At 65.4% G+C, this 132635-nt stretch overlaps 6 protein-coding genes across 17 annotated transcripts; 4 read left to right on the top strand and 2 right to left on the bottom strand.

Moving 5' to 3' along the window:
* Nucleotides 1-10874: 10874 nt before the first annotated feature.
* On the bottom strand, nucleotides 10875-62025 carry AHDC1 (AT-hook DNA binding motif containing 1). Of its 5 annotated transcripts, XM_084497385.1 has the most exons (7): nucleotides 61868-62025; nucleotides 61198-61318; nucleotides 20431-20599; nucleotides 18841-18884; nucleotides 13626-18677; nucleotides 12742-13491; nucleotides 10875-11562 (listed from the first exon to the last, which is right to left on the bottom strand). In XM_084497385.1, the coding sequence occupies exon 5, from the start codon at nucleotides 18598-18600 to the stop codon at nucleotides 13669-13671; it is 4932 nt and encodes a 1643-aa protein (XP_084353511.1). In that variant the 5' UTR covers nucleotides 18601-18677; nucleotides 18841-18884; nucleotides 20431-20599; nucleotides 61198-61318; nucleotides 61868-62025; the 3' UTR covers nucleotides 10875-11562; nucleotides 12742-13491; nucleotides 13626-13668. The 5 variants fall into 5 exon arrangements, with proteins under 5 accessions (XP_084353511.1, XP_084353508.1, XP_084353507.1 ...); XM_084497382.1 differs by lacking the exon at nucleotides 61868-62025 and having other exon boundaries at nucleotides 61198-61373; XM_084497381.1 differs by lacking the exons at nucleotides 61198-61318; nucleotides 61868-62025 and adding an exon at nucleotides 56010-56052.
* A 6271-nt stretch (nucleotides 62026-68296) lies between these two features.
* FGR (FGR proto-oncogene, Src family tyrosine kinase) lies at nucleotides 68297-78208 on the bottom strand. 3 transcript variants are annotated; one of them, XM_084496854.1, is made up of 13 exons: nucleotides 77992-78208; nucleotides 74333-74394; nucleotides 73970-74206; nucleotides 73765-73867; nucleotides 73396-73494; nucleotides 73094-73197; nucleotides 72631-72780; nucleotides 71568-71723; nucleotides 70935-71114; nucleotides 70628-70704; nucleotides 70394-70547; nucleotides 69743-69874; nucleotides 68297-69597 (listed from the first exon to the last, which is right to left on the bottom strand). In XM_084496854.1, exons 3-13 carry the CDS (start codon nucleotides 74193-74195, stop codon nucleotides 69389-69391), a joined length of 1590 nt encoding a protein of 529 aa, XP_084352980.1. In that variant the 5' UTR covers nucleotides 74196-74206; nucleotides 74333-74394; nucleotides 77992-78208; the 3' UTR covers nucleotides 68297-69388. The 3 variants fall into 3 exon arrangements, with proteins under 3 accessions (XP_084352980.1, XP_084352978.1, XP_084352979.1); XM_084496852.1 differs by lacking the exon at nucleotides 71568-71723 and adding an exon at nucleotides 72076-72240 and having other exon boundaries at nucleotides 77992-78207; XM_084496853.1 differs by lacking the exons at nucleotides 71568-71723; nucleotides 77992-78208 and adding exons at nucleotides 72076-72240; nucleotides 74614-74704.
* A 1408-nt stretch (nucleotides 78209-79616) lies between these two features.
* Nucleotides 79617-84343, top strand: LOC311423421 (digestive cysteine proteinase 1-like). Its single transcript, XM_084497357.1, has 11 exons — nucleotides 79617-79791; nucleotides 80461-80520; nucleotides 80782-80874; nucleotides 80987-81159; nucleotides 81596-81839; nucleotides 81918-82113; nucleotides 82208-82401; nucleotides 82774-82865; nucleotides 82942-83103; nucleotides 83616-83805; nucleotides 83942-84343. Exons 1-11 carry the CDS (start codon nucleotides 79626-79628, stop codon nucleotides 84127-84129), a joined length of 1758 nt encoding a protein of 585 aa, XP_084353483.1. The 5' UTR covers nucleotides 79617-79625; the 3' UTR covers nucleotides 84130-84343.
* Nucleotides 84344-85568: 1225 nt separating this feature from the next.
* On the top strand, nucleotides 85569-88877 carry LOC311423447 (digestive cysteine proteinase 1-like). 2 transcript variants are annotated; one of them, XM_084497427.1, is made up of 11 exons: nucleotides 85569-85621; nucleotides 85869-85928; nucleotides 86085-86177; nucleotides 86280-86452; nucleotides 86726-86966; nucleotides 87246-87441; nucleotides 87528-87721; nucleotides 87852-87943; nucleotides 88020-88181; nucleotides 88269-88458; nucleotides 88622-88877. In XM_084497427.1, exons 1-11 carry the CDS (start codon nucleotides 85573-85575, stop codon nucleotides 88807-88809), a joined length of 1638 nt encoding a protein of 545 aa, XP_084353553.1. In that variant the 5' UTR covers nucleotides 85569-85572; the 3' UTR covers nucleotides 88810-88877. The 2 variants fall into 2 exon arrangements, with proteins under 2 accessions (XP_084353553.1, XP_084353554.1); XM_084497428.1 differs by lacking the exon at nucleotides 86085-86177.
* Nucleotides 88878-95176: 6299 nt separating this feature from the next.
* FAM76A (family with sequence similarity 76 member A) lies at nucleotides 95177-109781 on the top strand. 2 transcript variants are annotated; one of them, XM_084497314.1, is made up of 10 exons: nucleotides 95177-95280; nucleotides 96788-96852; nucleotides 97628-97682; nucleotides 98258-98410; nucleotides 98994-99151; nucleotides 99695-99781; nucleotides 100435-100566; nucleotides 104691-104826; nucleotides 105294-105395; nucleotides 107822-109781. In XM_084497314.1, the coding sequence occupies exons 1-10, from the start codon at nucleotides 95200-95202 to the stop codon at nucleotides 107906-107908; spliced, it is 1056 nt and encodes a 351-aa protein (XP_084353440.1). In that variant the 5' UTR covers nucleotides 95177-95199; the 3' UTR covers nucleotides 107909-109781. The 2 variants fall into 2 exon arrangements, with proteins under 2 accessions (XP_084353440.1, XP_084353441.1); XM_084497315.1 differs by lacking the exon at nucleotides 100435-100566.
* A 6952-nt stretch (nucleotides 109782-116733) lies between these two features.
* On the top strand, nucleotides 116734-127236 carry SESN2 (sestrin 2). Of its 4 annotated transcripts, none has more exons than XM_084496893.1 (10): nucleotides 116734-116948; nucleotides 121802-121867; nucleotides 122677-122874; nucleotides 123248-123430; nucleotides 123723-123932; nucleotides 124156-124306; nucleotides 124449-124564; nucleotides 124779-124969; nucleotides 125121-125265; nucleotides 125368-127236. In XM_084496893.1, exons 1-10 carry the CDS (start codon nucleotides 116871-116873, stop codon nucleotides 125452-125454), a joined length of 1425 nt encoding a protein of 474 aa, XP_084353019.1. In that variant the 5' UTR covers nucleotides 116734-116870; the 3' UTR covers nucleotides 125455-127236. The 4 variants fall into 4 exon arrangements, with proteins under 4 accessions (XP_084353019.1, XP_084353021.1, XP_084353020.1 ...); XM_084496894.1 differs by lacking the exon at nucleotides 116734-116948 and adding an exon at nucleotides 119094-119231; XM_084496895.1 differs by lacking the exon at nucleotides 121802-121867 and having other exon boundaries at nucleotides 116735-116948.
* The last annotated feature ends 5399 nt before the right edge of the window (nucleotides 127237-132635 follow it).

Here is a 132635-nt window from a genome sequence, read left to right on the forward strand (position 1 = left end):
CATGCTTGGCTCCGGCTGAGGCAGTGGAGGCTCCAAAAAGCCTCCCCCAGCCTCCAGCTCGGCCGTGTCCTCCCCGGTCCCCCCCGGGGTGTGTGGGGACAGCTCGGTGTGGGGCAGGTTGCTGTAGGGCCGAAATCCTCTGCCTGGAGGAGACACCCTCAGGGGAAAGGAAAGGAGGAGGGAGAACAAAGATCCCCAGTGTCCCAAACACACCCGATCAGCAGCACCTGGGGCATTAAATCTTCCCTCCCCTGCCCAAATCTTCCCTCCCCTGCCCAAATCTTCCCTCCCCTGCCCGATCACCGCCACCAGCACCCGGTTCTGTTCAGCCGAAAGAAGCTGGAGGCATCTCCGGGTGCTTTGGGGCAAACCCCAGTGATTAAATCCCCGACAGTCCTGCGGCTCCCTGCACAGACAACCCCCAGCCCTGGGTACCCGGGTACCCACCACCCCCCCTCGGCACGCCCTGGCCAAGACGGGTGCGTGGTGGTGATGGAAATGACATTTTTCCACCCGTTTTGTGCCACCCCTCCACGCACAGCATCCCGTGGGTGCCACCCGGCCGTGCCCCCCACCCTCCAGCACCCACCCCTGGGTGCGAGGCGCCGCGGGAGGCCGCGGGCTCCAGGTTTTCCAGGCCGCCAGGCAGCCGTCGCCTTGAAGAAGATCTGCTTCCATCTCAAGGTGTCACAGCCTCAAGGGAACCACCTCATCTGTAGCTGCGCCGCAACCTTTATCTCTTCCCCTGCCTGTGCGAGAGGCTCTGTTTATAGCTGCCGAATAATACCTGCTAAATTGCGGGATCCGGCCCCCCCCTGACACTTGTTTCTCGGCGAGAGGGATGCTCTCGCCTGCCAGGTGCCTTTTGCTGGAGGGAAATGCCGTGCAGGCTGCTCCTGCCTCTCCCCTGGGTGGGCTCCGGCCGCATCCGAGCCCCCCTAACCCTAGCGGGGTCCTGCCCCGCGCTGCTGCCCCCTCCAGCTCCCTCCCACCCCTCAGCCTGGGCTCTGCTCCCCGCTAAAATCCAGCGGGTCCAGCCTCAGCCCTCCTCTCCACACCCCGAGGATGGGGATGAGCAGAAATCCTCAACGGGAGGGACAAAAATCACTGCGTGCCACCCCAGCCTCGCACGAGGCCGTGACCGCGTCCTTGCCCGGAGGTGCTGGGGGACGGTGGCCAAGCGGCTCTCGAGTCCCCCCCAGGCTGTGCCGGGGAGCTTCGGGTGCCCGTCCCTGGCCGGCTGCCCCCTTCCCTGTCCTTGCCTCCGGCAGCTCTGCCCCCCCGCTGCCCCCCGTGCCTCACAAAATGGCCGAGGAGCGCGGCACGGCGGCGGGCGCGCAGGCAGAGCGGCTCCAGCTGCAGCCCCGCTCCCCGAGGGAAGGCAGCCAGGGCTGGCAGCGCCAGAGCTGCGAGGATGCTCCGGGAACGGGCACCCAGCAGCGTCCCGAATCCCTGGTTCCCACAAGTCACCTCCCTGCTGGTATCGGTGGCAAGCCGGGGTGCGTGGGGCACACGGGGTGCACGGGGTGCCCAGGGCTCCTGGGATGCTCAGGGTGCACGGGGCACACGAGGAAGTGCGCAGGGTTCCTGGGGCCTGGGGGATGCGTGGGGGGCACAGGGGGCACTTGGGGTAGAGGGGGCATGAAGGGCTCAGGGGGCACAGGGTGCATGGAGCACGCAGGATGCAGCAAGTGCCCGTGGTGCGCAGGGTACACGGGGTATATGAGGTGCTCCTGGGGTGCAGGACGCATGGGATGCACGGGGTGCCCGTGGTTCCCAGGACGTGTGGGGTGTCCCTGGTCCCCAGGACACGTGGGGTGCCCCTAGAGTCCAGGGCACACAGGGTGCCCATGGTCCCCAGGGTGCTCAGGACACATGGGATACCCCCAGTGCCTCGGACACGGGGGGTGCCCACGCTGCTCAGGGCACAAAGGACACCCCTGGACGTTTTGGATACCCCTGGTGTGCAGGATGCGCGGAGTGCCCATGGTGCCCAGGACACACAGGACACAATGGGGAGCCCCTGGCGCCCAGGACACACGGGGTGCCCACTGCCCACCGGGGCCCCGGGCCAGCTCGGCGGCGGGCAGTTGCCGCGCCGCTGACATTTACTAATCAGCTCTAACCTCGGCTGCACACCCGCTCGTCTCGCTTGCTGTCTTGTCTCCATGGAGACTCCGCAACCTTTGCTCACTCGTTAATGGTATCTCAGCAAACGAAACTCCAACGCCACCCAGCCTTCCCCTCCCGGCCCCGGCGAGGGGGAGGCTCGCCCACGGGAGACATCCTCCCCGCTCCCCTCCATCCCCGTCCCCTCCCGCAGCCGGGGATAAAAGGGACGAGTCCTTGTTAACGAAGGACCGAGCCAGGCTGGGCCGATCCGGGGGCAAGTTCTGACGGCGGCGCGGGAGGAGGGCGAGCCAGCATCCTCCTCGCCGCGAAAACAAGACCTGGCGATTTTATTGCTGCGGCAGCACCGACGGGCTCCGGCTGCGGGATGCCGGCCAGCAACCGGCTGCGGTGCCCAAATCCCTTCCCGAGGAGGATTTATATTTTGTGCAAAGCCCGGGCGGTGGCCGTGCCCAGCGTGTTTGTGCCCCCCGCGCCCTCTCCCCAAACCTCGGGGTGAGCGGGGTGGCCGCACACCCCCCGGGGAGCCTGCTCCGTCCCCGGCGTCCTGCTCTCGCCGGTTCTGTTTTCAAATTAACATGGGAAAGATGCCCATTACCTGCTTCCAGATAATGACTATGATTAGGCAGAGCTCTGCTGCCAGCCGAGATCTGAAGGATTTCTGTGCACTCCAGCAGCGCTTGCCGGTGCAAAAACAAGAGCAATAAAGTGTAAATAAAAGACTAAAGAAAATAGCGTGGTCCATCAGCGGAAGGGTGCGTGGAGGCAGCTCTAATGACAGCCTTTCTGCCGCGGTGTCGCCGGTTGCAGCCCCGCCACAGCCAAGGTGAAATTGGAGAGGGGCTGCCCCACGCCTGCACCCCACGTTTGAACCCGGATCGGCCTCCGGTTGCTCAAAACCGGTGGTGGTTGGGGGGGGGGGTTGGAAAGAGGGGAAAATAAATAAATAACTCGAGATGTGCGCTTGTTTGTGCTGGGCAGGAATAGGTGAGCTGCAATATAATGAGCAAGGCTGGCCTTGGGGGACTCCCGGCCCTGCAGGAAGAGCTGTGGAGAGGAAGGAAAAGGCAGCCCCATCTCCTGAGACCTCTGCGCCAGCGCACAGAGCGCTCCCGGTCGCAGTGCTGCCCTGGTGTGCCCCGTGCCCCGAGGGCTGGGGGGGTTTCTGCCTCCCCAAAAGGATGCCCGCAGCCCTACGGGGATGGGGCTGGGCAGGGGTTGGCGCATGGAGAGGAGGATGGGCTGGGGCACGCCACCACACAAAGCTGGGCGCACAGCTCGGCTGCGGCATCGTCCCCCTCCTGGCCCCCATCCAGAGCCCTCGCTGCCCTGCAGGCTCCCTCGTGTCCCCAAAACACCGTGGTACAACCCGGCCTTCGTCCCCAGGAGGATGAGGATGGGTTGGGACGCATCAAGGGGACCGTGAGAGGGGGACGGCCGTGGCACATGGCAGCACCCTGCCCGCCCTGCAGCCCCGCCGGGGCGGCTCCCTGTGAGTCAGAGGCGGGCAGGGCTGAGCTGGCAGCGGGGCACCGCTCACCGCAGGGCTCAGGGCGAGGAAGAGGGCGGCCGACACGGGGCGAGGAAGGGCGGGAGGCACGTCCCAGCCTGCGGCACCCAGCCATGCGCCCGACCAGGAGCCTCGCCTCCCCCTGGGGCTGCGTTCCTCCCCCTGCACCCTCTGCAAAACGAAGGGGACCGGGGTTGGGTGCGCATCCTGGGCACCCCAAGCTGGCCGTTTTCCATGGGTTTGGCATTTGGGAAGGCAGAGACCCCCTGCCCACGCTGCTGGGAACGTTTCTCCCTGGCTCGCCCTGCGCTGCTGGTGCCTAGGGACACGGTGGCACCGTGCCCAGGGACACGGCGCTGCTCCCCACGGTGACCACTGCCTCCCAAATCCTCTCCCCCACGTGGCTGCGGGCAAAGCGGCTCCCCAGGGACCTGGTGGCCCTGTGTCACCCTGCCGGGAGGGATGACAGAGCCACAGGGCTGCTGCAGGGTGGTCCCCCCCGGACCCCTATCCTGGGCAGGGTCACCGTAGTCCCGGTGCCCGTGGGCGCTGTCTGTGGCCGCAGCCCAGCCGGGTGGAGGCCTGGGGAAGGAGCTAATCTCTGCCCCGATTAGGCAGAGTTCCCAGCAATGGAGGTTTCTTCTTCTTTTTTTTTTTTTTTTTTTTTTTTTTTTTCCTCCCCCCTCAGTGATAACAAATAATAATATAATCCCCTTAATCCCTCCCCGAGGAGCCGGCGTGCACACCGAGACAGGAAGCGCGGCGCTTCTGCCACCGCTGATAACCCGCACCATTTGGGCCCTCGGAAAAACAAACAGCGGGGCTGGCACCGTACCCCCCCAAAAAAACCCCCCACGGTGCCCCCAGGTTCCCACCCCAGCACCCCCAAACCAGACCCTGACCCATTGCCAGCCCCAGGGGATGCGACCCTGACCTGGTTGCTCCTGCAGGGCACAGCCAAGGCCCCCACCACAACCAAGGAGCTCTAGCCCCCAGCGGGGCTCCCTCAGCCTTTATAGGGCGCAGCTGCCCCCTCCCCACCCCATAGCCCCACTGAGCCTAAAAGGCCTCCTCTGGCCTCCTGTGTCCCTTGCAGAACCCCTCCTGGAGCCTGAACACCTTGGGGGTGCCATCCCCATGCACCCCCTGTTCCCCAGGGGTCAGGGATGTGCCTTGAGTGCCCCCACCCCATGGAGCCCAAGACCCCCGTGGCTGTGCCCCAACAGAGCACTGGCACTGGGCGATCCCCTCTTGCCCCCACTGGGGCCCCTTTGTGCAAGATTTAGGAGCAGTGGCGTGGAGCCCTCCCTTTTTGTCCCCCCCAGTCACTGGGTGCCAGGGAAGGACCCCGACTGCCAAACCCCATCCCCATAACAGGGAGCCTCCCCTGGGGTGGGCGCACAGCCCCCTGCCCCGTGCCAGCCCCCCCCGGCTCTGAAAGCCCCACCAGGCAGCAGATATTGCTAACAGCCCGCAACAGCCCTCACTTTTATTCCCTCACTTTCCTGGCCCCTGCTCTGCTGATCTCAGCTCCTCCGGCTCCAAAACGGCTTTTAAAATTACCGGAGAGTGGAGACCTCTGCGAGCGCTCTGCCCCCGCCTGCTGCGGCCACCCGCGGCCCCCCCCTGGGCTGGGGGCAGCTCCAGCACCAGCACGCGCTGGGGACATGGGCACATGCTGGGGAGGGGGCTGTGGGCACAAACTGGGGACATGGGCACATGCTGGGGGTGGGGTGTGGGCACGCACTGGGGACATGGGAACACACTGGAGACACTGGCACATACTGGGAGAGGCTCTGGGCACATACTGGGGACATGGGCACACACTGGGGACACTGGCACGTGCTGGGGCGGGGGCCCAGGGCACATACTGGAGACATGGGCACACACTGGGTAGGGGCTATGGGCACAAACTGGGGACATGGACACATGCTGGGGGCTATGGGGACAAACTGGGGACGTGGGCACACACAGGGTAGGGGCTATGGGCACATGTTGGGGGACACAGGCACATGCTGGGTGGGGGCTACAGGCACACGTGGATTATGGGCACATGTGGGGGACATGGGCACGCACTGGGGGACATGGGCACGTGCTGGGGGCTGGGGGCACAAATGAGGGCCATGGGCACGCAGTGGGGACACTGACACACACTGGGGGACACGAGCATACGTGGGGGACATGGGCACGCACTGGGAGACAGTGGCACATACTGGGGGCCATCGGCATGCACTGGGGCCATGGGCACACACTGGTGGCACTGGTACACACTGGGAGACAAGAGCATGCACCACGGGACATGGGCATATTCCGGGGACATGGGCACACAGTGGGGGACACTGGCACATGCCGAGGGACATTGGCACACGTGGGAGCCATGAGAGTGCACTGGGGACATGGGCACACGCTGGGGACATGGGAACGCACTGGGGTACATGGGCATGCACCAGGGTAAATGGGCACGCACTGGGGGACCCTGGCACACACTGGGGGACACGGGCATGCACCAGGGGACACGGGCACGCACTGGGACCCGTGGCAGCGGTGGCCCCGCAGCCAGCAGCACCCGTGGGTTGGCGCAGAGCAGGGTGCCGTCCGCCCCGGTTATTTAAAAGGCGCCAGGCTGGGCTTGATTAAAACAAAGTAAAAGCCAGAGCCAGGGCAGAGAGGGGATTAGATGGCTCGGGGGAATGTTAATGGACTCCAGAGCTTTCTGCCCGGCCGGCGGCTGGGCCGAATCCAGCCGGGGTGGCTGGGGACGGGCTGGGCTTGGGCTGGGTGGGCGCAGCGAGCGCGCCGGGGCTCAGCGGGACCCTGAAACGGGGCTGCGGGCGCTGGGCTCGGGCAGAAGCGGGTTCGCCATCCCGCTGGGTGCTGGGGGGCCCGAGCCGCTGCCGGAGGAGCGGAAGGAGAAAAAAGGGGGGGGGGACGGGGAACCCGGCGGGGGGGTGGTGGAAATAGCTTGCGAGGGCCTGGCCCTTCCTCTGGGAAAAGCAGGGGTGGTCTGGTGCTGCAGCTGGGCTCCGCGCCGCCCCCGCTGCTGCGCAGGGGGCCCTCCCCGCTCTGGGGACGTCCCGGGGACACCGCCACCGCCACCGTCCCCTGCCCACAGCCCCCTTCCCAAAGCTGTCCCGGGGCTGTCCCGGAGCAGGGGACGAGGACGGCTCGGCCAGCGGGGGCTGGCAGCAGCTGGGGGGGGGCTTCGGAGGGGCGCTGGCAGCAGGCAGGGGCTGCCAGATGCACTGGATTGCAGGTCTGACGTGGGAAATCGCCTCCCTTCCTCGTTAGCTTGTGATTAGCATGTCAAGTGGTTGAAGTTCGTGGGTATAAAGGATGCGAGCTAAGAATAATGGCTTCAATTTTCTTCGCGGCACAGCCATTAATTTGAAGGAGAAGGGTTGGGGGGTGTGTGGGGGGTGTCCAAATCTCCTGGGCAGCTCCAGACAGCGCCGCCGGCCCCCGGCCCCGCGCGGTGCCAAGGCTGGGCCCTGCCGCGGCCCCAAAATCGCTGCTGGGGCGAAGCAGAGCGAGGGTGACCTGCGGTGGCACGCCTGGCACCGGGGCCGATGTCCTGGTGGCGATGGAAAGCCCGGTGTCGGGGTTCATCTGGCACCAGGGGGGTGCACAGAGGGTGCCCCCCCATTACGGTGGGTACGGGGGTCCCGCGTGCCGCCCCGTGCCAGGTGCGCAGCCCCATCCCCATCCCTGCTCCTGGATCCCCTTGGAACGGGGGCATTTCCACGGCCTCGTTGTGTCCCCCCCCCACCCCGGGCTCCGTCCCCACGCTGGGAGGTGGGAGGAGAGGGCAGGGAGGGGAGGCAAATTCCTGCTTTGTTTCCGAGGGAATGGGAGAAGCCGAAATGGCAGCGAGCCGCCTCCGAGCAGGGCTGCGACGTTTGGGCTGCTTAATTAAAAAATGGCCCCGTTGGCCCCGACCAGGCACAGCCGGGGCTTTCCTCCGCCTGCTCCTCCCGCAGCGCCTCGGTGCCTCGCTCAGCACCGCGCACAGCACCCGAGGCTGCTGATTTTGGGGGCAAAAGCTCCTAAATCCTGGCGCTGCACCCCCTGCAAGCGGCTCCCCCCAAACTTCAATGCGCAAATCAAGAAAGGGCGAAGCGAGCGTTTCCCCTCCAAATTTTGAAGGCTTTTTGTCCTTTTTTTCGCCCCCCCCCCCCCAAGCAGCCTCTGCTGGCGAGACCCAGCCAAGAGCCTGGCACGGTGGCAGAGCCGCTGGGCCGTGCTGATAAACCCTCAGTGATCAGCCCCAGCGCCAGGCTCCTCAGCCGCAGAGCCCGCCCGATGGATTTCATTGCATTTATTAAAAAATAAATAAAATATAAAAGTCACGCTGCACCCCGGGAGTGAGGCCGGGGCATGGCCCAGACGGGTGATGCCACCAGGGGGGATTCATTTCCAGGTTCAGCCCCCACTACCTCAGGTCTGGCCCTCGTTAGCGCAGGAAGGTGGGCGCCATGACCCCCCCCAGCCCCTTCCGTGCCCCCTCGCTGCTTTCTGCTAGCCAAAAAGAGGCAAAATGGTGGGAAAATGGCTCACAGGGAGGGCGAGGTGTTGGCTTGGGGTCGATGCAGAAGTGTTCAGTGCCCTCCAAAGCCCCCGGAGCTGGCCCTGGTCCCATGGGTGCAGCGCCCGCGGGGTGGGTGCAGGGTGCAGGGCACCCATGGCACGGCCCCCCCTCACCTGCCTCAGTTTCCCCACGGAGCCCTGTTGCAGGCAGGGAGGTTTGGGGGGGGGCGAGCACAGTTTTGGGGTGTCCTGGAGGGGGTGTCCCTCTCCCATGGGTGCTGCGTGCGTGAGGGCTGTGGGTTGGGGGGGCTGCAGCCCCCGTCCCTGCCCCACCAGCAGCCTCCCAGTGCTGTGGGGTGGGGGGTGCCAAGGCTGGGTGCCCCCCACCGACATCCCCAAGGGAATGAGCCTTTGGGGGGGGGACCCCGATGGGGACACCAGGGGTGCACCCCGCAGGCAGTGAGCGTGGCGGGTCCCTGGGGACAGGGATGGGGACATTGCAGCATTGCAGGCGCCAGCAGAGCCCCCCCCTGCCCCCTCCCCTCCACCCTCACCTCGCCCCCAGCTTTACCCCAAGGACCCCGGGGGTCACCCAGGGAGCTGGGGGGGACCGCAGGGGAGCTGTGTCCCCCCCACTTTGTCCCCTGCCCCGTGGAAACGCAGCCTCCTCCACACCCCAAACCACCTGCACCTTGGGGGGGGGCCAGGGCTGGCACCCCCCTCTTCTCTCCCTCCCAGCACCCCGGCCCTATAAAGGGGTGCGGAGACCCAGCTGCACCCCCCGGGGCACCTCCCAACCCCATAACAATTTTATTCCATTATTTTTTTTGGGGGGGGGGTCTGCACGGCACCACGCTCACTTGGTACCACCCAGCCACGCACCGCAGCCCTGGAGTGCAGGGGGGGGGGCGTGGATGCCGAACCCCCAGCGTGGCAAGGAGGGGGTCAGGGCTCCCCAAAACACCTTGCCCCCCCCTTTTACCCCCTCCCTCGCCCACACAGCCATGCTGGAGCCCGGCGGCGTGGTGCTGGCAGCCCCGCTCCCCCCGCACCCCCAGCCATCAGTATGCGCCGTGTGTTGCTCTCCATAGCAACCTCTTCCTTTTTTTTCCCCCCCCCCCCCCAGGCCCCCCCCAGCGCACTGCTCTGCAGCAGCCGTGACCCCGCCGGGATTGCTCACCTCTCCCACCCACAGGTAGCTGCTGCCCCCCCCCTCAAATCCTTCCAATCCCCCCCCCCAAAAAAAAAAAAAAAAAGAAAAAGGATGCTGCAGGGCTGAGCTGCCCATTCCTGGAAGTTGTTTTTTTTTTTTTTTTTTTTTTTTTCTTAATTATTTTTTAATTTTTTAAATCATTTTTTTTTAGCCCTTTTGGCCCTCAACCTGTCCGCAGCCCCAAGCCGCTGCCTCCTCCGTCACCCACCGAGGGTGGCACCCGTGGGTGCTGATGGCTGGGGGCGTGGGGAGGGGGGTGGGGGGGGGGGGTTTGGCACCCATCATTCCCAGTAGCGGGTGCCCACTGGTGCCACTGGGGGACCCCAAGGGAGGGATCCCACCGCGGGGCCTCATCCTGCTCGCTGCCTTCCCCCCCCTTGTAGCCGTGCTGGGGCTGAGCCCCCCAACCTTGGGGGGGGGTCAAACTCCCCTTTTACCCCCCCTCCTTGGCGCAGCGAGGCCGTGCCGCCCCCCCCGAGAGAAGCAAGGACGCAGCGGCACGGCTCAATATATAGGTTTCTTTTAATATAAAAAAAGTGCCTATGAAAAATTCCTTCCTAAATACACAAAAAGACCAGTTCAGGGCAAGAGCGGGGGCCGGGGGGGCTCTCCGGGGGGGGGGGGGCCACGGCATCTCCGGCCGGGTCAGCACAAGCACTGCGCGGGTCAGCTTGAGGGGGGGGCGACACGAGGAGGGAGGGGGGGCTGCTATTTTGACCAGGTTATTTTATTTTATTTTATTTTAAATCCCCCCCCCTTTTTCTTTTTCTTTTTTTGGGGGGGCATTTTGCCTTTTTTTTTGCACCGGTTTTCATTTTTGGGGAGGGGTCGGTCAATTTTTTTTTTATGTTTTTTTTTTTTTTCCTTTTTTTGCACAATCCACAAAGCTGTACAGAAGTTGCCAAACCCTGGGTTTGGGGAGGGGGGGGGGGGGAGGAAGCAAAATGAAGGAGGGGGGGGGGAGCCAAAATAAAGGGGAAAGGGCAAAATGAAGGGGGGGGGACAGAGGGAAAGGGTTGGGGAGAAAATAGGAGCCGACCCCCCCCGGCACCCACGCGCACACGCACACCCTGAGCTCGTCACCGCGGGAAGGAGAGCGGCCCCCCCGTGCCCCCCCCCAGCTCCCCCTCCCCACAAAGAGGGTGTGTTATTGATTTCTTTTCTTTTTTTTAAATCTTTTTTTTTTTTTTTTAACTCGTTTTTTAACTTTTTTTTTTTTAAACTCCTTTTTTTTTTTTTTTAAACTCCTTTTTTTTTTTTTAACTCCTTTTTTTAACTCTTTTTTTTTCGTTTTTTTTATACAAATTCGGATCTTTGGGTGTGTACTGCCAAAAAAAAAAAAAAAAAAAAAGAGAGGAAAAAAAAAAAACAAAAAAAACCGCGTCGTCCTTATTAATAATAATAAAAATAAAACTCAAAATCATCGTCATTAAAAAAAGGCAACGGAAACCCAAGGAACCCATGCGGAAGTTGCACACCACAAAACCACAGCAGATGTACAGAATGCAATATACAAGACACGATTTATAATAAAACATTATATACAATAAATAGGTTATTGTTACTTTTTTTTTTTTTTTTTTTTTTTTTTTTTTGTCGATCGATCTGTAAATAAATTTTCTCAGTGCATACTGGTGGGGTTTTTGCTCTTCTCTCCTGCATATCCGCCTCTCTTGCGCTTCAGTTTTTATTTATTTATTTTTTTATTCTCCGTCACTTTTTGATTCTCTCCCAGGTGTGTGGCTCTCCTTTATTTATTTATTTTTATTTATTTTTTTTTTTTGTGAATTTTCGTCTTTTTTAAATTTTTTTTTTTCCTTAAACATTTTTTTTTTTTTTGTTTTTCTCCTTTTCTTCAAAAGTATTTACAATTGCTGGTTTTTGTGCAGAAAACGAAACTTAATAAAATAATAATAATAAAAAAAATTAAAAAAAAAAAAACAAACAAAAATAATAATAATAAATCCAAAGAGTCCCTCTGCTTCTGGCGGGAGGAGAGCGCGGCGCCGGCGCCACGGCCGGGGCGGGGGCCGGGGGGGGGGACGACGAAGCGGGGCGGCGGGGCCGGGGGGCACCGGCGGCGGCCCCCTCCTCTCCTCTCCTCCTCTCCTCTCTGCTCCGGTGGCCGGGGCCGTCGGGTGGGCTCGGGGGGCCGAGGGCGCGGGGGCTCCGCTGGCTGGGCTGCCTGGGGGGAGAGGGGACAGGGGTGAGCGTCCGGACGCCCCCCCGGCCCCCCCTGCCCGGTTTCGTGGAGGAGGGATGGATCCGTGGCCGAATGGGTGCTGCCCGTGTGGCCCAGGGGGCCGGGGTCCCACAAACCCCCCATCTGGGACCCCCACACCAAGGGGTCTGGGGTCTTGCGTGCCCCAAATCTGGCACCCACCTGCCCAGGGGCCTGGGGTCCCATAAACCCATATCCAGCACCCCCAGGCCAAAGGGTTTGGGGATCCGCATGCCCCAAATCTGGCACCCACCTGCCCAGGGGTCTGGGGTCCCATACATCCCCATCCACCCCCATACATTCCCCATACACCCCCATACCAAGGGGACTGGGGTCCTGCATGCCCCAAATCTGGCACCCACGTGCCCAGGGGTTTGGGGTCCCACATGCCCCTGTTTGGCACCCACATACCCAGGAGTCTGGGGTCCCACAAATCTCCCATCTGGCACCCAAAAGCCCAAGGGTTTGGGGTCTCAAAATCCCCCCATTGATCATCCCCATGCCAAGGGGTCTGGCTCCCACCTGCCCAGGGATCTGGGGTCCCAAAAATCTCCCATCTGGCACCCATCTGCCCAGGGGTTTGGGGTCCCACATGCCCACTTGTCACCCACATACCCAGGAGTTTGGGGTCCCTCTAAGCCCCCATCAGGCACCCCCATGCCAAGGGGTATGTCACCCACCTGCCCAGGGGTCTGGGGTCCCAAAAATCCCCCATCCAGCACCCACACACCCAGGATCTGGGGTCCTGCGCTCCCCCATTTGCCACCCACCCGCCCAGGGGTCCGGGGTCCCACAGATCCCCCATTTGGCACCGATAAACCCAGGATCTGGGGTCCCAGTCACCCAGCACCCACCTGCCCAAGGATCTGGGGTCCCGCTCACCCAGAACCCACATACCCAGGGGTCTGGGGTCCCCCTCACCGGGTCCAGCCCCCACCTGCCCCCACCTCCAGCACCCCGCACCCTGGGGACCGGCACCGAGCACCCCGCGCTCCAGCCACCCACAGACCCTGGGGCAGCCGAGGTCTCCGGGTTGGTGCTCGGCCACGGGACACCACCGGCAGCACCCATGGGTGCTCGCAGCCCCGAAAGGTGCCGCGGCCGTCTGGGGAGAGGCACCAGCGGGGCGCACGTGGCACTTACTGGGTGCCGGCTGCGTCTCCGAGACCCACGGCGAAGCTGCCAAAAGTCTCCGTGCGGCCAGCTCTCCCGAACACCCATCGGCGTCATCCGGCGAGAAAAACACCCCCAGCAAGCGAGCAAATGGGGAGGAAAACAGAAAAAAAAAAAAAAAAAAAACCACAAAAACAAAACAAAACAAAACAAAAAAAACAAAAACAAAAGCAAAAAAAAAAAAAAAAAAAAAAAAAACACAAACCAGACCCTCCGAGGGCGGCCGAGGGTCCCCGCGGCACCGGGGAGGGGGCTCGGGGCCGCTGACCCCCCAGGTCTCGTGGCCGCCTCCTGCCCTGCCCGCCGGCTCTGGCCTGGGCTCGGCGGGGGCCGGTGCTGTCCGTCCGTCCGTCCGGCTGGCCGTCCGTCCGTCCGTCCGTCCGATTGTCCTGCTGCGGGGCGGGAGGTGGGGGCGGCAGTCCGGAAAGCAGAGCCGGGGCGTTCTCAGACGGAGCGGGTTTTAGTATGAAGGGGGGAAAAAAACTGGGGTGGGGGGGGTCTCTCTCTTCCTTTTCTCTTCTTCCGTTATTTTTTTCTCTTTCGCTTCACTTATTTTTTATTTTTTTTTTCATTTTTTTTCTTTTTTTCCCTTTTTTTTTCTTTTCTTTTTTTTTTTTTTCTTATTTTTTTTTTTTTTAGAAAACAAACAAACGGTTCCAATCCCAGTTAAATACAGAACTTGAAAAGTGTTCCAGAAAAAAAGTGCTGGCTAAATTACCTCTGCAAGAGAAACACAACAGCGGGGCGGGGGGGTGAGAAGGGCCCGGGCGCCCCGTGCCCCCCCACCCCCTACCCCAGTATCTCAGCACCCCACGGACCCCCTGCCCCGAGGTGAGGGGGGGTCCCGCACCTACCCTGTAACAAAACCTCGTTGTCCGGTTGGCACGTCAGCAGACACTACAATGAGGTGACCGTAAAAGTGTCCTCGGGGTGCTGTTGCTCTACCATCGGCCCCAAAAACCCGCTCTTCTGGGCGGGGGCCATGACGGGGTGCCCTTGGGGTGCAAAACTGGGGTACCTGTAGTTGTCCTGCAGCTGCAGCATAGAGTCCCTCGGTACGGGGGAGATATTCAAGTCATTGATCAGGGGGCAAGCGTAGGGGCCTCGGTGGTGAGCCCGGGCCATCTCCAAGGGCTCCTTCTCGCCCTTGGGGGGGTGGGCGCCGCTCGGGCTGCTCAGGTGGGGGTTGAGACACGAGGGGTCCGTCCTGCCCATGAAGTCCACCAGCATGCCGGCCCCCGCCTTGCCGTCGTACGAGGAGGGGCTGCGGGTGCTGGCGTTGGGCGAGTACCAGTAGGGGGGATTTTTGCAGCTGGGGGAGTCGTAGTGTGGCTGAGGCATGGGGAGGTCGCGGCAGGCCATGTGCGGGGCGTGCGGCAGGGCCCCCCCCTGCATGCTGTGTTTGAGCGAGTCGCAGGCGGGCAGCTTGCGCAGGTCGCCCCCCCGCAGGTCCTCCTTGAAGGCCAGCGTGGGCGAGCAGTTGGGCGAGAAGGCTTTCTGCAGCCCGGCCTCGAAGACAGTCTGCTGGCCGGGGGCCGCCAGCTGGTGAGGGAGGGCGGGGAAGTGCTTGCTCTCCAAATCCGGCTGCCCCAGGCCGGGGGAGTCGCTCTGAAAGCCCTGCACGAACGTCCCGTCCGAGGGGGTGGAGGGGTTCATGGAGTAGGGCCCGGCGTAGTCGCAGGGGTCCCGCTCGCCCACCCCGAAGCCCCGGGACTGGGAGGGCAGGGGGGACATGCTGCTGTCCCCGCTGTAGTAGTCCAAGCCCAGGTCCGTGCTCTCTTGGAAGAGGGGGTTCACCGGCTGCGACTTGGTGGGGAACTTGGCCTTGCCCGTTCCCCGCTCCTTCTTGGAGGCGCAGGCCCCTCGGGAGCCCCGGGGCTGCCGCGGCCCCGTGCTCCTCTTGGAGGGGTACACGGAGGAGGAGGAGGACGAGGAGGAGAAGTTGAGGTGGGACGTGTCAAACATGTCCACCTTCTTCCGCCGGCCCCGGCCGGGCTTGGAGTTGCTCTGGAAGAGGACGCTCTGGTTCCAGTTGTAGCCGGGGGCCGAGGACGCCTCGTTCCAGTCCATCATGAGCTTCTCCAGGCTGGAGAGGCTGGACTGGCCCTCGCTGGACGAGGCCTCGCTGTTGGCGCGCCGGTAGCCGGCCGGCTGGTTGAACTGGGTGCTGTCGGAGGAGGACTCGGAGAAGGTCTCGGAGACCGTCTGCTGCTTGGCCTTCTGCGGGGTGTAGTTGGAGATGTCCAGGATGACGTTGGGCTCGTTGAGGTGGCACTCGAAGCCCGGGTTGTAGAGCTGGCTGAAGGCCTCCGAGCTCCAGTCCAAGCCGCCGTAGCCCTGCCGGAAAGCCCACTGGGACGCGCTGGGGAACTGCCGGCAGTTCTCGGGCGAGGGCTGGAAGGAGGCCGAGCCTTTGGGCACCATGTAGCCTCCGGGCGAGACGGTGCTGGCCCGGCTGTCGCAGCGCAGCGGGGTGTGGGCGGCGCTGGAGAACTGGCCGCCCTCGGCGCTGTTGAAGAAGGAAGCTTTGCCCAGCGGCAGGCTGGGGCCGGCCGTCTGCTGCGCGTAGCCGGCGCTGTGGGCGCTGCTGGGGGAGGACGGGAGGCTGCTGCCGCTGCCGTAGGCGAAGCTGCAGTCCTTGCTGGTGGGGCAGTCCTGCGCCGACGGGTACTGCTTCCCCGGGGGGAAGACGCTGGCGGGCGCCACGCTCTGCCCCGCGCTGTAGCCGCCGTACTGGGGGTAGCCGGGGGTGCCGCTGGCCGCCGGGTGCGCCGTGGGTGACCGCGATACAGCCGAGGGCGGCACCAGCTTGGGGAAGGCCTCGGCGCCGCGGCACTCCGAGGCTCCTTGTGCCACCCCGTAACCGGCGGCGGGGCGGCCGGGAGGGAAGGCCTGGCGGCCCTGCATGGCCGCGTGGAAAGCGGCCTCTGCGCCAGGGGCAGCCGCCGCCGCCGCCACTTTGCCCCCCCGGGCCGGGTAGGCGGCCAGGCCCCCCCGTTGACCCGCCAGGGCGTTGGGGGGAGCCGTGTAGGCGGCCGCCGATTTGCGGGACTCGGAGCGCGAGGCCGAGAGGGCGAAGTCCAGCAGGTCGGAGGAGTCGTCCGAGTCCAGCAAGGAGCGGAAATACCCCGTGAAGAGGCTGTGCCGCTCCTGGCTGACCTCGGCCTGCGATGACGCCGCGCTGCCGGCGTAGAAGCCGGCCCGGCCGGAGGAGCCCGACTCCAGCGCCGCGGCGTGGAAGGGCCTGGCCTCGGCCCCCTGGTAGCTGCAGTTGCGGCTGGGCTGGCCGGCGGCGTGGCCGTGGTGGGGGGCCCAGGGGCTGCCCTTCTCCCCGGCCCACTCGGAGGCACTGTCGCTGAAGCTCTGCCCGGGGTTTTGCTCGGGGAAGAGCACCCCGTTCTTGCGGGTCCGCCGCTTGCGCTTGGGCTTGCCCACGGGGTCGGGCTCCGGCCGGCCCCTCTTGCGCGGGTGCACGGGGTCGGCGTGCACGGCGGCGGGGGCCTTCTTCTTCTTGCCGATGCCCTCGAAGAAGTCGCTGAAGGAGCAGCGGGAGGCGCGGGCGGCGTGCCCGCCGCCGCGCCCGCCGAAGCCGCCCGCCTTGCCGCCACGCCGGCGGAAGCCCTGCACGCGGTGCAAGAAGTGGGAGATGCTCTGCGTGTCGGGGGCCTGGTGGATGGACTCGGGCTCGCTGGGCGTCCAGCAGCGGGGCGGCGAGCAGCGCCCCGAGCACTGGCTCTGCCTGTTGAGGAACGCCAGCTTGGCCAGCACGTCCGAGTAGTCGGCCTTGCTGTCGTTGGTGTCGGCGATGTAGGAGGGCTGGGGCGAGGCCAGCTTCTGCTTCCTCCTCCTCCTCTTCTTCACCTCCGGGGCGGGCTCCTTGGGTTTGGCCTGGCCCAGCAGCAGGTTCTTGGGGGGCCTGCCCCGCTTGCGCTTCAGGATGATGGGCATCTCGCCGGGGGGGAAGACCACCACCACGTTGCGCCCGTTGTTCTTCATCTTGAGCAGCGGCGTGGGCTCCATGGAGCTGCTGGCCGCCAGCTCCTTGCCCTCCAGGTTCAGGTTGCTGCTGAGCGAGGACACCTTGTAGGTGGTTTTGTTCCTCCTCCCCAGCGACACGGGGATCTTGGCCATCTTCACCACCATCTTCCGCACCCCGCGGCACTTGCTCTTCTTCCCCGCCGCGGGGGCCTTGGGCACCTCGTCGGAGTCCAGGGCTTCGGGGGGCGGCGGGGGGGTCAGCAGCGGGGTGCTGGGCTCCTCGGGCCCCGGGGGCACCTCGGCGGGCAGGGCGAGGGGCAGGACGCGGCTCTCAGGGGCGACGTCCGCCCGGCGCCCTCGCCCTGCCCTCCTCCTGCGGCACAGCATCTTTGGCTTGTCAGTCCGGCGCAGTGCGTACTTGCGGTGGTCCTCGCCGCACCTCCCGGCCCCCCGGCCCCCGCAGGGGCCGCGTTTCACCACGCTGCTCAGGGGACACCCCCCCAGGCGGGGCTGCAGGCCGTGGGGCCGCAGCGGGTCCCCGGTGCCCGCCTGCGCCTCCAGCAGCTCCGGCACGGGCCCCAGCGGCTGCGCCTCCAGCAGCGAGGGCTCGGTGGCCAGCAGCGGGGCCCGCGCCTCCAGGAGCTGCGGCTCCAGGGCTCCGGGCAGCGGCTCCAGCGTCTGCAGCCCCAGCGGCTCTGCCAACGGCTCCAGCGACTGCAGCTCCAGCGATTCGGAGAGCGGCTCCAGCGACTGCAGCTCCAGCGACTCGGAGAGCGGCTCCAGCGACTGCAGCCCCAGCGGCTCCAGGTTCTGCAGCTCCAGCGACTCCGGCAGCGGCTCCAAGCTCTGCGAATCGAGCAGCTGGGGCTGCGACTCCAGCGACTGGGAATCCAGCAGCCGGGACTGGGAGTCCAGCTCTTGGGCCGGGAGCAACTGGGGCTGCGCCTCCATCGACTGCGACTCCAGCAGCTGCGTCCCCGGGCACGCCAGGGAGGCCAGTTCGTTCAGGATGTCCGCCTCGGCCAGGTCCGAGTAGTCGCCGGCGTCGGGCTGCGAGCAACCGGCTTCCTCCGCGGGCGCTTTGGAGGCTGGAGGAGGCTGCGGGGCGCTCCCCCCCCCGCCCTCGGCCTCCCCGTCGCGGGCCGGGGGCCGGGGGTGCCGCGGCGGCTCCGCTTTGCAGAGCACCCCGCGCTCCTCGGGGCTGCGGATGCTGTTGGCCAGGGAGGGCGAGGAGAAGAAGCTGTACTGGAGGTCGCGGTCGGCGGGCAGGAGGCGGCCGTCCTCGTGGCCACCGCCGCCGCCGCCGCGGAGGCTGCCGCAGTCCAGGTGCACCCCGCTGCTCTTGAGGTCCTCGGAGAGGCGGTTGAGGTCCTTCATGATGTCGATGAGCTGCACCACGGGGTGGAGGTTGATGTGCCCGTTGCCGCACTTGCTCCGGAGCAGGGCGACGATGCTGTCGACGTTGCAGCGGCCCGAGGCCAGCGTCGCGTTGGGGAAGGTCTTGGGCGCCCGGTCGCGGGCGGCTGCCTCCTCCGCGCTGCCCCCCAGGATCCGGGGCTCGCCGGCGCAACCCAGCAAGTCCTCGGCCGCCTTGGTGCCGCCGTGCACGCTCTGGCACCGGTCGGCCGGGTCGCCGTGCAGCAGCGAGCCTGCCTGGTGCTCCCGGCCGAGCGCGGGGCACGAGCCCTCAGGGAAGCTCAGCACGCTGCAGGATAAGGCCTTCTCCGCCGGGCAGGCCGGGGGCCGCTGCGCCGGGTGCCCCGGCGGGTAGAACTTGGGCTCTCGGACGTAGTCGGGCGAGCCGCGCACAACGCTGGTCGTTACCACTGGGCCCGGGGGCTTCACGCGCATCCTGAACTCCTCCTCCCCCGCGTGCCGCTTGGCCGAGCAGTTGCTGACATGGGGGTCGGGGATGGTGAGACAGGGACCTGGACGGGGCAGAGAGGGGACAGTGAGGACCCCCCCAGGGCGCCGCCGGACAAAGCGGCCGGCTGCGCCCGCTCCCTCCCCGCTGGGGGTGCCCGCGTTTGGCCCCCCGCTCACCCACTGGCCCCTTCGCCCCCTCCCTCGCCCGGCTCAGCGCTGACTTACCCTCGGCTCTGCTGCTGCTCCTGCTGTTGCACTTTGTGAGCTCTCTGCAAAGGAAGCGGGGCGCAGGGTTAGCCCCGAGCCGGGGGTCCCCGGGTTTCCCCCCCCCGTGCCCCAGGGTTCGCAGCGCCAGTCCCTGCAAGGGACATACCAGGGGCTGGTCCTCCCTGGGGTGCTCCCGAGCCGGCGCAGCCGAGAGGGCAGCCTGTGCCCATCACCCTGGCGTCGGGGCTGCGAGCGGGGCAGGGGGAGGCTGCCTCCGATCTGGGGACAGAGGGGACAGGTTGACCAGCCCCTCCACGGAGCCGGAGGGGACGCGGGTCCAGGGATGCTCGGGTTAACACCCCCCACACCCCCCCTCCCTTCCCACCCCAACCCCGTACCCCCCACCCCATCCCCACCACCCCCTCCCCACCCGGGCCGTCTCCCCTCCAACCCCCTCCCGGGGCTCCATCCTCGTCCCCTCGCGGTGTGCCCCGGGGGTGCCGGGCCGGGGGGAGCGGGCGCGGTGGGGGCCCTGCGGCCGCGTTGCCGCTAGGTGTCCCCGGCGAGCCGCGCTGCCCGCCCGCCGAGCCGCCCGCCCAGCTCCCGGACACCCCGGTCCCCGCCCCGGCCCCGCCGTGCGCCCCCCCCGGCCCGGCCCGGCACGGCCCGGCTCGGCTGGGGGACGGCAACGGGATGGACAGGGGCCGGGGGGGGCGAGGAGCAAAGTTCTTTGTTCGGGGGTGGGTGGGAGGGGAGGGCTGCTGTGCGCCCCCCTGCCCGTGCCAAGCACGAGGGGTGGGGGTCCGGCTCGTGGGGGTGCCCTCAAGCCCACGGGCGCGCGTGGGGGGGCTTCCCCGGGCAGCAGCAGGCACGCAGCTGGGGGAGCGTGGTGGTGCCCCCCCTGGCATCCCGGTGTTGGGGACGTGGCACGGGATGGGGATGCACCGAGCCACAGCTCCGGGGTGGCACGAGGGGGCTGAGGCACCGGGGACACCCCAAAATCCGGGGGGTGTCACCCCGCCTCCCAGCCCACCCGTGGCCACTGCTCGTGGGAAGTTGGTGGCCTCAGGAAGGTGACCTCAGTCCCTTGGCCAGCCCAGCCGGGCACCGTCTGTGTGCCACCCCCCCTGGCCCCCCACCCCTGCCCTGTGCCCAGCCCTGCTTCCTTCCCTGCCCCCCCCAGGGACACTCCCTGTTCATCTGCCACCCCCAGCGAACTGCAGCGGGGCAGCACCCGCGGTGACACCACCCCGTGGCAGCAGCCCCAGGGCCCCCGCATCGCCCCCTGCCTCAGTTTCCCCTCGCTGCAAACGGGTGGCGCTGCGGGGTGCGCACGGGGATGCGTGGCATTGGCACCCAAGGCTGGAAAGGGGCACCCAGCACCCATCACGGGGCTGACACCCACGGCACAGCCCCCTCCCAGCACCCCGCACCCCTCTTTGCCCCCACCCCGCTAAGCCAAGCCGTCTGCCGAGCCGTGGAGCCCCCAGGGATGCTCCGCAGCCTCCCCCCAGCGCCAAGGCAGAGAAGCAGCCGGCTTTGCCGCCCGCCCCCACCCCCGGTGCACCCTCTGCTCCCCGTCCCGGGGCGAGGGCCCCCCCGGGGTACCTGGGCCGCGGGTGCTTGCAGTGCAGGTTCACTTTGAAGCTGCGGTCGGGGCCGTCGCCGTCGCTGCTGGGCTGGCGGAGGCCGGAGCCCTGGGCGCGCGGGAACCACTCGGCTGGCGGGCTGGCACCGTTCTCCAGTGCGCCGGGCTGGCAGGCGACCGAGCTCCCATCTGCTCGAGCAAGCACAGAGACCCCCGCTGCATCAGCCCGGTGTCCCCCCCCCAAAAAAAAACAGCCCCAGCCCCCCGCCTTGCACCGCTATGGGGCCGGGCGCGCCGCGCCCCCCGCGTTTGACGCCTCGCCGGCTGCGCCATGATGCTTGCAACCCCCTGGGGACGTTTGGGAACGCGGATGGGGCACGTTGCTGGGTGCCCAGGGACACACGGGGGTGTGATTTGGGGCTGGGAGCCCCTTTGCTCCCCCCAAGCCTCGGGTTTGTCCTCCTGGGGTGCGACGTTTCCCACTTATGTGCACGTGTGTGCACACGCGTGTGCGCGTGGATCTGTGCCGCCTGCTCCGGTGGTGCCCACACGATGCCAGCACGCCCGGGGGCCGTGTGCCCGTGCACATTGGCACGGGGGGAGCACGGCAGAGCCCCCCCCAGCCCGGCGAGGTCCGGCTGTGCCTGCGTCTGGCTGCATTTTCCCCCCCCAGCCGCGTGTGAATCTCTGCCTGTTCTCTCCCTCCCCCAGCACACACACACACACACACCCAGCCACACACACCCGCTCGGCGTGATCCAGGCTGTTCCCGGTGTCTGGATTAGCGTGACAACTTATCAACAAGGCAGGGAAGGAGAATTCAAACCTGTCAGGCCGTCCTCAGCCCCCTCCCCGTCTCCCCGCGATCCTTTGGGCGCAGCGCTGGCACGGAGGCGCAGGCACCTCTCCCGCAGCCCAGCGGAGAAACGCGGCTGTGTTGCCTGCACGGTGTAGAGTTACACCAAGGGCAATGTGGAGCAGGAAAATATGTGCTAGAAAGACCGGTCGAGTCTCTGATGAATCTGCTAATGTGCCCGGAGCTGAGAGCTGTTGGAGGGGAGTCAGGCAGGAAGGAAGCAAACAGGAGGCTTTCCAGAACAGCCGCTGGGACCCGCTCCCTGCCGCACACGCTGCGCACGGCTCGCCAGGGAGGACGGGGCACGGCCGCGTCCCCTCCTCTGCGCCCCGGCTGCCCCCGAGGGGCCGTGGGGTGCCCCTCGCACGCACCCTGAGCGCACGGAGCCGCCTCCGAGCTCGCAAATCCTTGCACAGCAGGATGCCCGGGGCTCCCTGCTGGTGTGCGTGGCACCCTGCTGTGTGCACCCATGGGTGCGCGCCCCCCCAGCCGTGCGCGGTGCCGCCGGCTCTTACCAAACCCTGCCCGGTGCCGGGCTCCTGCCCTCGGCTCGGCGGGGCCACGCGGCCGGTGCCAAGGTGGGCGACGCTCCCCGCGTGCTGCCAGCGCTCCTCCCGCCCTCCGTCCGGGACCACCTGCGCCCCCCACTCAGCCGAGGGGCCAGGCAGCACCCACGGGCCCCCCGCCACCATTTGGGGGCGAGGGAGCCGGGCGCGCCGGGATGCTCACCGCGCCGCCGCGCTCACTTTCACCTCCTCTGCTCAGCCCCAGGCAGCTGCCACATGTTTCGCATTAGGCGCTCTGGACTTCGCCATTCCTGGGTTGCTAGCCAGGGGTAGGGCCGTTTTCCTTCTTTTTTTTTTTTTTTTTTTTTTTCCCTTCTTTTTTTTTTTTTTTTTTTTTTTTTTTTTCCTTGCTGGTTACAAAACACCAGCCGAGACCACACAAGAGAGGAGGGATGGAGGGAGCGAGCGAGAGGGAGAGATGGATGGGAGAGGCGGGCGGGGGAGAGGCGGCGAGGCCGGGCGCTGCGGCGGGCGAGGCGGGCGGCGGGAGGGGGGGGGGGGAGGAATTGCAGCCACCTCTGCATCCCACCTCCTGACCCCTGGAGCCTCGCAAAGATAACAGCCCCCGAAGACTGCTGACTCGCCTCGCAGAAATCCAATATCCTCGCCTGGTGAACTAATCGACTACCTGGGCTCGCCACCTCCCCTGCCCGGGCTTAATCCTGCTGCTGCAAATCTTTAATTAGTTTAACGGTTTCAGGCTCGGCGCAGGCTGGAGGCAGGCGGCACGGCCTCCCCCCCCCCAAGCCCCCCGGCCCCAGCTGGCTTCCCGGGGGGGCTCCCGCTTGGGTGGCACGGCCACCCAGTGCCGCGGGGCGGGAGAGGTGACACGGCGAGGGCACGGGGGGCTGCGTCCTTCCCCCCACCTCCTTCCCCCCCTTTCCCCGGGGCCGCTGGCACCCGGCCCCCTCCCCGGAAGGGTTCGCTTGGCACCGGCGTCGCGGCAGCTTGCGGCGGAGGGGCCGGCCCCGCAAGACACGGCCGTGGTTTGGTGCCCGGCTCCGAGGCCACCCAGACGTCAGGGTGGGGCCGGAGATGCCACCGGGAGACAGCCAGGCGGCGGGGACGCAGCCGCCACACAGATGGGGACACGCCGGCCCCGCGCCCCCCACCCCGTGCCGAGATGCCCGCGGGGCTGGCGTGGGGTGCGGGGGCGCAGGGGGGTCCCCCCCAATCACCCCGCTGCCTGCCCGGCCCCCTGGGCACCGGGGGTGGGTTGGGAGCGCCCCAAATCCCCCGTTTTGGGCGCCCCCGTCACGCGGGTGCTGCGGGCACGGGCTTGCCACGTCCGTCCCCGGTGCGTGTGCTCGCACCTCCCTTGCACACGCGCCATGGATGTGCCCCCCCCCAAATTGTGGCATCAGGGGGGTGCCCCACTTGTGCACGCACACCCCTTGCACGCTCCTGGGGACACCACCCCTCCCTTGCACACTCACACACACACGTGCACCCCCAGGGCACGGTGGTGGCTCTCCCCCCCTTGCACGCGCGCATTTGGGGGCACCGTGGGGGCTCCCCCCTGCCTGCCGCCGCCCCCCCCTTGCACGCTTTCGCCCCCCTCTCGCTCGCTCACACGCACCCGGCCCCCCCCACGCCCTGCAAATCCCCACCGAGCCCGTCCTGCGCCTGCTGACACCAATGGAAAATCCCCTCCAGTGACAGCTTCCTGGCAGGCGCTTTCCGAGGGTTTCCGTGTTCTCCGTCCAGCCCCCCCCGGCCACCTCCTCCCTGCGCCGTGCGGGGGGTCGGGCGGGCGGGCAGACCCCCCCGTTTCACCCCCACCACCACCCCCCCGGCCTCAGCATCGCGACCCTCGCCCCAAAGCACGCGGCTCCTGCTCCCTCCTCTTCCTCCCTGTGCCCCCCTCACCCCCGTGGGGTGTCCCCAGCCACCGCCGCGGTGCCACCGGTGCGTGGTGGTGGTGCCTTGGGACTGGGGGGGGCCGGGGGTGGCCGCAGGCGGGTGCTGGGGGGCGTGGGGGCTCACGAACAGCCCTGACCCCCCTGCCTTTGGCCATCGCCTGCTCCTGGGGCTGTTCGATCCCCTCTGTCGCCGCTTCCCCCCGCTGCCTCGCCCTCTGCGCCGCGGTGGTAATTAGGAGAGGGAGCAGATGGTGCCTGCGTTTCATCCCAGGGAACGGGGTCCAGCCGAGCTGCTCGGCCTCCCCTGCCCATCGCGGGGCCGCAGGTCACCGGAGCAGAGGGGTTTTGGGGTCCCCTCCCCACGCAGGGAGCTGCCGGACCCCCGCGGTGCTTTGGGAGGGAGACGGCACCGCCGGGAAGGGTTTGGGTGCTGCGGGGGACAAACGCCCTAAGGAAATGTGGTCCGCGGGGAGAGCTGGTGACACCTCCCCGAGGCACCCCAGGATGCTCAGGCACCGGGGAGGGGGGGGGGAGCTGTGGGACCGAGGGGCTGGCAGCGCCGGGTACCTGCAGGTTTTGGCACCCCCCCAACCACACCCCGCTGCAGCAAGGCACTGTGGGAAGCTCCCTGCCGAAACCACCCCAAAACCCAGCTGGGGACGCAGCCCCCCTGCGGGCACCGCTGCCGCATCCCACGCTGCCGGGGGGGGGCCACACGGAGCTGGGGAGGCAGCACAGCCCCCAGCCACGACCCCCTCCCCTGCCACCTCCACCCCCCTGCAATCACCATTTTCCCCTGTACAGGCCTGGGGGCCCACAGCCCCCCCTGGGCATGCTCCCCTTGCTTTTTTTTGGGGGTCAGGACCCCCCCACACGTTCCCCTCGATGCCCAGCTCCCCCCAGCCCCATGCCATTGGCCACGACGGACGCAGCCCCCTCACACCAACCCTCTGCCCCCCAGCCCCTGTCCCCGGAGGGGTCTCGGTCCCCTCGCCAGGCGCACGGGGGGGGGGCTGTAGGGCTGTGCCGGGGAGGGGGGCCGGGGAGGTGGGGCCGCCAAAGCGCTCGACAGATGGACTGCAGAGACGGTGGCACCTCGGCCGGCTGGAGCCGAGAGCCGCAGTTCAGAGCTAGCAGGGAAACGGGCTAAATTTAGCTGCTTCCCTCGGTGCCAGCTTTGTTCCCCCGCCCCGCTGAGCCGGCGCAGGAGGCGAGCAGCCGGCCTGGCCCCCTCCTCGGCCCCCTCCCCGCTGGGGACCGCGGGGACGCCCCGACAGCCGGCCCTTTGGGGAGCGGAGCCGGGTGCCAAGGGGGAAATTTGGGGGTGCCGGGCTTTGGCACGCGGGTCCCCCCCTGCGGGTGCCGTCCCCGGTGCTGTCGTGGGGTGCTTTGCCCTGCGTGCCCCGGGCCCCCCCCCGCGTGCCGGCAGGCCTGAGGCTGCGCAGACGGCCACGGCCCCCCCCCTTTTCTCCCCACGCTCCCTCTTATAGCCACAGCATGAGTCACAGCTCCGGTGCGTCCCTGCCCAGCGCCCGGCCACGCCGGGTCATGTAACACCCGCGGCCGCCCCGGCACGGAGCAGGCTCCGTCCCCCAGCCCCGTGCCACCCCCTCACATTCACCCCAAGGTGGCTTCTCAGCCCCTGAAGCCCCACTGGGGACCACCGGGGGGGTCGGTGCTCGGCTCCCCCTCAGCCCCGAGCCAGCTGCGAGGCCGCGGTGCGCCGCGGGTTAACGCCAAGCGGGGCCGGGATGCTGCGAGGCCAGTAACATTTGGAAGGCGCCAGATGGATGCGTGCCCGTGCCGAGGTCTCGCTCGGCACAGCCGATGCTCCCCCGGCGCTGGGGCTGGGGGGCTGCCCGGGGAGGGCGCGAAGGGGCCAGGGGGGGCACCGGCAACGTGCCCCACAGGCTCCCGAGCCACCCTCGCCCACCCGTGTCCCGTCGCCCCCACGGCACCGTGGGTCCCTGCCGTGGGGAAGGGCAGCGGGGGGAGGCCGGGGGCGGCGGGGGCCCTGTGCCGGGCCAGGTGCGCCGGCTGAGCCCGCGGCATCGCCGCTGCACCCCTTCGGTGCCGGCCCCAGGGCCAGGTGGGGAGCAGCCCCCGCGGGGCCGAGGGGGTCCGGGCAGGGGGGAGCCGCCAGTTGCCTCCCCCGGCCAATTTTAGAAACTGGCTAGACAAGAAAGGCAGAAAGGGCCGGGCAGGATTTACGGCCGGGCTGGTGTCAGGGTGTTTTTTTTGTTGTTTTTCTTTTTTTTTTTTTCTATTTTTTTTTTTTTTTTATCGGAGTTGAGCGGAAACTCCTGGCTGCAGCTCCTGTTTCCTGGGAGATGCGGCGCGGTGCGGGGCCGGCGGGGGCCGAGCTGGGGTGGGAGCCGCCGGGGCCGCTGCCAGCGTGGCGCGGGGAGCACCGGGCACGGGCGCGCGCGGAGCTGCTGCCCTTGGGCACGGGGACGGGCACCGGCAGGGGGGTGCAGGCACAGGGGTGTGCACACGCAGGTGCACACGCGGGACGGGCACGGGGGCAGGTGCACAAGTGTGCGTGGGCACAGGTGCACACGCTGGTCTGCGAGGGTGCACGTGCACGGAGCTGGGTGCACGGAGGTGCACGGACACGGAGCTACTGGGACGTGCAGGGACACGGACACGGAGGTACACACAGACGGAGGCACACGGACACGTAGGTACACGGGAACACAGGTACACGGACACGCAGGTACACGGATATGCAGGTATACGGACACCCAGGTGCACACACACTCAGCTGTGCCCCCAAACCCCTCCCCGTGCCCACCCGCACGCCCACCCCCAGCCGGGGGCGCAGCACCCAGCACCTCCTGCGCCCTCCAAGCTACGTGCTGCAAGCACCCAGGTGGCACCCACGGGTGCTCAGCGCACGGGGACCCCCAGCCCCTCAATACAGCCGGGTCAGCAGTGTGGCCCCCCATCCTGGAGGCTGTCAGAGGCTCCCCAGGCTCACCCCCCACTAAATCCCTGTGCGTGGGGGGCGCATTGTGCTGGTCCTGGGCACAGCAGGTGGCCCTGAAATGCAACCAACGCTTTCGTGCTGCTGTTCGCGAGGCCCCCTAATTCCCGTGGTTTGTCCCCAAAAAATCAAGAGTGCCAGCAAGGCGGGGCGGTGCGAGCAGAGCAGGGGGCACGTGTGTGCATGGGGAAACTGAGGCAGGCAGCAGGGTAATGCCTCTCCCAGGCACGGGTGGAAACTGCAAGGTGCAGCGGGTGCTCCCCGGGGAGCCGGGTGCCCTGTGCTGGCCCCAAACCCTGCTCCCACCCCACCCCGTTATAGTGACAGGGACCCTGCACATCCCATGGGGCCGAGGTCCCCCGGGATGGCAATGGGGGCACCCAGCTCGCCCCGTACCCCCCTGGTACCCCGCTGGGTGCCTCATCCTGCACCCACCTCCACGGCGCCGTGCGCTTCCCCCACCCTCGCCGGGGAGCTTGCCATTAAAATTGGAAGAACACAACTTGCCGGCAGAGCCCCAGCGCGCATCGTACACAGCCTGTCACTCACACATCACTTTGTAGATGCCCATAAATTGCTTCATTACCTCTTCTAATTGAGGAGAACGCAGCTGCTGTGGGGCGGTGACAGAGCTCCTTCCCTTTGAAGGATGCCTCGCTCTCCAAAGACGGGTCCGGCGGAGCCGCAGAGCCCCCCCAGCATCCCAATAATAACAATAATAACAGAGAGAACGGCAATAAGAACGGGATCCGAGCGGACCCCCCGGTACAGGGCAGCGCTGCTCACGTGTGCTGGAGCCCACGGGCAGGATGGGGACACGCAGGGGGAAACTGAGGCACGAGGGGGCTGCGCCACGCACGGGGTGGGAACGCGGCCCCCTGCACGGCACCGGGGCGCACCACGGCGGTGGCAGTGACGGAGGACGGCTCGTGGTGTGAACCCCAGCTGCAGGGATTTGGGGAGGGTGGAACTGGGGGCTCGGCAGCGCCAAAAGTCCCTTGAAAAGTCCCTGGGGAACTTCGCAGCCCGCTCGGGGCCGCGTCCTCCCACCTCGGCCAGCACGAAGCCGCCGCGGGCGCCCACGGCCCTCGCGTGTCCCCGTCCCTGTCCCCATCCGGGGCAGCAGTGCTGCGCCCCGGCCCCCCGCGGGCCCCAGGCTTTGTCTGGGAGGAGGCAGCGGCTGCGGCTGGGCTCGGTCCCCTTGCAGGATACTGCAGAAGGATTTACTGTATTGCAGCTCGCGCTGGCTGCAGCCCAGCGCACAATAGATTAGCTGTAGCCCAGGGCAGCACGTTGCGGGGGAAGGAAGGTGGGACTCATTCGGATGCAGATTGCAGGGCATTTGCTGCAGTATACTGCAGGATCCGGCCGCCCGGACCCCCGCCACCCCGCTCCGAGCTCTGCCAAGAGCGGGGCCGCCGGGGGCCCACGCGTCCCCCCCCTGCGCCCCCCGCATCGCCGCCCCCTCCGAATCCGATGCATCCCCGATGCATCCCCACGGGGTGCCCACGCTGTCCCTGCCCGTCCCCTGTCCCCAGAGAGGGGGTGTGCGCGGGGGTCCGGAGGGGCTGCGGTCCCCCAGGTCCCCCCCATGTGCTGCTGGGGACGCCGGGCCCCCCCATGCTGGGCGCGACGGCACAAAGCTGGTGCAGGGCGGGAGCCGGTGGCTGCAAGCAGCACTAATTGATCGCGATTAATTCAGCTCCTACCTCCCCGGGTGGCAGGGAGAGATGCTGAGACACAAACCCAGCCCACAGAGCTCTCCCAAAACGGGCTCCGCTCTCCCCCGTGCACCCCTTCCCCCGGCGGGGGCACCCGGACCCAGGGGACGCATGCGGTGCCCATGGGGTGAGGGCGCTGGGACCCTGGATCCTATGGGTGCCCGGCTCCTGCTGCCACCCAGAGGTGTCGGGGGCCCACGAGGACACGGTTTGGGGTTGGGGCTTTGGGGGTGAACCCCCCCCTCCCTGCTTGGGGTCCTTTTGGAAAAGCTGCTGGGTAACAGGGGGGGGTTCTGTGGCTCGCCCCTCTGGCACCCCACAGCCACGGGATGCGGGGATGGGGGCACCCAGGGGGGTGATGCTCAGGGGTGCGGAGGTGCTGGGTGGGGGGGGAGCAAGGGGGGGCACCGACGACCTCGTTGGCTTCACGGTGGCACCTTCGGCATCACCGGGTGCGAGGCAGGGGAGCACCCCGGGTGCCAAGGCAGGCGCCCATCCCCAGCGCGGGCACCCCGAGGAGGATTTTTTGGGGTGGGGTTTGTGCACGTGTGCGCACGGGGGAGGGTGGTGGTGGTGGTGGTGTGGGGGGGGGAAGAGTTTGGAGCCTGCAAATTCAGGCTCCGTAATCCGACGTCGGATGCAGTTTCCACAGCAACAGCGGGTCAGAGGGCAGCGAGGGGAGCTGGCTGCTCCGCGCCCGGCTGCGATTGTGCCGCAGCCGAAAAAGCCGCCGGGGCGAGGGGCGAGGGGCGGCCGGGAGCCGGGGGCCGTGGGGGGCACGGGGGCGGCCGGGTGGGTGCTGCCGGGGGGGGAGGCGGCGAGGGCGAGCAGCTCGGTGTGTGCCGCTGTCAGCAAAGATGTCACTAATTGTCTGCAGGAGCAGCAAACTCTCCTTAACCCTTGGGCAGCCGGCGGCGGGCGCGCGCGCTGCTGGGGAGGGTGGGGGGGGAACCGGGGGGAGATGTCACCTGGGTGGGGTTGGGGACACGAGGGGACCGCCAGCGGGTGCTGCGGGGGTCGGTGGCACGACCCTAAGTGGGTTGGCTTGGTGTGCCCGCGGGCACGGGCCTGCAGGGAGGGTGCTGGGACCCCCAGTGGGTGCCCACGGCACCGGGGGGCAGCCCCCCCCTCGCTCCCTGCCCCACGGGCTCTGGCTTTGCCCCCACGGTGACAGCAGCACGGGGCCGAGGAGAGCGCTGGGGACACCGCGGCCACCAGGCTGGGGACAGGGCTGGGGTCCCGTCCTCCAGCCCAGGGCACGAGGCCCCCGTGGGGAGAAACCAACCCATGGAGAGCCCCCAGCCCCGCTGGCGAGCTGGGAACACTGCGGCCACCCCCCAAAAGTGCCACCACCTCTCGTTGTCCCCAGACCCCATGAGGCAGGGGCACGGCACAGGGCCGTGCGCCCCTCGGGGACGCAGCACCCGCAGCCCTTGCACCCCACCACGGTGACACCGGGGGGACATGGGACAGCCCCCCCAGTGCCCAGGGAGGTTTTTCCTTTGGTGGCACTGGGGGCACAGAGGCAGGGGCGGCTCCTCCAGCACTCGGCTGGCTCCGGTACCTGGGAGCTGCTGGGAAGCGCTGACGCCGGCAGGAGCGGGTGGGGGCAGCGGGGGGGGGGGTCGGGGCGAGCAGCAGCAGGGTCAGCAGAAAGCCTCGGGCTCCTGCCAGCCGCCGAGCGGGGCTTTGTTCCCCTCCTGCACCTCTCCCACTGCCCCCAGCACCGAGGGGGGGGCCCTCTCTGGGTTTTGGGGAGCAGGAGGAGGCTCGCACATCGCCGGGGATGCGTAAAGGGGGGGACACAGGGGTTTGTCGTGCCCCCAAGGTGGGGTGAGCAGGGGGAGGTGATGCCTGCGGGGGTCCGAATCCAACCCAAGCCCTTGTGATAGGATGGGGACATGGTGCAGGGGGGTGGAGGCAGCTCAGACCCCCTCCACCGTGTCCCCTGGTGGTCCCTGGGCATCCCCATCCCCAGTGCCCAGGGGAGGGGCCGGATCCTGCTCCCTGCTCTCTCAGCACCCTCCTTGCTCAGCCAGGGGCTGGGGGCACTGGGGGCAGCTCCCGAGGCCACCAGCCCTGGCCCCACGGGTAGTGGTGGTGGGACAGACCCCGGCCCCCATAAGCACAACGCCTTCACGGGGCTGGAGAGGGAGGAAGAGGAGGGAAGGGAGGGATGAAGGCGATGGGATGCTGCCCAGGACCCAGTAAGGACCCCGGGCACCCTCCTGGGGACAGCCAGCAGCAGAAATGGGGACAAAACCAGTGTTCCCAGTACATGCAGCCAACAAGGACTGGGAGGACACAGAGTGCAGCCCGCCAGTGTGTCAGCGGGTGGGGACACCATGCTGTGACCCCCCGGGCACCCCCCCACGGGGACAAACTCCAGCCCCCAGGCAGGCACTGGGCAGGTCCCTGCAGCACTGGGGACTCTCCCGGTGCTTTCGGCCGGGATTTCCTGCGGGGCCATGGGTTTGGTGGTGTCGCAACGCTCCCCGAGCCCTGCTCCGTCCCTGCACGCCGCCAGCTGCACGGGGCTTTGCTGAGCTCCCAGGGCAGCGCTCCCAGATGGGGCCGTGACCGCAGCGCCTGCCCAGTACGGCTTACTGGGCATACTGGGCATCCTGCAGCTGGCAGCTGGCACCGGCTCGATGCAGCTCGCCTGGTTCCAGCGCTGCCTGGGGTTCTCCCGTCCCCCTGCATCCCACCAGGAGCCCTCCAGCCGGGGTGCAAACGCACCCCTGGGTGCAAACGCAGAGCTGGGGGCGAATCCGTTGCCAGGCCGGGTACAAATCCAGCCCCAGATGCAAACCCAGCCTTGGATGCAAACCCAGCCCCAGGTGCAAACCCAGCCCCGGGCGCAAACCCAGCCCCGGGAGCGAATCCATCGCCGGGTGCAAACCCAGCCCCAGTTGCAAACCCAGCCCCGGGTGCAAACCCATGGTGGGGTGCAAATCCAGCCCTGGGTGCAAATCGCTCCTTGGATGCGAGCCCGGCCCTGGATGCAAACTCATCCCTGGGTGCAAAAATCCCTGGGTGCAAAATCCCTCAATGCAAACCCACCCCTGGGTGCAAACCCAGCCCCGGGTGCAAACCTACTCCTGGGTGCAAACCCACCCCTGGGTGCTGCACCCAGCCCTGGCTGCGCATCAGACCCACGGGTGCTGCACCCCACGGCATCGCCCTCACCCCTCACCCCTGCTCCCAGCACCCTCCTCCTTCCCCTCCCGTCTGCGCCACCGCAGCCCGGTGCCACCCGGTCCCCCCGCGCGGCGCTGCCGGTCCCCTTGCTGCCAGCCTCGCCCTCTGGATCCAGCAGACAGGTCTCCCCCCGCCCCCCCGGCTCCCTGCTCGGCGTCTGGCTGAGCTAAGCGTATTTAGCGCTTTTAATTGTTCTTAATAAATCAATCCCGCCAGCCCCTTAAATCATTTTTGTGGCTTCCCTCTCAGCCGTCCCCGCGGCTGCGCTCGTGTGGAGCCTGCTGTCTGCAGCGCTGCCGGCAACGGGGTGGGGGGGGAGCTGGGTGCACCCGCCCTGCCCCATCCCAGGACCCCTTTTCTGGGTGCTCAGCCCCCCGCTGGGGTGCTGTGCGGGGTGCCCGTGCCTCAGTTTCCCTCCCCGTCGGGGCAGGCTGGCCGCTTGCCCTCTCCATGCTCTGTGCCTTCGGTGGCCCCGATGCGTTTTGGGGGGGCGCAGAGGGGGTGCAAGCCCCTTGCCTTGCTGTGGGCTGGCTCCGCGCCCACCCACCCTGGGGGCACCCAGGGCTGGGCACAGCACCCTCACCCCCTGCCCCATCCCCTGCAGCCCCCGTGCCTCAGTTTCCCCCTTCCCAAAGCCCACCCCAGCGCCACGGGGACCGGGGACGAGCGGGGGCCGCACGGGCTGCGCCACGCACCCCATCCCGCAGCACCCCCCGACCCACCCAGCCCCTCGCCCACCCTCCCCACCCCATCCCAGCACCCAGCACCCATCCTGCACCCCTCTGGCACACCACTGGGCCGCCAGCCCCAAGAAGGGGACCACCTTGGGATGCTTTTGGGGCCGGGGGGACACCGGGTACCCTCGGCGGGCGCCCCGGGGCTGTGCCACCAAACAGCCTGCGCTGGCTTTGGGCGGAAAACAAACCCTGCAGGGCTTGGAGGGAGAGAGCTAACCTTGACACAGTTGCAGCAGTCACTAATAGCAGGCAATATGCCTGTTCTTGGGGGACTGTTGCAGTTGCTAAGATACTGGCAGCCGTGTGAATGGAAATGGGTCAGTAAACCTGTGGAGAGATAGTGTGACACTGTAACCAGCACAGCTGTTGCAGCCTACATCGAAATCCCACCCTTTCAATATTTATCACTCCCGCCTTCGGCTCCTTCCTCGCAGCAATTTTCCACGTTGCCTCCCCGCTCCCCGGGCTGCCCAAGGCGCCCGAAGCCTCGCACGGGGACAGCGGTAAGGGAAGGAGGAGGAAGAGGAGGACGAAGCGGGACGAAGGAGCCGCCACGGGTCCGGGGAGGGAAACCCAAAACCCCCCCCATCTTGGCCGGGGCTCCCCCAGATCCCCCCCCCTTTCGCCAGCAGGATGGAGCCGGTTCTCGGCGAGGTTTAACAGGAAACAGGCTGCAATCCCCCCGGTAGGAAAACGGGTGAAAAGGTCGATTTGCTCCTGCCCCTCGCTGAGGCTCTGCTGAAATTACACCCGGCCGCGCGCGGCGGGGGGAGCGGCGCTCGCACCCGGCCCCTCCGGCCCCTCCGGCCCCTGCTCCTGCTGCGGCCTCGAGCGGCGGCCACGTGGCTGAATCCGGCTCGGGATGGGCCTTGCACACGCGTGTGCACCCCCGAGGGGCTTGCACGTGTGTGTGCAGCCCTCCCCGGCCCCTTTCGTGCCGGCCATGGAGGGGCGAGGAGCACGGCGCGACCCCCAGGCGCGGCGGCATCGCCCCAGTGCTCCCCAACAGTCCCAGCGTCCTCCCCAGCAGCACGGCGTGCCCCCAAATGTTGCAGCATCCCGATGCTCCAGCACTCCCCTCAATGTCCCAGCGTCCCCAAAGTCCTCCAGCAGCCCCTAAATGCGCCAGCAGCCCCTGAAATGCTCCAGCATCCCAAATAGTCCAGCCTACCCCAAATAATTCAGCAGCCCCCAAAATGCTTCAGCATCCCAAATAGTCCAGTATCCCCTAAATACTCAAACAGCCCCTGAAATGCTCCAGCATCCTCCAAACACTCCAGGCTACCCCCAAATGCTCCAGCATCCCAGATATTCCAGCACCCCCCAAATGCTCCAGCACCCTCCAAATCCTCCAGCATCCCCCAAATGCTTTAACACCCCCCCAAAATGCTCCAGCACCCCCAAAATACTCCAGCATCCCGAACACTCCAGCATCCTAAATACTCCAGAATCCCAAATCTTCCAGCATCCCCCCCCCCATGCACGAGGCCCTGGTGCTGCAAAGCGCTCAGCCCTGGCCCCCAGCCAGGTGTGGGGCAGGATGGGGGGGACCCGGCCAGCGGTGTCCCCAGGCGGCCACGTCGGGCTGGCTCCCGCCCGGACCCTGCCTAGGGGGAAAGGAGGAGGAGGAGGAGGAGGAGGGTGAGAACATCTGGTCGCAGGGAAGAGGGACAGTCCAGGAAAATGTGCAGAGCTGTTGGAAGAGGCCCTCGCCGCGGAGGCTGGGGTGGAGCGAGGCCTCCCTCCTGCGCCGCAGCTGCGCCGGGGCTCGGCGGGGAGCGGGGGCACCGGCACGGGCAGGGGCAGGGGCTCGCTGCGCCCCCACCTCTCCATCCCCCGAGGGGAAACCGAGCCCCAGAGCGAGCAGTAAGGGGATTTGGGGGCTGCACGAGCAGGGTCAGCACCGCCACGTCTCCTGGGCGCATCCCCCGTGCCTGGCGATGGCTCGAGGAGCGCGGGGCGGATTTATATGGCACGGCACTCGGCACCCTGGGGGGGTCGAGCAGGGGAGGGGAGAGGTGCGGAAAGGTTGCGGTGAGCCCGCGGCCAGCTCGCCTCCTCCCCGAAGGCGCTGGCTGCCACCCCCCCGCAGGTGGCTGGAGCAGAACGGTTGGTATGGAGACAGGGAAGCGCGGGCTGGGTAAGGTGACATTCGCCAGATGCCAGGTTCACACTCGCTCCAGCCACTGCCCCCCCCCTCCACCACGGCCACCCCCAGCAGACGCCGGGCTGGCGGTGCCCCCGGCATGCCACGTGTCCCCGAGGGGACAGCAGGGCCGTGGGGACAGCAGGGGACGGCGGAGAAGGGGCCCCCCCACCCCCAAACCATGGCACGGCGTCGCAGAGGGGACAATTAGCAGCTGGTGGCTAACGAGGGAGAAGCCATCCTCGGGCTGAGCAGGTTTTGCGCCTCCTGCCCGGGCAGGGGGACACCGTGCAAGGCTGTCCCTTGTCACCGGGGTATGGGGGGGGATCCAGGCTGTGCCCCCCCCCTCGGTCAGTGCAGCCAAAGCCCTGCTGGAGATCAAAGGGCCGTCAGCCGGCGCGGCGAGCGGGGCCAGGACAGATTCCCGTCACGCAAGGGGCCGGGGGGACCTCATCCGTGCCGGGCAGGGAGGCTGGGGGCCGGGGGGGGGGGGGCCCCGCTGCCAGCCCACACAAAGCGCCTCCGGCCGCGCTCCCCACGCCCCCTGCCCCCGGCTGCTGCTCTCTGACCCCCGTGCAGGGGAGGCTGGAGCCTGGTAATGAGCTCAGCGCCTGCTCAGCATCCCCGGGCCCCCGCAGCCCCCGGCAGGTGTGGGGCACGGCTCGCCCCGGAATGAGGGGGGGGGGCCTGGAGTGGATGGGAATGGGAGGCAGGCGGCGACGGGGCCACGTGGTTGGGTTTTGGCCACCACTGAACCTCCTCTGCACCCCCTCAGCCCCCCCAGGAGCCCCCCACCCGCTTTGCACGGGATGCTCTGCGTGGGCACCGCGTCCCCCTGGGGCACGGGGACACCCGTGGGGACCCCCGGCGGTCACAACAGGGGACACACACACGGCCTCGCTGCACCCCGGCTCCATCCTCTGCATCCTCCTCCTTCCTCCTCCTCCTCCTCCTCTCCGCCCTGAAGCAGCAGCCAGCTCTCGCCGCTCTGCTGAGCACCAGCGCACTCCACTTCCAGATTTTCAGAGCGACCTCCTGGCTACCTGGAGCCGGCGCTGGCTGCTCGATGCCCCCTCTGATCTCTCCTCCCCTCCGGCCCCCCAGCAGCCCCGAGGGAGCCGCCGGCGTGGAGCGGGATGCAGGGGGAGCTGCGAGAGGAGAGGTCAGCCTGCACCTGGACGCAGCCTCGCCGAGCCGCGGGGGCTCTGCCGCCCGCCCCCCCCGGTGCTTTTGGGGTTGTTTAACCCAACCGGGCCCAGGCGGGCGAGGAAGAGGAGGGAGCGCGATGAAGGGCGCCTCGCGAAGCGCTCGCACGTGTGCCAGGCGCTGCTTGGGCACCCCCAAGGTGGTGCCCGTGGGGATGCGCCCGTCCTTCCAGGCTGATTCCCGACTGGGATTTGGCCCCAGGAGAGAGGTGTGGGGTGCAGGATGTGGCCCTGGCTCCCCACGTCCCCCGGTGTCACCAACCCCACGTCCCCCAGCGTCACCAACCCCACGTCCCCCAGCGCCGCGCCAGATAACCGGGGGAAGGCTGGGGAGGAGGGGGGAGAGAGAAGGTCAGGAAAAGACGTAAAAGCCCCAAAATATCCCAAAGCCGTGCTGGGGAGGGGGAGGAGGGCAGGGCGGCGAGGGGCCCGCGGCGGCGAGGCAGCACCGCAGGGCACCACCAGCCTCCGGCCGAGCCCTGCCTTCAAAAAGCCAGCGGAAAACCCCCCCCGACAGGCACACAGATGGAAAAAGCACCGAAGCGCCAGGTCCCCCCCCCCCATCCCCGCCTCCCCACCAAGCCCCCAACCCCTCTGCCCCCTGCCCGCGGGTTGTTCCAAGCCCTCCGCTCCCCCCGGCACCCTGCTCCCCTCCGCTCTCCCTTGCACTCTGGTATTTGGTGTGTTCCTCAGCTGCAGGAAATTCCTGATGCTCTCCATCATGCAGGCTGCGCTCGCATCCCCCGCCCTGCCAAGGCTCCCCTCCAAAGGACAGACATGTGCTGGACATCCAGCGCACACGACGGCAGGAATCTCTCCCCTCCCCGCCGCGGCCGGGGATTTGCTCTCCCGCTCGCCTGCGCCTTTTCTCCCCTCTCTCTCTCTCTCTCTCTCTCTCGCTCTCTCTTTCTCTCTCTCGCCTTTTTATTTTAAACTCCAGCCCTGCAAACGAGCCCCCTCCTTCCCCGCGAGAGCTGGCGGGAGGCTGCGGGCGGGTGGCAGTGTCTGAAGCAACCCAGCCCTGGCCGTTCCCCTGCCTGCCTTTTTCCCTCCGTCTCTCTCTCTCTCTCCGCGAGACCGCTCCTGATCTTATTTTAATTCGTCTCAGACGGTGTTGGAGTGTTATTTTAAGAGAGAGGATATGCACAGACATTGTGTTTTCTGCTTTTTCCTGGCCCCAAGCCAGGCTCTCTGGGCTGTCAGCTACCCACTGTGTTGCAGTCACGTGTGGGAAGAGGCAGCCAGAGCCAGCCTCACAACTCCTGGTAGCAACATGGAAATCAAGTGTGCACTTTCTTCCCTCTGTATGTGTCTGTATTATTAATAGCGTCTCTCTCCGTGAGTTATCCATAATGTATCTTAATACCTGTCCGTCTCTAAATGATGTATTACGGTGTGCACGCGCGATGGCGGCGGTGCCACTCGGGGGGAAGGCGCCGTGCCGGTGCCGGCAGCGCCCCGGGGTGAGGCACGGCTGCGATCCTGCCCCACCGACACCGACGCCGGGTGCTGGGAGCCCACGCGGGGACACAAACCCACCCCAGGGGACCGGCGGTCACCGTTTGGCCAGGCTGGGGACGTCGCGGGGACACAGCGAGCCGCTCGCGGTGCCACCACCCCCGGGTGCTGGGGGATTCGAGGCTCCCTGACAACACCTCACAGAGGGCAAAGACAAGGCTGGAGCGGGGAGCAGGCAGATGTGGTCTCTCAGAAAGGCCTGGGGGCATTTTGGGGGCTCACAGCCCCGGGGGGGGGCTGAGCAGAGCCTCCCCCCACGAGCAGATGCTTGCAGCACCCAGCAGCCAAGTCCCTGCGTGGCAGCTGGCTCGTGCTGCCCTTCCCCAGGTGGCTCTGGTGCCCTGTTCCCATCACGTCCTGGGGACATTAGGGCAGGGACAGGGCTGGGCGCCTCCCCACGCACCAGTAACACCGACACCCACACGTATTATCGATAAATCCCGAGCCCCCACACCCCCCCTGTACCTGTACAGTGCGCAGGTGGGTGCACGAGCGTGCCCACACGCACACTGCACACACACTGGTGGCACCACCTCGACACACAGACCTCATCCCAGCCTTCACATCACTGCCCGGGCACCGGGCACATCCCCAGGCGCCCTGCACCACCCACGGGTGCTGCAGCAGGCTTGGGGTGCCCCTCGCTCCCCACAGCGCAGCACCACCCCAACCCCGAGGGTGTCCCGGGGCCGACGGGAGCAGGAATCCAGCAAAGCGAACGGGGAGCTCGAGGCTTCGCGTTTCTGGATTCTGGTTCCCGTTTCTGCTCCCGGCTGTTTCCATGGAAACTGGCGTCGGACCTGGGAAAATAAGGTTAGGGTTTGCAGAGGAGGCCCTCTGCCAGCGCCCGCCCGCCGGAGGGGCACGCGCCCAGGCGCCCGCCTGCTCCTGCACCGAGCCATGGTGCTCGGGTCCGGGGGCTGAGCAGCACCGGTGCGCTCCAGCCTCCTTCCTCCTGGGGTGCCAGGATTAAACCGGGTAATCTGGGGACCCGCAGTGCCACCCCTGGTGGCCTCGGTTTGTCCCAGCGCAGCCGGTGGCACAGGGAGGTGGCACTGACCAAGGCTGCTCGGGAGGGACGCAGCCAACCCGTGTCCCTGCCATCCCTGCGGGACCCCGCTGCCTTCCCATTGCTCCAAACCCATCTCGGCTCAGCCCTAACGAGAACTTTGCAGCGATGCCCAGGTGCTTGTGATGCCCCAGCCAGCCCCAAAAGGACAGGTACCACCAGGACAGTCCCCAAAAGCACCCGCTGTCCTCGGCACACTGCTGTTGGCCCCGTTGTCACACCACCAGGGCTGCACCATGGGTTTTCCAAGCACCCGGTGCCCTCCGGGAGCCCGGCCCTCCCCTTCCCCGGTTCAGGATCCCCATTTTGGCTCTGGGGAAGGTGGGGAGTCGGCGCGGGGAGAGAATGAGGACACGGCACCTCGGGGGAGCCGTGAAGACTAATGAATGGAGGCTTTTAAAAAGCACTTTGAGTGAGAAGTGCTGGAGTAGGAACTAATTATTCCTCCTGCGTGCGCACACACTTGTACGCACACGCGGGCGCGTGCACGCGCGCGCAGGCGTCCTGCTGGCTCCCGGAGTCGCAGCTGCAAAATCGCAGCAAACCCCAGCACCCAGCACCATGGCAGCAGCATCCTCGCCAATCAGCGCCGCCTCAGCCAGCACATCCCCTCCGAGGCGCTGCTTTGCCTCCTGCCCCTGCTCTCCCGTGCCCCCCGGCGCAGCCACGTGTGTCCCCACCCCCCCCCCAAATTTTGCTGCCGTCGCCTGCCCAGCCTTGGCGCAGCGCTCGGCTGCGAGCTGGTGGCGCGGGGCGCCGCTCGCCCTCCTCTCCTCCTTCTTTTCGCGGCGCCTGCTGGTTTTTGGAAAGGTTTCCTCCGCCCCCCTTCCCCGTTTTATTAAAAAGCCGCCATTTTACGGCGCTCGAAGGCCGGCCGCTCCCCGGGGATGGACGGCACCTGGCGCCCGGCTCCTCGCCGCCCCGTGCAGGTGCGACCCCGCGCGAGGCCGGCGGCACCGGGTCCCTCCGCGGGCGCAATTTTGGGCTGGTTTGGAGCAGAGCCCAGCCCCGCCGGAGCACGCAGCCGCCGGTGCCCCCGCGCGCCCCCGCTGCCTCCCCAGCCCCGCTGCATCCGGACGTGCCCGGCGCTGCCGCCAGCTTTGGGGCACCGGGGCCACGGGTGCCGTCCCCCTGCGGTCCCCGAGGCCGGCGCGGCGCTGAGCGCTGCACCATTTTGCATTCTGGTGCTGACCGGGCCCTGCTAACCTCCCACTCCCACCCCCACAACGGGCTGTGTTTCAGCTGCTCTTGAAATCTGTCCAGGCTGGATTCATCACAAGAGCCCTCAAGCGGCTGCAAACAAACAGAAAAAAAAAAAAAAAAGGGAAAAAAAAAAAAAAAAGAAGAGGGAGCGAGAAAAGCGATCGATCGGCGCTGGGGGGCCCAAGCCCCTTCGGCGGCTCTCAACCTGCAGTGCTGCATGCCCCAAACTCATCTCCCCGAAGAGAAGAGGGGATGAGGGTGAGGGGCGTGGGGAAGGGGCCGGAGGAAGGCACGGCTGGGTGTGGGGATGGGGGCTCGGGGCCGGGCCGTGCCACCGAAGCCCCCGGGTTGCGGTGTGGCGGTGGCGGTGGCATGCGGCTGCTCCTCCGCCGCTCTCCCTTCCCGGCGGAGCCGGGCTCGCGCCGCTCTGAAACTTCCCTCTTGTGGTTACTGCAGTTAAAAAAGCAAACAGGAGGCTCGGGCGCATTAAGAAAGAAATAGGAAATCGCGCGGATTGGAGCGCGGGGGCCGGGGCTGGGGTGCGCCCTGTGCCGGCTGCGCTGCAGCCGGGAGCTGGGGACAGGGCTGGGGGACAGGGCACGGGGTGAGCACACGGCATGGGGAGGATGAAGAGGGTTTGGATCCTATGGGGTTGGGAAAGGTGGCAGGGCCGTGCCGGGCACCCAGGCGCTGTTTCGCCACCCGGGCAGGGCCTGGCTGGGGGTTAACGGCCAGGAAAGCGATCGCCGCCACCGCCACCCCGCTGGGAATTGCTACCACGGGAGACGTGAGCTCGGGTTGCTGCGCCGGGGTTTTTAAGAGGGGCTGGGGCATTTCTACCACCGCCAACGATCCCATCCCTCACCGCCACGCTCCAGCTCCGTGCCCGGCATCCCGAGCTCTGCGCAGGGCTCGGCCCGAGCGCTGCTGCTTCAAGGCACGGCTGCCGCAGCACCGATGGTCAACACAGCGCCGTGCTGGGCACCAAACATGAGGAGCGTGGCGGCTGCAGACCCCCGGGCTCGGCGTTTGCGGGAGCTGCACCGGGGTTTTGCAAAGGTGCCCTCGAGCCCGAGCCTCCCCGGCGGCCTCGCGGCAGGCGGCCGTGCTGCAGGACCGCCGCCACCGAGCCCAGCTCCTGCCGGCTGATTAGCAGAGCTGCACGCGGAGATTTACTGCTAATTACCCGTGCCGCAGTTGTGCTCGCAGGCCTGGGCATGATTAGGGACACGGAGGGGCTCGGGGGGTGAAAGGGGCGGCTGAGCCCCCGGCCAGGAGCGCTGCGGTGCTGGGGGCTCAGCCCCATGCTGTGCTGTGCCACCAGGGTGGCCGTGGCTTGAGATAATTTTGTGGTGGGTTGGAGGAAAGCACCAGAAGGTGGAGGGGGTGCCATTTCGGATAGCACCACGCACCTGCCCCCGTGGCCGGGGAGCCCCGTGGGTCCCACGGCGCTGCTGGGGACGGCAGCATCCATCACCCATCAGCCAGGTGGGGATGTGGAGGGACCCCAAATCATACAGCTGATGGGGTTTTGGGGACTGCTCCCCTGCTAACTGCGTCCCACGGGAAGCAAGGGGCTGCCCAGCACCTTGTGGGGACCGATCCTGCCCCCCCTTCTTGCCAGCCCTGTGGCTTCTGGCTCTCCCCCTGCCTGCAGGCACACACTGAGCATGGCACCAGCTGTCCTCCTGCCAGCAGCAGGCACAAATCGGGCTGAGCCTGACCCTCCGAGCTGGGGGGGGCACTGCCAAGGAGATCTCCAGCCAGGGGGGCTGCTCCAAACCTGAGCCTCCCCACCACCCATGCCCACCCCGATCCCACACGGGGTCAGCTCACAGCCCCGCTGCACCCCTCATTATCAGCCCAGGGGTGTGGGTGGCCACATCCTGCTCGCACCCAGCACTGCACAGACAGCCCTAACAAAGACCTAACAGGGTGAGGTGTTGGGTGGCTGCATCCCCCAGCCCCGCAGACCCACCGGTGTCCCCCCCATGCCCCCAGCACCCCACCGCCCGGCACGAGGAGAGGGGCGCGGGGCCGGTGCCGGCACTGCAGGGCTCCTCTTCCTCCTGCAATGTCAACCTGCTGCTCTGCACCCGCCAAGGCTGCCCTTGGAAAAGCTGTCGGCTGCGCTGGCTGGGCTGCCAAGCCCAGGACAAGCTCTTTAGCTCGGCTCTGCCAGAACAGATGCCTGGCCTACTGTAATTCTTCCTAGCGTGGCCGGGGAGGGGGGGAGCAACCTCATTTGAGCACTGCAGAGGCTGCTCCTCCAAAACCCACCCGCTGCAGTGCAGCTTCCCCAAGGGGAGGGGACCCCAAAGGCTCGGGAGCAGGGCAGGGTGGCCCGAGGGGCTCCTCGGGGACGCTGGAAGGGCCGGGCGGGGAGGGAGGGGAGGCGGCGCACGGCGGGAGGACGGCGACGCGCGGCGCGCGCTGGAGCAAAACGCGGCTCTGCCGCCAGCTGGGGAGGAGAGAGCGACCCGCTGCAAGGACAAGTGGGAGCCGCCAGCTCCGTGCCACCGGTGTCCTTGCAGCCTGCTCGCCTGCTTCGTGTCGACGCTCCCCGCGAAACAAAGATCCCGTTCTCATGGCAATGTCCTCTGCGGAACAGGCAAAGAGCAGCGCGCGGCGCAGCCAGCGGAGCCGCGGGGAGGAGAGAGCCGAGTTCAAAAGGGGCCGGGGGAACGGTTGCCTGCGCCGCTCGGGAGGGTTCGCGCTCCTTCTCACGCTCTCTCCAAGTTTCTCCCCGTGCAACCCCCCCGAAACCCCCCGAGACGCCCCCGAGCCGCTCGGCCACGAGGGCAGGAGCTTGGCGAGCCCGACGGGAAGGGGCCGTGCCGCAGCCATAGCGCGGCACGAAGCAGGCCAGCAGCGTTTCCACAAAGACAGTTTCTTCCACTGGCTGCAGTTTGGGGCTGCCAGAAGCCAAAACAAGAATGGAAACATCCCATTTCACTGGCCAAAATTCAACGCAGGTTTTTTTTTTTTTTTTTTTTTTGTGTTGTCTTTTTCTTTTTTTTTTTTTTCTTTCCCTCGTCTTTGGTTAGGAACGGAAATTCCCTGCCATGAAAACATGACGAAACCCCAAACCAAAACACAGCTTGGAATGAAACCTTCGCCCGGGTCCCTGGGGATGCCGTGCGGGGCAGGTCCCCGGGGCTGGGGCTCGGTGTGCGGGGGGACCGAGTCCGGATGTCGGCGCCAGCGCCGGCCCCACGCGCGGCAGGGGAAGTCGTGCTGGGGGAATCTCTCCAGCGGCCGATGTGCTTCCCCCTCCGTGCGCCTTTGGGGTGAGGCCACCACTTCCCATCCCTGCTCTGCGCTGCTGCACCTCGGAAACTGCACGAGGGAGCTGGGGCCGGGCCCGCAGGAGGGCTGCTCTGCACATGGGGAAGCCAGAGGGAGGTGGGTCCTGCCCGGCCCTGCTGCAGCACAGCCCCCCCTGGGTGCCCAAGCTGAGGGGGTGCCGGTTTCTGGCTGTGCTCGGCTCCTCTGCAAAAGCAGCCGCTGGGAACGGGCCCATCCATCACGTCTCAGGGTGCTTGGGGCCAGCAGAGCCCCAGGCATCGCCCCTGCAGCTGCGCCCCAGCACCGCACCCCAGCGCCGTCCCTTTCCCTGCCCGCGCCCAGCTCTGCTTTCAGCCAGATGTTCGGCCGCAGGATGAAACAGCTCTTCCCGCCCCAGCCCCTGCCGTGGCTCTCTCCGGCTCCCGTTCCGGAGGCTGGATCCGGCCACGCAGGCTGAATAAGGCTCTGCCTTTGTCCGGCTCCCCCCGCCGCGCTTCCCCTTATCTAGCCCAGCCGCCTTGCCAAGACCACGAGGCAGCGGGGAGGACGCGGCGAGCAGGGAGAGGCCGTGCCGGCGCCTCCCGGGGCCGTTAACTCTTCTCCTGCCCCGTGCACGCTCACCCAGCCCCGTGCACGAAGCCCCCCGGGGGACCACCAGCCCCATGCCGAGCGCATCCTGCCCCTCTCCACCCCTGCGTGCTCCCCAAACGCAGCGCATCCCCCCAGCTCCACGCCGAGCCACCTGGCCATGCACACCCCTCCTGGTGTCCAGGGACACCGAGCATCCCCGGGAGCTGGTGTGGGGCTCGGGGTGGGCACGGGGCCCCTCGCCCCGCAGCCCTTTGGGCGTCCTCGGGGGCAGAGCGGAGCCCGGCTATCTGTCTGCAGAGCTCCGCGCGCAGCAATTAACCTCGGGAGAGCAGCCGTGGCTCCTGCCAAGAACCACATTAGGTGTGTGTGGCAGTGTCTAGACATGCAAGAGACCAGAGGCCTTGATCTGTAGGAAGGCGGCTCAGTCCCTTCCCCCCCAACCCCCAGCCAGGCCCCCCCTGGCCCCCCTCCCGGCCTTGGCATGGGGTTGAGCCAACCCCGGCCAGCCCCGGGGCTGCTTTTCCCAGCTGGGACCACCGAGTGCCGGGCACTGGGAGGTGTGGGGTGAGGCTGAGCCCAGCCCCGCATCCCTCAGCACGGGCACGGGGACGCAGCAAAGAGCCCCGTGCTGGCTTTGAGAGCATCCCCCTGCCCCTTGGCACGGCACCGCGCTGGGGCCCCGTGGTGCCGGACCCCCTGCCCGGGCTGCGGGTCCCCAGAGCTGTCAGGAGGAGGAGGAGGAGGAGGAGGAGGAAGGTGGCTGCAAGCTGCACCCAGCCCATCTCCCCGCCGGGAGACGCAACAACCATCCCAACCATCCCAACCATCCCGGGGGAGCCGGCAGCAACCCCCCCCCGGTGCCAGGAGAGCCGCGGAGCCGAGGATGGAGCTGGGCAGGGACCCAGCTCGCCGCCTCCCTGCGCCTGTACCCGATGCACTCGGCCACGCTGCCCGTCCCGGTGGGCAGGTGGGTGCCAGAAGCCCTTTTCCCCGGGCAGGGTGCTGCAGGGATGGGTGGGCACGGAGGAGATGGGTGTTCCCCCCCTCCCGGAGCCCCTCGCCCTCACGCCCCCAACACCCCCTGCTCTCACCTCCCGGGTGCAGCCACCCCAGACGGCTGCAGGATGCTAGGGAGAAGAGATTTTCCCGACGTTAATTAATTAAAATAAACAGCAAATTAAATACAGCAAAATTAAAATAGCTCCGGAAATTAATTTTCAACAAAACCCACCTGGAAAGGCTGGATATTTAAAGAATTAATGGAGCCCTCTGAGACCATAAAGAACCGCTGAGCTCCCGGCATCCACCAGCCCCCTCCGAACAACCCCGGCCTCCCCGGGGACCCCGGGCCAGGGGGAAATTGGGACGGCACCCCGGATCGGAGCCCACCCTGAGCCCATATCCCTCGTCCCCACGCCAGACACCTCCTCTGGGCGCTGCCTGCGTGGCCCCGCTCGGAGCCGCCTCGCCACGCGGCTGCACGTGCCTGCGTGCTGCTGTGCAAGTGCGAGGCAGGGAGGGAGAGGAGGGATGCGGATGAAGGCTAGGGACGTGCCGGCCCTGCTCCTGGCACGACGCAGCACATGGATGCTCCTGCCTGCTCCGCTCCCTGGACACGTGAGCAGGGAGCGAGCGGCGCTGGGTGGCAGGACCCGCTCTGGCACGGCACGGCACCCACATGGGGACATCCCCTCCCGGCCAAAACCTCCAAAAACCAGGCTCCCCAAAGCTCTCCCCACGCTTAATCCCATAACTGAGGCAGGATTAATAGCAAACAGGCGGCGGGGCTGGGCAAAGCTCCTTACCAGGCGGCACCCAGAGGCCGGGGGGCTCCCGAGGGGCTCGGCGGGGTGCGGGTGGAGGGTGCAGGGGGCGCGGTGCGGGGGAGCACCCCCAGCCCTGCCGGCTGCGGTGCCGGTGGGGTGCATGGGGCTGGAAGCCCCCTCGGCCTCCCTGGCCCCGTTTCCTCTCCCCGCAGCCGGGCGTGTGCAGAGGAGCAGCGGCAGGGAAACGCCGGCGAGCGAAAAAGCTCCGGAAGGAAACGGAGAAAGCGAGAAGAAGCCGGCAGGTGGGGAGCAGGAGGGGCCGAGGCCGCCTCCACACCCGCCTCCGAACCCCGCCGTGCCCCCTGCACCCCGAGAGACCCACTCGGGGAAACCGAGGCACGGGGCGGGCGCACCCCTCGCGCCCCGCAGCCGGCGCTGAGCCCCCCTCCCTCTCCGCCACCCCGCGAGGGAAGCGCACCCCCCGCCGCGGCCGGGATGACACCAGCTCCCCGGCCTCCTCCCGCTCCACCCTGTTCCTGCAGGAACCCAGGAGCCCCGGTGCCGGGCCCGTGGCCAGCGCCGCTGCTCCCGCCCGCGCCTCCCTCCCCGCCTGCACCCGGGCGCCCGGGGCCGGCCCCAGCCTCGCGCCCGCACCCAGCCCGTGCAGCGCCCGCGGCGTGTCAGGGCGACCTTGGCCCGGCGCCCTGGCCGCTTTCCCCTTCATTTGCCGGCGATGCCAGTGGGCAGAGGTGGAGGGCGATGGATTTTTTGTTTTTGGAGGGGGTCGTTTTGTGTTTTTTTTTTGATTCCCCAATTGGGTTTTTCGCCGCGGTGCCGGGCCGCGGGTAGGGCGGCGGTGCCGGGCGCTCCGGGGGCGCTGGGTGGCCGCTTTCCTCCGCACACAGATGGCTGTTTCGACTCAGTCGAGCGCTTGACCTAAATCTCCTCCTGATCCACGGGAGCTGCAGTCCCTCGGCAGCACAGCTCAAGGCGAGGAAGAGGAGGAGGAGGAGAAAGAAGAGGAGGAGGATGAGGAGGAGGAGGAGGAGGAAGGGAAGCCGGGGCCAGCTGCGGACCGGCGGCAGGGTCACGCCGCGGGGGCCCCCACCCCGGGGCTTGGCGGAGGTGGCCGGGGGGGGTGGAAATCTCCCACGCTTTGAGCCCCAGCGCCCGCTCCCCGTGCGCCTGCGCGCCCGGCACAGGCCGGGGCCGGGGTAACCGCCCCGGCAGCCTCGACGCCCCGGCAGCCCACTTCCTCGGCGAGGGGCCTCGCGGAGGAAGCTCCAACGGCTCGAAAGTTTCGGCTGTGACTCAGCGGCTGGCTGGGGTGGCCGGGGCCCGGCCCCAGACTCGTGGGGCCACGGGACCCCAGCGGTTTTTGGGGGGACCGAGGGGGTTTGGAGGGGGTGGGCGGGGGATTTTTGGGCTCCCCAGACGAGGGCTGTCTGCAGCGCGCCGCGCTCCACCCCCAGTGTCAGAGCAGCCCAAACCGGCTCCCAGCGACAGCAGAAAGCTTTTAAAATCCCCTACGCGCGGCATGACTCACTCCAAAGCCAGTGCCCAAAACAAGCTCCGACACGGAGAGGAATGGAGACGGCAGAGATGCTGGGGGCGGGCAGGAGGGGCTGGGGAGGGCCGGGGAGGGGGGAAAGGGGGAAGAGAGAGGGAGACAGAAGGAGGCAGAGAAAGAGAAGAGGCAGAAATAACAGCATCTGAAACTCTGCCTGCTGGAGGCTAATTGGTTCCGGCACAGCCTGGTTTGTTTGGCAATGTTTCCTCTAATCCTTCAGGCTCTGCGCTCCCAGCCCCAGAGACACTCGGGGACATCTCTCCGCCCGGCACCGACACCCGGCCAGCGCCTCTGCGCCACTCGGGCCCAACGCTGCCACCCCCCCGGGACCGGCACTGCCCGGCCTGGGGTCTCCCCGGTGCCCCCGTGCCGGCTGGCGAGCGGGGAGCACCCCAAGGTGGGGGCACCCGTGGCCCCCTTTGGCCGTGGTGGGTGCGAGGATGCTCGGAGGCGGGTGCAGGAGGCGGCCGGGGCGAGCGGGGCGGCGGAGGGAAGGGAAAGGAAGGGAAGGGAGAGGAAGGGAAGGGAGGGGAAGGAAAGGGGGGGCCCCACGGCCCAGCATGGCCGAGCCAGAGCACTCGCCAAGAGTCGGCAGCTTTGTTCCAGGTGCCGGCTCCCTTTTTTTCATTAGGCTAATGGGATGCGGATGCATTATTCCATTCCACATGCTGCTAATGAACCACTCAGGCCAGTGCATTTGCATTAATGTGCAAAGCACTGGAGGAGGGTGGAGTGGCTGCATCTGGCCAAGCCTGACCTTCCCGCGCCGCCCAGCCTCCCCGACGCGCGGCCCCGGCAGCCCCCGAGTGCCACCGCGCTCCCGCGGCTCCGCGCGGACCCTTGATCTCCCCGGGACGGCTCCGGCACACATTCCAGGACACATTAACCAGCCTCGAGCCCCACTGGCCCCAAGCACGCTGCTGCTGCAGCGAGGTGGCCGCCCGCTGGGCTCCATCACCCTTCCACGCACAAATCCTGGCCAGGTGCTGGTGCCCCGGGTGTTGGGGACGGGGGCATCCCCCCCGCACACCCAGCTGCTCCCCGGGACGTGGCCACATCCCGCAAGGAGACGGCTCGGAGGTGCCTCCCCCTTCCCAACCACTTCCCCAGTCCCGTGTGTGTTTGCAGCAGGACCCCCCCGGCCGCCCTCCCGCCTGGTGCTGTGCGAGGGGAGCAGGGGGGCTGCGTCCCCCCTCCCCTCCCCGGACCCCCCCCGGTGCTGGCACTCAGCGCCAGGCGCGGGCGTCATCGGAGCCCTTCGGTTGTTTGTTACAGCTCCCAACTGCCTCCGTCCCCGGAGAGGTTTTGAAGGCGAGTGACCCAAGAACTGGAATGCGCAAAGCCTCCAGCAAACAGAGCCAGCTGCCTGCGCCCGCGCAGGGGGGGCGGCAAGGGGAGAGCAGCCAGCCCCGCGGCACGGCACGGCACGGCACGGCGCTGCATGGCACGGCACAGCACGGCACGGTGTAGTAAAGCACGGCGCGGCACAGCACGGTGTGGCACAGCACAGTGCAGCACGGCATGGCATGGCACAGCACGGCACGGCATGGCACAGCACAGCACGGCATGGCACAGCACGGTGCAGTTTGGCACAGCACGGTGCAGTTTGGCACAGCAAGCGTGGCATGGCACGGCACGGCACGGCACGACGTGGCACAGCATGGCACAGCTCAGCACAGCACAACGTGGCACGGCACAGCACGGCATGGCCCTATGCACATGGATACACGGCCCCAGCCCGCTCTCTCAGGGTGGGCAGCTGCTCGACGGGAATGAAACGGGGCTGGCACGTCCCCAGCTCCACCAGCTCTTGCGAGAGGCCTCGCTCCACCCCACGAAGCGCCCGAGCCCCCATCTCCCCCCTCCTGCCTCGCTCCCAGCCTGGTTTTTGGAGGCATGCGGGCGGCCTGGCAGGGTGACGTGCTATGGGGAGCTATGCAGGGAGGCTGCGGGGCTCCCCACCCACCTGCGTCCTCGGGGGCCTGAAGGACCTCTAGGACAGGGGACAGCACGGTGGCAGCGCCAGGAGCCCCCCCAGGTGCCAGGAGGGCTCCCAGCCAGCAGGAGGGAGGATGAGGACAGCCCTGCTCGCCGTTGGGGGGCCGGCGGGGGGCACGGCGGGGTCTCAGGCGGCTCCGTGCCCGGCGAGCGTGCGAAGCCCCAGCGCCCGAGCGCGTGCACGCGGGTGTCTGGGTTTGTCACAGCCTGGTGAGCAAGTTAATCTCAGGCTCCCTGACACGTGGAATAAAATCGCGATCCCGTAATGGAATTCATTCGTCTTCCTGTCCAGGCGGAGAGCGAGCCCCCCGCCACCCGATGGAGCCAGGGCGCGGGAGCCAGGACCAGGAACCCACCGGGGGGACCCTGCTGGGACCCCGGTGCTGAGAGCTTCTGCCTGGGGACGTGCACGGGGCACCGTGAAACACCCGCTGCTGTGCCGTGCCCATGTCCCTGGGAACCTCGGCCACATCCATGGTGGCACCCGGGGTGGCCAATGTGGGTCAAACCCCCCCGGGTGATTTGGGGTCCCTCCAGACTGGAGCCGGTGTGTGTGTGAGTGGGAAGGGAAACTGAGGCAGGCGGCGGGGCCGGGCCGAGGGCACTCTAGAAGAGGACACGGGACAAGGTCCCTCTGCCTCCGCTCACCTGCAGTAGCCAGTCCTGGGGGGCTGCAGGGACGTGCTGCCCCGTGCCACCTGGGCCACGATGGCCCAGCACGGTCCCACGGGGACCAGCATGACCCCAGGGACTGGGTCACCCAGCACACCTCCCCTGCTGACACCACGGTCCTAAGCACTGGAAAAAAAACCCTTTGGGGACACCGAGCTGGGACAGCCCGGCTGCCACCCTGCCCCGTGCCTCAGTTTCCCCCAGCACTCCGGGTGTCCCCTGTCCCTGGGGGTGTCCCCCCACGCACCACGGCAGCAGCAGGGGTACAGGGGTGGCTCTCACCCCGGCCACACCGATGCCTGCACCACCTCCAAAGTCCCCTCGGACCAGCGGGACACGGCGGGTGCCCAGCCCAGCACCCCAACCAGCAGCCCCCAGCCCCGATTACGCAGCGCCGAAGGTTCGCCCGTGCTCCTGCAACGTGGGGAGGAGGTGGAGGAGGAGGAGGAAGAGGAGGAGGAGGAGGAGGAGAGCTGCTCCTTCCCGGGCACACAAAGCCCCTTTCATAGGGGCCGCCTTTGGGTTTCCTCCACCAGCCCAGCACCTCGCTGCCTCCTGCCCTGCCAGCGCGGCGAGGCGGGGAGGAACGCAGGGGGGGAGCGGGGCCGGGAGCCCAGGACCCTTCCTGGCCCTCGGGGCAACGCCGGGCACCGGGATTGTCCCTGCTGGTAGCCACGGGAGCACCTCGGGATCCCGCACGCCCCGAGAGGAGGCAGCCCCCCAGGGCTCAGGCTGGGGGATTTGGGTGGCCCCATCCCTCGGCTCGACCCTCCCTGTAATTTTCGCCTCCCGTTCAGCTTTTAATTACACCCCTAATAAAAGTGGCTTGCAGGAAAACGGGAGCTTTGTTGCTCGGGAGCTCATCTGCTCCCGCTGCTCCTTCCCCGCTTTAAACCCTAATCCTCAGCTGGGGACGCTGCAATTAGCCACCGCGGAGCCGGGCACCGTGTCCCGCAGGATTAGGGCTCCTTTCGGGGGGGGACGGGGCCAGGCCTGGCCCCTCCGGGTCGATGGCCCCACCAGGGATGGGCTGAGCCCCCCGTCGGTGCCCCCAAAATAGCAGCCGGGGCAGGGGGTGGGCGACCTGCGGCCCCCGATAAGGGCGCTGCAGGAAGAGCAGGTTTGGCAGGAGATTAGTCCGGTGGGGGGGAAGGAGGGGGATGAGATGCTCGTTTACAGCCTAAGGGCCCCCCCCCCAGGCACGCAGCCCCCCCTGCCCACCCCTTCTGAGGCACCCACAGACCTGCCCCCATCGCTGCTCCAACGCCAGCGCCCCCGGGGTGGTTTTGGGGAGGGGGCGTTCAAATGGGAGTCGTGGATTTTCGCCCCCCCCCCGGCAGACAGGCCTGTGGAGCGGGTGGGTGGTTTCATATGAAGGGAATAAAAACAGGGCTGGGGGTGCTGACACGAGCCCCCTCCCCAAGCCACGTCCCCGTGCACCCACCCGCCCAGTGGGCACGGAGCGGCGCTGCCACACCTGGGGGGACGGTGACAGCCCCGTCCTGGGCGGGTGGGTGGCACGGGGCAGGGACACGACACCCCCCCGGGGGTAAAAACCCTGCAGAGCCGTGCTCAGAGCTGGTGGAGGGGCCAGATTTGGCACAGGGACAGGGACACGGGGCCCTCGTGCACGGTGTCATGGCGCGGTGCAGAGGGAAGGCTCCCCAGGTTGGGCTGTTCAGCCCCTTGCAGCCCCCCAAAAAAAGCTCCCTGTGCACGGCTCCCCGGTGCCTGCTCGCCAATCAGCCTCTTCCCGAGCAGGCGCTCGTTAGCAGCCGTTCATTAGGAGCCCTCTGGGAGGAGGAAGGTACCCGGGGCACCTGCACCTCCCTCTAATGAGCTGCAGCGCCAGCACCGCGCCCCCAGCTGCAGAGGGGACCTTCGGCACCGCGGGGCCCTGCCGTGGGGGCTGACCCCCTCCCTGACCCCCAGCGTAGGGTCCCCAGGCCAGGACAAGCAGGGAGGGACACGGGGACTCGAGTCACGGTGACAACTGCAGGCGGTGGCAGCGGCCAAGGGTCGCCCCGAGCTCCCTGCCCTGCACCCATGGGTGCTGCAGAAGGGCTGTGAGCACAACGAGGGTGCCGATGGCTGGCTGCATCCCCCCGGCACCCACACCGATGCTCAGCCCCTGCACATCGCACCGGTGTCCTCAGGGCTGTCCCCTTCCCACGGAGGGTGGCCCCAGAAGGGGACAGGGCCCCCGGTGTCCCAGCCCTGGGGACATTTCCCCCGCCAGCCCCCAGCAGGGCTCGGTGCACCGGGGGGCGCAGCCCGGCGAGGGGTCCAGGGATGCTCCCGCTGCACCCGGCCCCCACCCACAGCTCCGAGCCCCCCCCCAGGCTCCTGCAGCCCCCAGCCCTGACCCGCGCGGGGCTCTCCCTCGTTAGTTAATGTTTACTCGGCTTCGTTAGCGCCAGCACATTGCCATGGCAACCCTGCAAGCTGCGCGCCGCCATCGGCGCCGCCGCTGCCACGAGGCGCGGGGACGGCACGTGGGGTCGCCGCGGGCCCCCCGCCGCAGCCACCGCCCGGCCCCAGTATTTGGGGCTGGGGGGGACAAAGAAGGGGGGTGCAGGGACAGCGGGGTTCGCCTCCTGCTTGCCAGGGTGGGGTGGTGGCCTGGTGTCACCTGGCTGGGGTGACAGCACCCTGCACTCGCCCCCGGGCGCTGCATTATTTATAAAACAGGAGCAGGGGGCTGGGAGGCAGCTGCCACCCTGCCCAGCGTCACGGGGCCACTGAGCACGGTGGCCTGGTGGCACTGCAGCCCTGCTGACCAGGAGGGACAATGGGGACGCCGGTGCCTGCAGGGCTGGCAGAGCCACGGGGCGAGCAGATGCCACCCTGGGCTCCGCGGCACGTGGCTGTCGCAGCACGTGGGGACGTCCAGCGCGTCCCCGTGTCCCCCACGCTGGTGCCGAGCCCCACGCTGAGCCCAGTGGCTGCAGGAACCCGTTGCAAACAGCTCGGTTTTGGGGGACGCCGAGCTCCAGCCCCGGCTGCACCCCAGCAGCCTCCAGGCTGAGCAGGATGCGGCCCCGGCGCGCTCCCCTGCTGCTTGCCCGCGCCACCGGGCTCCGCTCGCTACGGCAAACAGGTTTTCCTTAAGCCTTGCACAATTCACTCGCCTCCTCCCCCTGCCAGTCCCACCTCCGGGCCGCAGGAAGGCTGAGTTGGGGCTTTAATTTTTCATTATTAATTTCCCATCAACGCCGAGAGGCGCCGGTGCTCGCCCAGCTGCCCCCAGCATCGCCCCCCGCGCTCCCTCGCGCTCTCCTGGAGATCTGCACCGGCTGAAGGCGAGCCAGGCTGCCGATAGGATTAATTCTGCATGACTGCCCATCTCCACAGGGGTATCTAAGACCCTCAGGCCTGCAGCAATCTTTAAAATTCCTCCAGCCCAACTTAATTCCCTCTTCCTGCAGAGCTGGCGCATCTGCTGCAGTCAGGCACGGAGAGAGGGAGACGGAGGGAGAGGGGAGACGGCACCCGGGACGCGGCGGCACGGGGAGAGGGGTGGGGAGGGGGTGGGGGAAACTGAGTCACGCCAGGCACAGCCCCGGGGATGGGGTTTTTGAAGGGATTCAGCCCCCAGCCCCTGGTCATGGTGTGCTGTCACCCCCAGCACGCTGCCAGCCCCCCGAAGCAGGAGGCTGACTTGGAAATGTCATTTTGTTCCTCTACCCGCGGGCTCTGCCTCGGTGGAGGGCTTCTTCCCTGCCCCCCACCGCGCTCCTCCTCTGCTTCCCTGCAACCCCCGGGGACAAAACACCAGGGCCGAGCATCGCCCCCAGGCACTGCGGGGCCTGGGATTTGGGGACAGCTCCTGGAAATGCAGCTGTGGCTGGGGAAAGGCCCCCCCAGCACAGCCTGCGGGTGCTGAGCCCTCCCCAGCTGCCCCTGCTGCACCCCTGGAGCTCCCCAAATCCCCCCCAGATCCCGGGGGGCTGCGAGGATGAGCCCCCAGCACCAACCCGACAACCAAGGGACACAGAGCAGGGTCCCAGCCCCACTGTCACCCCGCTGCTATCCCACTGTCACCCCCATATCCCCAGCTGAGGCTCCTGCAGGACGAGGACCCCACCGTCACCAGGACCTCACCAAGACCCCACCGACCCCAGCCAGGCTGGGGACCCCCCCAAGCCTCCAGCACAACCTCCAGGGGGGCTGCGGGGGGCCGCTACCAACCCCCTGCTGCTGCCAGCACCGCGGCTGGCCACCATCCTCCTCCTCCTCTTCCTCCTCCTCGCCAGCAGCCGCCAGCAGAGCGGGGAGCCCCCCCATCCCTCTGCCTCCTTTCCCCGCACCTTGCCCCGCTCTCCTGGCAGGCAGGAGGCAGGAGGGGAGCGCAGCCCACCCCAGCTGCTGGCGGAGCTGGGGCTCGGCGCATTTAAATCACTTATATCTTTACTTTCTCCTGCGCTGGCTGTGAGATGGGCTTTTTTTGCATGCGTAATTAGGGGGTGGAACAGATGGCGGAGGGTTCGTTTAAAGTAATGCATCCATTAAAATAACCTTCGCTGTCGGGGACTGCGCTCCGACAGGGGCCTGCTTCACCGGGGGCGGCGGGGAAGGGGGGGGGGGCTTTGTTCTGCGGGAAGGGGTCGGACTTTGGGGAGGGGGCTGCGGGACGCATCGCCCCGCTTACGGGGGAGAAACGGGTCCGGGTGTGCCGTCCCATGATCCGTGCACGAGGCTGGGAGCTTGGCCCAAACTGGGGCCGAACTGGGGCTCAGTTGGTCCTCTCCGGGGGTAACCCGGTCCTTCCCAGGGCCAACCTGGTCCTCTCCCAGGCTCACTGGGTCCTTTCCAGGGCGAACCCGGTTTTCTCCGGGGCTCAGTTTCCATAGCAATACCATGGGCATCTCGCAGCGAGATGGCGGGGATGGGAAGTCCTTTGGCCAGCCCTTCGGGCCAGCCCTCCAAGCATCACCCACGGTGGCGGCTTTTGGAGGAGCTTCCCCAGAACTGGGGGGGGGGGTTTCACTGCTTGGTGGGGCACCAGGGTGAGGCTGAGGGTGGGCACGGTCCCCGCGGTCCCTGCACGGGGCAGCTCCGGCCGTGCGCGTCGGCGCGCGGGGACCTTGGGGACCGTGCCCACCGCCACCCACCCCCGTCCCCCAGCGCCTGGCTGCTGGCACGGGGCAGAAGGGAACAGCTCGCCTTTCCCATCCACCAGCAGCCGCCTCTCCTGTTTCAGGCTCCCGGGAGAGGCAGGAGGCTTTGTTCAGGAATCGGAGGAGCGGAGGCCAGAGAAAGCGCGAGTGCCCTGCCAGCTCTTGTGTTTCACTCCCGAGGAATGCCGGGGAGGGGAGGGGAGTGCGGCTCCCCCCTCCCCGACACGGGCTCTGGGCCCGGCTGCAGGGTGCTTTGCCGCTGCGGGGAGGAAGAGGAGGGCGTGGGGATGAAGGACAGAGGTCCTGCTGCTATTTCGGGGAGGTGGGCGGCATCAGCGAGGCTCGCGGTGGATGCGGCGGCATCCGCGCCGGGTGCCCGTGGCGGCACGGCGGTGCCACGCTGGTCCCGTTGGGGCAGCCCGAAGAATTCCAAGCAAGAGCCGCCGAGCAAAGCTCACCCCCTGCCTCGGATGAGAGGAGAAGCACCCATGGGTGCCCCGAATCTGGGGAGAAGCGCACAACACCAGCACCAGCAGCAGCAGCAGCAGGGCCGGGGAAGGACGAGAGCCGCAGCGAGCCCAAAGCCACCCATGCGTGCTCAAATATTTCGTGTGCACTTGCTGAGGTGCCTCTGCTGCCTTCGGGGCATCTCCGCGTTTGAAGCAGCAGAGGGGAGCCGACCTGGGAACGGGGGGGGGGGATGGGGAGCAAAGGCCAGCCCCGGGGGATAAAGGGGGGGGGGTCTCTCCTTCCCAGCTGGGCTGGGGGTGGGCACAGCAGGCCCTGGGCTGCCCCTGGCCCCAGGGATCCCAGGGAGGGCTGGGATAAGCTGAACCCAGCTGTGCAGAGCTGCCCAGCCCTCGCCTCCCCCAGCCTGGCCACGGCGCCCCAGCCACACGCCTCCTCCTGCTCTTCCTCCACCTCCTCCTCCTCCTCCTCTTGCCAATCCCCCGCGCTTCTCGCAGCACCCTGGGGAGTCCCCGAGCACCAGCACGGCCCGGGGCACAGCCCCTGGCTGCGGCAACCGATGCTGGCACCCCACAGCTCCGTGCGAGCAGCGAGGCGCCAACGGCAGCCCCGGCGCACGGCGAGGGCCAGGGGGGCACGCAGCGAGGCACCGCACTGGGGAGAGCCACAGCACCAGGGCTGGGGGCTCCCCGCAGGGCTGAAGCGCCCCATTTCGCCCCGCTCCCACCCCCGTGGCTCAGCCCTTTCCCCGCTCACCTGCAGTCCTCCCCCTCCTGCTTTCCCCACCGGCACCCCTTGGCACCGCGCGTCCCGCCGGCACCCACCGGTCCCGGCCAGGCCACGAAGCCACCCGAAAAACCTCTCCCTGCGACCTTCCAGCCTCCCCGCATCCGCGCCGGCTCCTCCAGCTGCGTGGCGAAGGCGGCGGGTCTGGGGGGGGCCGCGGGTGGCCCCCCGCTCGCCAAGAACAATAGCGCCTTGTTGCAGCCCGGCTCCGGCCTCTCCTGGCCGCCGGGCTGCCAGCACCTCCCTGGGCACGCCGCTGGCCGCGCTCACCTCTACGTCTCGCTCGCTGTTTCCCAGCTCCCTCCTGACAAATCCCCGTTCCCGAGCGCTTCTCCTCCCCGCGGGTCCATATTAAGCTACATTCTCCTTTCAGCTGGGTGGAAAACAGCAGTAATAACCATGTGGAGAGAGCCGTGCCCCCCACCTCCACTTCCCTCCCACTTTGGGGTTCAAATTTCATTTCAGCAAAAAAGCTTCCCCCGCCTCCAATTTCTTCCCCCAAACCGAGTCGCTGTCGTCTCGTCTGATCTCGGCAGGGGCCGTATGGATGCTCAGCTCCTCCTGGTTCAGGATCTGCTGCCAATCTGGACCTCGCAAACTGGTTCTCACACAGCTCCCGCCTAGCGCCTCCCTCTCAGCATTTATTGTCCCTCCTCAGCCACCCAGCCCCAGCCCCGCTCCCATGCCACCGCCCCGGGTGCCCCTCGCTCCTTCGGGCGCTTCTGTCCCGAGCCCAGCCACCAAGTTTGCCGGGGCGAGATTTATTCCTGGCGAATTCCCCGGGGGCCGGCAGCTGGAGGAGCCCGGCACGGCCCCACCGCCTGCAGCGGAGCAGCCTCCCTCTCTCCCGCAGCTGAAGATCTCATCTCCCTCGCCCAAGGCGCTCCTCCGTCCTCCTCCAGATATTTTAGGCCCAGGTTTTGCGAGGAATTTACAGGCGCCGAGCCCAAGCCGATGCGCTGAAGTCAGCAGGAGGCGAGGAGCGTGCGCAGGGCTCGGGGCCCCGGGGGCGGCGGCGCGGGGAAGGGATGCTGCTCCCGCCGCCTGGAGCTCGTTTCGCCGCGGGAAGGGCAGAGGTTGGGGCTGGCGGCTGCCAGATCCGCTCTGCTCTCCCTCCGCCAGGACCGACACCACGTTTCGCCTCTCCCTCATCTCCCCCCGCGTCGTGCCAGGCGAGGCCGTGCCGGCCCTCGCGCCTGCACCGGGCCGGTTTTTGGCTGGGGAAGGGGGCTCCCCACGCCCGGGTGCCCCCACGGTGCCACAACCCCTACCAGCACCCATCTGGGGCCCACCTTTGCCGCGCTCCAGCCCCATCGCCGCACGCTACCCGTGCCCGTGCCGACCCCTCCCTCTCACGCCTGCTGCCCCCCGTTTCCCTGCATCGCCCGAGCCCCCTGAACCCCAACACCTCGGCGTTCCCCTGGGGGCTTCGCCCCGGCACGGAGGGAGTCCCCGGCTCTGCGCCTGCCTTTGTCACGGCCCCGCTGGCACGCACCCGTCCTACGTGCTCCGACAGGTGAGCCCCCGGGGCAGCGTTCCTGCCTGGGCCAGTAACTGTCCCCACCGGGCAGCCGGTTCCACCCGGCACGTCTCCCTCCCTCCTTCCCCTGCTGCATCCCGGCCGGCGAGGCGCACGGGGAAAAGGGGGGGGCCGGCGGATTTAATGAGCTCCCCGGAGGCATCGCCGCGCGCCCCCCTCCCGCGCCCGGCGAGCGTGGCTCTGAAACACAACCCTCGGTGGCAGGGCTGGAAAAAAAAAAAAAACAACAAAAAAAAAAAACCACAGGGCACATCGCTCTTCCCCCCCCCTCCTCCTCTCTTCCCCGCCTCCCCCAGCTTTTTTTTGCTCTCCTGCCGATGCCAAAGACCCAGCCGGGCTCTTGTGCTTTCACTCGCAGCTGCAGCTGCCGATTTTCGCTGTAAGCCCTTGTGCCTAGAAGGCCCAGAGCGAGGGATTCTGGGACGCGCTGATTGAAGACAGCACCAGCGCGGAGACCATTGCTCAGACTTTCCCTGTCTGTCGCCCCAACGCTCAACCCACAGAGAGGGAAATAAAAAAAAAAAAAAAAAAAGAAGAAGAAAAGAGAGGAAAAAAAAAAAAAAAAAGGCAGAGAGCAAAACGGACTCGCGCTCGCCCCTTCCCACCCACGCGGCGCTCTGCGTGCTTCGCTGTGCCGGCACCGCGCGGGCGCGCGCCAGCCCTCGCCCGGGTCACCCAGCCCGTGGGGACAGACCCCGAAACCGGGCGGTGGAACTGGGTGAAACTGGGTGAAACTGGGTGAAACTGGGCTGCGTGGCGCCCCGCCACCCCCGGAGCGCGCCGGGCGCCTTGCAGCGCGGAGCTCGCCGTGCACCAAGGTGCGAACTGGCGGCGGGCACCCGAGAGGCGCCCCGGTTGTGTCCCTGCTGCGGTGTTTTGGAAGGGAAATAATCAAAGCACGGTTTTCGGGCTACCTTTTGCAGCACGAGGGAACGCCGGCACGCACGGTCGGGCAGCGTGCAGCCGGTGCCACGCACCACACGGCCGGATCCTGGTGCAGTGCCCCGGGATGAGAGCGCTGGGAGCAAAGCCCTGCCCGTGGGGGAGCCCCGCACGCACCGCGGCGCCCCACAACGTGCTGGGACCACCGGGGTGCTCCCAGAAGCAGCCAAACGCCCTGGGGAAATGTCCCCAGGTCCCTTCTGCACGCAAAGGCCACCAAAGGAGGGGTTCCCCAGCAGAGGGGTGCAACAGCCACCGAATGCTCGCCCCCCTAGACCCCTGCACGGGAGCAGGACACCGCTCGGCGCATCGCCCCAACAACCCCGGAGCAGCAGCACCAACGCCAGCCTCGACGGACGAGCAGAGGGGAGCAGAGGGACACGGAGCACGCCATGACCCCGCAATGTACACCGGGGCTGCACCTCGCCCCTCCTGAGACAGACCCCGCAGAACCACCCCGGCCATTTGGGGGGGCTTTGCAGAGCATCCCCCGGAGACCCGCGCCCACCCCGGCACCGGCAGCCCCCGAGGACCACGAGCGGACCGCCCGGCACATCCCAACCCCGAAATTCGCCACGCTGGGGAGGGGACGGGGGGGTCTCCACGCAAACCAGGGGTCACCCCGCATCCGGGCGGCCCCGCCACAGCCCGGCATCAGGCAGCCGGCCCCGCGGGGGGGGCCCCGCTCTGTCGCCAAGTGACCCCCCCCGGCCCCGGCCCTCCTGCTCCCCCCAAAACGCTCCCGTGGCGAGCCCGGAAGTAGGAAGCAGCCCTCCCCAGCGCTGCCCTGTTTACCAAGAGCTGGTTCCAAGCACTCGGGAGAATAGCAGGAGCATTTCAAGGCCCTGTTTCCACTCGGCTGACACACACTATTTATAGAAGCCCACAATTCTCCCAGAGCTTTCCTCGGGATCTCAGCAGAAATAGCCTGCCCCGGGTCTCTGCTGCCTCCTCTAAGGAGGCCAGGGCAGCGCCGGCCCCCCCCCAGGCTCCCTATAACCTTCCACGGGTTTCCATCGCTTCTCCCCCGCCGGCCGCCCGCTCCCCGCGCGTCCTTGGCTCCCCCGGCCCCGCCGCGGTGCCAGCCCCTCGCCTCCCCTCCCCGGCCACCTCCGGCTCCTCCCGGCCCGGTGCCGGCGGTTTCGGTGGCGGAGGGAAGGAGCCGGGCTCCAGTTCGGTCCGGGGAGCTGCTGGTGGCGGCGCTGGGGGGCAAATTGTGGGGCTGGGGGGGGGGGACAGGGACGCGAGAGCGGCCGGGCGAACGCCACCTCCTCGCGCCGAACTGCATTGGAGCGCGGCGGAGCCACGGGGGACTCGCACCAGGGATGGAGTTGGCCTATTCAGGTTACAGAGACATGGCAGAGCGGAATTTGGCGCCGCGCCATCCCTTCTCCAGCCCCCCCCCAACCCCCCCCCCCCTCTTTCCCTCCCTGCCTCCCTCCTTCCTCCCCTCCCCACCACCACCACCGCCACCACCACCACCACCACCCTCCTCTGCAAATTCCTCAGACCGGCAGGAGAGCCAGTGTAAGGGGACACCTGGGGGTGGTGGTGGTGGTGGTGGTGAGGAGGGCGGGGGGGGGTTGGTTTGGAAAGCCTGGGGGGCCGCGGGGGCCCCCAGCTTCGTCCGCCTGGCCCCCCGAAAAGCCCCCCGCTCGGCTTCCCGGCTGCAAAGCGTCGGGGCAGGATGCGTGCCCGCGCCCTCGGGGCTCGCTTCTGCTCTCTGTCACGCCAGGATAAATCTGGAGTGACTCCCCGGCGCGCCGGGGCTCGCAGCAAGCACACAATGAGCTCAGACCGCGGCTTTTTGGTCGCTGCTCTCGCAGCAGCCGGCCAAGTGGCTTCGTGCACAAGGCCACCTGGTCGCGGCCGGGGCCAGTTCCTCCCACGGCAAGTAAACAAGCGGGGACCCGGCTGCCTCCACCTGCCCCCGGGCCTCCCTCCCCGGGGCTTTTCGAGGCCGCCGGCGGCGAGACCCCCGCGGGGTGGCCGCAGCCGCCCCCCTTTTGGGGTCCCCGCGGTCCCCGGTGCCCCGCGCGCGTGCCAAAGAAGCGCAAGGGGGGCTCGGAAACGGGGTGCCAGGGGGGGTGGGTGGAATTATCCGATAGGCAATCACGTTTTAGGGTATTGGGGGGGGGACAGAAGCCACAGGCACCCGCCGAGCCCTGCGCAAGGGGAAGGCGCCGCGGAGAGCACGAGTTGGGGCCAGCACCCCCTCCCCGGTGCCCCCCGCCGCCGGCTCCCCGCGCGCCCAACCGGGCTGCGGGGGGGGGCAGGCTCTGCCCCGGGGGTCAGGGGGTTGGTAAAGGGGGGGGGAAGCTCCTGACGCCCCCCAGGGCTGCGAGGATAACCCCAAATTTTGTTGACATGTTCCGTTCCGCCTTCTAGCGGACGGAGCCGGCTCTGACAGCTGTCACTCAGCGCTCGCAGCCCGGGGGGAGCCGGGGGGGGGCCGGCCGGGGGAGGCGGCTGAACTCGTGCAAATGGGGCACGGCGGGGGATTTTTTTTCTTGTGGGGGGGGGGAAGGAGGGGAGGAGGGGGCGATCGCCAGGACGCCCCCCCCAGCCCCGTCTCCCCCCCCTCTCCCCCTCCCTGCTCCCCTCGCCCCCCCTCTCCCCTCCCCAAGTGCCATTAAACTCCTGCAATTTGGCACCAACTCGCCGCGCGCAACTTCGGCGGAGGGGACAGCGGGGGGGGGGCGCACACACACACACACACACACACACACACAGACGGCGGGGGGGGGGGCGCGCCTCCCTCCCCCTCATCCCTCTCTCTACCAACAAGCTGGGTGCCCCCCAACAACACCCCCGATCCCTTTCTCCCTCCCTTTCTCCCCCCTTTACCCCTCCGCCTCCCCACCCACGACCCCCCCCACCTCCAGCCACGACCCCCCCCCGGGTCCCAGCCCCACACAAAGGCAACGGGGGGGTGGGGGGGAAGAGGAAGGGGGACGGGGACGCCCCGCTACTCACCCGCCGGCTGCTGCGCTCCGAGCCCCCCGGAGCCCGCCCGCTTGGGGAGGCTCCTGCCGTCCGCCGGGGCTGCGTCCTGGCCGCCCGCGGGAGTCCCGGAGCCCTCGGCACCGCTCGCCACCTTCAACGAGAGCATTTCCAGCGCCTCCTGCTCACATTCTCCCCAGGCAACTCCGCTCCTGCCAGCCCGCCCCCTCCTCCGTCCCCTGCCTGCTCTTTTCCTCTCGCCTTTCCTCCTTTCCCCTCTTCCCCCCCAGCCCCCCCACCCCTATTTGATTTTTTTTTTTTTGCCCTGTTTTTTTCCTCTCTCCCCCTCTGCCGCTCGGCTTGTTTTTTTTTATCCTCCTCTTATTTTTTTTCCTCCTCTTTTTTTTTTTTTTCCTCCTCTTTTTTTTTTCCCCTCCTCTCTCTCTCTCTCTCTTTTTTTTTCAAATTTTTCTCTCTCTCCCCCCCCCCCCCCTTCGCCTCGCACACACACAAAAGGCAGCGGAGCGGGAGGCGGAGGGGAACCGACCTCCCCTCTGCGCCTCCGCCGCTCAGCCGCCTGCGGAAAGCAAAGAAAGACACAGCGCAGCAGAGCCCTGGCTTGCTGCTGCCTCCCCCCTTCCTCCTCCTCCTCCTCCTCCTCCTCCACCTCCTCCTCCTCCTCCTCCTCCTCCCTCGCTCTTGCCTTCTGCCGCTCCCGGCTTTGTGGGGGCTGGGAAAGGGGGGAGCGGAGCCGGCGGCGCGGCGCGCCCTGCCCTCTCCGTGCGCGGCGGGGACCGCGGCTCCGCTTCGCTCCGCTGTCAGCGGCACGGCCAGCATCCGGCACCCCGGGGAGCCGTGCAGCACCGCCGGGGCATGCCGGGCCTTGTAGTCCTTCCTTCTCTCCCCCCCCCGCCTTCTCGTTTCTCTTCCCTCCTTCCTTTTTTCCCCCCCCCCGCCCCTTCTCCTCTCCCCGCTTTTCTCCTCCCCGTCGCCGCGAAGCGGGGAGGGGCGCGCAGGGGCGCGCATCTCCGCGCTCTGCTTGGGGAGGGGGGATTCAATTTGTTGTTTTTTTTTTTTTTTGGGGGGGGGCATCCACCCGGAGGGTGTTTTGCCCACCCCCCCCCGCCCCCCGGGATGCCCACCCCCCCACACAAGTGGGATGCACGGGGCATTGCTGCCCTCTCCCGGGTTGCACCCGCACTGCGCTCCCTGTTAGGATGCGGGGTTTGGGGGGCACGCAGGCAGCCCGCAGACCCCCCCCCCTCCCCGCCCCAATCCTCGGTCCGAATTTCCCCCGTGGCACACCCCCTTGAAGCCACCTAATTAGCCTTTTTTTTTTTTTTTTTCTTTTTTCCCCACTTAATTATTATTTTTTCTAAGTTAGCTGTGGCTAGGGCCTGGCAGCACTGGAAACTTCCCCGCTGTTTGCTAACACCCCGCTCCCCCACCCCTAGGGCACGGTGCTGTGCAGGGGTCCCCTCTTGGCCACGTCCCCCTTGGCACGGAGGGGACCCCGGGGGGGCAGGTGGTGACCAAAACCACCCAGGACGGTGGTGGCAGGGCGGGGAGATGTCCCCCAGCTGCCATCGTGCCCCGTGACCTCCCTCCTCGTGGCTCCTTGAGCATCCTCAGCGCCTTCCCTCCAAGGCTGCGCCGATGTTAATGTTCCCAGATACAATATAATTAACGCAGATAATGCCGCTGATGTTTGTTGTGACACCGTGGTTTTGTGAGTGACGAGTGAAGGGTTAACTCCAGGGAATTGGGAATATTGCTCGGCTGCTAATAACACGTGAGTCATCGATGAAATAACACATGGGTGCAGGGAGACACGCAGCACCTGGCTTTACAGCAGCCCTCTGCCTCACCGGCGTGCTGCACCTTGGGTTTTCATCTGTGGTCGGGGATCAACAGGCAGCAGGGAGGGAATCGGCGCTCAGGAGACGTGCCGGGCTCCCCAGCTCCGCCGCCAGACTGGGACAAACTGGTTGAACTGGGGTCGGATCGAGAGCTGCCTTCCGGCATGGACTCATCGCCGCGCTTCGTATCCGAAATGCCAGCGGCTCCGTCCCTGGGCTCTGCTCACCCCAGCAGGCTCGGATTTGGGACTGGGGTGAGGACGGGGACCCTTCTGCATCGCTCCCAGCTCCTGCAAACCCTGCGGAGAGGAGGCCCGGCGCTCCAGCCCGGTCAGCAGAGGAATCTGCACACGCAGACAGGATCGCTGCAATTGCTGGTGGCTGAGTGAGCAACTTTGCAGGCTTCCTCGTCCCCTCGCCCTGAATGTCAGCTTTGAATTTTCTTGCTATTTTTAGGGACGGTTCAAACCCGAGGAGGATCCCTCCCCGCTCGCCTCGCGGGGCTCTGCACCGTATGAATATTGCAGGGGCTGTGCCTTGATGTTACCTGCCCCGCGTGCGCGTGTGCCCTGGGCCAGCAGGACAGGGGGGATGCCTTGCGTGCGCGGGGAGAGAAGGAGGTCGTGCAGAAAACATTACACTGCAAGCAGAATGGGTTGGAATGTAAAAGATTTATTAATTTAATCCGAAGCATTAAAAGGTCATGTATTAATCAAAGAGATGCTTAAAACTGTCAAAGTCCTTTGTCAGGTTTGAAGTGCATCTCTATAGTTATCATAAAATATATATACCCGTCTGGCACCGAGCCCTCGCCAGGGCTGGGAGCGGGCAAGAAGGAGCAAAGTGAGGCTCCTTGCAGCGGGGTCCCTGCAGAGGGGCACCCACCGGGGCTGTGCCGGGCTCCCATGGGTGCCCAGCACGCCCCCATCGAGCTGGGTGACCCTGCTTGTCCCCAGGAGTGGGTTTGTCCCCCCCTTGAGTCCCGCTGGTGGTCCCTGGAGGTCCCCAGCTGGCCGCAGGGCTGCTTTGGGGCAGGACGCTCGTGGGGACGGCTTTTGGGGAGGGGTCCCCCTCTCCCCGAGCCCCCAAAGCTGCGGGTGGGCAGCGGTGCCAGGGGGCGTCGGGGCGGGGGCGCAGCGCCCACGCCACCCGTGTCCCGGTTCCACGCGTGGCCAGCCCTTCGGTGCCACGGGGCGGGGAAGGGGGGGGCCAAAACGGGTCCCCAGGGTCCCCCGGGTCACCCGGGCCCCCCGGTCCCTCTCGCAGCCAAGTGCTGTGTCAGCAGCGTTGGCGTGGACCTCCGCTACCATCTAGCGGCTGCTTTGCCGAGCCGGGGCCACCGCTGTCCCCGGGTCACAGCCCCGTGTCGCCGTGCCAAGGGGGTGGCCGCACCGGATTGAAATCCCCCCCGCCCCGTGCCCACCCACCGCTGCCCAAAGTCAGGGAGGGGGGGGTGAAGGCTCTGCTCGCCACCCTCCTTGAGGTTATAGGGTCACCGGGTGACCCCACCGCCTTGTCCCCGCGCTGCATTTGTCCCCCAAGGGCTTGTGGTGGCCTCGCTCACTGGGGACAGCAGCTGGGACCCCCCCAAAGCCACCCCCGAGTGGGTTCTGGGGGCTGGGGGGGCTTTGGAGACAGCGGGGTGCAGCGGGGGGAGAGGGGTGCGTGGTGGTGGGGGAGAGGAAGGGATGGCAAGGGGGGGGTGCTGGATGTGGGAGCTGCCTTTGGGGTGGAGAGCAGCATCCCCCAACCCCAATTGGGGCTGGGGGCTTCCTGCCCCTCTGCTGATGTCGGGGCCATCCTGATTTTACCCCAATAACTGCAGCAGAGGAGACTTTGTTCCTCCATCCCCCCCCCCCAGCTCGGAAGCCCTGGAGCAGGGCGTTCCCCAGGCAGCCAACCCCTCCTGCATTTAGGATTTTGCCAAAACGCAAACATCCCCGTGCCACCCGGCAGCACCACGTCCCGGCAGAGCAGCGCTGCTGCTGCGACACCTCCGTGCCTGCCGCGCTTCGCCTCGCTCCTCAAACCCCACGGCCCCAAACCCCTGCCAGCACCGGGTCCTGGCTCTGTGGGGCCAAAATATGGGGAGAGCTGGGGGCAGAGGGGCCGTGCCATCGGGTAGCGCCTGCAGCGGCTGTGCACAGCCTGCCTCGCTCCCCAGCTGCAGTCACAGATGTTGCCGTGGCCGCTGCGTGGCCGTTCCCGACCCTGGGCTGCTTTTTTTCCATGGAAAAATGTGCCCCCTCCCAGCCGGCGGTGCCGAGCCGCTGCGTGACCGCGAAGCAATCCCCCCCCCGTGCCTCAGTTTCCCCTCTGGGCACGGTCCCCGCGGGCCTGGGCCAGCAGTCACGAGGCTGGCCAAGCCTAAAATTGCATTCTTGGCCACCTTCCACTGTTGTCTGGCCATCGCCACCGCGGGGACGATGCAAGGGCCGGGAGCGAGGCGGGCTCTGCCAGCCCCCGGGGTGCTCGGGTCGGAGGGGACGGGGACGGACGCGGGGTCCCCGAGGCCGTGCCGGGTGGGGACGGGACCTCGCCGCGGCGTTTGGTGGCAGTGTGGGCCCCCCCGGGGGGTGGTGGTGGTGGTGGTGGCAGCGCTGCAGCTCCCTCGTGCCAGGGTCTGCGGCGCCGGCCATCTGCAGCGGTCTCACACCTGCGCCCACCGCGCTTGGCACCGCGCGGGCACCGCGCTCCGGCACCCCCCGAGCGGGGAGCGCGGCCAAACGGGGCCAGGATCTGCGGCAGCAGGAGAGATGGGCCTGGGCACCGTGGGGATGGGGGGGGCTGGAGGCAAAGGGGGGGGTCCCGGAGGTGTAGGGGGGGTTCTGGGGGTGTAGGGGAGGTCCTGGGGTGCGTGGGGAGGGGGATTTGATGCCACGGGGTGCGTGCGCGGGGAGGGGAGTTGGTGCTGAGCTGGTTTTCTTTCCTCCCCAGAAGCTGCTGCAGCCACGGCTCGGCTCTGCGGCGCTACCTGGGGTGCTGCAGGGAGCCGGGCAGCAGGGAGGGGAAGGGGCCAGCTCACAGCCTCCCCCCCCCCAGGTCTGGATGCTGCTCTCTGCCCTCCCCGGCCCCCCCGGGGCTGGTGGCCGTGCCCCGCGGTGGCTGTCCCTCCATCCCCGCTCCCCAGGTCGATGGAGCCCGGCATTAACATAAAATCAATGCCCCCCGAAGCTGCGCCCTTTAACCCCTTCGCCCCCACCTCGAGACACCCGGGGGGGGTTGGAAGGACAGATGGACACAACAGGGCCCCCCCCACAGCCTCGAGCCCCACTGCCTGTCCCTTACAGCCTCGTGACAGCAGGGGACAGATGAAGGGGACAGGCCCAGGGGCGCGCAGGAGGCTGCAGCAGGGAGGTGGCAGAGCCCCAGCTTGGCCTCGTCCCCGAGCTTTTTGCTGCCCAAACCCCGCTGCCAATTCGGGACCGTGGGGAGAGGTCCCTGCAGGTCCCCCCCCCGGGGGCACGGCACAGAGCAAACACCCGCAGCCAGCCCTGGGGCACCCGCAGCCATCCTGCCACCGGCGCAACTGGGGACAGGGGGTGCTGGGCTGGGGACACGGGGGTCATGGGGGTGACCTCGCACCCCGGGGGGTGTCAGGATCCGGCCCATGCAGCAGCCAGGATGCCCGCGCCCGCCGCCAGCCTGCCCCTCCGTGCCAGGCCCCAGATTTGCATTTTTATTTCTTTTTAAGTGAATTTCGTGCTGGAGGAGGAAATTGCAGAGCGGGGGCTGATCCTGCCCGCTGCTGCCCCCGGGGTCACCCTGCCACGGGGCTGGGGGTCAGCACCGTGCCCCCCCAGCCCTTGGTGACACCAAGGTGACATCGGTCCCCATCACGGTGGCCGTCCCCTCTGCTCCCAGCACCGCCGCTTCCAGCCCCCTTCTCCCCCCCCCCGGGTGCCCAAAACGTGCCAGGGTTGGGGACATTTCCCTGGGGTTTTGGGGCTGTGCAGGGCTTGGTGAGCAGGGGGTGCGCCAGGGTGCTCCCCCAGCTGGAGGGCTTTGTGGGGGTTAGAGGGGGACAACACGGATGTCCCCTTGGGGACAAGGGACACCCGTTTGGGTAAGGGTGCTCCTTGCATGTGGCTTTTGGGATTTGTGTGAACACGTGTGTGCTGCACGTGGGCAGCAGCTGGGGGGGGGGACGGAGCCGCCGCGATGCCCACGGGGCGCAGGCGGCCCCGAGATCCCGTGCACCCCTGGGTGGCAGCGGCTGCAGTTTGGTGACATGGGGCCTGCCAGCGCCGCTCTGATCCCTGCTGGGCACCAGAGGGACCCCATGGGATGGGGCAGGGGATGGGATGGGGTATGGGATGGGGCATGGGATGGGGCATGGGATGGGGTATGGGATGGGGTATGGGATAGGGCATGGGATGGGGTATGGGATAGGGTATGGGATGGGATAGGGTATGGGATGGGGCACGGGATGGGGCATGGAATGGGGCATGGAATGGGGCACAGGATGGAATGGGATGGGATGGGGCATGGGATGGGGCATGGGATGATGGGGCATGGTACAGGGCACAGGATGGGGCATGGGATGGGATATGGGATGGGATGGGGCATGGGACTGGGCATGGAATGGGATGGGGGGATGGGGTATGGGATGATGGGGCATGGCACAGGGCACAGGATGGGACATGGCACGGGATGGGGCATGGGATGGGGTGGGGTATGGGATGAGGCAAGGTATGGGATATGGCACGGGATGGGGTATGGGATGGGTTATGGGATGGGATGGGGCACAGGATGGGGCACGGGGTGGCTGCACCCAGCCCTGCCCCGCTCCCTGCCCAGGGCAATCCCTGGCCCCAGGGTGAGGGGACGGAGCCGGGCGAGGGGTGCGCGGTGTCCCCAGCGGTGTCCCCAGCGGTGTCCCCAGCGGTGTCCCCGAGCCCCTGCCCCCTTTCCCCACCTGCTGACCCCCCCCCCCAGTGCTGGGGAATTCATTAGGGGCCACAGCAGGGGCAATTAACCCCTTCCTCCCCAGCCTCATGCATGGGATCCCCCCCCCCTTTCCTTTTCTCTGCCCCCCCAACACTGCCCAAGCCCCCCCAAACGAAGCTGGGGCCGCCTGCCTCCTTAGCACAAAGCCCCGAGGGGGGGGGGGGCAGCAGGAGGGGACGGTCCCCCCCCAAAAAAAAGCTTTAAAACCCCAATGCTGCCCCCTCCCCTGCTGGTTTGGGGGTTTTATTTGCAAGGGGAGCCTCAAATGGCTCGGGGGGGGGGGACATGCAGCCCCCCCAATGTGGGGCCAGAAGGACCCAGGCTTGTTAGAAAGGTTTTTATTTCTCTCTATTTACAGACTGGAATTAAAAAAAAAAATAATTAACAACAAACCCGTCCCTTCCCCCCCAACCCCCCCCGGTGGCACAGCCTGGGGGGCACGGTTGGGTGCCCCCCCCCCAGGCCCTGCCGCATGGCTGGGGGGGGGGTCCTGGCCATGGGGGGGTCCTGGCCATGGGGGGGGAGGACTGGGACTGAGCCTGGAACATGGGGCAGGGGGTGCCCAGCTGGGTGCCCCCCCCCAGTGCCATCACATTCACATTGCGCCCCGTGCCTCCACGATGCCCCCCCCCCAGTTAATGCTTGCTGCAGGGGGTGAATCCACCCCGTGCCCCCCCCCATAAGGCAACAGGGTTGTGGGAACAGCCCCTGGGACAGACCCCCCCCTGCACCCAGGACCTCCCTGTGCCCCCCCCCCCACTGCAAGCAGGGGTTTATGGCTTTGAGGATTTGGCTCTAATTTAAGGACAGGAGATAAAGGGGGGGGGGGGAGCAAGGAGTCCTTTCCCCCCCCCTGCATATAGGGGTCCCTGTGTGTCTCCTGGGGCATGGGGAGGGGGCTGTATAAATTAAAGGCGATATAAGGGGGGGGCTGAAGCTCAGTGCTAGGATCTGGGGGGGTGAGCCCCCCCTCTGCCCCCCCCCCCCCGGGCTATGCAGAGCTGGGGGCGAGGGGATGGGGCTGGCGTGGGGAGGGGGCACCCCCGGACCCCCCCCTCCGAGGCCTCTGCTGCTGTGGGGTAGGGGTGTGGGGGGCACAGGGGGGCACGGGGGGGGCACCCACCCACCGTCCTCCCCCCACCAAAGCACTTCTCAGGTTCAAAGCTGGCTGTGAAGGCAACGAGAGAGGGGCTGGGGGGGTGGGCACAGGGAGGGGGGGGCACATCTGGGCAAGGCGCTGCCCCCCTGAGTCCAAAATCCTTGTGCAAAGCCCCCCCCAAAAAAAAAGGGGGCACCCCCCGCACCGCCCCATGGCCATTTACAGGGGGGGCGCAGGCAACGGGAGCGAGAAACCCCCCTGCAAAAAGGGGGGCGATTAATGCCCCCCCCCCAACCCCCCCCCTCCCAGCAGGGGGTCACTGGTTGTCCCCCGGCTGGTACTGGGGCTCGGTGGCCGTGAAGTAGTCCTCGAGGAAGGACTGGAGGTACTCGAAGGTGGGGCGCTCCTCGGGCTCCCGCTTCCAGCACTGCACCATCACCTCGTGCAGCGAGGGGGGGCAGTTCCCGGGGCACTGCATGCGGTACCCCCGCTCCACCTGCTCCAGCACCTCCCGGTTGTTCATCCCTAGGAGGTAAGGATCCGGCCCCGTCAGCATCCCACACCCCCTCCCTCCCCGCCGGGGAAACCGAGGGTCCTGCGCCCACCCGAGGGTGCCCACCCAAAGGTGCCCACCCAAAGGTGCCCACCCTGCCCGGGGGGGGGGTTGTACCTGGGTAGGGCACCCGGCCTTTGGTCACCAGCTCGGTCAGGAGGATGCCGAAGGACCAGACGTCCGACTTGATGGTGAACTTGCCAAAAAGCGCCGCCTCCGGGGCCGTCCACTTGATGGGGAATTTGGCACCTGGGGGGGGGGGGGGCAAGGGGGAAAGGGGTGAGCCACGGCTGGGGCACCCCGGGGCACCCACACCCAGGGTAACCCACACCTGGGGTGCCCAGAACCCAGGGAACCCATCACTTGGGGTGCCCATCATCTGGGGTACCCAGCACCTGGGGTACCTATTAATTGGGGTATCTAGCACCCCAGGTGCTTATTATTGGGGGTGCCCAGAACTTGGGGTGCCCAGCGCCCAGGGAACCCATCATCTGGGATGCCCAGCACCCGTGGCACCTATTAATGGGGGTGCCCAGCACCCAGGGAACCCCTCACTTGGGGTACCTATTAATGGGGGTACCCATTAATGGGGGTACCCAGCATCAAAGGAACCCATCACTTGGGGTACCCAGCACCTGGGGTACCCATCACTTGGGGCACCTACCCCCCAGGGCACCCAGCACCGGGGGTGACAGCTCCAGGCCTGTGCTAGGGCCCAGCAGGGACAGGGCAGCGGTCCCCAAAGCTTTGGGACCGGGGGGGGCTCACCCTGGCGCGCCGTGTACTCATCGTCCTCGATGAGGCGGGCGAGGCCGAAGTCAGCGATCTTGCACACCAGGTTGTCGCCCACCAGGATGTTGGCAGCGCGCAGGTCCCGGTGGATGTAGTTCATCCGCTCGATGTAGGCCATGCCTGCGGCGATCTGGGGCGTGGGGGAGAAGCGTTGGCACCCTTGGGTGTCCCCCCATGGGGGCGCCCACCCTGTGCCAGCCCCCCCGGTACCTGTGCAGCCATGTCCACCAGCTGGGGCAGCTTCAGGTAGCGGCCGTCGCCGTCCTTTAGGAAGTCCAGCAGGCTGCCTGGGGGCAGAGGGTGCCAGTCACAGAGCCAGCCGTGCCCACCCAAGGGTGCTCTCCCCTTTAGGGACCCTGCCATGCCTACCCAAGGGTGCCCTCCCCATAGGAAACCAGCTGTGCCCATCCTAGGAAGCCTCGGACCAGGTCTCTGCGCACCCTGGCTGTGCCCAGGCAGGCTGGGGGCAGCTCGGAGGGACCAGGCAGGGCACCCATGGGTGCCGCCAGCCCCTCACCTTGGCTCATGAACTCGGTGACGATGTAGATGGGCTCCTCCGACACCACGGCGTAGAGCTGCACCAGCTTGTCGTGCCGCAGCCGCTTCATGATCTGAGCCTCCTCCAGGAAGGCCTCGGGGGACATGGTGCCCGGCTTCAGCGTCTTCACCGCCACCTTGGTGGTGCCGTTCCATGTGCCTGGCCCGGGGACACCGTGTCACCAGGAGGACCCCAAGGGGGACACCCGGCCCCCGCAGGGCCAGGATGGAGGGTGCGTGGATGGGGGGCGCATGGATGGGGGGCGCATGGATGGGGGGCGCATGGATCCATGCATGGATGGAGAGGTGCTCGGGCAGGTGAAGGGTGGGTGGTTGCATGGATGCGTGGTTGGAGAGCTGCGTGGGTGGAGGGACGAGCAGAGGAGCAAGGAATTCGGGCCAGGGCAATCAAGGGCCGTGCTACCACCGTGCCCAACCCAACTCAAAGACCTCACCTCGTGGCACGGGTTCGAGGCACCCGTGGGCTCGCCTAACCCCGTTCCCCATCCATCCACGCGGAGCGGTGCCGAGCACCGCCCGGTCCCCACGATGCTGCCTGGGGGGCTGCTCGTGCCCCCGAGCCCCCCGCCCCGGCCGGCTGGGCCAGCCTTACCCATCCACACGTCTCCGAAACATCCCATGCCGAGTTTCTCGTCCAGGCTGATGGATTCCCGCGCTATCTCCCAGGCGTCCTTAGCTAATCCCAAGGTCTGGGGCTTCATAGCGGGGCACGGGAGGGTGAGCAGATGGCACAACCCGTCGTTGTACTCTGCAGGGGCGCAGGGAAGGGGGGAGGCAGGGAGGGGGAGCGATGGGATGAAGGCAGCATGCACGCCGAGCGGGGGGAGCGCGGGGCGCGGGAGGAAGAGGAAGACGACGAGGGACCCCCCCCCCCAGGCCTGGTTTTGTCTCCTGCTCATGGCCCCATCTGGGATATGTGGTTATATGGGATCTATATTTGCGGGGAGCACTCGGGGTGCCCTGAAAAAGCAGGGGGTGGGACATTGCCCCAGGGCACCGGGAGCCTGTGCCCATCTCCTGGGGGGGTGCCAGGCCTGGGGGTGCCCCCGCCGCTTTCCCCTCCCTTCTCCGCTCGCCCCGGCTCGCCCGCCGGGCCCTACCCATCCACACTTCCCCGAACTGCCCGTTGCCCAGCTTCTTGAGCAGCTGCAGGGACTCGCGGGGGATCTCCCACACGTCTTTGGTTTTGACCGAGAGGTCGGCCAGCTTGGGGGTCCCCTTGGGGCACGGCACGGCCAGGCGGCAGCACAGCCCGGCCGCCCGCTCTGCGGCACCGGGGAGAGGCAGGCGTCACCCCGGGGTGCCCCCAACCCTCGCCCCCCGCCCTGGTCCCGCTGCAGTGCCCCCCTCCCCAAAACACACACGTGGGGTGCGCTCCCTCCCACCGGGGACAGCCCTGCAGCCCCACAGCCCCATTTCGGGGTGATGCCCCCCCCAGACCCGGGGGCTATTTACCTTCTCCAGAGGCCGGGTGCTCCCTGCACCGAGGACACGGAAGATTGGGGACCCCCGGGGGTCCCCCTCCTGCTGCCACCAGCACAGCCCCCGCCTCCTCCAGTTAAACCCAGTTGGCCCAGCAGGCTGGGTGTTGCCAACTGGTCCCCTGGGCTTTCCCCACCGCCCCCCACCACCCCCCCACAGCCCTCCCACCCTACCTATGTAGTGCTGGACCAGCTGCTGCACGGTGTCGAACTGGGCCCGCGTGGTGATGTAGTACCCCCCGCTGTCCAGCTTTCGGATCTTATAGTGCTTCACATGGTCACCCTTGGCCTCGTCCCAGTCCCGGATGGAGAGGGAGTAGGCACCTGGGTGGGAGCAGGGGTGAGGGGTGGCACGGGGAGGGGCACAGGGCATGGCCCCCCTGACCCCACAGCCCCCTACACCATCCCCATGTCCCCCCTGACCCCATAGCCCCCCACACCATCCCCATGTCCCCCCACACCATCCCCGTGTCCCCCTACACCATCCCCATGTCCCCCCTGACCCCACAGCCCCCCACACCATCCCCACAGCCCCCTACACCATCCCCATGGCCCCCCTGACCCCACAGCCCCCCACACCATCCCCATGTCCCCCCTGACCCCACAGCGCCCCCCCACCGTCCCCACGCCCCCCCACCTTTCGTCGTCTCGCTCTCCCGGATGAGGAAGGTGCCCCTGCAGTTCCCATGGCACAGGAGCTGCCGCTCTGCATCCTTGCGCCCGATCTTCCCAAAGTACCACCTGCGGGGGGGGGTAGGGGTGGCATCAGCACCGGGGGGGGCACCCATGGGTGCTCCGAGTCCCCTTGTTGGCACCATGGACTTCACTTTGCAGCGGGGCCAAGCAAGGTGTGAGCATCGCGCGAGCCTCACGGCACGGTTACGGGGTGCCAGCACGCCTGGGTGTCCCCCCCCGGTGTCCCCCCCACCCCATACTCACTCCTCTGCCTGGATGGAGTCCACGGGGGCCACGTAGTTGCTGGGGATGTAGCCCGTGTCGCCCGAGCTCAGCGACCTGGCCTCCCACCAGTCACCCTCGCTGGGGAGAGACGGACGGACGGTGAGGAGGGGCGGACAGACGGACACCCAGACCCACCCCGCGCACAGCACCCCCAGCCCCCGCTGTCCCCCACCCCCGAGGGCACCCACCCCAGGGCTCTGCTGGGGCCACCCAACTCGTGACACACGTGGGTTGCCTTACTGGTGCCCAGTAAGGAGGAGGGTCCCCAGCCTGGCTCATACTGGGAGTACTGGGAGCACCTTCCCAAGTGGGATAGGGGGCCGGGAGGGGTGCAGGGGGGGGGCTCACGTGTTGTTGATGATGTGGAACTTCTCCCCTTTCTGAAAGCTCAGGTCATCCTCCGTCCTGGCCTCGTAGTCGTACAGGGCGATGAAAAGTGTCACGCCCCCCCCTGCGGCACACGGAGGGCACCGTGGGTGAGCCCCATCCCGGCCAGCACCCATGGGTGCAGCCAGGACCCCCCCCACGCCCCCCTCCCCAGCTCGCCACTGACCTGTGATGCTGCTGCCGTGCGCCTGCAGCGTGTTGGAGGGGTAAAAGGGCGCGGGGGTGGGCACGGCGGGGCCGTGGAAGTTGTTGAAGTCGGGGATGTGGGTGAAGGCGCCGCCGAGCTGCGCGGGGTCGGGGTCGTACTGCAGGGGGGGCACCGACGAGGGCCCCCCGCCGCTCCCCGCCTGCCCCTTGCCGGCCACCTTCTCCTTGCAGTGCACGCAGCCCATCCTGGCACGGCCTGCGGGGCGGACGGACGGACGGACGTGGGACTGACGGATGCTTGCAGGCAGCCCGACTTCCCCTGCACCCCCCCCACCCCTCCCCAGCACCCAGGGGTGCTCCCCTCCGCCGCGACCCCACTCACGGTGACGGCTCCGCGGGGTCACTTCAGCTGCTCCATGGCACCGCGGGGAGGACGAGAGGCACCTGGGGACGGCGGGGAGGGCGTCAGGAGGGGGGGCAGAGCCCCTGCGTGGGCTAAAACATCCCCGCCAGGCTTCCAAAAACCCCGCACGGGCTGCCAGACCCCCGCCAGGCTTCAAACATCGCTGCATGGGCTGCGAGAAGCCTGCATGCTTGCAATACCCCCTGCACAGGCTTAAATACCCCTCCCCGAGCCGAAACGCCCCTGCACAGGATATAATACCCCCGCGAGGTCTTCAGCCTTGCTGCACGGGCTCGAAGGGCTGTGCAGGAGCTCAAACACCCCTGCAGGAGCTGCAGCCCGGCTGCACGAGCTGCAATATTTCTGCACGGGCTGAAACCACATCCCGCCAGGTCCCCCCCCCCAGCCAGCCCAGCGCCTCCTTCCAGGCAGCGCAGCGTCCCCCCAGCCGCCCCGCCGGGGCCGGAGGGAGCCCCCCAAAAACGTCCCCGTCCCCGTAACCCTGAGCTGCTGGGGGAACTGGTGGCTCGGGGCAGGAAGGGCCCCGCTCGCCTCGCTGCGGTTGCGGCCGCGCTTTTCCGGCCAGCGCTGTGAGAAGGTGTGGAGGAGGAGGAGGAAATAGGACCGAGGAGGAAAGGGACGGAGCTGGGCCCTAAGCCCTGGCCCCCCGGGGGAGCTGCCCCAAAGGGGATGGAGATTTGGGGGTCCCAGCCCTGCGGGGGTCCCACCCCCATGGGGGTGACGGCCCGGGGCTGTGCTCGGTGCCGCAGCCACGTCCCGGCCCCTGGGCACAGCTCAGGTCCTCTCCCCGAGATCTGAGAGGCAAATGTGGGGGTTTTGGGGCCGAGGAAACGTTTCACGTAGCTTTCCCCCATCCCAGTCCCTGGCTCTCCTTTCCTTCTGTCGGCAGCAGGTTTCGAAGCACCAAACAAGCTCGAGTGGCCCCGGGCTCTCTGTGGCCACCTGGGCTTTCAACACCGGCCGTTTGGCAAGGCCGGGGCTGTTGCAGCCGGGACAGAATTGCCAAACCCGAGAGGGCCTGGCCATTTTTTTGGGGCTTTTTTTTTTTTTATTTTTCTGAGAAGAAGTTGGTGTTTCAGCTGACAGCCGTTTCCAGCTCTCGCAAACCCTCTTCATAACCCTCTTCATGAGAAACCCCGGCCCCTTCGCTGGCACCGCGCTCCGACACTTCCCATTTTGCCGAATTTCTCCGCTGAACTCAGCAGCCGGGGGTCAGGGAGGGCACGGGGCAGCTCCCAGGCAGGCACAGACCCCAAATACCCCCGCACCTTGGGGCTTAGCCCCAACCACCACACAGCATCCCACCCGCCCTTGAAGGCTGGCCCCCAAAAACGGCTCCCTGGGGTCATTTTTGGGGAGGGGACGCGTGCTGGCGGCCGGTCCCGGGAGCAGATGGGCAGCGAGCCCCCTCCCCAGGCCGGCTCCACCTGCGCCGGTGCCACCACGGTGCCAGCTCGCGCCCCGCCGTGCCCCCTCCGTGCCGCACGGACACCCGGCCAACTCGTCCCCCCCCCGCTGCCACGGGTCTGGGAATTGTCACCGTCCTCCTGGCCATCTGCTCCCCCTGTCCCCCCCCGACCCCAGAGCCTGGTTTCCCGGTGCTGGTGGCACGGGGAGGTTTCCAAAGCGGGTGGTGGCCAAGGAATGAGCTCAGGAAGGGAGGGACCCGGAGCGCTGCCCCAGCCCTGAGCCGGGGTCTGGTGTCCCCAGATGTCACCCTGCTGTCACCCCATGGGATCACCCCAGCCCCTTCCTACGGGGACGGAGGGGTCGGGCTCATGGGGGCGCAGACGCACGGAGAGCTCCGGCGGCTCTCCGAATACCCCAGACCCGGTGCCCTGGGGACAAACCGAGGTGGCATCGGGACCAACGCCTGGCCAAAGGGGGGGACCCCACAGGGACGGGGAGCAGGGGGCACCCCACGGGCCCTGCTGTCACCTTCACAGCAGGAGGAGGAAGCGGCCAGGGAGAGCGGCGTGGGGGAGGAGGAGGAGAAGGAAGAGGACGGTGCCGTGGCCTCCGAGGGGAACCTTGCGGCTGGCGGGGTCCCAGGCGTTGGGGACGGCAAAACGGGGTCAAAAATGGGACGCTGGCAGGGCTGAGCAGCGACACCGCGTGCTGCAGCCCCTCGGGCACCTTGTGGCCCCCCAGGGCCGTATCCCACCCCCTGCCCTGTGCACTCCCGTCCTTCCCACGTGGCCCCGCACCCCTGGCAGCTCTCTGCCCTGCCGCAGCCTCCCTGGGGGAAGAGGAACCGAGATCGCTGCACGGCGCAGCCTGCGGGGAGTCACCCCGCGGCACTGGGGTCCCAGCTGCAGCCCGGCGGGGGACGGTGCCACCTCTCGGGTCCTCGTTAGGACGTGGGGGCCCCCAGCCACCTCCCTTCCCACCAGGAGCCCCGCAGACACCTCCATGGGGGGGGGGGGACGAGGGGACACCTCCTGCCTCCCCACCGCCCCCAACAGATGACAGCATCACCTGTGGTGGTCCCAGCGAGTGTCCCACCCTAATGGGGACGTGGCAGGGCAGGGAACCCCACAGCTGCCCATGGGACACACAGAAGCCCCTTCCCCTCCCTTGCCATGTATGGGGCAGGCTGGGGGGGCTCCACGGTGGCTTTTGCCCCCCCCCCAACCCGTGGCTGCCCCAGGAGGTACGGCAGCCCTACAAGCAGTCCACCCCGAGAAGCCCACCTGCGCCAAGCCCCCCAGCCTGGGGGTGCCCCTCGCCCCCCAGCCCCGCGACGGGCCGAGCCGTGGCCCCCGCTCTGCTCTCCCCCCCCGCCTGCCCCCCAGCCTCCCAGCCCCATGGCTGGCGGGGGGGAAGGCAGGATTTCCGCTGGAAGGAGCAGCAATTCCCGGATCCCAGGGGCTGCAGGGGAGGAGGACGGCGGCCAAGAGCGCAGCGCGGCCCCGAATACAATGTCCCGGGAGGAGCAGGGCGGGGAGGGAATTGTGCGGGGCAGGAAGCGCCGAGTTCCTGCTCCTGCCTGGGACACACCAAGGGGCCGGGGACGAGGCCGAGCCGCCGGTTGCAAGGGGGGGGGCACCCGGTTGCAATGGGTCCCCCCCCCCCCAACCCCAGCCCTACGTGCGCCCGGAGGTGTCCCCCGGCACCCAGCCCCGGCTGGGGGTGGTGGAGGTCGGCACGGCGGTGCTGGCAGGCTAAGGGTACCCGTAGGGTTTGGGGGGTCGCAGGTGCCCCCCACCCCATATGGGTCCCCCCCCAGCCCCCTCCCCAGCTCTGTTTTGTCTCAGCAGCCTCCCCGTGGCTGCCCTAGTGCCGGGAGGGCGAGCTGGAGGCTGCCTCCCCCCCCAGGATGAGAGAGGCCGGGGGTCTCCTGCCCCCCCCTCCCCATCTCCAGCATCACCGCAGAGGCTGGGGAGGGGGGCAGCAAGGCAGGGCCCCCCCCAATGGGTTCCCCCAACCCCACAGCTCAGTGCCCTGTCCCAAACCGACACCACGCTCGAGGTGGGGGACAGCGCACAGAGACCCCCCCCCAAAAAAAAACCAACAAAACACTTATCAAGGGGATAGAGGGGACCCCCCCACCTGCCCGCAAACCAACCCGACCCCCCCCCAGCTGCCCTCCCACCACCCCCGTGCATCCCTCCTACCGTCAGCCCTCCTGCTCCGGCTCGCATGGAGCCCGGCGACCCCTGGCCCCCCCCCAACTCCTCTCTCCAGCGGGGTCCCACGGCAGATCCCGGACCCTCCCAGCACTGGGGGCCGGGGGACGGCTCTTGGGGGGGGGGGCTCAGCAGGGCACAGCCGGGTGGGTGCCGAGGGGAGAAGCGGGAGCGCGTGTGCGTGCGGCTCCCCGCCTCGGAGCAGCTCTCGCCGCCGAGCTGAGCTTCCCCTCCCCTCGCCCCCCCTTCCTCCCCGCTCTCCCGGCGATGCTTCATTGTACCAGCCAGCCCCAATGCACGCAGCGGGGCCCAGCACCTTCCCGTGCCCCCCCCGGGGACACGGTGGCATCGGGGGCGCACACGGGACAGGGGCTTTGGGGAGCCCCATCCGTGGCGCAGCCCCACGCAGGGGCTGCTGGTGGGTTATGGGGTATACGTGGGGTTGCCGTGTTCCCAAAGCTGTGTGTGTGGGGTCAGGGTGCTGCCTGACCCCAAATGCATCCCTGAGCCCCCCCCGTAGAGCAGGGGATGGCACGGGGATGGGCACGCTGTAAATATGGGGCAGGGATAAAACGAGCCCAAGGAGCGGGGTCTGCGCTGGGACGGGGTGAGCTGGGACAGGGCGAAGCTGTGGGATGGTGAGGAGTGTCCCAGCTCCCCGGGGGGGTGGGACCGTGTCCCCTGGGGGCTTCCGTGGGTCCCCAAAAGGGGCCCGCAGCTCTCAGCCCGCTCGTGTGCTCACTGCGGCCGTCGGCAGCGCCCCAGCCACCGGACTCCTTATTTACGCCTCGCCCGGGTGAGGCTGCAAGTGGGAGGCTCCCAAGATTTGGCACCAAACCCCAAAGCCCAGCCAGCCCCGGGGAGAGGCACTGAGCCCCCCTACACCCCCCCTAGGCTCCTGGACTGGGTGCTGGGACACCGAGAGCCCCTCGAGCTTTTGGCATCCCGGCTCTAGGGGGTCCCGGGGAGGGGTCCCTCGCAGCGGGGGTCCGCCAGGCAGAGTTTTGGGGAGGTGCGAGGTGCTCCCCGCAGGCGCCGACCTCTTCTTTCCTGTGTGACAGCAAGTCCAGCCCCGGGGCTTCCTGTTCTCATGCGGGGATGGGGACGGGGCTGGCCGAGGCCACGGGTCCCCATCGGGATGGGCACGAGGCCATCGGTGCCCCTGGGGGGGGACGGGGTACAGCAGGGGGGCGGCCGCTCACTGCCACCGTCCCATGGGTGCTGCCACCACCGAGGGACCAGGGCAGCTCCTGGGGTGCTGGGGGAGGCTCAGCACCCATCCCCAGGCAGGTTATGGGGTCAGCCTGGCTAAGCTATGGGGACAGGAGCCGGCTGGAGGGCTGTTCCTTATGGGAACAGCCTTGCCAAGAGGGCTCCCTGTGGGGTGGAGATGGGGCTGGTGGGGCACAACCCCTGCAGGAGCCCTACATGCGAGGAAGGATGGAGCCCTGCATTTGGGGAGCCCCCAAAGCCCTTGGGGGGAATAGGGTGGGTGGTGGCTCCCCTGTGCTGCTGGAGGAGGCACACGTCCCCCTTTCCTGCATGGTGAGGAGCCCCCAGCTCTCCCCGAGCACCCCGGAGCCGAGCCTGTGGGGCTCCCCCGAATGGATCCAGCCGATCCCATGCGCCCCATCGGGCACCACATGATGCCGGCTCCTTCCCTCCCCCGGGGAGGGCCCAGGCTCGGCCTTAAAACCGGGAGCAGGTCCCGGCGAGCGGGGGCGACGGGGGCGAGGATGGGCGTGCTGGGCTGGCTCGTGGCCTCCGCGCTCTGCGCCGCTGTGCGGGGTGAGTCCGTGCCCTGGGATGGTGCCGAGGCACTGGGGGGGTTTGGGGTCACCCCGAAGCTGTGGGAACCCCCGTGGGTCTTGTCTCCCCATCGCTGGGTTTATGGGAACGCAGGGCAGGGTGGAGAAGGGTTTTTTGTGGGGTGTGCCAGGCCCTGTGCTCGGAGCCCCCGGGAGAGGAGGGCTGCGGGGTGGTGCAGTGCCTTGAGGGCTTGGCGAGGGGGGAGGATGAAAATAGGGCTGCACCGAGCCAGGCGGCTTGAACGCACGCACCAACCCCGACCATTTCCCTGTTTTTGCAGCGAGCAGCGGGGGGAGGCGGGCAGGTTGTTGCCGGAAGCGTTGGGGGGGACAGGGGGAGCCGTGCCCCCCAGTTCCCCTCCCCGGGTGCCTGGGGCACTGCGCAAGTCCCGGGGGCACTGGCTCCATCGCCGCTCCCCGCGTGCTGGGCACCACCTGGGGGTGCCCCGATTTTTGGGGACCCCCTGATTTTGGGGTGCTGGGACCCATCAGAAAGGTGCTGACGGAGGGGAAGGCTGGCTCCCAGGGCGTGTTGGCGTGGGGTTGCACAAGCTGCGAGCCCGGGAGGGGCTGCAGGGAACGGGAGTGTCCCACTGCGGGCTGCCCTGCGGCCCCGCAACCCGGCCCCATCCCTGCTCGTGCCTTGCAGGACAGCACCAGGGGCTCTCCCGGCCGCTGCCCCACTTCGGATCCATCTACCACGTCAGAGGTAACGGCCCCGAGTCGGGGTTGAGGGTGGCCAGGACCCCCCAGCACCATGGGGGGAGCGGAGGATGCGCAGTGCCGGGTCATCCCAGTGCCCAGCTGGCACTGCTACTGGTGCACGTGGTGGTGGTGGGGGGGGGACCCCTGGGGACAGCATCCCCCATGGGTGCTGGGGGTGTCTGTGATGAACATAGTGTGTTTGGGGGCTCGGGGAGGGATGTGGGGTGCTGGGGCTGAGCTGTGCTGGGTGCTGGGTGCTCCGCAGGGGTCATCAACCTGCCCTACGCGGAGATCGAGGAGCCCTTCGAAGCCTGGTACAACCTGACGGGGAACAAGAGCCGGATCCAGTACTATGGGGGTAGGCAGGGGGGCACAACCCATACAGCCGGACCTGTCTGCGCCCGTCCCTGTGCGAAGGGAGGCTGAGAGCGGGACCCCCGTGCCTCAGTTTCCCCCCCTGGGTGGCGCAGGGCAGGTGATAACGTACCAGCTGGCCGGGGTGAAGCCCTACGGGATGCAGTACAAGATCACTCCCGAGACCACCGAGAAGGAGGTGAACGCCAGGAAATGCTTCCAGCTGCCCGGCTCCAAGGAGGACGTGGTCAGGATCCAGAGCGTCTTCCCCAGCCTGGAGGGCTTCAAGGTGAGGGGAGGCAAAGGACAGCCCGGATCCCACCCGCTGCCCGCAGCATCCCTGGGGCTGGGGGCTTTGGGCCGTGCTCCCCCCCGTCCCTGCTCGCCTCTGCGTGGTGCAGGGTGCCGGGGCAGGCTGCGGCAGGTCCCCGCACCCATGGGTGCAGGGAGGAGGGTCACTTCCCCACGCGGCTCGGGGCCAGACGCCCGGCTCCTTTCCCAACCCCAGGAGCCGTGTTGGGACGTGTCGCAGCCCACACAAGCGCCGGTGTTTCGGGACAGCTCGGGCAAGTCGCTGCATGGCAGCCTGGCTCCCCCTGTCCCCAGCCTCCGGCGGGGCTGGCTGCGGCACCCGGATCCCTGCTGGCCATGGGTGCCCACGGAGGGGCCGGGCGGGGAGGTAGGGACACGGGTCACACCCCAAAAACCTGTCCCTGTGCCCCCAGTTCCTGCGGGAGGAGTACTACCAGGGTCGGTACTGCGCCGTGTGGCAGAACGTCACCCTCTGGGCGCAGAAGAAGAACGTCTACACCCTGTGGGTCACCAACTCCAGCTGCGGGGTGGCCCCCGTCCACTACGAGATGCGGGGCTACAACAGCCTGCTGGGCTCCCACTACGACAAGTACGAGATCTCCTACACCGACTTCGACAACAGCTTCCCCTCCTCCGTCTTCGACATCCCCGTGAACGGTGAGCGGGGCCGGGGCCCCCACCCTGCCCCTCCTCGGCTGGCTCTCGGGCTGATGGCATCCCCTAATCGCACCCTAGAGACGAAGAAATGTGGGCTCCTGCCGGGGACCACGGCGGAGCACCGGGTGCTGGCGAACCCCATGGAGGACCTGGTGGGGCGGCAGCAGCCGCGGGCGCACGAGGTTTTCCACCACTACCGGCGGCGCTTCGGGCGGCGCTACGGCTCGGCGCGGGAGCTGGAGCACCGGCAGCACGTCTTCGTGCACAACATGAGGTGCGGGGCGGGTTGGGGGGCACCCTCTGACCTCCTCTCCGTGCTGGGGAGCCGGGTGCTGCGGTGTCCTCAGCGGTGCCGTCCCCGTCCCCAGGTTCGTGCACTCCAAGAACCGCGCCGCGCTCTCCTACACGCTGGCGCTGAACCACCTGGCCGACCGCACGCCCCAGGAGCTGGCGGCGCTGCGGGGCCGTCGCCGGAGCGGGGCTCCCAACCACGGGCTGCCCTTCCCTGCCGAGCGCTACGCCGGCCTCATCCTGCCCGAGAGCCTCGACTGGCGCATGTATGGTGCGTGCCGGGTGGGGTCGGTGCGCGGTGCTGCTCTGCCCGGGGTTGGGTGCTGGTAGAGGGGGTGGGTGCTGCCCATTGGGGTGGGTGCAGAGTCCAGCCAAGCTGGCTCGTGCTCCTTTTCCGTGCCAGGGAGCTCCAGAGGGGCTCATCCAGCCCGAGGCAGCTCCGTTGGTGCTGGTTCCCCCATGCGCCCATGTGCCGGGAGCGATGCTCCCCGGGGATGCTCTAACCTCGGGGTGTGCAGCCGGAGGTTTGGTGCATCCCCTGCTACAAGAGGGCACCAAGCCCTGTCTGCAAAGCACCTGGGGAGTGCTGTGAGACCTCGAGTCCTGCCCCAGTTCCCCTTTCACCCACCCCATTTGTCCCCAGGCGCGGTGACCCCCGTGAAGGACCAGGCTGTCTGTGGCTCCTGCTGGAGTTTCGCCACCACGGGCGCCATGGAGGGTGCCCTCTTCCTCAAGGTGAGAGCGAGCGGGGACGGCCGGGGTGGCTGCAGGGTGCTGGTCCCCGTCCCTGCAGCGTGTCCCCTCCCCACAGACCGGCGTGCTGACCCCGCTGTCCCAGCAAGTCCTCATCGACTGCTCCTGGGGCTTCGGGAACTACGCGTGCGACGGGGGCGAGGAGTGGCGAGCCTACGAGTGGATCAAGAAGCACGGCGGCATCGCCAGCACCGAGTCCTACGGCAGCTACAAGGGGCAGGTGAGGGTGGCCCCGTGCCCCTGCCGGGGTCCCCAGCTCTCAGGACGTGTCCCTCTGGGCACCCTGCAGGGATGCTAACGGGCTCTGGGGACGGGCCAGCCGCCCTTTCCCCAGGGCACGAGAGTCCCTGCGGTTCCTTGCAGCGCGGAGCCAAGCCCTGGGGCTCAGCCAGGCGGTTTCGTCACCGCTGCCTCAGTTTCTCCTCTTGCACAACAGGGACGAGGCTCCTCTGCCGTGGGGTGGTGACACAGCCACAGCTCCCCGGGGTGCAGGGGTGGTGCAGGGCTGCCCAAGGACACGGCAGAGCAAGGGGCTTGGGGACAGAGCAAGGCGCCCGTGCTGCATGCCGGGGATACGTCCCCGCCGTGGTGGGCAGCAGGGGCTGGGGCAGGGACCCTGGCACATCCCAAATCCCACACCAGTCCCTGCACGGGAGCAGGGGGCAGCCAGGGGCATGGCGGGGAGGCGACTTGGGCGCCCCCGCTGACGCTGCCCCCCCCGGGGTGCCGCAGAACGGGCTGTGCCACTACAACCAGTCTGAGATGCTGGCCAAGATCACGGGCTACGTCAACGTCACCTCGGGCAACATCACGGCGGTGAAAGCTGCCATCTACAAGCACGGCCCCGTGGCCGTCAGCATCGACGCCTCGCACAGGACCTTCTCCTTCTACTCCAACGGCGTCTACTACGAGCCCAAGTGCGGTGAGTCGGGCACCTGGGACCCCCGGGAACCCCTTCCCGTGATATCAGGCAGGGCTGGAGGGGGTGAGAAGCCCTCCAGCTCCCCTCCCGGGGGGCTGCTGTCCCAATGTGCCCTCCCCTGTGCTGTCCCATGCAGCGAATAAGCCGGGGGAGCTGGACCACGCCGTGCTGGCCGTGGGCTACGGGGTGCTGCAGGGGGAGACCTACTGGCTCATCAAGAACTCCTGGTCCACCTACTGGGGCAACGACGGCTACATCCTCATGGCCATGAAGGACAACAACTGCGGGGTGGCCACCGAGGCCACCTACCCCATCCTGGCCTAAGGCACTTGCCAGCTCTGCGGGGGGAACCTGCGGGCACCCAGCCCCGGAGCAGAGCCTTCGTTGTGACCCGGGGTGCGGGAGGGAGGTGGGGACCTGGGGGGACCCCCATGGTGCAGGGGGAAAATCGGACATGGAACAAGATGGGAACGTGGTGGGACAGGGCTGCTGGGAAATCAGCCGTGGGCTTGCCAATAAAGACCCCAGAAAAAAATAATTTTGGCTTCTATGGGAGGGTTTCGAGCGCTGCCCGCCTGGCTCAGGTCCCTGTCCCGGCCCTGGGGACAGCCAGCTGCCCTCAGCAGCCCCCCGGGGACGAGGGACGAGGCTCTCCCAGCCCTATCTGGAGTGGAGCACAAACCCCCCCGGGGCTTTCTGCTGAGACCAGACATTCCTGGAGCACGGGGAGAGGGGGGGAGGCAGCCACCCTCTGCCCCACTGCCCTGGCTCTGTTGTGGCTCCGGGACTGGGTGGCACTTGTGGTGTCCCCAGCCCCCAGCCGGGCTCCTCAGCACCCTGTGGGGCTGCTCCCTGTTTGGGGGGGACACCCTACAACCCCCCCCCAGGAGAGCAGGTTTGGCACGGGAACATCCTTCAACCAGCACGGGAAGGGCGAGCTCTGGCTGTCCTCCCCCCTTGGCTGTCACCTCTCTGGGGCAGAAGCATTTTGGGGGGGCAGCAGCCCCCGTGTGCCTTGTGGTGCGTGCAGCCATCCCGCACCCAGCCCTATCGGCGTTGTTTGGGGCTCGGCGGCCCCGCGGGCGCTCGCTGTCACCTTGGGCTGGGGTCCAGCTGGCCCCGCTGCAAGTAGGGGGGGGTGAAGGCCACCGCCGTGCTCCTGCCCGGGCCCTCCTTCCCCACGGCGCTCCTGGCATCTGGGCTCTCTCCTTTTTTCCAATTAACCCCCCTCTAATTGCAGTCCTGGGCTCGCCCTGCTAGGACATGGGGGTGTAGAGGTTTCTGCACCCCACCGTGGGGACAGGGGGGTATCCAGGAGGGCAGGGGGCACCCTGAGGGGCCGTGGTGTGGGTGCAGGGTGTGGGTGCTCTCCTGGGTGCTCTCCTGGGTGCTGCAAGCTGCAGTGCTGGGGGCACCCCCAGCACCCACCCCTGGGGTCCCAATCCATGGGACACCCCCCCTGAGCCCAGGGGTGCCCCCACCACCGTGCCCACAGGCATCTGGGTCCCACCCTGCTCCCCCTGACCCCAAACCCTGCGAGTGCACGGCATCAGCACCCACCCTGCCACGGGTGGGAAGGGCACCCCTGGGTGCTCGTGGCGGGGCTGGGGAGGGCAGCACAAAGCCCCACCTCCCCCTCGGGCTGATCCTGGCCAACGGGAGGGATGGGGCCGTGCCCGACGGCTGCCGGCAGCTCCCTGCCCACCCACCGGGGGTATTTAAGGCACCCGTGGGTGCAGGGCAGCACCGTGGGCTGGGGCGTGCAGGATGGAGGGGTTGGGGTGGCTGCTGGTGCTGGGGGCTGCCCTGCTGCTGGGTGAGAGCCCCCCTGCCCTGGCTGCACCCCTGGGCGAGAGGGGGAGGCCTGGGGGAGCGGGGACCCCCGCCTTGGGGACCCCCATTCTCTGCCCTGCCTGGGCAGGGTGCGCTCCCCCAGGCTGTCCCCCCTCTCCTAGTTTTTTTTTTACAGGCTTTGAGGCAGCCCTGCGCACGGAGAGCTGGGCCATCAGCAGCTTAAAAGGCTTTTTTTTTGCTTTTCTTTTCTTTATTTTTTTCCTTTCCAGGAGCAGAGAGCAAAGCTCTGCTGGAGACACCCACGTTTGGGGACATCTACCACGTCACAGGTACCGCTCGGGGACCCGGCGCCCTGCTGCGATGGTGCCATCCAAGGGACCCAGCACCCCCGGGTGCCCCAAACCCGGGGCTGGGCACGTCCCTGCTGTAGGGTGCTGCGGGTGGGAGCAGGGTGGTGATGCTGTGGGGTCCTGGGGTGCCCGCAGGAGTGCTCAGCCTGCCCTACGCGGAGATCAGGGAGCCCTTCGAAGCCTGGTACAACCTCACCGGGGGCAAGAGCCGCATCCAGTACTACGGCGGTGGGTGCGCAGGGGCTGGCGGCCGCCCCCATCCCTCTGCTCCCTCCGGGAGCCTCCTGGGAGCCGGGCTGGGCTGGAACCCGGTGCCGTCCCCGTCCCCAGGCCAAGTGGTCACCTACCAGTTCGGCTCCGTCGAGCCTTTCGGCGCCAGCTTCAAGGTGACACCGGAGACCACGGAGACGGAGGTGAACGTCCGCAAGTGCTTCCGCATCAACGGCACCGACGGGGACCTCGTCACCCCGCAGAGCGTCTTCCCCAGCCTGGAGAACTTCAAGGTCAGCCCCGGGCATGGTCCCCGAGGAGCTGGAAATGAGGCAGGGGAAGGGACAAGGGACACCGATGGGCATGGGGTGGTTGGGAATGGGTAAATGCCTCTGTGCGAGGGCAGAGGTGGTTGGGAACGGGTAAACGCGAGGCCGGATCCAGCCCCGGGTGTTGGAGGAGGAGGAGGAGGGCTCTCACCCCGTGGCGCGGTGTGGCTGGGGCGTGCTTCTGGCTCGTTGGGGACACGGTGGTGGCACGGTGTCCCTGACACCCGCTGTGCCCAGTGGGTGCGGGAGGAGCACTTCCGCGGGCAGCGCTGCGCCGTCTGGCAGAACGTCTCCTACTGGGGCCACAAGAAGAACGTCTACACCCTGCGGGTGGGCGGCTCGGCCCGCGGCCCTGTGCCCCTGCACTACGAGGTGCGCGGCTTCAACAGCCTCCTGGGCTCCCACTACGACAAGTACGAGATCGACTACGCCACCTTCAGCCACCGCTTCTCCCCCGAGGTCTTCCAGCTCCCCGACGGTGAGCGGCTGCGCAGCCAGGGCCACCCCGCGGCTCTGCGTCCTCTGATTTGTTTTAATTTATTGCCAAGCTCCCCATAATTCGGGTCGATCGGCTGGGGGGGAAAAAAGGAGGTGGGGAGAAACCTAAAAATGCTGAGAGCTGGGTGATCCCGTGCTGGGTGCGGTGTCCCCCCGGTGCCAACCCCAATCTGCGCCCCTGTGGTTTGGGGTGCGGGCGCTGCACCCCGCTGTGGGGATGGACCCCGTTGGACCCCATCCCTCCCCGTGCTCCCTGCAGGCGTGCAGTGCGAGCAGTGGCCCGCGGCCGGCCCCGAGCACCGCATTGTGGCCAACCCCATGCGGGAGTTCGTGGGGACGGACGCGGCGCACGTCCACCACCGCCTCTTCCACCACTACCGGGAGAGGTTTGGGAAGCGCTACGGCAGCGAGGAGGAGCATGAGCACCGCCAGCGCGCCTTCATCCACAACATGCGGTAACGGGGAGGTGGTGGGGAGACCCGGGGGGGCTCGGGGATGCTCCCCTCGTCCCGCAGCACCTTCATCCCGTCCCCGTCCCCAGGTTCGTGCACTCCAAGAACCGCGCCGCGCTCTCCTACACGCTGGCGCTGAACCACCTGGCCGACCGCACGCCCCAGGAGCTGGCGGCGCTGCGGGGCCGTCGCCGGAGCGGGGCTCCCAACCACGGGCTGCCCTTCCCCAGCCAGCTCTACGCCGACCTCCACCTCCCCGAGAGCCTCGACTGGAGGCTGTACGGTGAGCAGGGACCCGGTGGGGTGTGAGCCTAGACCGTGCCCAAGGTTTGGGCTCTGCTTTCTGCTCCGGGCTTTGTGCGGGTCCTTGAGTCCTGCCCCAGTTTCCTTTCACCCACCCCAATTGTCCCCAGGCGCGGTGACCCCCGTGAAGGACCAGGCTGTCTGTGGCTCCTGCTGGAGTTTCGCCACCACGGGCGCCATGGAGGGTGCCCTCTTCCTCAAGGTGAGAGCGAGCGGGGACGGCCGGGGTGGCCACGGGGTGCTGGTCCCCGTCCCTGCAGCGTGTCCCCTCCCTGCAGACCGGCGTGCTGACCCCGCTGTCCCAGCAAGTCCTCATCGACTGCTCCTGGGGCTTCGGGAACCAGGCGTGTGATGGGGGTGAGGAGTGGCGAGCCTACGAGTGGATCAAGAAGCACGGCGGCATCGCCAGCACCGAGTCCTACGGGCCGTACCTGGGGCAGGTGAGGGTGCCCAGGGGGCTGTGTGCTCCCACCCTGCACCCTGGAAACCTCTCCAGGACCCCGGTGCCACCTCCGTGTCCCCCCCAGAACGGCTACTGCCACTGCAACCAGTCGGAGCTGGTGGCCCCGCTCGCTGGGTACGTCAACGTGGAGCCGGGCAGTGCCACGGCGCTGAAAGCCGCGCTGGTCAAGCACGGCCCCGTGGCCGTCAACATCGACGCCTCGCACAAGTCCTTCGCCTTCTACGCCAACGGCGTCTACGAGGAGCCCCGCTGCGGTGAGCTGGGTGGGGGGCACCCAGCAGGGTCCCTGTCCCCCTCACAGGGTCTGGGGCTGGCACCCCGGGGGTGTAACGTCGGTGCGGGGCTGGCCGAGGGGCTGCACCCAGAGAAGGGATGGAGTCGGAGACGTCAATGTTTGAAATCTTTTCCCCCTCCCAGGGAACGAGACATCGGAGCTGGACCACGCGGTGCTGGCCGTGGGCTACGGGGTGCTGCACGGCAAGAGCTACTGGCTCATCAAGAACTCCTGGTCCACCTACTGGGGCAACGACGGCTACATCCTCATGGCCATGAAGGACAACAACTGCGGGGTGGCCACCGCCGCCTCCTTCCCCGTCCTGGCCTGATGGGATGCGGCCCCGATGCGTGCCCTGTCCCCACCGCGTCCCCCTGTGCAGCTCTGGCTGGATGTGGGGCACCATGAGGTGACCGTGGGGCGGAGGGGGGCAGCGCAGCCAGGAAGGCAGAGGGGTTTTGGGGAGGTTTTTTGTCATTTTGGCAATAAATGCTGCAAGAAGCCATCCTGTCCGTGGTGCTGGGGTGTCTCCCCCCCACCCAGCCTGCTCCCCGTCTGGGTCCTGTGTCCCCTAACCCCAAGGATTTCAGTGCCAGCCCCCCCTTCCCAGCATCTCTGGATGCTGGGTCCTCTTCTCTGGGCCCCCACGTGTGTCAGTGCCTGGTGCCTCAGTTTCCTTAAATATTTGGGGAGAAAACAGGATTTCTGGGGGTTTTCATGTTCCAAGCATGGAAGGAACCCAAAGGATCCCCTGTGCTGTGGGTGCTCCTGGGCGCTGGGAGGACGCAGGGTGCAGGGCAAGAAGGTGGGTGACGGTGACAGAGCCATGGGGAGGGGGACAGGACGGGTTCCCGGGCACATCCCTGGGGCAGGGAGGCTTCGTGCAACCCCCCGGGGAGCAGCCAGGCGTGGAGCTGCCGCCCCAGCTCTGCCACGTTCCTTTTTTCACCCTTCTCCAGTGCTTTACCCCAAAACTTCATGGCTGGGGGAAACCCGAGCAGGAGCCCCAAGGGTTTAGGAGGCCGCTGCTGCTGTGGGGCTGCCCCAGAGAGGGTCGTGGCTGTCCCCCAGTGTGGTGTGGGGGCTACAGCTCTCAGGGTGCTGTTGGGTGCTGGTGGGGTGCTGGTGTCCCAGGGGGGAGCTGTCGGCACCACCAGGCTCTGCCCTCCCCACCTGAGCCCATTTAGCAGCTGGGGGGAGCCCCCAGGAGGGGCAGAGGCAGCTCCTGGGGGTGTTTTGGGGAGGGAGGCAGGGGGCTGAGCCCCCAGGGTGCCCCTTTCATCCTGCCCTGGCTGTGCCCCCCGCCAGCAGCTGCCGTCCCCGGGGATTTCAGGGGAAGCAGACGCCAGAAGCAGACCGAGGAACCGGAGCTGCAGCTCCTGGGGGGGCTCCAGCTCCAGCTCTGGGGTCCTCGGAGAGGTGGCGTGGGGAGGCTGGCCCCAAACCCCACACGATTTGGGGGGGGAACTCAAAATGGTGCCGAGTGTGGAGAGGTGAGCGGCGGGGAGCTGGGGGTGCTGGGCGCACCCTGGGGGTCCTGGGGGAGCAGCTGGTGATGGGGGGGGGGGCCCTGTGTGTCCCCTGGGAAAGGGGGACCTTCTGCCAGTGGGGGGTGTGTGAGGGGGTGGTGGGGACAGCACGGGGACAGCGGTGTCCCCAGGGTGTCCCCTGCAGCGTGGTGCTCCCCGCTGGCACCTCCTGGGGGGCAGCAGGGCTGGGGGTCCCGCAGCAGGAGGAGCCCCCAGGGGTTTGGGCTCTGTCCCCTAGGCCACGGGTCACAGACCCCTGTAGTCATGCTGGTGGCATGGGCAGAGCCCCCCGAACACCCTGGGGGGCTTCCTGGGTGGGGGGGGGGGACGTGGGAGCCCCTGCACATTTCTGGCCGACCTCTGGCTGCTCTGCAGCACCCCACGGATGCACCCCCCACCCAAAACACCACCCCCATCCAGCACAGCCACAAAACCCTGCCCGTGGCACCCCACAGAGGGGGCACAGCACCACCTCCACGGATGGGACTTCCCCCGCTGCATTTTATTTTATTTTTTTGACCCTCAAAGCTCCCAAAGCAACGGGACCGGGGGGCCCCGAGACCAAAGCAACGGGGTGGAGGGTGCCCGGCCCCGCACCTCCAGGTGAAGGCGATTCCCCTGTGCACGCAGGGGCTGCATCCTTCCCAAAAGGGGCTTGCGGTGGCCGAGGGCAGCGGTGCTGAGCAGCTCCACCCTCGTAACACCCTTATTTTGTCTAGCAAATGGCCGGGGCGAGCAGCGAGCGCGCTTCCTTCCCCGGGGAGCACTGCGCTGGCTCCCGCCTGAGGGCCGTGATGTCTCCTCGTTTTCCTCTCCCTCCTTCACCTGCTTCTCGGGCAATTTGCCGCACTGATTTCCGAAGGGGTCTTCAATCATTCCCGGCAGGGGTTGCTGACTCCAACGCGGGGCTGGGAGGGGAATGGTGGCAGCACAGGGGGTGCTGGGGGTTTGCTCTGGGGGAGGCCGGGGCTGAGCGGCTTTGATTCTCCCCCGCCTGCAGTCGATAAATCCGGCCGTGACTTTCAGGGAGCCGTGACTTTCAGGCTCCCTTCGGGCGGGTGATGCTCTGAATTCGCTGCCGAACACGCAGGAGGCTGCGGGAGCAACCGCGGGGTGGGCGCCCCCAGGAAGGGGTTGGCAGGAGCCTGGGATTCTGCAGCTGTGGCACCGGGCACAGCCGAGGCTCCGAGGGTGGGTGGTGAAGCACGGCTGGGAGCTTAAAAAGATGGGTTTATTTTTTTTGGAGGGGGAGAATTTAAGAAAGGAGGCACCTGAGAAAGGGCCTGCTGCTTGCTGGGCTGAGCCGTGAGCCCCAGACCAGGCACAGCGAGGAGCAAACACCCTAAAAGCCTGTTTTAGGGAAAGCAAATGGGGCTGGGAGATTTACCCTTACTAAGATTTAATCCACACGTTTGAGCTTCTGGTACTGGGGGTGGATGTGGGGCTGAGCAGGCAGCGAGCACGGGCAGCTCGGAGCTGGGACATCCTCGGGGCTGGTGGCCCCGTGCCCTCGAGACAGGGACAGGGACGGGTGCTCCATCCATGGAGGGGTCTCCTTGGGGGGGAAAAGGGCTCCTCAGCTCCCCCTGGGACCCCTGTGCCCATGAATTCCCCGCTGTCCTCACCAGGCACGGGACGGGAGCCGCTGTCCCCTGGCACAGCCGGGTCCCCACGTGCCCATTGGGGTGAGCAGGGAGCTCTGGGCTTCTTCCCCCACCAGCTGACATCATGATATGCCCCTAAAACGGAGCCCCTGGGCTGCAGCCTTTCCCCTGCAGCGCTGCCAGGGGCTCCTCCAGCTCCATTTTCCCTCCGTGGAGCTCCCCGAGCTGCCCAGGCACCGAGCCCCGTGCCAGGTCCCCAGCTCCCAGCGGGGCTGGAAGCCTCCTGGCTGCCCCCGAACCTCTCCAACCCCAATCCCTGCTGAGACAGGGACGGGAATTTGGGGACAATCCCGGCTCCAGGCTGGGCTCTGACCCTCGTACTCAGAGCCCAGCGAGGTGAGATGGAGCACCCCGTGGCAAACAGCCCCCGGGAGGCATTTTTGTTGCAGGGAAAAACGCTTTCTGCAGGCGAGAGCACCCAGAGCTGGGGGATGGCTCTGTCCACGCACCCAGAAACCCCATCCAGAAGCTCGGGGTGGGCCGAGTTCGCCGAGGTAAATCATCCTGCGAAGCAGGGCAGCTGGGATTTCGGGGGGTTGGGGAGCCCCCGCAGCCCTGCCAGGTGGCCAGAAAATGCTCTCCGGCCCCAAAGCTGGCCGCCTGTCAGCACAGGATGAATTATCCGCAAAAACCTCTGGCTGCTCGCACAAAACAAGGTAATTATTCAGCAGGCCGGGGGCACGGGGGGAGCCAGGACACGGAAATATCATCCGTAAGTGATTGGGATGGAACCGCAGGCGGAGCTGGGGGGCAGCAGCTGGACACGAGTCGGTTTGGCAGCTCCTGGGGTGGGCTCCCGGGGGCTGTGGTGAGCTCCCTGCACCTCCCACGCCGGGTGCGTGGATGGGGGGACCCCCGTGACAAACCCACTTTGGATTTGGGGTGACAAACACTGCATTTTGGGACAGGAAACGTTGCTTTTTGCTATAAAACTGGAGCGTTTTGGAGCACAAGTGGCTGCCTCCAGTGAGACCAGAGCTGTTGGCCTCCAGGAGATGCTGAGCGAGAGGCTGCTGGCGAGGCGAGCGTGGCAAACCAGAGGCAGGGCCTTCCTGCACGGCTCTTCTCCTCTCACCCTTCCCTCAGTAGCAGCCTCACAAACGCTCGTCCTCAGCCAAACGCTTCTCCCTTGGCGGCCGTGGCTGCTCTGGCAGGTTTCTCGCTCGCATTCTCTAACCAACCGTTCCCTTCCTGCAGCTCCAGAGATTTGCAACCCCCCTGACTTTTTATTTTTTTATTTTTTTTTTAAGAGGTTTTCGTTTCTCGCCACAAGCCGCTCATGGCGTTTACGTTTTCCAGGTGCGCTGTCAGACCCCGGGGAGCCGGGCGGCCCCGATCCTCCACCTCCGCCCCGTTTCCCTCAGAAACCTTCCTCCCAGCATCCCAGCCCCTGGTTTGTTTGAAGGGTTTTTGTTTGAAGCTCCCCGCCCGCCTCTGCCAAGCCCCGCTCTGCCTTCTGCTTCCACCGCCTGCCATTCCCCCCGCCGCAACGCAACGAATTTCATGAAATTAAGCATTTCTCCTACACACAGCATATTTGCCCGGCGATTATAACCAGTCCCCGAGGTAGCCAAGCACAGCAGGATTTCAGTTTAATATGCACACCCACGCAGCCCTGCTAAAAACCCAAGGCACTCCCCCGGTCCTGCTCGGGAAGCGCCGCGCTGAGCAGCTCGGGTTTCAGCTCCACCACTCGCACAAGCCAGGACTGGGAATACTCCGTGAGCTGCTGCGAGGAGGGAATAAAAAAAAAAAAAAAAAAAAAAGAGAGAGAAAAAGAAGATGGGAAAGTAAGTTTCTGAAAGATTTCAAGGTATCCCCAGCGGCCCGGGAGCACGCAGGGTTTAAGAACGCGGTGATGTCAGGCAAGGCAGGCACAGAAGCAGCGGCTGCGGGTTCGTTAACGCGGCCACGGCTCCCTGCTCGCTTCGCCTCGGGCTCGCAGAGGACTTTTAATTCCACAACGCGTGGGTTCCCCGGGTTGTTTGGGTGGGCAGCACGTCTGGAGGTCCGCAGCACCTGCTCGGCGTCACGCTGTAAGAATGACAACTGCTGCCTTGAAAAATAAAATGAAATAAAAGGAGTGAATCGCCCTCTTTGTGCAGGGGATGATTTGCAGCCCTGGTCCTGCCCCGTGCCCAGACCCTCCCAGCCCACGCACGTCGCAGTCGGGCTCGGCTCTGCCTGGGCCCAGCTGCCCTCGCAGCGGGCCAGGAGTCAGGGCAGAGGAAAACCAGGCTTCCCCTTGGCTGCAGATGCTCCCTGCTACCTCCTTTTCCCTTCCTTTTCCTCCTATTCTTACATCTGACCTCTCAGGCACAGTCGGGCTGCCCTGCCTGCACCCCATGCCCATCTCCGCCCCCCCGGCTCTGCTCCCCCTTGCCCTGCTCCTCCTGCAGCCCCCCGCTCCCTTCCTTCCCCCCGCAGCCGCTCGCTGCCCTGTGCTCCCTGACATGGGACGGGGCAGTTACAGGGCTCTGCCTGACCCCAATTCCTGGTTTTGGGCCCGCACAGGGCTCTGCTCTTGGCACAGCGGGGATCGAGCCGAGCATGGAGCAAGGCCGTGGGCAGGACCAGAGCCAGGGCCAGGCCCGTGAATGGGACCGGGACCAGGGCTCTGTACAGGACCAGGATCAAGCCCCTGGACAGGACCACGGCCATGCCCCTGGGTGGAACCAGACCCTTGGACAGGGCCAGAACCCAGATCAAGTCCCCAGACGGGACCAGGACCAGAACCAGGCCCCTGGACAGCACCAGACCCTTGTCCTTGGCCCAAGCCCCAGCCCTCAGCCCGAGCCCAGGCCCCTGGACTTGGCCCAAGCCCCTTTCCTCATCCCCAGCCCCTGCTCCTGGCCCAACATGGATCGAACCCAACCTGGAGAGTGCCTTTGGGCAGGCCCAGACCCAGACCCAGACCCCTGGACAGGCCCAGGATGAGAACCAGGCCCCTGGGCAGCACCAGGCCCAGGCCCAGGCCCAGGCCCAGGCCCAGTCCCTTGGCCTTGGCCTTGGCCCCTGCCCCAGGACAGCCCCAGGCCCCTGCCCTTGACCCACCCCATCCCCAGGCCCTCGCCCCCTCCCCGCCCCCTGCCCTTGGCCTTGGCCCTTCCCCAGCCCCCCCCCCACTTCCGCCTTCCCCTCCCCTCCCCTCCCCTCCCGTCCCGTCCCGTCCCGCCGCGCTCTCGCGAGACTTCCCCGCCTGCCCCCCCCCCCCCCCCCCCCCCCGACGCGTCACGCGCGGGGCCGTTGCATCACCGCCGCGCGCCCTCTGTGACGTCACCGCCCCCTCCCCTCCCCTCCCCACCCGGCAACAACGCTCGCGGAGGGGGGAAAGGGCGGGGGCCGCCCCCGCCCCGCCCCCCCCGCTGAGCGACGCACGCGGCGACCAATGAGAAGCGGCGACGGTTTGGAGCGGCGGGGGAGGCGGCCAATGGGAGGGGAGGAACGGGGCGGAGGGGGCGGGGCGGAGGTAAAGGGGGGCGGGCGGGCGCGGCGGGCCGGGCTGCGCCTGTCAGCGGCGGCGGCGGGATGGCGGCGCTGTACGCCTGCACCAAGTGCCACCAGCGCTTCCCCTTCGAGGCGCTCAGCCAGGGCCAGCAGCTCTGCAAGGTGCGGGGAAGGGGGCTGGGAGGGGAACTGGGGGGTTTCTGAGGGGAAATTGGGGGCTGGGAGGGGAAAGGGGGGGGCTCTGAGGGGAAAGGGGGGGCTGTGGGGGAAGTTGGGGGGTCCTGAGGGGAAAGGGGGGACTGTGAGGGAAATTGGGGGGTTTCTGAGGGAAAGGGGGGGCTGAGAGGGAGGCCTGTGAGGGAAAGGGGGGGGTTATGAGGGAAAAGGGGGGGGGTCCTGAGGGAAATGGGGGGGTTCCTGAGGAAAAGGGGGGGCTTTGAGGGAAAGGGGGGGCTTGGAAGGAGATCTCTGAGGAAAAGAGGGGACTGTGAGGAAAGGGGGCCCTCTGAGGGAAAGGGGGGGCTGAGAGGGAAATTGGGGGGGACTCAGAGGAAAAGGGGGGGCCCTGAGGGAAATTGGGGGGTCCTCTGAGGGAAAGGGGGGGGTGAGGGAAATTGGGGGGAGTTCTGAGGAAAAGGGGGGGCTTGGAAGAAGGTCTCTGAGGGAAAGAGGGGGCTGAGAGGAAAGGGGGGGCTGTGAGGGGAGGGGAGGGTTTCTGAGGGAAAGGGGGGGCTCTGAGGGAAAATTGAGGGTCCTCTGAGGGAATAAAGGGGGTCTTAAGGGAAACTGGGGGGGGGCTCTGAGGTAAAGGTGATGGTTCTCTGAGGGAAAGGGGGGGGTCAGGGAAAGGGGGGACCCTTAGGTAAAGGTGAGGGTCCTCTGAGGGAAATTGGGGGGCTTACTGAGGGAAGCGGGGGCTTCCTGACGGAAAGGAGGGGGGTTTTGAGGGAAAGTGAAGTTGGGGGGGGCTCTTAGGTAAAGGGGGGGCCCTGAGGGAGGGTGGGGTCCTCTGAGGGAAAGTGAGGGGGGGCCCTGAAGGGAAGTCAGGGGCTGCGTGAGGCAGGGCTGCTGGGAGGGATTTGGGGCCGGGGGGCACTTGGGGGAGCTGAGGGGGCTGCTGAGGGGACTTGGGGGTGTCTGGGGCCTTGGGGGGGGCTTTGGGGGCTCACCAAGGAGCTGTGTGTAAGGGGGGCTGAGAGCAAATGGAGAGCACTGGGGGGGACTGGGGGCTGTTGGGAGGAGCTGGGAGCATTTGGGAGACCCTAAGGTTTGGGGGGGGCTGGGGGTGAAGGGGCAGATGGGGAAACCTGGGCATTTGGGGGGTTGGGGGCCACTCCTCAGGGGGACCTGAGGGCACTGAAGGCTGTTTAGGGGCGTTCTGGGGTCCCTGGAGGGTTGAGGAGGGTGCCACGAGGCCGTTAGGGGGATGTTTGGGGAGTATTTGGGGCATCTGGGGCATCCCGAGGTACGGGGAGAGCCCTGGGGGTGAGGCTGGGTTTACTCAGGGATCTCCCGTGCCACGCTCTGTGCCTGTCACCCTGCTCCCGGCCCCACGGGGAGGAAACGTTTGGGGTTTGACAAGTGCCTGAGGTGGGTGGGAGGCCCCGAGGGGAGCTGGGCTTTGGGGAACGGCGCTGCTGCCCCTCACCCTCCGCTTCTCTCGGGGCAGGAGTGCCGCATCGCGCACCCCATCGTCAAGTGCACCTACTGCAGGACCGAGTTCCAGCAGGAGAGGTAAGCATGCCCGCCCCGAGGCCGGCCCTACAACGGAGCCGTGGCGTTTGCACGCCTCTGACTGAGCCCCGCTGTCGCTCTGGGAGGCGTGGGAGACCTTTGGTCGTCTTCACAAGTCTGTTGGGCGAGTCACTGTGCCCACGCAGTGCCCTTGGATCTCTTCCTCTCCCCTGGGTATTTATTTCGGTCACTGCTCAGCTGCATCACCCGCTGAGGGCTCTGGGCACACCCGCCTGTGAGTTTTCTCCTACCTGATTCCTGCTACCCGAAATTATTCCTTAATACGCTTCCTGTGCTTCTGCCCTTGTGCATTTTCACAAGTTACAGCAGAAGGATGGGGAAAGCCAGGATGGGGTGAGCATAAAGCGTGTGGACGTTGTGTGGGGTGCTCTCCCCTGTGCTGTTGGACAGCTCAGCTCTGTGCTGACCTGCCTTCACCTCATAACTGAGCACAGACCTCCAGGAGTGAGGCTGTCGCTGCTGAATCACGCCTGCCACCAATTAGCCAGCGATCAGATGCCTGTGTTTGTAAGGACAAAAAACTGGCATCATCTGGGGATGCCTTAATTAAAAGATAGCTCCCCGTAATGCCACTTTTTGCCAAATTATCCCCGACCAGATGGGGATGGGAAGCGCGCTTTGATATCGGAGTCCCCGGTGCAGATGAATGCGGTCTCGTCACTGGAGACGGAGCCTGCGGGGGGATCCCGACCGCGGAGGTTTGGTGTTCTTGGGGAAAGTGTTAATAACATGATTCTTCTTTGCTTCTTCCCAGCAAAACCAACACGATATGCAAGAAGTGTGCTCAGAACGTGAAGCTCTACGGCACAGTAAGTGAGCAGGGCCCGTTCGCCCCAGCCTCTTCTTGTCCTTTCATCTTTCTTGTCTTTATCCTGCTGGATCCCAGAGCAGTTTATGGGCTGGCTCTGTCATAATGGCATGACTGATCAATAACTCGCAGGTCCCTCAAGCGTGAAGCTTTTACCTTTCTCTTCTGTTAGTATGGAAAAGAGCAGCTCTGCATCATTTTAGACCAGGAAATGAACTCTTGGAGATCCAATAGAAACAAGAACACGGCCGTACAAACTGAAACTGCTGCAGGAAGCAGGGATAAATCCGTTTTCCTGCTTTTCTGAAAGCTGAAGCAGAGATTTTGATTGTTTCTATTCTGGTGATAAATATTGCTGAAGATTTCCTAGCGCTTCATAAACGGTCGAGGTGTCACAGCTAAACACACTTAGCTAGAGACCAGGGGCCCAAATGCAGTTACGTCTCCTGGATCGACATTATAGCTAGATTGGTACGGGGAAATAAACGTTCTGAAGCCCTGGGGAGAAAGGGGAAGGAGCAGAGTGTTAATGTCGTTAGGAGGCACTACAATATTGCTTGGTCTCGTTCCTTCAAGCCCAAGCCCTGCCAGTACTGCAACATCATCGCAGCGTTCATCGGAAACAAGTGCCAGCGCTGCACCAACTCCGAGAAGAAGTACGGGCCGCCGCACTCCTGCGAGCAGTGCAAGCAGCAGTGTGCGTTTGACAGGAAGGATGACAGGAAGAAGGTCAGTACCCCTCAAAGGAGCCTGAGGAGGTAACGAGGCTGCTGGCAGCGACTGCCTGCCCTGTCACCTGTTGCCTGGCTTTTCTGAAGGGGGTGTCTCTTGAGTGGGAAATAGTTTCTGGAGCCAGGCTTTGCTGTGGGAGCTGATTTGGGAGCTTTTTAATCTTTGAGCCCCCTTGCTCCTTTGCCAGGTGTGCTGGGGAGGATGTCTTGAATTTGGCTGGAGGGTAGGTGAGGGGGCGAAGGAGAAGGTGCCTCTGAGTGAAACACGAGGTGCCTGCTGAGGGAGAGGGGTGGGGAACGGTGTTGGTGCCATTTGCCTGCCCTGATGGACGGGTGATGCCTTACAGCCTGTAAGCAAAGCCTGACAGGGACTGGAGTTAGCAGAAGTGCTGTTACTGAGTGCTGCCTGCATCACACCAGCCGTACCAAATGCACTTCTTACCCTTCCCAGGCTCCCGAGGGATCCTTTTTGAGTCGCTGCTTGTTTGTGATCTTAAAGCCCCAAGGTGCTTCTTGTCTTCGCTCTGCTTCGTTTGCGGGCAGGAAGCAAGACAAAACTGTCTCCCTTTCGTGCCCTCCAGGTGGACGGAAAGCTGCTCTGCTGGTTATGCACACTGTCCTATAAACGGGTCCTACAGAAGACCAAAGAGCAGTGCAAACACCTCAGCAGCTCGTCCCGAGCCAGCCTGCAAGAGAAGGAGCAGTACAGCAGGCTCAGCAGCGGCAGCCATTACAACAGGTAACCTGCACGCGCCGTTCTGTCGGGCTGGGCTTGCTCCGAGGTGAGCAAGGAGGATTCCTGGCTGCTCCTCACGCCTTGCTGCCCTTCCTGAAGTGACTGGGAGCAGTGCCTTGGCCTCGGGACCACGAAACAGTGATGGGTTTGGGCAGTTTTCTGTTGTTTGGGGGAATCTGGCGAAGTCAGGCGTCGCTGCTTTGCAAGCACCGTTGTTCTGGTGTAGGCTTGTAGTCCGCCAGTGCTGCTTAGCGATTTGACTTGCTGAACCTGTGTACAATTAAAGCAAAATTGCGTTTGTAAAACTTGATTGAAATGCAGATTTTAAGCATGAGTTCCTCACCTACCTACTGATCTGGCTGACGCGTTGTTTTCTGTTTATTTTTAGTTTCCAGCTGCTCTTCAAGGAATGATTTTTTATTGTTCGTTCTTGTGCTAGGAAACCTTGTCTTAATAGGCTCAAAGTGGGTGGGAATATTTAGCTGCTCCTCTCTCTTTGACTGCAAATCATTCAGGTTCTGACATACGATTTCCTTGTTTTTCTAGCCAGAAAACCTTATCCACCTCTTCTATTCAGAACGAAATCCCAAAGAAGAAAGCCAAGTTTGATGCCATATCTGCCAATGGTGACAGGTGAGCCTGCTACATGGGGAAATTGTGGGTGGGCGGTCTGGCGAAGCTTCATGCAGGAGAGTGGCATGCGGGCAGCAGGAAGCTTTATGCTAGAGCAGGGATCTGGGGCTCTGGGACCTAAAGGGGCTGCGTGAGCAGCTTCCCAGAACCCAGCAGGGCAGCGTGACTTGGCCTTTAGACACAGACTGCAAAAAGAAAGGAATGCGGGGTACCTGTGCCTGCTAGAACAGGAGCTGCTCGTTGGCTGAGCTCACCAGAATTACAAAAACTGCAGCCAGCTCAGCTTTATCCCCTCCCTGCAGCTACAGGGAAGGGGTGGCTGCCGGCTACGCTGCGGAGTTGTGCAGTTTTTGTGCTTTCTGGGCTGTCAGACTGCTCTGTGGGGAGATGGCCTCGGAGGAGAGGATCAAAACCCACCTCCCGTTTCCCCTCCTGCCTTCGGGGGGAGGGCCAAGCAATCAGACAGCTTTGCTCGACGCAGCTGGTCCCATTCTGCTGCCACAGTTTGTGCTGGATTGCGCTGGCTGCGTGCGCAGCACAACGGGAGTCGCTAGCAGAAACAGGAGATTGAGATGGATTTTTTTTTTTTATTTATTTTCTGATGGTCTTGTACATGCATATTTTCATTCCTCCCTTTCCTCTCTGATTCTCAGCGTTCCTTCCTCTCCCGAGATGCTTTGTCCCCCTATCCAGAGTGCCCCGTCCACGTTGGCGCAGGGGGCTGCTTCCCACCCGAGTCTCGGTGCCCACCATTGTCCTGTTTCTCAAGGCACTGACATCCTGAAGTGAGATCACCTCTTGTTTTCTCCCCCCTGTTGCCCTCCCTCCCCGGGAAGTGTCTCAGACCTGGAAGCTGCCCCTCTCCATGGATCTCCTTCCAAACAGCAGAGAATTGGGAGCGTGGACCAGAGCGTAGGCTTTTTAGTGCCAAAGGGTTCATTAGAGCACCGGGTAATTAATTGCCACCTGCCTGCCTTGAAGGTCTCTTCAAGATCACGTCACCTCTCCTGTAGATACCGTTAACCTCTGGGCAGTGTTTAGAGATGAAATGCTGGTATGGGGAAGAGGATTTCAGTAATTTTATAGGGCAGTGATTCCCACAAAGTGGTCTACAAGACCACTTGGTGCCAGAACCGTATTTTCTATTAAAATTGAAAGAAATTAAGGGCTGACTGTGGCTTGGGAGCTGAGCACAGTTTGTGGAGGAGTCATCTGGCTGCCCGTAACGCTGGGGGAGCTGGAGGAGAGCCTGGAGACCGGTCTCTGCACCAGATCTCTGCCCATCAGCGCTGCTTTCCCTCTGGAGCCCCGTTTTGCCCCTGCTCCCTGGGCTGCAGATGTTTCCAGGTGCTTTTATCTGCTCGTTAAAGCCTGGGTGAGACTCAGCAACCCCTGGTAGCACCACTGCTGGTGTGAACCTCCCCAAGAAGCAAAAGGTCTCGTTGCTAGCCATTTGCTTGCAAAGCAGGAGCAGTCGTTGGAGGACTCAGATGCCTTTCTTTCTGTTTGCTCTCACGTCAGATGTGTCAGTCCGGCTCCTGCCAGGGCTGTGGTCTCTGCCACGGGCTCTTGATGAGTCCCAGTAACGAACCGAGTGCAATTTTAGCAGCTCCTGAAGGGCTCCAGCAACGTGCTGTGGAGCAGGCGAGCTGCAGCTGCCTTAAATAGACACGGGGCTGCATTTCCTGAGCGGAATGATAATGGTGCTTCATTAAGTGTGATTGTGGAGCTGCTGAGGAGGAACCCCCCTTAAAAGCCTCCCTTCTTGCACCATTTTCACTGAGGCACCCCAGAATCAGCCTGGGTCAGGGCCTGCGGTGGGGCACGGGGGGTTTTGGCAGCAGGGTGGTACCCGAGGGGCTCACCAGGAGCAGCTCCCAGCACAGTTTGCAGCACCCCGTGCCCCACAAACCCCGCTCTCCTGCCAGCACCCCTCAGCCCTGGGCTCTGCTGTGCCCCAGCGGGGCCTGGGCCTCCTCACCCCCTTCTGCCAGGGCTGTGTTGAGTAAAAATGTTCTTGTTAGCATGGAAGTGTCCTGGCTCCTGCTGAAAGCACTAGGATTTGGGCTGAACTGCTCCTGCTTTTGCTGGCGATAGGGGAAGTGGGAGCTCAGTGCTGGTTCCTGTGGGTTTGGACAGATTTTTGGGAACAGAGTGTTTTTGTTGTAAGCTCAGCCTGCTTTGTGCCCGTTCACAGCAGCCTGACATAAACAGCAAACTCGTTAAGCTTGGCTTTTCTTTTGCCTGATTTCAGTCCTTTAACAGGTGTCAAGTTCAGGGCAGGCATTTTGGTTTCTGTTCCACTCTCTGGAGAGGCAGGTGTCTGTGGAAGAGCTCTGTTTTTTTCTGTCTCCACTGCAGGCAGTGGTAGCTCATTAAGTCCCTTAATTGCGGGATGAATTTGAGGCTGCTGGGACTCACAGAGCCCACACCTCCCCGGCCGGGGGCACAGCCCCGTGGGATGGAGCTCACCCGTGGGGACGTGTTGGGTGCTGCTGGTTTGCTTTGGCTGCTGGTTTTTATTCTTCATCTGCTGAAGGAACGACGTGCATCTGTCACTTCTCCTTCTAATTTTGGAGCCTCAGGCTTCCTTAATGTGGAGTTAAAGACAGAGAAAGCTTTCATTACTGACTCAAAACCCTTTTAAAAAAAAAAAAAAGAGGAGGAAGAGAAAGCTTCGTTAATTTGCCCACTGACACTTTTGAGGGTGGATTTTGCAGCAGCTGGGCAGCAGAAAACCTGCCTGTGCTCCATGTCCTCGGCAGGAGGACCTGTGGAGGCCCCAAAGCTCTGGTGCCAGCCCCGTGCCGCTCGGCGGAGGGCTGGTGGCACCTCCTGTCCCTTCTCCCCGCTGGGTGGCAGGGCCGCGCTCGCCTCCTGGCTGCTCGCAACGGGAGCTGCCAGGGAGCTGATGATTCCTGCTCTGATTCCTGCTCGGGGAAACCGAGCATCTCCCCGCTCTGCTCCTCACCCCAGGACACAGCAGGAGGGCAGCCTGCCTGGGCAAGGCAGCAGTGCACGCCAGACTTTGTTTTAACCGGTACAATTCAGTGAGGAAGACTTTATTTTTTATTTTTTCCTGTGTGGAGGCTGCCTTTTTGTGGTTTTTTCCTCCTTCCCTTCTCTCCTCCCCAGCACATTTGCGCTGAGTGGGAAACTGAAGCTACTGCTAGCGCCGGCGAGGTGCTGAGCACCCACCAGCACGCTGCAGAGCCTCCACTTTGGGGAAATTGTGCTCGGGAACAGCTTGAAAATGGAGCTGCTCTCCTCCAGCGTGCATGTTTGAACCTCTCCTGTGCCTGAGGGCTGCCCAATGTGAGGAGCCAGTGCTAACCCCCGTGCCCCCAGGGACCTGCTGTGACTTGGGGTGGCTTTTCTGGCAGCGTGCTGCAAACGTGCACGGTGCACGGCGTTTCCCCTGTGCTCTTGACTTTTCCTTTGCCAAGCTTTCCCTCCCGCTGCCGCAGGGCTGTCCTGTGGCTTTCAGGGCTGTGAAGCTGCCCCTTCTCCAGCTTCCCTCTGTAGCTCCCCATCTGCTGCCACGTCCTTGCCCTCCAGGGCTGTGCTTTTAATTAGCAGATGGATTCTTTCCAGGCGCTGGAGGAGCCCCCTGCGTGAGGTGAGCAGCCAGAGCTCTCCGGCCAGGGCTCGGAGGTGGCGGCGTGCCTGGGGGAGCTTTGTTTGGCTCCACACCCTGCCTGCCCCGTCCGCTGCACCTCCCAGCTTTAGAGCTGACTCTAAGCTTCGGGACGTGTGCTGGCCTACTCGGGAGGCTTTCAAAAAATGTCCGAATTCAGGTAACCTGAAGGCTTTTTATCTTTATGGCAGCAGCGCTGGCTGATAACTTCGAGCCTGGCCGTTATCTTCTAGGTGAAGCTTTGTTGCTTTTTTTTTTTTTTTTTTTTTATTACTGTTAAATTTTTATACAGCCATTTCAGAGGTGTGTGGCTGGGAGTGTGCTGCCCTTTTAGCACCGAGAGATAAAAATCAAGCTTAGCATTACAGCGGTGAGGAACAGAAGGCAGGCAGGGATCAGGTGAGCTCCCTGGGCCTGTGGCTGCAGCTTATCATATCTTGTGATCTGCTGGAGTGTGACACTGGGGGTGGCAGCCCAGATCCTGGGTGTCTTGGAGGAAGATGTGTGGATTACCTCCGCAGGAGGGTGGCTGATGTCTGGATACGTTCTCAGCTGGTTGCTTAAGGTCAGAGTAGCTGGCTGATGAGCAATGCCCTCGGCTGTTTGTCTGTCTTCCTGAAGAGCCCTTCCTGCTCTGAAGCCATAACGAAGCTTCTTCCTACATTGCTGTGTCATGGTGGAATCGAAATACTGAAGTCCAGCCTGTCTTTTTCCCCTTTTCCCTGCTGAGGACAGGGCTGACTTTAATCTAGGTGTCTCCTTTGGCTTTGTTTGTTTAACTTGGGGGTTATTTGTGTCTCTTTCATGTTCCCTCCTTGCCAGAATGTTTGTTTACACTGAGTGCCGAGCTTTGCTGTACATCCAAGGACTGCCTGTGAGCGAGGAGAGTTCCTAAGTGGTTGCGTAAAGTTTCACCAGCTCTCTGATTGCTGGCCTCAGCTCTTTGGTCTGAAAATGGATCATTACTGCTTGATTGCTGCAGATGCTGGCTGCTGTTCGCCCCCAGCAGTCCTGTGTCCCCGCTGGTGGTGCAGTGGCACAACTCGGGTTATCCCGAGGACCCTGTTGCCCAGCATCTCAGGTGCTTTCCAAAATCTCTGTGGGATCCAGGGGCAGGGATCCAAGTAACGCCTTCAGACCCTGCGTGTTTGGAGGCCACAGTGTGTGTCATGAATAATTCCTGTTCTCCACCGAGTGCCGGCTGTGGGATTTCCCCTGCCTCGGTGAGGAGAAGGGGTCGTGATGAGCGTCCTGCCCTCTTCTTTGCTGCAGCTTCTCTCCGGACCTCGCCCTGGACTCTCCTGGCACTGACCACTTCGTTATCATCGCCCAGCTGAAGGAGGAGGTGGCTACCTTAAAGAAGATGCTGCACCAGAAGGATCAGATGATTTTGGAGAAGGAGAAGAAGGTAGAGCCCTTGGCTCGCTCCCCTCCCCACAGCACGCTGACAGCTGCCGCGTTCACACAGATCACACTCCAGCAGAGTCTAGCATTTTCTGCTGCAACCAGCAAGAGGCTTTCTGGCTGTCTCCAGGCTGCCTCCTTTCCAAAGTTAGAGGCTTCTGGGACCCACCTGGGGGGCTCTCATTTCATAAGGGGCTATTTTCTGGCCAGTTTCAGACACCTCTGTTTGGGGGCAAGGCAGAGAGAAATCCCGCTGCCCTGTGCAGGATGAGAGCAGCACACTGCGCGCTTCTGCTTCTCTGTGCAGCTCCGTGGAGCAGTTTGGGTCCTGCTGCTCTCCCCCAGCACGTTTCCAAACTCGGGTAGTCTCACACAACTTCTGCAGAGGCGTTGCCTGTGGCAGGGTGCACCTGGGGTGAAAGCAGTTGTTCCTTCCTCCAGCTCATGCGCTCGCTCCTGCTTTATCTGCAGATCACAGAGCTGAAAGCCGACCTGCAGTACCAGGAGTCACAGATGAGGGCAAAGATGAACCAGATGGAGAAGACGCACAAGGAGGTCATGGAGCAGTTACAGGTGACAGCCTTTTTGTTTTAATTTGCTGTGCCTAGGAGTGGCTGAGGACACTCCTGGTGAGAACAACCCGCGAGCCTTTGCACAGGCAGCTCTGCTAACACTTCTCAGCCCTGTCCTCAAGCCTCTCTGCTCTGCCCCAGCCCCGCACCACGCCTCAGTGCTCTGTAACCCCTCCTTACATCCTTCTTGCTGCTCTCTACTTGGGCTCAGGCCCTCTGCGTTGTGAAGTGCCGTGCTGGGTCCCTTGTGGACCAGCTGGGAACCATCAGACTTGTTTTTACTATTGCCAGCGCCGGGTTTGAACCCGTTCCTCCAGGTTACAGAACCTCTGTCAGCTCCCTGTAGGTCCTAACGTGATTTATGTGGCCAGTAAGCAAAGGGAACAAAGATCGGGAAGCAGTCGGCAGTTCCCTTAGCGCTCTATCTCCGTAGTCCAAATAAAGAAGTCCCTGAGCTGGAGGGAACAGGGAGAGCAGGATTTCTGTCACGGCCCTGGGAACAGCAGGCAGGCTATCAGCCCCAACGCGTTCTGAGCCGCTGAAGAGATCGGGTCAAAGGGGAGCTGGTTACAGGGAAGAAGGCAGCCTTAGAAATGAACTTTGCACCCTTTAATTACCCCGGGGTTTATAATGATCTAAAGCCCTAGCAATGAGAAATGGGAGGGGAGAAGACAAAAGGCTTATATTCCTGCTGAGAAAACAGCCCCTCCTCCGGCTGCACACACCCAAGTTAATTATTAGAGAGGAAGACGGGTTTGGGAGGCTGCAGTTGCTGTCAGGAGGCTGGTGCCCACGAGCTCCCCTGCACAAAGCACGTCCTGAAGCGACGTCAGCCTGCCCGGAGGGGGCTGGGTGTGCTCCCACCCCGCAGAGCAGGGCAGCGCTTTGCTTTGTGGTTGAGGGGCCGACAGCAGCCAAAGCCTTCTGCCTGTTCTGCTTTTGTGATCCTGTTTCAGCCCCGAGCTGTTTCTGTCTCGTGGCTTTGGGCCTGCGAAGGATGACCTGATGTTCTTAGTGCGGCTGGGAGCAGGCACAAGCCTCCACCTCTTGGTTGCCTCGTGAAGCCGGGGGCTGACAGGGAGGTGCCCCCCCTGCGTGCGGTGCTTTCCTGAGGCAGGGCGCGCTGCTGGCTCAGCGTGTGTCCCCGGGGAGCCTTTTGCTGTAGTTGCAGGAGGTTGTCTTGTCTCAAAAGCTGCCGGGCACCTCCCAACAGCCTTAAACTTGCTCAGTTCTGAGGTTCTGAGGGGAAAGAGGAAGCGGCAGCCCCGCGAGCGGCTTTGCCCGCAGCCACCCTGGGTGGAGAGGGGCTCGTGTGTCTGCCGCCCGCTGCGCTGTGCTCGGGGTGGGACCGCCCTGAGCTCCTCCTCTCTGTTGCCCGAATGTGTTCCTGCAGCTGGTGCTGACTGAGGCTCTGGAAACTTTCCTCACGGATGCCAAAATAAAAGTTCAGATCCTCCTGGTGCGCTGTAGGTGCCTTGGAGCGTTCACATGGTTCAATTTTTGAATGTGCTCGTGGGTTATTTTGTCTTGTCTTTGCACGGAGGGGCAGCAGGGGTGCTGTGTTCTCCCAGCCTGCCAGGAGGTAGAATAAGCTGCTTTACCCCACGCAGCACCAGAGCGGAGGGTTTAATTCCTCCAACCACCTTTGTGTATCCAATCATTCACTGCAAACCAGCGCAGAAGGGCTGTGGCTGGTTTTGTGCGGGTTCTGCCCCTTACCCTACCGGTACGGCATCAATCACTGTGTGGGCCAGAGGTGAGCGAGCTCAGGACTTTTTGAAAAGGGACCAAAGAGCCTCGTTTGTAAGTTGCTGTGATTTTAATTCGGTGTGAACCAGAGAGCTGAGCTGCTTTCTCTGGGTGCCCATGCGGGTTCGGGAGGCTCCTTGCAGGTGTGCAGGCAGCGCGGCGCTGAGTCCTGGTAAAACCCTGGTAAAACGTTGGCAGCGTCTCAAGAAACCAGGGGTGAAACAAAGCCGAACAGAGTGAGCTATTCCACCCTGCACACCAGTGAGGATGCAGGCTAGGAGAGGTTTGCCTTTGACTTGCTAAAACAAGAGTCAAGACGGGGCCTCGAGTCCCTTGGGTTTTTCTCCACCGCTTCTGGCGCTGTCAGACCGCAGCGGCTGCTGGAAGGGAAGAGAAGGATTGAAAGCTGGTCCCAGAGACCTTGGCGAGGTGGCTGGTTAATGCGAGCTGTGGATGTCTGAGTTCACCACAGCCCCGTTAACCTCCCGTGGCTGTGTTAGAGCAGGGTACAAGGGGGAGGGATGGGAAGAGCCCTCTCTGGGCGGTGGGGCTGAGGTGCTGCACAGCCCCATCCGCCTCCCTGCTCACCAAACAGCAGTTTCTGTCCAGGCAATTTTAGGATCCCAGGAGCTCACGCTGATCCCTGCCATTAAATACTCTTTTTCCTTGTGTTTCCAGGCCAAGAACAGAGAACTCCTGAAGCAAGCAGCTGCCCTATCGAAGGGCAAAAAGCCTGAGAAGTCGGGAGCAATAACCTCCCCGTAAAACCAAACCCCCCGATCTGGGAGCTTTCCCCAGCATTAGCCAAGGAGTCCGGGAGGCCTGCCTGACTGCTGGAAGCCAAAACCTCGGTGTTGTCACTCTCCCACTGCTGCGGCCTCGACGGAAACGCCTGCTGTGTGTTGCCTTTCCGACAGCACGCTCGAGTGTGTCTGGCTTCCACCTCTGCTGAGCCCCGTGGCGATCCGCGGGGACAGGTCCCAGCCACCCCACTCCTCCCCAAAGCACTGCTGGCCGGACAAAGTGTTTTCCCGACCAGTTTCTACCACTGCCACCCCCTTTCTCTTAGCACCCGGGAACCTGCTGCGTTAGAGACTTGTGGCTGGGCTCAGACCTGCTGCTTTGAGGCCCCTCGTTCCGCGGATGGGACGGGAGCTGCGTGCACTGGGAGCCCGACTGGTCTGGGACTGCGCCCTCCTCCAAAGGAAGCCGATAAATCACCAGCCCGACAGACGTTCCTGGGAGGCTGTGCCACCGCTCAGAACGGTTCGTCCACCCCTTTTGAAGACGCTTCCAGAATGGGGGCTCTGTATTTATCTTGGAGGGGTTTCGGTTTTGTTTTTTCTTCTTTTTTTTTTTTTTTTTTTTTTTTTTTCCTTTTCCCAGTGTCAGCCTGGCAAAGCCGACTGCTGGCTTTGGTGTTTTCCTGTTTTGTTATGCTAGCTGTTGGGTTGGGCGCCAGAGCTTAACGATACAGACAGACCCACCTCATCCCAGCCCTGGTTACTCGGTGGCCTCTGGGGCTTGGCGGGATCGAGCCTCTCCTCCTCCATTTCTTCACGCGAGGAGAGTTCGAGGCTCGGCTGCTTCCTGCGCTCGCCCCCTTCTCCCCCTTTCCCTGCCAGAAGCAGAAGCAGGGGCCAGGCTGACTCCGGGAAAGCGCTTACTCAGGCAGCAACCCAAGCCAGGAAGTGTTTCTTGGGGCTCTCCGGGGACATTTCTCGCTGCTGATGAAAAGCCAGCAGAATAAAAGGGCTACGAACGTTCCCTGCACCAGGGATGTGCCGCTCAGAAACGGCTGAGAGCCGCAGCAGAGCCCCCAGAGCCCGGGGTGGGCGCTCCCCCGGCTCCCCACGTCCCCTGGGGGGGACAAAAAGCACTTGGCACCGGGGGAAAGCAGCTCGAGCGCTCCTGGGCATGGCTTCAGGGCGTGAGGAAACATCTCAGGGTTTGGAGACCCGCGGGGCGGAGGAGGAGGGGACAAGACCTTAGCGTGGAGCGGCGCTGACGGTAGGTGGTGGCGAGGAGAAAAGCTGCCCTTCCAGGCAGGGCTGGCTGCTCTGTCAGGGCTTTTATTAAGCTTTTAACTAGATGTGAGGTTTTTTTTTTCTCCTTTTTTTTTGTTGCTAAAGACGACTTTTACTCAAAGGCACTTTTTTGATGTTGGCTTCCGGCATGGAAGGAGCGTGCTGCAGCATCAGACACTCTGCCACATCTTTTTGTTTCTTTTTTTTTTTTTTTTTTTTTTTAAAGATACTTCTGACGTGAGGGAAAAAAAAAACTTGTTACACTTTGCCAGAGTGTGACAGCAGGAAAATACTCACCTAATTTTATACTTCACACGTTTTTAGAAACTGAGGTGCATTGGTGGGATTTTTTTTAAATTGGGGGCTTTGCTTTTTTGCTTCCCTCAAGCTACAGAAACAAACAGAGGGAGAAAGGCCCTGTATATACTGTTAAGGTTTTTTGTTTTTTTTTTTTAATTGTGACAAAGTTGAGTAGCTGATAATTTGTAGTAATAACATCGTTCCTTTGTATGTTTGTAATAATGGAGATTTTAAAAGGGATGCTTTGATTTGTACAAAAACTCTGACAAATGTTAAAGTGTTTAAAAAAAAAACAAAAAAAAAAACAACAACTTGTCTGTGTGTGTCTGACACTTTATTTGCCTGAAAGAAGAAAAAAAAAACCACCCCCTGGCCCTGACTCGTCCCCTCTTAGCTCCTGCCTGCTCCAAGGACTGTGCTGCAGCCCCTGGTGCCATTGTTTGCCTGGCTCCCACTTCTGCTATCTTCAAATCCTCCCGACCCAGCCTGTTGCTAGGCTCCGCGTTCCTTGGTTACGTCCCGCTCCCCAGCACCGCTCTGCCTCCCTCGGAGCAGGTCTGGGTTTCCTTCCCCAGCCGCAGTGAGGCAGGGCGCAGAAACAAAGCTGGTAGGGAACAAAGAGCTGAGAGGATACCGGGGCGCTTCCCCTTAAGGTACCCGTGCAAACAGCACAAGCGGGCTCTGCTTCTGCCTTCCCCTTATCTCGGGGCTGTTTGAAAGGGAAAACAGATCGGCTTTTATTCATAAAGCTCCCGCTTCTCCAGCAGAAGGTGGGAACCAAAGCTGGCTGCCCTTTGGGAGCACCCCAGGCCCTCAGGGAGCCACAGCTCAGCCTGCCCAGGGGTGTCCCTCACCTCCTGGCAGTGCTGCTCCCCGGGACGAGCAGCCCTGCGCCTCCCCTCCTGCCCTGTCCTGGCTGTGAGCGTGTTCCCAGGGCACTGCCTGCACCGGGGAGGGGGAAAACACAAGTGCTGGCTGCGCTGGAGCCCTGCGAAGGCTTTTCCCACTCAACCTCCTCTTTTTCAAGGCCCCGAGTTGCACGCAGAAAGTGACCGTTTGCCTGGGATTCCTTAATGCTGGCAAACGCCCTCATTCTTAGTTAAACACGGGGAAGGAAAACAGTTTCTGTCGAAGGTTTTGCATGGGTGCTGCAGCCTTTTAGTGGCTGCTGCTCTTCCAAGTTGGCTTCCCCTGCCTGGGAGGGGAGAGGCTCGTGGCAGGAGGCTGGGATGGGTTTCGGCTCGCTCTTTTCGGCTCTCCCTTCCCCTCTGGCTTGACACCCTCAGAAATCATTACAGCAGCCCTGGAGGGCAGCACCTGGGGGTCCTGTCCCACCGCCCCTATTGTGTGCTCGTCCCAGCACCTTCCTGGCACATAACGCAGTTTGTTTTAGTTTCAGGGATGGAGAGAGGACCGGACAGCAGCCTTCTGTCCCTCTATTTGGGGAAGGCCCCAGCTGTTTTCTCCGGGTGTGGTTTCCCACCTGAATTGGTGGTTTCTCCCCCAATTTGCTGGGCTCCAGTGCGCTAGGTGAGCCGCGAGCCTTGGCAAAGCAGAGGGGGCAGCAACCACAGTGAAAAAGAGCAAAACCAGAGCACGGCTCCCGTGCGCCCTGTGGCTGGGAGCCTTCCTGGGCTGGCTTCTGCATCCCCAGCCTTCAGCAGTGTCTGCTTCCTCCTCCTCCTCCTCCTCGGCTCTGCCTTCCACCACAGGTGCCAAAGTCACAAGTGTGCCAGTGGGCCAGAGCGCTCGCACGGCGCCTTATCTCTGCTGAGGGCAGCGCAAACCTCGCTGCCGTACCCTTGAGCGTGCCCAATTATCCCCATTTACAGCGGGCAGGGAGGCAGATAAGGGCAGATTTGCCCAAGGCTCGGCCCCGAGTCCGTGGGTAGAGCCGGGGCCGCTCTCAGAGCCCCCAGCCCTCGCTCTCCCCCCCCAAGGGGCCGCCTCGAGTCCGCCCTGGCGGAGCCGCAGGGAGGATTTTGAGTGGGTTGCGGGTGATTTTTGCAATTCCCAGCCAGGCCTCGGGTGAGAACTGGCCGGCTCCTGCCTTTATCTGGTAGCGCACACTTCCTTCTCTCTGCGGTTTATCCACTGCTTCTAAAGCAGTTTGAATGTTTGCAGAAGGATATCTCTCTCTCTCTATAAATATATATTTATTATTTGGGGTTGTGATTACTCCATTTCTATTTCAAAGCTGTAGGAAAATACGATTTTGACAGCGGTCGAATGCTCTTAAAAACGGCGTTACGTACTGATCCCAGCCACCTGAAATTGGGGTCAAAAATGAGACTTCCAGGTCAGTGCTGCTCCCCGCTCCACCAGCTCCGGGTGAGCTCGTGTTTGGCTGCCCCTCGCCTGCCTCCAGCAGAAAGCTCTCCCCGTGCCGAGGGTCCCGAAGCTCAAAGGCTGCAGTTTCAGGAGTGCTGACCTGGGCAGCTGAAGGTGGCCGGGTCTTCGGGGCACAGCGAAAACCTCTTGCAAAGCATTTCTTGAGATCCACTAACCCAGAGGATTAGTTGTGTGTGCGTGTGTGTTATTTTTTTTAAAGTAATTACTTGAATAAATGTCTGCTCTCCAAACTTACAGGCCCCTTGGCAAGGAGCTGGGGCTTTAATATGTGAATGAATAAACTGTTTTTGCAGCCTGACAGCGTGTACCTGCAGCAGCAGTAAACCCACAGCAGAAATAAACCGACAGAACCGGCCGGTAATTACCCCGAAACGCGCTCCCTTCCCCTCCTCACCTAATTGCTGGGGCTTGCTGGGGGTGCTGGCTCACGTGGCGTGCCCTAGGGGCAGCAGGTTTGGGCTGTAGTGCCTTAAAAAAATAAAACACGAACCTAAGGATCTTAAAATCCTTCAAAGCATCAGGAACTTGTTTTGTAACTGGTCTGGAGAGGTGAGCACCAGCCGTGTTCGGGAGGGGAGGGGAGGAAGGCAGCTCGCCCCGCTGGCTGCAGTGGGCTGAAGGGGCCGGGGCAGGGAGCGGGGGCTGCTCGGGGGTGGTTTGGGGGCTTCAGGGTGGGGAAGGTTTGGCTTTGCCTTGGGATGGTGCCGTGAGAGGTGTCTGTGCAGGAGGCTCGGCCGCCCTTTGCCTCCTGCCCAAGGAAATCTCTGCAGGGCCAGGAGTCCAAAGGCGTTTTGGCTGCAGCCCCAGCCCTCGCCAGCGCCAGAGGGTCTGCGGGGTTTGGTACCCGCTGCTGCGGCACATCGGGGCTCTCCTCCTCCCCCCTGCTGCTGGAGAAGGCTCCAGAGCCACGAGGAGCCCTTTGCCAGTACAAACCAGTACAAGCCACTGTTCCCATTGTGTTTGTGCTGCTGGAGCCGTGCGGGTCCTGAGCGCCTGCAGCTCCTGCTGGTGCGGGTGGTGCTGCAGAGCTGAGGACCACGCTCCAATTTAGCTCCCCTCCGTGCTCCAAGCGATGCAATCGCTGCCAGGCTCCATTTCCTCCAGCAGAAAAATTCCCCACACCCCATAACGAGGCCGGGCACCCTTCCTGCATCCCATCAAGGCCAGACTCTCGGGTTTCCCCTGCGGGGTACCGCTCTCTGGCCAAGGGCAAAGCGCAGAGGGAACACGAAGGGGTTCACCGGGTGCCCCAGCAGCCCCCCGCACGGTGCCGCAGTGCCTCCCTTCGTCCTTGGGGTTTGGCCCGGCTGGACACCAGGCTAATGGGGTCCCGGGGGCCAGGCAAGGCAGGGGCTCGCCCCAGACAAGCTCGCTGTTTGCTCTGAGGTGACTTATCTCGAGCAATCCGCCTGCCTTCCTGTTTAGATTTCTTACCGCGCGCCGCGGAACTAAATCAACAGACTTGTACAGTCAGCATCTCGTTAACTAGGGCGCTCTCGCTGCCTGAATAATTAGTGAGCCGTTGCATGTTTCCCATGATCGGGGCTTTCTGGAAACCGGGTGTTTGGGTTCTGCTCTGGGTTTCCCCTCGAGGTAACGCTGCCTCTCCTTCGCCACCTTTTTTCCAATGAATATCGTAACGAGCCCCTGTGCAGCCAGGTGCACATGTGCGAATTAGCACAGGAAAAACCCTCGTGGCATTTTATTTCCTCGCATTAATACGCTCAAATTGGGGCAAAACACCACACCTCAAGCACTCTTGGATGAGGCTTGCAGGATGAAAGGTCTTGAGGAGCTGCAACCTGCTTGGGCACTGCCTGGGTTTGCTTCTGGCTCCTCTTCCTTCATCCCAGGGATGCTCGGCTCCAGAAGCAGCCCTGGGGCCGGGCTCCCCTCCTGGGCAAGCTGCTGGAGCTGGGATAACCTGGGCAAAGTCACCCTGAGCGTGCTGAGGGGATTTCTGCACAGTCCCGAGCTCCTGCAGCCTGCTGGTGTGCAAAAGGCAGCGAGCAGAGAGAAGCTGCTGAGGGTTTCCCGACTTTTCTAACCTGGGAAATTTCATCCTGGTTTAGAAGGAGAGTGGGGTGTTTAACCAAATGCATAGGCTCCGGGGTATTTTTAGATGTTTTGTATTTTATTTTTTCCATTTTTCCTACAGGATAAGCACGCAGGGGTGTGGATAGAAGGGGTGTGCAATGGGAAGGGGCTGGAGAAATCTTTGGGGCCAGCTCTGGGCACTGCGGGTACCGGCCCCTCGCGGCTCAGAGGTGGCGGCAGGTCACCTCCTTCTGCCAGGCTGCTCTCGAGGCGGGGGGAAAAGCTGCTGACAGCCCAAGCCGGCTGCTACGTGGGAAGGAGCACTGCAAACAGGCCAGGAAAAGTGCTGAGGCTGCAGGTAACGCGCCTCTAATCGGCCGGGGTCGGCTGACCTGGGGCTGCGGAGCAGATGGGGGAATCGCGTGCCGCTCCTTACTGCCGAGCGAGTGCACAGCCGGCCGCACGCAGCCCCTCCTGCCCTCCCCTGCACGCAGGGCACGGCGCTGGCCAGGCCCTGGGTGAACGTCCTCCTGGCACAGCCCTCGGTGCCTTCTGCTGGGGAGATTTTCTGTGAAATGCTTGGCGGCATGGCTAGCCCCGGGGTTGCAGCCCCAGGGTGCCCGGGCGCATCTCAGCCCGCAGCCCCTCGTGTCCTCAGCTTGCTGGGGGGCGCAGAGGGGGGTGAGATGCAGCCCCCCGCCGTGCTGCAGAGCAAGGGGTGGATTTTGGCTCTGGGTTGATGTGCTCGGAGCAAACCAGAGCTCGTGGCCTCAGGTGGCCCCAGCTGGGCAGCCGGCAGCATCGTGGCGCTCTCTGGCCACAGGAGTGGGTGGTGGAGCTGGGCCGGGTGCTGGGGCTCACCCTGGGATCTTTTCCTTCTGCCCCCCTTGGCCCCCGAATTGGGGCAGACCTGCCGGGGCTGTGCTGTGCGTGTGTCCACCCGAAATGACAGCGCCCTGGCTCAAAGAAGCCACCGGGGCTGCGCTTTTGGCTCCTGCACTCCCGCCTTGGGACCACACATTCATCCCCTCCCCAGCTGCCATCCTTCAGGTTTGGGGCTGGTAACGGGGTGGGGGCTCTGCCATGATGGGTGACCCAGGCCAGGCTCCCAGCTGACACTCACGGGGCAGTTTTTTGGGGAAAAAAAAAGGCCTTTGGGCTATCACTGCCCCGCTTTCCCCCAGGCACCCACGGCACCAGGTGCTCATTACCAGGGTGAAGAGCGGGAGCACCCCAGGTTGCGTCCAGCCCCGCTGAGCCCCCGAGTGCTCAGCCCCGTGCTAATTACTGCCACATCCCAGTGCCCAGCTGCTCGGCAAGCTGTCGCTGCTGCTCCCAGCGTAGAGCTGAGCCCGAGCAGAATTCGGCCCCTGATCTCCAGCCCTGCCGCTGGGGTGGATGAACTTAGGGATTTGTCCTCCCCATGAGCAGCCAGGGTAAATCGGGAACTGGTGGCTCCCCTGGGTGGATGCTGAGGATTTGGGGAGTGGAAGATGAGGATTTGGGGAGCTGGGACTTGCCCCTCCGTGGCCCTGCACCCTGTACCCCAAAAAGTGCTGCGGTTCCCCCCCGGAGCCTCCCCTCTGTAGCCATTTAGAGCTGGGTGAGGGGGGCTGAAATGATAACACCAAGCTCAGGGCAGGGATTGTGGGGCCAGGTTCTGCTCAGAGCAGGCACAGCCTGGGCTCAGGGCTCGGACCAAACACAATTACAAACCCAAACCCTCTCCCAAATCGCACCAGTGCGAGCCCAGACCCAGCAGCTTTGCCCAGGGGGGTGGGCAAGAAGGAGACGACATCCTCACCCCGAACACCACCCAGACCCCGCAGCCCTGCTGCAGAGCCGCGCTGCAAAACACCCCTAAAAATAACCAGGGGTGTCTGCAGGGCCCCGTGCACGGGGAAAGGAGCAGCCGAGAGCTTCCAAACTCATCCTTCTTGGGGCTGGCACGGCAGCGAGCGCGCCGTGGTGAGCGGGCTGCGGCTGTGCCACCGGCACCGTGCTGGCGAGGCCGGGGACACGGCGCAGAGCCCGGGCCGGAGGAGGTTGTTGCCAGGCAAAGCCCGAGTTGTTTGTGCAGGGACTGCTGATTGCTGGACTTTGCCATGTGCGGGCTGTCAAGCAGCACCAGATTGTTATCAGCGCCTCTGTCTGGGGCTGTCGCTGCTCCGTTTCTGTTTGGTTTTGGGTTTTGGCTTCTTTTCCCAGCTTTTCTTGCAAGGGTTTGGGGCTGGGGTGAAGGGGAGCTGGTGCTCGGGTGGGACAGGAGGCTGTAACCACAGCTCCTGGGGTGTCTCTGCGCCCCGTTAAATCCACCAAAGAGGCAGGGGGACGGAAAGGGGAAACCCAGCGACGGCTGGAGGTGGCACCGAGCCATGGTGGGAGGGGGGCAGCAGCTCGGGCAAACGCCACTGCACATAAACAGCTTTTTTATTTTATTTTATTTTATTTTATTTTATTTTATTTTATTTTATTTTATTTTATTTTATTTTATTTTATTTTATTTTATTTTATTATTCTACTTTATTCTACTTTATTTTATTCTAATTTATTTTATATTTTCTTTATTTGACTTTGTTCTGTTTATTTATTTACTTTATTTTACGTTTCCTCCCAGGCCCCTTGCCCCCAGCACACCCCAGCTCCCACCACCACCCCTTCGAGCCCCGATCCCCTTTTCCAAGCCCCCCCCAGCTCACCCCCCGTTAACAAAAACTACACCCCCCAGCACCCCCCGCGCGCCTCCCCTCCCTAATTGGCCGGGCGGGCAGGCCGTGGCCACACCCCCGCGATCCTATTGGCGGAGGCGAGGGGCGGGGCGGGGCCGCTTCCCACGCTCCCAGATTTATGAACGGAGCGCCCGGGGCGCGCCCGGCTCCCGCAGCCCTCGGGGCCCGATCCCAATCCCAGTCCTAATCCTAATCCCAATCCCGGTCTCGCAGCCCCCGGGGCCCAATCCCGCACCCATGGCAGCCGCCTAGCCCCGTGCCCGTGCCCCCCGTCCCGGTGCCATGCTGGTGGCCGGCTCTCAGCGCTGCCCCTCGGGGCTGGAGGAGCGTTTGGGGTGCGGGGCGCTGCGGGGCGAGGAGGTAAGAGCCGGGCTCGCTGCCCCCCGGGGGTGGGACAGGCAGGGCGAGAGCACCGCTGGGCTGTGGGGCCGTGCTGCTGCTTGTGGGGTCCTGTAGGGGTGGGGGTCTGGGTACCCCCCAGGTGCTTGCGTGGCTCTTGGGGGTGTTTATGGGGTTTCTTGGCCAAGGAGGTGGAGAGTAGGGTGTGGGGAGCGCCTGTGGGTGGGGGGCTCTGCCCTGATAAGGGGTTTTGGGGTGGCTGCACGGGGCGGTCTTGGGGTCTCCAGCACCCTCCAGGAGTGGGTGCGCGGTGGGGTGGGCACCCTGCCCCCAGGTCTGGGGGTAACCAAAGGGAAACTGAGGCAGGGGGTGGGGGGGGATGTGCCTGCGCCTCCTGGGAGGGCAGCTGTGGGTGCTGTGGGTCTGTCCTGTGGGGTCTGTCCCGTTGTTCTGCCCATGCTGCCGTTCCCCCGTGGCTCTGTGGGTCGGTCTCGTAGCGTTTTGGAGCTGAATTCGGAGTTCGTGGCCCCCTTTTGTTGCTGTGCCCCCCCCAGCAGCCTGTCAGGAGGGGGGAGGCAATAAACAACCCCTGTGCCTGCACTCAGCCAGGCAGCCCGCGGGGCTGCTCCTGCTGGAGTTTGGGGCAGGAGTGGGTCTTGGAGCAGGGCTGGGAATGAGTTTGGGACCAGCCTGCCCTGTGCTCCCCGGCGGCGTGGTGCTGGTGTGGGTCCCTGCTCAGTCCCTGCCCCAGCCCTGCTGTAGCACCCATGGGGTCTGGGCCACCACGCAGATAGGGACGGCCACCAGCAGCCTGTAGGGCAGGGCACCAACGTGCTGGGTCCTGCGTGGCCGGGTTTGGGACCCCTCTGAGCTCCCCGTCCACCCGGAGGCATGGGGAAGGTCTCACATGGCACTGGGAGGCCAAAATGGGAGCCCTGGGGTGTCTGTGGGGCTCTGCAGGACCCCCCTGCTGCGTCTGCCAACGAGTTTGGAGTTACCCCTGTTTGTAGGGCTGGTTTTGGGGGCGCGGCGGGGGCCGGTGGTGGGGCAGCCGCTGCCCTTGGTGCCCGGGGGTTGTATTCATGTGTCGGCTCCGTGCGTCAGCGGGGCCAGGACCCGGCGCTGCTCTCGCCCCCCAGCACAGCCTGGGATGGCCTCGGGGCCGAGCGACGGTTTTTGGAGGAGCGAACCCGCTCGGTGGGGCGTCTGCGCTGGTGTTTGTTTAACCTCTCCTTATCGGGAACGATTTTCCAACACCTGACTAAGCACTGGCACAAGCGCCAGGGCTCTGCTTGGCACCACGGCCTCCTGCTCCCGGGGCATTAACTCCTTCCCTGGCCGATTACTCGGGGCCGGAGACCTCCCCGGCCACCCCATGCCCACTATGGCCCGGCAGCAGGCTCTGGGGCTGCCACGGGATCGAGCATCGGCACCGTGCCTCAGTTTCCCCATGGGCAGAAGCGGGCGGTGAGCCGCTGTTTGGCAGCAGCGCGGTGAGGGTTAAGCGCAGTGCCCCTAAAGGATTGCTTAATGCAGCAAAACATTACAAGCCTCCGCGCAGCAATGATTAAAATGCACCTTCAAAGGTCACCCTGGGCTGTCACCAAAACACAGCGGGACGCTTTGCGCTCTCCAGCTCCCTGCTGCTTTCAGCTTTTGAAGCCTTTGGGGTCCCGCGGATTCATTTGTGGGGTTTTTCCTTTGCTTCCCATCCCGAGCAGCCTCTGGGAGCACCCAAGCAGCTCTTTCCCCACAGGTCTGGCAGCCGTGAGTCAGCGCGGCCACCTCGGCACCCACGGCAGCGATGGCACGAGCCTGGTCCTGCTGTCACCCCGCGGTGACTCAGGGCAGGGCCATCCCATGCGCTCGGGGATGTGGGGACACGGGTGCCACTGGGGTGCCCGTGGGGCCGTGCTGGTCGCGGCCCCGGCCAGGTGCAGCCGTCGGAGCCCTCGGATCCTCGCTGCCCATCACGTGGGGAGCGCGTGGCCGCGCTGACAGCTGCTGCCTGCCCACCTCGTGCCACCCCACGCCCCATCCCCGCTCCGCTCGGGGTGCCCCACAGCCGCCCACCGCCTTCGTAGTGCTGCGGGGGCAGCCGGCGGGAGCGGTGCTCGTGCCCGAGCCTCTCCCCTGGGGGAGCCAGGAGGCGGCCACGGGGCTCTCCCCTTTGCTGGCCACCTCTGAGAAGAGCTTGGGGAAGCTCCTGGCCGTCCACCGAGGGTGGGACGCGCTGCCCTGCCGCCAGCATCCCCTCCTGTGCCATCCCCCTCGCCGTGCCGTGCCATGTCCCGTGTCCTGCAGGTGAATCCGCAGCCGTGCGCTTTGTGCCAGGCGTGGTGCTGGGGGCAGAGCCGTGCTTCGAGTTCCCCTCGCCCGGGTGGGCTGCGAGGAGCCTGCCTGCCTTGCTGCGGAGGATGGTGCTGGGTGATGCGCTCGCTTTCCTTGCCTTGGTGCTGCATGCTCCCTGCCTCTCGCCCGGCCGTGGCACGGTGTTGGCCGTGCCCTGCAGAGCCTTTGTGTTATCCGGGGATGGAGGGATGTGGTGTTGGGAAGGGAGAATGGGGCAACTGGGATGGGGAGAGGACTTCTGCGTGGTTCCAGGAGGGAGGAATGCAACAAAACAAGGGCCGTGCCTTCACCCCGTGCCCAGGAGCAGCAGCCTTGCTGCAGGTCCCTGCTGCAGCCCCCGGCTCAGGGCTTCCACCCCACAGCCCGGGGCCGACCTGTGAGCAGAGGCAGCTCCCCGCAGCCCCGGGGCGCCTGCTTTCCTCCCGGGGAGGGTGCTGACAGCGCCCAGCTCTCCCCCCTCCACGAGCCGTTTATTTCGGGCTGTGGAGGCTGGCGGGCGGCCAGGCGTGCCTGGAGGTTTTGCTCGGGCTGGGGCTGCGTTTGCCCGCAGCAGCGGTGCCCAGAGGTGCCCCTGGGGCGGGGGCACCCAGCCCCGTGCCGTGACCCCCCCCCTCTTGCTGTCACCAAAACAGGACGGGGCTATTTTGAGCACGGTGCCGCATGGGGATGGACTCCGGAGCTCGCAGGCAGGGGATGCGTGGGGCTGGCAGGAGCTGGGCTTCGGTGGCCAGACACTGCGGGTCATTAGCCCGGGGTGGCCGGGATGCGATGGGGAAGGGCTGGAGGCCACGGTGCTGCCCCTGGGTTTGGGCAGCAGAGCTCCAAAATCCCAGGGGAGGTGCCCGGGAGCAGCCCTGAGGCCAGGAGCAGGTCCTGGGACCTCGGTGCCAGCCCTGCCCATGGGCTTCCTGTAGCATTTTGGGGTTATTTCAGTGTTCTTGAAGGTTTCTGTTCGGAGGGAGCTGAAATCCTAAATGGGGAATGGGTTGGTTGAGCTTTGTGGTTTTCCTCTGCAGCTTCCCTCCCGCAGGTCCCCTGGCACATCCCATAATTTCCCATCCCGTTCCCAAATGCAGATCCTGCAGCGGGATGGGGCCAGGCGCTGTGCCCCCCCCCCCCTTGGGTTGTGGTTGGCACCCGTGGGGGTTGCTGTGATGGCAAGGAGGGGATGGGGGGCACAGTGTGGTGGCGGGGGGCTGGGACGGGGGGGTCAGGCTCGGCTCCGTCCCCATCTTCCAGCTTTGGGGGTTCCTGCAGGAGGGCTGGGGGGGTCCTGGTCCCATTGTGCAGGTGGGGTGCAGCTGGATGAGTGCATCTCCCCCCCCTCCCAGTATTTAGGGATGGGCAGAGTGGGGGCGAATTGGGGCTTTGGGGGCGAATTGGGGCTTTGGGGGCGAATTGGGGCTTTGGGGGCGAATTGGGGCTTTGGGGGCGAATTGGGGCTTTGGGGGCGAATTGGGGCTTTGGGGGCGAATTGGGGCTTTGGGGGCGAATTGGGGCTTTGGGGGCGAATTGGGGCTTTGGGGGCGAATTGGGGCTTTGGGGGCGAATTGGGGCTTTGGGGGCGAATTGGGGCTTTGGGGGCGAATTGGGGCTTTGGGGGCGAATTGGGGCTTTGGGGGCGAATTGGGGCTTTGGGGGCGAATTGGGGCTTTGGGGGCGAATTGGGGCTTTGGGGGCGAATTGGGGCTTTGGGGGCGAATTGGGGCTTTGGGGGCGAATTGGGGCTTTGGGGGCGAATTGGGGCTTTGGGGGCGAATTGGGGCTTTGGGGGCGAATTGGGGCTTTGGGGGCGAATTGGGGCTTTGGGGGCGAATTGGGGCTTTGGGGGCGAATTGGGGCTTTGGGGGCGAATTGGGGCTTTGGGGGCGAATTGGGGCTTTGGGGGCGAATTGGGGCTTTGGGGGCGAATTGGGGCTTTGGGCAAAGTGTGCTGGGGGTGCAGTCTTAACCTGGGGGGCTTTAAAAAGGAGCTGAGCTCGGGAAAGCAGCCGAGCTGGTGGCTTGCTCCTGGTTTAACGGGGGAGTGGAGGAGGCTGCGCAGCCGTTTATTGGCATTTTGTGCCGGGGGTGTGAGCGGGAACCCCCCCGGGGCGCTGAATTTGTGCTAATTGCAAACCCCAACGCTGGGTACGCCGTGCTGTGCCTGGGACCCGCCGCTGCCCCCGGGGGCTCCGATTTGATTTTTATGATTATTATTATTAATTAACCCCGGGGGGGCACGCGGGGCTGCGGCACCACCCGTGTCCGTGTCCCGCTGCCGTCACCGTCACCCCGTGTCACACCTCGGGCTCGGCCGCCGTGCCGGGGGGGGGTGGTGGTGGCAGAGCAACACCCCGGCAGGATTTCATCAGGCACGGCCGGGACTGATGCAACAGCCCCGGGGTGATGGTTATGGGGTGCCCGGCCGGCTCGCCGTGTCCCACGGGCCTGAGTCACCCTTCCGGGGCCACCCCCGCGTCCCACGGGGACACTCGGGCACGGCACTGATGCCACCGCTTCTTCTCCCCCCCCCCCCTTAGGACAGAGGGATCAAAGTCCCCCGGCAGCTGGGGAGGGGGCCCAGTGCCTTCATCCCCGTGGAGGAGGTAAGAGAACGGGGGGGGGACACGTTGGTGGCTTTTTGGGGTGTGGGGTCCCTGCGCTGGGGGGGGGGAGCAGCTGGAGGGGGCGAGGTGGCAGCACAGTGGGTTATGGGGGGGTTAACTGGTGAGGGGCACCCCCGGGGGGCTGGCACCCAAGGGTGGGGAGGGGGTGTGTGGTGGGGGGTGGGATGGGGAAGGATCACCTAATTGGGGGTGAGGTTTTTAGGGTGGGGGGAGCAGCTGTGTTGCCTCTCCCCGTGCCTCAGTTTCCCCACTTGTCCTAACACAGCCATGTTCCTCCCCCACCCCCCCTCAGCACCCAAGGGTGCTCCCCCCTCCTCCCGCCCCCCACCCGCTGGGGGGCCGTGCCCCAAACCCCCCGCTCTCCCCGCAGCCCTATCGCGGGGCCGCCGTCCCAGATGGTTCCTCCTCGGGCAGAGATAACGCCGGGGTTTCGTCACCGCGGGGCTGGGGGGGGGGGGCCCGAGCCCCATCTCCTCCCCACCAAACAAACAACCCCAAACGACACCACCGCTGCGCTGAGCGGGGCCGCCATGGGGACCCCCCCTCGCCACCTGCCCCATGGGGCTGCAGGGACGGGAATAGGGGCTGGGGGCACCCAAGGGTGCCCGTACCGGGGGAGGGGAAGCTGGCTGGGCGCAGCTGGAGGGGTGAGTGTGTCCCCCCCCCCCAGGGGGCTGGGTGCTCCTCGGCGTGTGGGTGCCACCGCCGGGTGCTGCCCCATGGAGGTGTTGGATGTTTTGGGGTGGGGGGCGGAGGGGGGTCCTGAGCTCACCCCCTGTGCCCCGCAGATCCTGCAGGAAGGCGTGGAGAGCAGCCGGCGGCAGCTGCTGATCGAAGCCTTCGTCTCGGCGGGGCGGGTGGACAACATCACCATGGTCATGGGGCTGCACCCCCAGTACCTCAGCAGCTTCTGGAAGACCCAGTACCTCCTGCTGCGCATGGACGGGCCCCTGCCCTACCACAAGCGCCACTACATCGCCATCATGGTGAGCGCCGGGGGGGCACGGCCTCTTAGGGGGGGTCCCCTGGGGTCCCCGAGGGGTTTGCGTGGTCCCAGCAGGTCTGCTGGGCTCCTGCTTGGAGGTGTGGGGGTGTGGGATCCCATGGGTGGGCGCCCCTCGGGGTGGTGGTCCTAAAAAGCTTGAGAAACCCTTTTGGGGTTGGTCCTGGGGTGCGCATCCCCTGGGCAGCTGGGGGCTGATTTGGGGGGGGCAGGACCCCCTGTCCGGACCCTCATCCCCAAGGAAACCCCCTGTGGGTGATGGTGCGGGGGTGGTGGCTTCTCCAAGGGCTTGTATTGGGGTTGGGGGGTCCCTGGGCAGTGCTGGGGGGGGGCTGACTGCTTGGGTCTCCCCGCAGGCAGCAGCCCGGCACCAGTGCTCCTACCTGGTGGGTCTGCACATGGGGGAGTTCCTGCAGGTGGGGGGCAACCCGGCCTGGCTGCAGGGGCTGCACTGCGCCCCCCAGAAGCTGCGGAACCTCAACGAGATCAACAAGCTGCTGGCGCACCGGCCCTGGCTCATCACCAAGGAGCACATCGAGGTGAGAGCGGGTGCCCCAGGGCACAACACCCCCAAAATATGTGGGATTTGGGGCCACGTCCCAGGGTACGACCCTTTTGGGGCTGGGGGGGGGTCCATAAGCTGGAGGGCAGGGTCTGTGCTGCGCTGGGTGGATGGGGAAGGGGTGGCTTGGGGGCTGGGGGTGTCCTCCTGTTGAGGTCCCTTGTTTTTTTGGGGGGGCACATCCCAAACGCCCTCCCGCCCCCCTGCTTATCCTGGCTGTGGGGTGTAGGGGGACCGAGCCCGACCCCGTTCGCATCCCCTCCCCGCAGGCTCTGCTGAAGACGGGGGAGCACAGCTGGTCGCTGGCGGAGCTGGTGCAAGCCCTGGTGCTGCTCACCCACTACCACTCGCTCGCCTCCTTCGTCTTCGGCTGCGGCATCAACCCCGAGGCGGAGCAGGACGGGGGGCACGGCGCCAGGCCCCCCTCGCCCCACGGCGACAGCAGCCCTGCCTCTGAGGACAGCATGGGGTGCTCGGGGGTAAGGAAGGGTCCCTGTGTGGAGAGGGAAGGGGACAGCATTTAGGGGGGGCTGGAGCATGTCCCTGTAGGGCGGTGGATGTCCCCTGGTGCCGTCACCATGCCCAGAGCAGCTCCATCCCTTTGCAAGGCGTTGGGGGGGGCACACACTGTGCTTGCAACCCCCCCCCTTGCAACCTCTCAGGGCTCCAAGCAGCATTAATTCTGCTCTTGCTCCCTCCCAGGGCAAGGACGCCCTGCAGGAGGTGGAGGCGCTGATGGAGCGGATGAAGCTGCTGCAGGAGAGCCAGCAGGAGGAGGAGGGCGTCACGCAGGAGGAGATGGCCACGCGCTTCGAGCTGGAGAAGACGGAGAGCCTGCTGGTGGCTCCCTCGGGTGAGGAGAGGCGCGAGGGCAGCGGGGTCCCTGCGGGCTGGGGAGCTCGAGGAGGGGGGGGGAAGGAGATGGGGTCCCCGCGGTGGGTGCAGGATGCGGCCCAAGGTGCAGGGTGCTGGGGGCTCACGGCCGTGCCTTGCAGACCTCGCCGACCACTCGCTGCAGTCCAGCGTCCTGTGCTTTGTGGAGGACCCCGAGTTCGGCTACAAGGACTTCACGCGGCGGGGCGAGCAGGCGCCCCCCACTTTCCGTGCGCAGGTGGGTGCGGGGGGGGGGCTCCTGCTCGTCCCATGGGGGTACAGCGGGGTCCTGGCACCCCCAGTGCACGGGGTTGGGACCAAGCTGGAGCCACCTCGGCTCTGAAACCAGCTGCTAAGATTTGGGGGGACCTAAACAGAATGGGAGGGGGGATTGTGACCTGATTTTGTCCCCCCACGGAGCACCCAGCCCAGCAGCATCCTTCCTCCTTCAGGATTACACCTGGGAGGACCACGGCTACTCGCTCATCAACCGCCTGTACCCCGACGTGGGGCAGCTGCTGGACGAGAAGTTCCAGGTGGTGTACAACCTCACCTACAACACCATCGCCATGCACTGCGGCGTCGACACCTCCATGCTGCGCCGGGCCATCTGGAACTACGTCCACTGCGTCTTCGGCATCCGGTGGGTGCCCGAGGAGACCCCAAAACCTCTCCCAGCGTGGATGAGGCTCACAAAACCCTGTGCCAACAGGGGACGGGGGGCTGGAGGGGGTCCTGGGTGTGCAGATGTGGGGGCTGGGGTGACGTGCTGTGTCTTTTTCCCCCCCCCCCAGCTATGATGATTATGATTACGGGGAGGTGAACCAGCTCCTGGAGCGCAGCCTCAAGATCTACATCAAGACGGTGGCCTGCTACCCGGAGAAGACGACCAAGCGCATGTACGCGCAGTTCTGGAGGCACTTCAAACACTCGGAGAAGGTGCTGCCCCGTCCCCTTTACCCCTCCCCTGGGGCTGGGGGGGTGCTGAGCCCCCTGCCCTGACCCCGTTGTGTGTTTTTTTTCTTTTTCCCCCCCCCCCAGGTTCACATCAACCTGCTGCTGCTGGAGGCTCGCATGCAGGCGGCTCTGCTCTACGCCCTGCGCGCCGTCACCCGCTACATGACCTGACGGCCCCCGCTCCCTCCTCATCCTCCTCCTGCCCCCACCGCTGGGGGGGGGGGGACACGGGGGGGAGCCGGGGCCTTAAAGACTTTGCTGCCGCGTCGCCTCCTGCCTTACGGGGCGTGGAGCTGGGGAAGGAAAAAAGGGGGGCCGCCCCCTGCCCCGTATCCAAGAAGGGGGGGACCCCCGTGAAGCTGCCGGGGCCGTGCCCGTGTGCCCCCCCCCTTCCTCCCCAGGGGCTGTGTGGGGGTGCTCGACCACTCCGTGCCTTGCTTGGGGTGAGCCCCGATGAAGCCAAACCCCGATGAAGCTGAACCGTGCTCCTGGGGGGCTGCCCCCACCCCCAGCCCCACGGGGTGTGGGGCTGTGCTGCTGCCAAAAGTCACCGGGGAGCACCCAGAGCTCCAAGCCCCCCCCCCCCAGTGTTTCCCCCGCATTTGGTGCCCTGGGAACATCCCCTTGGTGCCTGGGGGGCTCCTTCCAGGGCCCTGCCCGTGCCCCCCAACATTTGGGGCTGGGGGTGCCTCTGAAACGGGGTCCCAGGAACGGAGCCAGGTGAGGGGTGGCAGAGCTCCTGGTGCCTTTACCCCGTCCTCGTGCCCTTTGGGGTGGGGTGGGGGCTGCTGCTGGGGCTGCCCCCCCCCCCCGCTGCAGCAGCACTGGGAAACTGTGAAAAAATCCCCAAAATGCCCCCAATTCCCCCCCTGCTCCCTGTCTCTGCTTGCTGCCAGGGCAGAGCCGGAGCCTCGTCCCCCCCCGCCCTGCCTCTCCGTGCCCCCAGCCCCCCAGCCCGGGGGTCCTGTCCCCGTGTGACCCCCCCACGCTGAGCTTTTTGGCAGGAGGCGAGCTGCATCCCCCCCCCCCTGCCCTTGTCCTGCTCGGGGCTGAGTTGTTGGGTGTCACCCTGGGGTGCTCAATGGGTGCCAAATCCACCCTGCTGCTGCACGGGGGGGGGCAGGTCCTGCTCCCCCCCACACCTGGCTCATGCATTTGGGTGCCCCCACCCCCTGTGTGCTTTTTGGGGGGGCTGCTCCTGGTGTGTGGGGCTCACCACCTGCATCCCCAGGGCTGTTTTAAGGCAATAATTCCCTTTTTGGTGTGTGTGTGGGGGAGCTGCTGCCACCCCCGCCCCGCCGCCCAGGTCCCTTTTGGGCAGCCTGGCTCAGAGCCATGTGTGCCCCCCCCACAAGGCAAGGGGCAGTGCCTGCCTCTCACTCCTGCACAGGGCATAAACCTGGGGGGGAATTTGGGGATTTTGGGAAGAGGGAAGGGTGAGTGGGGCTGATTTTTTTTGGGGGGGAAGGTTTTGTAAAGGGTCAGGGCTGGAGCACCCCCCCCATCCCACCCCTGTCCTGCAGCTCCCCCCCACCCCTCTCCTTCCCCTCCTCCTCCAGCAGGACCCCCAGTGTCCCCCCCCCCTCCCCTCCTGCACTTTACTGCACAGCCCCTTCCTTTTTTTTTGGGGGGGGGGTCCTTGGGGAAGGGGCTTGTGCAGCTGTGGGGGGGCCGTGCCTTCACCCCGATGTGCCAGGGCACTTCCCCAGGGTGCGGGTCGCCCTGGGGGTGCCTTGGGGGGGGGAGAGCCCCCCCGCTCCCCCCTCTGCTCTCAGCATCTCCTCTTGGCTTGTCCCTGCTCCACCGTAGCTCCAGTTAAGTTATTTCTATTTTTGTTTTTTTTTTTTTTTTTTTTTTTTTTTTGGGTGTATTTACTCCTGACCGGGCATGGAAGTGCCACTGTGACTTTGCTACAGAACTCGTTTGAAAAATAAAATTGTTCTTTTTTTTTAATTATTATTATTGTTATTTTGTGTTTTCTGACCACCTCAGAGGGATGCTTTTGCCCCTATGGGGGGGTTTTAGGGCCGTGCAGAGACACAAAAGGTGGAGGTACATTTTCCCTTTCCCCTTGTTCAGCTCCCTATGTTGATGGAGCATGGGGTGGGGGGGTTCCTGGGGTGCAGCCCTGGTTGGGAAATGTGTCTGCTTGGCTGGGGGGGGAGAAATGTGGGGGAGAAGCACACCCCCAGTGCTCCAAGGTCCCAAAGGCACCCTCCTTGCACCCAAAATCCAGGCCCTGGGGTGCCCCTGCTCACCCACGTGTGGGTGTCCCCGGGGGGGAGCAGCACCGGGAGCACCCCAGCACGGAGCTTATCAGGGTGGGGGCAGCAACCCCTGGCAGCCACTGATAACAGCCTGGGGGGGGGGCTGATCCTGCACCTACCCCCTGCCTCCAGGTCTGGGGACATCCTGCAGAGGGGCCGCATCCTGCCCCAGTGCTGCCCTAATGGGCACGGGGGTGGCTCGGAGCTTGGGGAGGGGAAAAGGGGTGCAGGGGGAGCACTGGGGGGGGGCGGGGGGGGACACGGAGCCGTGTTTGTGCACGGAGCCAGCTGGGGCTGAGCCCTGCGGCGCTGACTCACCGCCTCCAAATTCCTCCCGGAGTTTTTCCAGCCCTGGCCGGGGCTGTGCTCGGCCTCCGAGCTGCTGACAGCTGCCTCTGGGCTGGGGACAGGAATGCAAATCCCCCCCCCCAGGTGCTGTTTTTCCATCAGGGCCCCCCCCCCGGGGACAGCACAGAGCACCCCAGGGTGCTGGGACCCGCAGGGCTTGGCACCAGACAAGGGGACCACGGCCACGTCCCCGGGGTCCCCCAATTGCTCCGGTTGTGGCCAGCCCAGCCTCAGCTGGGGGGGGGTTGGGGGCAGCATTTCAGCTGCAAATAATTGCATTTGCTCGTCGGGTTTTGAAAAGAAATGAGAAAAAATCTCCTCTTTTCGGGAGCTGGAGCAGCTCAGGAAATCAATGGCAACCATCAGAAAAAGGTCACGGGGGGGATTCAGAGCGCGCCTCCGCCCTTTGAGGGAGCCGAAGCGCTTGGTTCAAACGGGAGAAAATCCTCTAAAAGTGCCGCTTCTGATCACGAAGCCGGGAGGGGCCGAGCCTTTAGAAAAAGAAAAAAAAATTAAAAAAAAAAAGTAAATTAAATCTCCTTTGCTTCAGCTTCTGGCAGAGCCAGCCGGGTGCTGCTGCCAGCGCTATCGGGTGTCCGGGATGGGAGCGAGCCCTGGGGGGCCCCGGCAGCGACGTGCCCGGCGCCGGACAGCCGAGCTGGAGCCCTGCGAGCTGAGCTGGGTGAATTTTGGAGCCCCGGGGATATCTCAGCTATGGCAAACCCGCGGCGGCCGTAAACACACGGCCAGTGTGCGGCCGGTGCCCCTCGAGGCTGGGTGGGCAGAGGTGGTGAGCTTGGGTCGGCTCCTCCGGTGCTTAAAAACACATCCTGAGCTTAATAATATGCGTTATATACAAAAAAATCTGTGTGATATGTGAAGTATCTGTATGCACAGGTGTATCTGGGGTGGCTGGCAGCAGCCTGAGCACCAGCACCCCTCTGCACCACCCAGCAGCACCCCAAGGATTTCTCCCCGGGAGATGCTTGCAGCCTGATCCCCACGGCAAATTCCCGTGTCCATCCCACAGCAAGGAAGGGAAACCCCTTTTTGTGATGTTTTCCATAATTTCTGCTGGTCCCTGGTGGTGCCTGCAAGCTGCCAGCTCTGGCAGGGGCACCCAGCAGGGCTGGGTGGTGGCGCTGCGCCCCTCGGGCACCCCCATTCACTGCCAGGCCCCGCTGCGTGGCTGGGTGTAATGAATCCCTTTTGTTCCCCCAAATCCTGCAAAACTTGGTCTCAGCATCAAGCCCTCATTTGGGCTCTGAATCCTCCCCCTGCTTATTTTAAACCCAGCGAGGATTTACCGCGGGCTCCGCTGGCACCCAGCATTTCCCCTGCTTCTCCCCAGGGCACGTGGGAAGGATCCGGCCCTTCCTTGATTCTTTTCCACTTTCCACCTTCAGCACCCACCAAGCGGGGGGCGAGCAGGTGCCGTGGGCCTCCTTTAACTCATCTCCAGGCTCATTGCATCGCTTTAACCACTTCCTTTATTTTTTTTCAGGCGTTCACGATTATAAACTAATAAATTCCTCACCCGGCGCCTAACGGGGGCCTGCAATTTGGGTGCATGCGTGCCGTTTATTGACAGCTCCCGTTGCCTGCCTCGCAGGGCAGGAGGCGTGTTAACAACCTCCCTACCTGTGGCTTGTGGCTGGGACCCGAACGTGGCGCCGAAATTGTGTGCGATTGCCCTCAATTGCAAAGCCCGGCGTGGTAATGGTGTTGGAGACGCAGCAATGCGGCGGGGAGATAATAATAATAATCGTGGGCTGTGCCGAACGAGGGCTTTCAGGCTGATGGAGCCCGAAGTGCTGCGCAAAATGTGCGTTACCCGAGGAGAGCCGTGCGCTGAGCTGCCCTCGGCACGGTCCTGATTGCTCAGCACGGCACCCGGGGGGGATCCTGAGCATCCCGAGGGATTCCCCGGGCAGGGATCGTCCTGTGCAGGGCCGTGGAGGGGAGTGGGGATGTCTGCAGCCCTGGCATCGTCCTGGGGAGCAGCCACCTGAAGGCTCTCCGTGGGTCGAGGTGCTGAGTTTGGGGCAAAAGCAAAGCGGCTGCGTGGTGGAGAGGGGGAGGCAGAGCTGTGGTTGCAGCACGCAGCTGGATTTTGTGGGGTGCTGGGGGCACGGCGACAGGCAGGGGGAGAGGGACTGGCCCTGCTGCTGCTTTAGCTCATGGGAATGGACCGTGTCCTGCCCCTGCGGCCCCAAATATCCCCGTGGCACCTCCTGAGCCTGGTGCCAGCCCTGCTGCCCTGCATGCCCCACACCATGCCCAGGCTGTGCGCATCCTGGGGCACTGCTGCGGGGCAGGGTGCAGGAATCAGGGTGCACACGTGGCATCATTTTTCCAGCACTGAGCACTGCTTTTCCAGGTGGGTTTTACCCAAGAAAGCAGCTTCGCACCCAGCCTGTGCACCAGGGGCAGCCTGGGGTGGGCACCTTTGGGTCCCCTGAGCAGCAGGAGCCGTCCCGATGGTGGGGGGGGGGGGGGGGTCAGGGCCCCTCTGCAAGGGGGAGCAGAGCCTCCGAAACCAGCTCGACCCTTGTGGGCACAGAGGGGAAGCTTTGTAGGGTCGCTCAGTGCTCTTCGCAGCAGGTAACGAGCTGCTGGCCGCGGGTTTGGGGGTGACAAGCTGGCTGTCACCGGGAAGCCGAGGCGCTGTCCTCGCTGGGGACAAACAGGGCTAATCCCGGGGGAACGGCGTGCTCCGGGCAGCGGGAGCTGTAAATCCCAGAGAGCTGCTGGAGCATTTCAGCTGCTGACAAGCAGCCAGGCAGGATCGATGCCATGGCAGCCTGCGAGCCATCCGGGGAGGGGAGTGGGGGGGCTGTGATTGATGCGGTGTCACCGGGCTGCCGTGACACCCCATTTGGGGTGCCCCCCCCACGTCCCCAGCTCCAGGCCAGCCGGGGGCGAGGCACGGCGAGGGGTGCCAGACGATCCCAGCACGTCCAAAGCAAACAAACGGCACAGAGCTGGGATTTCAGCTTCAGAGGGGCCGCTGCAGCCCGCATTTCTTTGCCTGCCCTCGTGTTTGAGGCTCGAAGCACTGCCTGGCACCGCTGCTGTTGCATCAGCCGGTGCTGGGGAGGGGTTGGGGGTGTTGCTGAGCACCCCCCCGGGGGCTGGGGCTGCGCTGCCCGCCTGCAGCTCCCCGGCGGCTCCGGGGCTTCGCTGGGTCGGCAGCGCCACTCGCTGGGAGCCTGCGGCAGGGCTGAGGGAGAGCTGCAAAGCCGCCCTGCTGCGGAGCTGTCCTGGGGTCCTGCTGCAAAGCTGCTCTGCCGCAAAGCTGCCCCGTGTCCCTGCTGCAGAGCTGTCCTGCTGCAAAGCTGTCCTGTGTCCCTGCTGCCCTGTGTCCCTGCTGCAGCTCTGCTTTGTGTCCCTGCTGCAAGGCTGTCCTGTAGTCCTGCTGCAGGGCTATCCCGTGTCCCTGCTGCCCCGTGTCCCTGCAGCAAGGCTGTCCTGTGGTCCTGCTGCAGCTCAGCTTTGTGTCCCTGCTGCAGAGCTGTCCTGCTGCAGAGCTGCCCCATGTCCCTGCAGCAAGGCTGCCCCGTGTCCCTGCTGTCCCGTGTCCCTGCTGCAGGGCTGCCCCATGCCCCTGCTGCAGAGCTGTCCTGCTGCAAGGCTGTCCTGTGTCCCTGCTGCCCCGTGGTCCTGCTGCAAAGCTGCCCTGTTGCAGAGCTGCCCCGTGTCCCTGCTGCCCTGTGTCCTTGCTGTCCCGTGTCCCTGCTGCAAGGTTGTCCTGTGGTCCTGCTGCAGCTCTGCTTTGTGTCCCTGTTGCAGAGCTGTCCTGTGTCCCTGCTGCAAAGCTGCCCCATGTCCCTCCTGCCCCTTGTCCCTGCTGTCCCGTGTCCCCCCCGCAGCCCTGCCCCGTGCTCCTGCTGCCCACCAGCCCCGCAGCGAGCTCTCCCCGCATCCTCCCTGCCCACCCCCCCGCGCCCCTGCTGCAAACCTTCCCCACCACAAACCTGCCCCCAGCCCTGCTGCAGCCCGTCCCCATGTCCCCATTTCACAGCTTTCCTGCAAGCCCTGGCTCCCTGCTGCAGGTTCCAAGCCCCCCCCCGGAGCCCTGCCCCATCCCCGTGGGGTTTGGAGCCTCCCCTGTGGTATGGGGGCAGCTTTTTGGGGTCTCCGTCCCATCCCCAGCACCACCCCTGCTGCAGAAGGCAGGAGCGGAGCAAACCTGGGGGGGGGCACCCACGGCTGCCCCGGGTGTGGGGGCACAAGCAAAATGCCCCATTCTGCTGGGCATGGGGCTGGGGTGCTGCAAGGGGACACGGGGGACCCTGAGCCTTTTGGGGGAGCCCCCGCTGCAGCCCCCACGCTCTCTGCAGCCCCTTTCCCTCTCGTCCTTTTTCCTGACACCGCAGTGTGGGGGCTGTGGGGTCAGGGGGCTGCGTCCAGACTGGGGTCAGAAGTGTGGTTGTGGGGTCAGGGGGCTGTGTCCGGGTCGGGGTGGAGTGGCTGCATGGCTTGGGGCTCGTTGTGGGGGGCAGGCTGCGCCCCGCCGAAGCCACGACCCAAAATTTTGGCTCTGGATCTGTGCCCGCATTTTGGGGGATGTCATGGGGTTTGTGCCCCCTGGGGTGGGCTCGTCGCCTCGCCCAGCTCCTGTGTGGTGTTGGGGGCTTGGCTACGAGGTGCATGGGGATGGGGAGATTGTGGTGGGTAAAGTTTGGGGTCGGAGCGATGGAAGGAGGCTTTGTGCTTCCTGGAGCCAGCAGAAGA

This window comes from Aythya ferina (assembly GCF_964211825.1).
Source record: "Aythya ferina genome assembly, chromosome: 24".
In the NCBI taxonomy this organism is placed as follows: domain Eukaryota; kingdom Metazoa; phylum Chordata; class Aves; order Anseriformes; family Anatidae; genus Aythya; species Aythya ferina.

Coding starts and splice junctions, on each gene's coding strand:
- AHDC1 (XM_084497382.1), bottom strand. CDS start 61,333: ATGCTCTCGTTGAAGGTGGCGAGCGGTGCCGAGGGCTCCGGGACTCCC. Junction 18,885..20,430: donor TGCAAGCACCCGCGGCCCAG/GTACCCCGGGGG, acceptor CTTCCTTTGCAG/AGAGCTCACAAAGTGCAACA. Junction 18,678..18,840: donor GAGCAGCAGCAGAGCCGAGG/GTAAGTCAGCGC, acceptor TGCCCCGTCCAG/GTCCCTGTCTCACCATCCCC.
- FGR (XM_084496852.1), bottom strand. CDS start 74,195: ATGGGCTGCGTGCACTGCAAGGAGAAGGTGGCCGGCAAGGGGCAGGCG. Junction 73,868..73,969: donor GCACGGCAGCAGCATCACAG/GTCAGTGGCGAG, acceptor CGTGTGCCGCAG/GGGGGGGCGTGACACTTTTC. Junction 69,875..70,393: donor TGAGTACACGGCGCGCCAGG/GTGAGCCCCCCC, acceptor CCCCCCCCCCAG/GTGCCAAATTCCCCATCAAG.
- LOC311423421 (XM_084497357.1), top strand. CDS start 79,626: ATGCGCCCCATCGGGCACCACATGATGCCGGCTCCTTCCCTCCCCCGG. Junction 80,521..80,781: donor ATCCATCTACCACGTCAGAG/GTAACGGCCCCG, acceptor GGTGCTCCGCAG/GGGTCATCAACCTGCCCTAC. Junction 81,160..81,595: donor CCAGCCTGGAGGGCTTCAAG/GTGAGGGGAGGC, acceptor CTGTGCCCCCAG/TTCCTGCGGGAGGAGTACTA.
- LOC311423447 (XM_084497427.1), top strand. CDS start 85,573: ATGGAGGGGTTGGGGTGGCTGCTGGTGCTGGGGGCTGCCCTGCTGCTG. Junction 85,622..85,868: donor GGGGGCTGCCCTGCTGCTGG/GTGAGAGCCCCC, acceptor TTTCCTTTCCAG/GAGCAGAGAGCAAAGCTCTG. Junction 86,453..86,725: donor CCAGCCTGGAGAACTTCAAG/GTCAGCCCCGGG, acceptor CGCTGTGCCCAG/TGGGTGCGGGAGGAGCACTT.
- FAM76A (XM_084497314.1), top strand. CDS start 95,200: ATGGCGGCGCTGTACGCCTGCACCAAGTGCCACCAGCGCTTCCCCTTC. Junction 96,853..97,627: donor ACCGAGTTCCAGCAGGAGAG/GTAAGCATGCCC, acceptor GCTTCTTCCCAG/CAAAACCAACACGATATGCA. Junction 104,827..105,293: donor TTTTGGAGAAGGAGAAGAAG/GTAGAGCCCTTG, acceptor CTTTATCTGCAG/ATCACAGAGCTGAAAGCCGA.
- SESN2 (XM_084496893.1), top strand. CDS start 116,871: ATGCTGGTGGCCGGCTCTCAGCGCTGCCCCTCGGGGCTGGAGGAGCGT. Junction 116,949..121,801: donor GGGCGCTGCGGGGCGAGGAG/GTAAGAGCCGGG, acceptor CCCCCCCCTTAG/GACAGAGGGATCAAAGTCCC. Junction 124,970..125,120: donor CACTGCGTCTTCGGCATCCG/GTGGGTGCCCGA, acceptor CCCCCCCCCCAG/CTATGATGATTATGATTACG.